This window comes from Alexandromys fortis, unplaced genomic scaffold, assembly GCF_014885135.2.
Source record: "Alexandromys fortis isolate MF-2015 unplaced genomic scaffold, M_Fortis_MF-2015_v1.1 scaffold_182, whole genome shotgun sequence".
Classification (NCBI taxonomy): Eukaryota; Metazoa; Chordata; class Mammalia; order Rodentia; family Cricetidae; genus Alexandromys; species Alexandromys fortis.
This window is the reverse complement of record NW_026068068.1, coordinates 88,451-220,868: the sequence shown is the minus strand read 5'-3', so window position 1 is coordinate 220,868 and position 132,418 is coordinate 88,451. Positions and strand designations below refer to the sequence as shown.

The window sequence follows — 132,418 nt, the reverse complement described above, 5'->3', positions numbered from 1 at the left end:
AAAACAAAAACAACTGCTCACTTTGGAGATGACCTCCACCAGCCTTCTATTTTTAAAGTTTTCTTTAACACCAGCTCTTGGTGTGATTTAAATGGCACTCATAGAATTGAGTCAGACATATTTTATATTTTACAGTGTGCTTCCTTATGAAAACCATCTTCATATAGAAATAATACAAGTGAATACATTTTCTTGAATATGGAGCAATAGGAGAGGCATCAATGCATTGGTGCTGTTTCAACAATTTGTAAATGCCAGAAACTGGTTGGAGAGGCTAGAAGTCCAAAGTTCTACCTGCAGGATGGCACCATGCAGCTGTGTCTTACTTGGCAGAAGGCAAAGGACAGACAGAGGGCGCTAACACGCTCCCTTCCTCCTCCTGCAGCCTGCAGCAGCTCTAATCCATTCAGGACTCGTCCTCCCCAAAGGCACCATCTCCTTTCGGTTCAAGTTCCAGTTTGTGGATTGGAATACCACACATGTCAAAGCCACTCAGGAGAGTCTGAGGGTGAGCTCCTGGAAAATCCCCTATGTCTTGCTAGTCCATCTGTAGGGAATGCATGCAGCATATTTCGAGCTTTTTCTGCACTTTCCCAGTCAGAACTGGAATGTTTTGGGCCCAGAAGGTGGCTGGAAAACTTTGCTGCCTGCATCTGAGCCCATGGGAATATATGCTTATTTCCCCAGTGCGGCACAGCTGGATGCTCTGACTTCCTATCTCGGTGTCTGTCACCCCCAGCAACCCATCAAGCTTTGCGTCCTTTCTCACTGTGTTTATCATGAAATGACAGAGTAGCTCAGATCAGTTCATCCTATCTGTAGAAGCTCAGCTCTAAGGCTGTTCAGACTTATCTCAGTGTGTACTTGTACATGTGATACACAAGTAGATGCACAACAAGACACACATGCAGGCATGCACACGTACATGCACATGTAGCATGCCATGCTGACCCAGACAGATGCGATTGTAGTTGTCTGGTTTCTCTCCACAAGGTGGCACTGAGTCTTTATCCCCTGTCGTGCTGGCCACTGAATCACAGGAAACAGTGGACAACTGCAGAGATGGAGGAACACAGTGGCGGCCACTGCTTGGCAGGAAGGGAGAATGTGTGATGGAGGGCATGTTTATGTGATTGGCACAGTGCCACTGAGCAAGTGTGTGCGTAGCCAATCTGTGTTAAACAAAGAGCTGGAATCTCCTCTTTGCAGCTTCATAAAACTCATGACTCAGGATGTTGTTTATAGGTTTCTTTCTTAAAGTAGGAATCAGTACTCCTCTTTTTTCTGGATTTTATCCGTATCTTAGTGTCTGGGACTCTCAGATAACTGTGGCTATGGACAGTCATCTCCATCCTTTGCATGGCTCTTGGCTGGACGTGGATGGCTTCCTGGTTGTTGTGATGACTTTTGAGTTATGTGGCCCAAGCATAGCAGTGTTTGAGGTTTATTTATTTATTTTTGTCCTCCGGGGCTGTTCAGGCTGACTTGTACCGCAGAGAAGGTATGATGGACAGAAAAGGTGTAATGAGAAGGAGGGCCAGTACTGTAGTGGTTCTGTGGGCCTCTGGAAGGCTGGGTACATCTGAGGTCCTGCCTGAGTCAGGTGCTGAGACCAAGCAGGGTGGAGAGACTGTTCCTTGCCTGCTGTTGCTCCTGAGTAGCGTGCCTTTCCCTGTCACTTAATCTGTGCGGCTTCCACTCCCACAGTCCCACAGAGTATTTCCTTTCCAAGTTTCACTGCTGAATATTCTGAGTTATACAGAAATGCGTGATCACGGAGAAAGGAAAACAGGCCAAGCTATTGCCCCGTTCTCCCCTCTAGGGAACACAGCCCACAGTGTGTCTCCCCCTGCACCTCTGCACTGGCCTCTCTTGGCCTCCAATGACAGGGACAGTGAAGGACAGAGCATAACGGTGCTAGCCTGTGGTTCTCCCTCAGAAAATCTCCCCTTGCTGGAAACAGGACGGTCCTTCTTTAGAGTCTGGGAAGGTGACTTTGAGGGCCTGGCAAACCCAAGCAGGAGGTCGACTCAACCTGGGAGGGCTTTGCCATGTTTATTCCTCACTGTGAACAGGATTGAGAGTCCCCTCTGGTTGTGTTTGTGGGTGCAGTTCAGAGAGGATTACCTGAGGGGAAAACTTACTGTGGAATATGGGCCATGTTTTCCCCAGGGTTGAAGCTCTAGAAGCAGATGAGGGTCAACGTTTCCTTCTTTCTGCTTCCTGTCCCTCCATGATGGGACCCACTCTACTGAGTCACACCACTCTCCCCAGCACCATGGCCTGAGCCCTCAGAAATGATGACAAAACAAATCTTGCCTCTTCTTCAGCTGTTCTACCCCTAGTTTCTCTATAGTGTTTTGATCATGGTGATGTTAGAACAGATTAGCACAGGTGACCTGGGAGGCTGCTGGAGCAGTGTGACAGCAGAGAAAGCAGGCCACGAGAGGGCACCAAGGAGCCTGATGCAACACTAGGGAAGGGGTAAGAATAAAAGAACTTTCCAGAATTGGTGTAATGTATTTATTTTCCTTCCCCCCCCCTTGAGTAAGTTGTGTTAATCATAGTTCCACACAATTTGTGTGTATGCTGATGTATCACTCACAGCTCTTAGAAGTTCTAAGTGTGATTTTCCTGAGGTTTACAGCATCGCTGTTCTCATGCTGAAACCATTGCCCTTTCTCCCAGTACAGTTGTGCCTTTCTCCTGGCTAAGCTTCGGTGGTGGGGGAGAGCTCTATCGAAGTCTTGTCAGGTCTGACTGGGACTTGCTTCAGATTCTTCCCGTGACATCTAGGGTTCAGGCTGTTGGTTCGTGAGACCTTTGTTTTTCAACATCCTGCTTAGCACCCTGAGGTGAGCGCTGCCCCAGGAAGCAGGTACTTGTTTGAAGCACAGGCCTTTAGGTGGGGCTGGGGCTCTGTTGTTTGTTCAGGCCAGTCTCAGAGAAGCAATCTCTGTACCTCTTCACCTTCCAATCCCAATTCCTTCCACCGCCCAGCTGCATGGTATCACTGATGTCCTGGGAAGATGGAGCGAAGGTCCTGGTACAGTTCCTCCCCTCACACTAGCTTCTGTGGGCACCCGGTCTACAGGTGCTGTCTCTCCAGACTTTGGCCTGGGTGGTCTCAGCACACTGATGACTCGAGGCATATGTGTCCCTGGGCCTCGGTGAGCTTATCATAAGGGGAAGCTTAGTCGTAGCTCCACACACAGAAATTCCCTCTTTGGTATTCAAGTGTGTTCACAAGGAAGAAACCAGCGGACAGACAAACCAGCTAGCAGATGAAATGCCCTGGTAGAAGCAGCATGCAGTATGGCCTAGCAGTCACATGGGGGCAGCAGCAGCAGCCTGAGCTCTGGCCAGCCTCGACCTCAGTTCATGCCTAGGTGATTGATTGCAAACACAAGAAGCAGTAGGCTGGCAAACTCTCACAACAATGCAATCGTTGTGCATACATTCAAGGAGAGGATTCTCCACATTGATCAAGAGGAGAAATCATTTTTTATTTTTAAATTTTTTTATATGCAACAAAGTCATGTGATGAAATGTCACCTCTTAGCACACTAGCACACCCTTCTTACTTTTTATTTTTAGGGGAAACTGTTCCAGCACTACTGGGTGTGCAAAGGCAGCTGAGATGCACTGAGTCACAGTGAACACAGACACGGAGAGACATGCTACAAAGTGGCCGTGTGCTGACATGGGGCTCTAAGGAGAGCGAGCAGGACTCTCTCTCATCTGTGTGTGGCTTCTTCCCGGAGGAAAGCTGTGAGAATGGGGAGACCAGCACACAGACCAGCACATTTTAGCAGAAACAGGCCTTAGGCGGTCCCCAAGAAGCCCCTCAAAGGAACTTCCAAAAAGAACTTTCACTTTGGTTGACCTGTGCTTGTGTCCAGTGTTGTTAGGTCAGAACCTGAGCCCTGGCAGCCCTGACAAGCAGACTCGGCCACCTCTCTCCGGTAGGTCAATTAAACATGACAATGAAAAGGAAATTTATCCAGAGGTGCCACATCATGAAAAGGAACCAATAAAGAGGTTCAGTGACCTCCCAAATCCATCTTTGTGGCCCTGACATGAGACTTACATAGCAAGATGTATATAGATACATACACATAGACATATATGAACACACACACACACACACACACACACACACACAAGCAATGGGTTTACCCATCACTGGCCATCATTGTCTCAGCTCCCAAATCTCCTGCAAGTGGTGCTTTGACAAGTTGTCAGAACTTTGGGAAATCTCTTCGGGATACAAGTTCCTCTGGCTGGCATCAGGCTGCTCTCTTAGCCTTTTCCCAGCATGAAATGCCAGTTCCTTGAGGATCATTCTCTCAGCAGTCTGGACAGCTGAAGGGGAGCAAATATGTCTCTTTAGAAAAGCTTCAGTCCTTACTCACCTGTAAATGGGACATCTGCATCACACCTCCTTCCCCCAAGTCTCAGGGACATTACAGAAAAGGGCAGAAAGATTTTAAGAGCCAGAGGGTGGACCACTGCACCCCTGGACTCACAGAGGTCACCGTCACACTTCAGAACATCAAGCCACTAAACAGTTGAGCATTGAGAGTGGAGGTGCTCACAAGCCCCGACTCCTGGCTGAGGCGCTGTCAACAGGTGATGGCTGCTAGGGGAGGGGGAGTCAGTTTTCCTTAGGGGTGTGGCACCAGGTAGGTATACCATGCCCCAGTAGCTGGCCCCACACCCATATATGTATGGGTGTCATTAATTCAACTCTGAGGACATGAGGACAGCCTTCACTAGATACCAAGTCTGCCAGCATTCAACTTGAATGTCACATGTTCAGGAATGAGAAATAAATCTCTTCTATGGTAATTAAAACTACTTTTGCACCTGTTTGCATCTGTGGCGTGTGTGTGTGTGTGTGTGTACGTACACCCAAGTATGTGCAAGTGTGCATGCCATAGCACATATATAGAAGGCAGTTGTAAGAATCAGTTCTCTCCTTCCACTGTGTAGGTTCTGGGCATCAGACTTAAGTCGTCAGTTTTGGCAGCAAGTGCCTTTATTCACTGTGCCATCTTGCTGACCCCATTTCTATTTTTTATAATCCATCGAAGTCAAAATGTACTGGAGCAAACTTTTTTTCTTCCTTTTATTTTATTTTTTTATTATTTAATTAAAAATTTCCACCTCCTCCCATTTCCCTCCGGCTCCCCCATTCCGCTTCCCCTCCCTCTCCAGTCCAAAGAGCAGTTGGGATTCCCTGCCCTGTGAGAAGTCCAAGGTCCTCCCACCCCCCCATCCAGGGCTATGAAGGTGAGCATCCAAACAGACTAGGCTCCCACAAAGTCATTACATGCAGTAGGATCAAAACCCAGTGCCATTGTCCTTGGCTTCTCAGTCAGCCCTCCTTGTCAGCCACGTTCAGGGAGTCCGGTTTGATCACATTCTCCATCATCCAGCTGGCCTTGGTGAGCTCCCATTAGATCAGCCCCACTGTCTCAGTGGGTGGGCGCACCCCTCGCGGTCCTAACTTCCTTGTGGAGCAAGCTTTTTTAAGACACAAGTTTTTGTTTGGATCCTCATTACACTGTATTTGCCCAGCAGCACTGCTGTACAGGTGAGGACAGTGTCTCTACTGACGGACCAGGAGGAAGCCATGGGATGCTTTGCTGTCCTCTGTGGTGAGGGATGCACACAACCACAAGATGGTCATTTAGGGCTAATGACTAGTGAACTGCTCAAAAGGTGGGGCTTTTACCTAGCAATCAACCAGCTTGCTAGCTCTTGAGCTTGTGATCCTCCTGCCTCTGCTTCCTTCAGCAAATCCTACCTGCATGTGCCACCACAACGGGCACTAGCTCTTGAACTCAACATCAGTAAGGCACCCTGGGCGATGACAACCCTAGCTCTTGGGGGCCACCCTTTGACAGTCCAGGCAGTTGAGAACAGTCTGCTGTGCACTGTGGAGAGATGTGGATATATACCCCGCTCTTGGGGGCCGCCCTTTGACAGTCCAGGCGGTTGAGAACAGTCTGCTGTGCACTGTGGAGAGATGTGGATATATACCCTGCTCTTGGGGGCCACCCTCTGACAATCCAGGCTTTGCCTGTTCAGCTCCTTCATTTAGAATGCTTCTAACACTTGACAAGTGTCACCAGGGACCAAACCTTTTCTGGTCACATGTATTTTAATGTTATGTATATGCTTAGAGTTTGAGTTTCAACTCCAGGCTGCAAATTAAAGTACTGATGTCATCTTCAAAAATGACATGGCAGGGTCATCCACACCACTTCCTCCTCCTCTGCAGCCGGGGCTGACTTCTGTTTTCAAAGTGTCGTGTTGGTTCTAAGTTGTAGCCAGGACAAAGCTTCAGGTTCTGTTTTTACCTGTCCATCTAACTTCTGTTACTATCTAACTACCATCTGTCTGTCCATATTGACCATCGTGTAGCCTTATCCATTATCTGTCTGTCCTGTGCATGTCCATCTCTTGTCAATTAACTATATCTCAGCACTTAGTTATATATCTGTCACTCCGTCTCTCATATATGTCTGTTATTTATTTGAGCTTCAGAGAGTGGGAAGCTCCTGGGGGCCGAGCTGCAGCCTTAGCCTGGTGCAGCATGTGAGAGCCTGTACTCAGGCCGTGTGTCTCCCGTGTCTGAGTAGATCCAAGACTATGATCACAGTGCTCCACTCAGGCCATGTGTCTCCCGTGTCTGAGCAGGTCCTGACTGTGATCACAGTGCTCCACTCAGGCCGTGTGTCTCCCGTGTCTGAGTAGATCCAGACTATGATCACAGTGCTCCACTCAGGCTGTGTGTCTCCCGTGTCTGAGCAGGTCCTGACTGTGATCACGGTGCTGCTCTGGTAAGAATTTTTTTCTTTTCTGTGTTTGACTCTCCCAATGTCTTTTTGTTTTTAATAGACCGAATTACACGAATACAATTAGTTTCTATATCTAACTACTTGTAATTTTCTATTTTAAAACCTTAAAAAAACAAATACTTGAGGAAAAATAAAATAGCATAAAGTAAGTAATCATATTATGACTTTTAGGGGTTGTGCTGAGGTAGCACGCAGCCCAAGGCTAAAGCCCTGAGTCTGACCTCAAGCTGAGGCCTTTGTGGGGCAGCCTTTTGCATCATTTTCATCAGAGTGGAAAGTAGGATGCTGGGCCTTGTGACCGTTTCCTTCCTCCAGTCAGTGTCTACCCACCTGCGTCTTTCTGCCCGGACTCTGGTATCCCTGCCGTAGCTCCATTCTGTTTAACCTAACCAGTCATGGGCACATCTCTTTCCTATTGGCTTTGTAAATTCCATGTGGGTAGAAGTCATTTAATTACCACCCCACCCAACCACTCTGTGCAACCACTTCACCTTTAAGCCCCATTTCTGCACCGTTTCCTAAGGTAATCTGTCTTATTTCAAAAGCTATTTGTTCACTGCCGCGCCATCTAAGAAACCCAAGTATACTAGCCATCTTCCTCAAAGCATAGCACGTTCCCAAGTTTTGCTGTACTGCAAATTGAAATCTGGAAATGTACCTTTTAGAGTCTTTATTTTGATCACAGGACCAGTATGGCAGTGGTTGCTCGCTGCATTGAGTCCAGTCTGTGGATGATGTGTTCCAGGGAGTGGGTGCTGACTGCAGGGATTGGCTCTGCTGTACTTGCTATTAAATGCCTCAGGAAGAATCACTTGTCTGCATATTTGTGGCACTGATGACCTGGGAGGACCAGCAACACTGCTATCCATGGTAACACCCATGGAGTCAGATGTGTCTGTAAGGGAAGCCTGTGAGTGGGCAGGATATTGTACATGAGGCCAGATGTTTCTTCCTGGGCTCCTTATAACTCACTCCAGCTGTAGCAGAGACAGCTGTTATCCACAAGAAAGCACATACAGTAGAGCCAGAGGCAGGTGGTACTGAAACCGGGTAAAAGGAGGTGCCACTGGGCTTGTTCCTCTCCGACGCTGCTCACTGGTAAGTGTGGTTTCTATCTCTTGCATCTTAGTCAACAGGGCCTGACCCACACTGGGGAATCTAGCATCTCAGGAGCACAAAGATGTGTAAATAGCTTTCAGAGAATCTTGTGAAGGAGCTTCCACAGTTTTCAGTGCTGGACATGAGAATGTATACGGCTGCCAGCTTGTATTTGGCTCCCATTCTCTTAAAGCCATTTGTCATCCTAACTGGATCAGGGTGACATCTCATTGTGGTTTTGATTTCATTTCCCTGATGACTAGTGAAGTTGTTTGCTTTAGACCAGGCTGCCTTGAACTCACAGAGATCCGCCTGCCTCTGCCTCCCTAGTGCTGGGATTAAAGGCGTGCGCCACCACCGCCCTGCTTCTGTTGCCGTATTTAATAGGCTCATTATCAGCACCGTGCTGCTGCATGAGCGCCGCTGACCGCTTTAGTTTACCAGTTCTTTCCCCTGTGTAGGCTGCCTCGTCACTGTTGATTGTTTGTTTTGCAGTAGAGAAGCTTTTGGTTTGATGTAATCCTGTGCCTATTTTTGCTCTTGTGTCCTGGGCTCTTATCCAGAAAATCTGTGCCCACTCCATCGACCTGAAACATTTCCCCAGTGTCCTTTCCTAGTGACTTCATAGTTTCAGATCTTACATTTAAGTCTTTAATCCATATAAGTTGATTTTTTTCTTAGATGCCTTAAATTTTTCTCACGGGGATGAGAGGCTGGGGAGACGTTTAAATAGCTAAAACAAAATTTGTGAACCCTGAGCCCTATTATAAAGAAGTGTGCACACCTGCATAATACCAAGTGTAGGGACTTCCTCAGCAGTGTTTGAACCAGCAGCACGTTGGGGCCCTCATCCCGCTAGCTCCCCTCTCAGAACTTTCAGGCCCTGAATCGGGGAGGCCATGGCTTCAGTGCTTCCACACCTGCTGCCTCTCAGGGTCCTCCTCCTCAGGTTGGGCATGGGACATGCCTCCATGCCTGGGTCAGTTCTGGAGGCAATGCTGGACAGTGCTGTCTGACCTCACTTGGCTCAGTCCTTAGGAGTGCTTCATTGAAGAATTGAACTGACCCCCCCCCCCCGTTATCTGAATTACTTTCTCACAGTGATTAGAATTAAGTGTTTTTTTCCCAACATTATTAAACAGTATCTAAAGTTATAAAATAAATAAAAATGCTCATATTCTTACTTGAGTGTGAGTATTGTTGTGATATGAGTGGCGGGCTATGTTCCCGGCACCTGGCCGCCCACACGGCTAGCTTTACCCGAAATAATTACACAGAAACTGTATTCTTTTAAACACTGCCTGGCCCATTAGTTTCAGCCTCTTAACCCATTTCTAATAATCTATGTAGCACCACGAGGTGCACTTACCAGGAAAGATCTTAACCTGCATCTGTCTGGAGTGGGAGAACCATGGCGACTCACTGACTCAGCTTCTTTCTCCCAGCATTCTGTTCTGTTTACTCCACCCACCTAAGGGTGGGCCTATCAAATGGGCTAAGGCAGTTTCTTTATTAATTAACCAATGAAAGCAACAGATTAGAAAGAAGTCACTCCCACATCAGAGTATAAATTCTTATGCATTAAGAGCTTGTTAAAATCAGGATACTACAATATTTTTTAAGTTATACTTATTTTTTCAAATATATGTAATCATAATATTTGCACAATAGAGATAATTGGATCATTGCAGATAATTAAAAAAAATGAAAGAAAAGTACAGTCTTACCATCCAAAGAGAAATATGCTTCTTATTATTACATTTTATTATCTTTTATATATGTTAATATACATACATCCATAAAAATAAAATCAGGATAGCATATCTAAATAGTAAGTATGTTGTTAGATTTGCTCAGTTTGCTATTGTTAAGACATTCTGACCTTTTCGGTGATATCCATCCTCTCTTTCCAGGTCTAGAGGGCTCTGCCCATGCCTGCATCACATTTTCTGAAAGTTGTCTCTTTCCTCACATGACACTGGGTATTCTGAGCTGCAGACACCAAGGACTTCTTCATGTTTGTAGGAAAGAGATAATTACATGTTATCAAGGAAGTCAATGCATAGGTCCTGATGAAGCATTTCTTTTCTTAAACTCCCTGCCACAACTGCACATACCATGTCCCAGCTGCTCGGTTTCTCTGGAAGCAGTGGACTTCCCGTGGCTCCTCAGAAGCAATGAGTTTCACTGTTAAGCCTGCCTGGTGCTTCAGCTCATAGCCTCATCCAGTTGGGTTAGTTGGCCCTGACAGAGAAGGGGTTCACTGAGTGCTTGCAGGAATGAGCTTTGTATTCTCAACTGTGTGATAACATCCCACTTCTTCTTCTGCCCTGTCTGATAAAGATTTTTCTTGAATCTGCTCTGAGCAGGTACTGAGCTAAGTGTTGGGGAACCAAGGACGGGTAAGAAATTGTGCTGGCCTTGTGGTGTGGGTGGTAAGCCAACTCCAGCATAAATCAGAGGACCTGCCTACAGAAGTATTTTGTTTGACCTTTGCAATGTTTTATAAACGTTTGAATAGTTTCCATGGGACACAACCCTGAGTTCTCCACAGGTCTCCCATACCCTGCCCGAATCCCACTGGAGCTGGTGACCTATGAAGTCTGCTGTGATTGCAGTCTAAACACCATCCCCTGAGACGCCACAAGCAGAGGGCTGGCTCACTGGAGGTTGAAGGTCAGACATGGAAATAAACATGCATGGTAGGCCCTAACTCTGGCATTGCCTGGGGGACTTGGGAGGCTTCAGCAGGCAAACCATCCTGGGAATGTTTCAGTAAAATCGGAATAGAGCATATCCATACTTAGCTTGTGAAATCTGACCTGTGCTGTGGGATTCCTAAATGATCCTGTCAGTGGCCTCTGTATACAGCGTGTCTGCCTATTGTTACAAGAAGTATGTGTTGTACATTCTGAGATAAATACTGGGCATATGCAACTTTATTTTTTGTTTTGTTTTATTCTCATATATTAGAGATATAGAAGTTTCATTTACTGTAGATTAACAAAACCTTCCATGTAATTCCCAAACAAAATCTGAAAACCAGAAACAGCTACAGTACCAGTTCTCAACCTGTGTGTCCCAGCCCCTTTGGGGGTTGAATGACTCTTTCTTAGGGGCCACATATCAGATACCCTGCATATTAGATATTTTTAGTACAATTCATAACAGTAGCAAAATTATAATTATGGAATAGCAACGAAAATAGTCTTATGATTAGGGTCACCACAACATGAGTCACTGTATTTTTTTTAATCCCTGAGCCTTGGGAGGGGATGTGAGATGCATATTCCCTTAGAGATTAGGCATTTTGCAATCATTTGATTTCTGTACTTTGGCCAGTTGTGGATCTCTGTGTTAATCACCATCTACTGCAAATACAAGCTTCTTGGATGAGGGCTGAGAGACAAATTGATCTTTTCTAGCAATAAGCAACTGAGTCTCACCAAATCATAAGTAACCAACTACTCAAACTATGTTCAGGCAAAGTGTGGGTGTGCTACAGCACATTGAACTCTCCCTGTCCCTCATTCCTGCCTTCTGAACAATGACTTCCTTTTCTTTCTTCTTTATTTTTTTTTACTTTTTCAATTGATTTTTATTGAGCTCTACATTTTTCTTTGCTCCCCTCCCTACCTCTCCCCTCCCTTTCAACCCTCCCTCAAGGTCCCCATGCTCCCAATTTACTTAGGAGATCGTGTCTTTTTCTACTTCCCATGTAGATTAGATCTATGTAAGTCTCTCTTAGGGTCCTCATTGTTGTCTAGCTTCTCTGGGATTGTGATTTGTAGGGTGGTTTTCTTTGCTTTGTGTTTAAAAACCACTTATGCGTGAGCACATATGATGATTGTCTTTCTGTGTCTGGGTTACCTCACTCAAAATAATGTTTTCTAGGTCCATCCATTTTCCTGCAAAATTCAAGATGTTATTATTATTATTATTATTATTATTATTATTATTTTTGCTGTGTAGTACTCCATTGTGTAAATGTACCATATTTTCCTTACCCATTCTTCAGTTGAGGGGCATTTAGGTTGTTTCCAGGTTCTGGCTATGACAAACAATGCTGCTATGAACATAGTTGAGCACATGTCCTTGTGGCACGATTGAGCATCCTTTGGATATATACCCAAAAGTGGTATTACTGGGTCTTGAGGAAGGTTGTTTCCTAATTTTCTGAGAAATCACCACACTGACATCCAGTGGGGTTGTACCAGCTTGCACTCCCACCAGCAATGCAGGAGTGTTCCCTTTACCCCACAACCTCTCCAGCATAAGTTGTCATCGGTGTTTTTGATCTTGGCCATTCTTTCAGGTGTAAGATGGAATCTCAGAGTTGTTTTGATTTGGATTTCCTTGATGACTAAGGATGTTGAACATTTCCTTAAGTGTCTTTCAGCCATTTTAGATTCCTCTGTTTAGGTCTGCACTCCAGTTTTTTTTATTGGATTATGTGATTTTTTGGTGAGCAATTTCTTGAGTTCTTTGTATATTTTGGAGATCCGACCTCTGTCTGATGTGGGGTTAGTGAAGATCTTTTCCCATTCTGTAGGCTGTCGTGAGGCACTGTATTAAAGGGCCACAACATTGGGAAGGGTGAGAACCGCTGCTCTCCAGGGAAAGCCTCACTGTTGCTGGTCTGCATGGGATTCCCAGCACAACCACTCCAGCACGTGTCTGATGTGTGCAACCCTCAGGGAATCTTTCCTCATGCTGCCTTAGACAGGGCCTCTGCTGCCATCCCTCCAGTAGGAGTCTCTGTATTTGCTGCCAATGCTGTCTGGAGTCTCCTGTCACCCAGCATCCCGTGGATGAGCCGATTTCCTCTACCCTGCACTGTGAGTTCATCACTAATTTCATATTAGCTTTTTCAGGAAAAGCAGCATAATAGTAATATGTTCAAAACATTACCCTCCATGACTATCCAGAGTGGGAATACCTCCCCGTCCAGATGGAAGGCACATTTGCATCACACAACACACATCTCAGCTTTTATTTCTACTTTTTGTATCTGATTTGCTGGGTGTTAAGTCATGAACCACAGCTCTGGTTTGCCACCATCTGTGCTCCCCACAGCCCTCTACCTCTCTTAGGTGTTTAGTGTTTCTAACGATGTGAATTGTTCATGACTCTCCTCAGTATCTCCCATCAGCACCTTGCCTGTTGCTGTCAAAAGTGAATGTTTCCTTTTGTCTTCCTTTCCTCCAGACTTGATGCCCACAGTCACTTCAGACCAGGCCCCAGCATTCCTTCCAGAAAAATCTCGGCCTGTCCTTGTAGGAATTCTGATTTCTTGTTTTCAAAGAACATTCTTCTGCTATCTCAATGCCTTCTGGAGGTTGTTCCTGAGAATCTGACCTCCTTGGTATTCAAAGAACAGAACACTAGAACAAGCATCATCAGCCCTAGGAGTCATTGGTATAGGTCCTTACGAATAGTAGTTACTGTAGTTGCTGGGAACGAAGCACATTGGGTAGCCATCAGCTCTCACAGATGTTCAATGGCAAAGACATAGTCTCTCATATTAATTTGTCACACAGCCCTTTTCATCTTTAAAAAGTTTGTGACCTATTTTGAGATTTGTTGAAAAACTGAGGAATGTTTGCTCTGTATAGTTCTATTGATTGTGTACCCAGACCACAAATTACTTGCATACCCCTCCTCTTAATTTTAGTGCTTCAAACTGAAGATGCTTTCAGAGTGTTGAATAACAATGCTGCTCTATGTGGCGACCCAAATGCAGAAGTCCCAAGCTGAACCCAGCAGAGGGCCTAACCCAGCCTGCAGTGCCTCACATGCATGTCCGTGAATACCACACCCCTGCATGATTTCTGCTGTTTGAATCCCGAGCTGTACCTCGATTCTAGAAATATCAGGACATCAGTACTGAGGCAGAGAAGCGCTGGCACCATGTTACTTTGTGTTGTCTTACCTAGAGTTTTGGGTCCCAGCCTCTTGCTGACTGACAGTCCAAACTCAAAACATATTTGTTTCCCATAGTCTGCTGATTCCTGGTTAGAATTCCATTCTGTGCATTTTTGCCTGCTGGCTTTGAGTGCTAACCCTAGACCATGGGGTATCTAGTACCATCCATGGATCTAAACTTCACACACTAGATAACTAAAGTGCTTGGGATGTTTAAATTCACCCAACTCTCTGTGTACCAATTAAGTAGAGGGGGCTACTACCTTCCCTTGCTTTTTGTGTGAGTATTCAAGAATAAAATCTCTGAAAATGCTTTCAGAATTCAATCTTGCCAATAAGGGCAGGCTTACTCCCTCCATCGTGTTCATCCTTGTGGTCAACACTTTACAATGTGCTGTGGAATTGTGCAAGGAGGCCCCTAACATGTATCTGGTTTATGTGGGGTGACGTCATAGCTCCCCTGTCTTCCAGCAGAGTATAATCTAGGACAAAGCAAACCCAGGGGCATGGGAAAACCAGCAAAGACTGAGAACACTGGATACAGATAAAAATAACTGCATTCTCTTCTGCATTCTCAGAACGGCATTGATTTCTTTCCAGTGATGTGCAGATGCCATGGTGGCACCCACTGGATCCTTCTATTATTGTAAGAAGTGGCTTTTGCCTTCCCCATTATAAAGAAAAGAGGTGTCTATTCATGTGCCCCCCCCAGCCACTTGTCTTAGTTAGGGTTACTATTGCTGAGATGAAACACCATGACCAAAAGCAAGTTGGGGAGGGAAGGAAAGGGTTTAATTTTGCTCTCATTTTCATATATCAGTTCATCAAAAGCAGTGAGGGAAGGAACTCAAGTAGGGCAGGAACCTGAAGGTAGGAGCTGCTGCAGAGGCCATGGAGGGATGCTGCTTATATTGGCTTGTTCAACCTGCTTTCTTTCTTTTTTAAGTTTTTACTTAAAAGTTTTTTCTTTTCATTTTATATACCAACCACAGTCCTCCCTCCCTCTTTTTCTCCTGCCCTCCCACCTTTTCCTGCCTAACCCCATCCACTCCTCAGAAAGGATAAGGCCTCCTATAGGAAGTGTACAAAGTCTGTCATATCAAGTTGAGGCAGAACGAAGCCCTTCCCTTGTATCAAGGCTGAGCAAGGTATCCTTCCTTAGCGAATGGGCTCCAAAAAGCCAGTTCATGCACTGGGGATAAATCCTGGTCCCACTGACAGTGGTCCCACAGATTGCCCAAGCCACACAACTGTCACCCATATTCAGGGGTCTTAGTTTGGTCTTATGTAGGTACACCAGCTATCAGTCCAGAGTCAGGGAGCTTTGGCTATCTCAGGTCAGCTGTCTCTATGGGTTTCCCCATCATGATCTTGACCCCTTTTCTCATATAATCCCTCCTACCTCTCTTCCACTGTACTCCGGAAGCTCGGCCCAGTGCTTAGCTGTGGATTTCTGCATCTGCTTCCATCAGTTACTGGATGAAGGTTCTATGATAACAATTAGGGTGGTCAACAGTCTGATTACAGGGGAAGGCCAGTTCAGGCACCCTCTCCACTATTGCTGGGAGTCTTAGTTGGGGTCATCCTGTGGATTCCTGGGAGTTTTCCTAGCACCAGATTTCTCCCTAACCCTATAATGGCTCCCTCTATCAAGATATCTCTTTCCTTGCTCCCCCTCTCTGCCCCTCCCCCAACTCAACCATATTCTCCTCACCCTTCCCCTTCACCCCCCCCATGCACTCCCAATTTACTTATCAGCCAACTTTCTTAATTGCACCTAGGAGCACTAGCCCAGGATGGTCCCACCTACAATGGGCTGGGCCCTCCCCCATTGACCACTAATTAAGAAGGGTTAAAACCGGTCTCACTGAACATAGCAGACAAGGAGGACTACTGAGACCTCAAGAACAATGGCAATGGGTTTTTGATCCTACTGCACCTATTGGTTTTGTGGGAGCCTAGGCAGTTTGGATGCTCACCTTACTAGACCTGGATGGAGGTGGGTGGTCCTTGGACTTCCCACAGGGCAGGGAACCCTGATTGCTCTTTGGGCTGCCGAGGGAGGGGGGACTTGATTGGGGGAGGGAGAGGGAAAGGGGAGGCGGTGGTGGGGAAGAGACAGAAATCTTTAATTAATTAAGAAAGAAAGAAAGAAATTAAAAAAAATAAAAAAATAAAAACCTTGCTAGTGCGAATGAGAAAAAAATAAAAGAAGATTCCTTACAATGACTCTTACAGAGGCATTTTCTGAATTGAGGTTTCCTCCTTTCAGGTAACTTGAGCTTGTGTCCACTGCACAATCAACTAGGTGTGTCTTTCAGACTTCCCTACCCCCCCTTGTGTCCACTGCACAATCAGCTAGGTGTGTCTTTCAGACCTCCCTACCCCTCCATGACAAACAAACCCATTATTTGTGCTTAGCTTATGCAGATGTTGCTTGCAGGCTCTTCTCTGAATGGAATGTCTGTGTTCTAACAGTAGCAGTCATTCAAGGCTGACAATGCTGACTGCCCTTCAGAAGCAGATGTGCTAAACATACCCAGGTGAGAAGATTCCATAGAGAATTGATCACCTTTGTCTTGATAATACTGGAGACACAAGAGAAATCCAGGTCTAATTTTGGAGATATCCTCCACATATCATCCATGGGCTATTTATGAACACCTGGGGAGAAGGCTCTTGAAGGAAAGTAAAAGAAAGTGGAGGAGAAAAAGACATGGTGGAGTTGGGTGGTCAGGTGTCAGAGGCAGGCAGATCTCTGTGACTTTGAGGCTTGTCTACAATGGGTCCAAAGAAGGACCTGTCACATAGCAGAGGGTAGATAAGAAATAAGGATTGATTGAAAATGTGTTAGCTAGTAATAAGCCTGAGCTACTGGCTGAGCATTTATAGTTAATAATAAGTCTTTAAGTGGTTATTTAGGAACGGCTACTGGGACACAGAGAAACTCCCTCTTCATTTCAAAGTAGTTTGGATTTGCATTTCCTTGTTGGCTAAGGATGTTGAGCTTTTCTGTGATTCTCAGCCATTTGACTTTCCTCTATTGGGAATTCTCTGTTTAGATCTGTATCCCAGTATTTTTTTTAAACTGGTTTATTTGATTTCTTGATATGTAGTTTCTTGAGTTATTTATATATTTTGGATATTAGTCTTCTCTTAGATGTGTAGTTGATAAAAATTCTTTCCCATTCTATAGTCTGTCACTTTGTCCAAATGACAGTGTCCTTTTCCATGTAGAAGCTTCTCAGTTTCATGAGGTTCCACTTATTAATTGTTGGTCTCAGTGCCTTCACTAATGGTGTTTTGTTCAGAAAGTCTTCTCCTGTGTGATGAGTTTAAGGCTATTGCCCTCTTTTCTTCTATCAGGTTCAGTGTATCTGGTTTTTGGTTGAGGTCTTTGATCCATTTGGAATTGGATTTTGTGCAGGGTGATAAATATGGATCAATTTTGAGTCTTCTTCATGCAGTTATCCAGTTTGACTAGCACCATTTGTTGAAGATGCTTTCTTTTATTTTTTCCCCAGTGTGTATTTCTGGGTTCCTTCTCAAAAATCAGGTGTCCATAGATGTTGGAACTTATGTCTGAGTCTTCAATTGAATTCCATTGGTCAATATGTCTGTTTTTGTGCCAGTATCATGCTGTTTTTATTACTATTGCTTTATAGTTCAACTTGAATTCAAGGATGGTTATATCTCTAGCAGTTCCTTTATTTTTCAGGATTGTTTTAGCTGTCCTAGGTTTTTGTTTGTTTGTTTCTATGTGTTGTGAAAATTGTCTTTTCAAAACCAGGGAATAATTGTGTTGAAATTTTGATGTGGATTACATTGAATCTGTAGATTGCTTTTGGTAGGGTGGCTATTTTTACTATGTTAATCCTACCTATCCATTAACATGGGAGATCCTTCCATCTTCTGATATCTTCTTCAATTTCTTTCTGAAAAGACTTGATGTTTTATCATACAAGTCTTTCACTTGTTTGGTTAGAGTTACTCCAAGATATTTTATATTATTTGAGGCTATTGAGAAAGATATTATTTCCCTGCTTTCTTAGTCCATTTGTCATTTGAATATAGGAAGGTTACTGATCTTTGTGAGCTAATTTTGTATTCAGCTACTTTGTTGAAAGTGTTTATCAGCTGGAGGAGCTTCCTGGTAGAATTTTTAGAGTAAATTATGTATATTGTCATATACATCTGCATCTATCATATCATCTGCAAATAAAGATACTTTAACTTCTTCCTTTCCAATTTGGATCTCTTTGATGTCCTTCAGTTGTCTTATTTCTCTAACTAGAACTTCAAGTACTATATTGAATAAATATGGAGAGAATGGAAAACCTCATCTTGTTCTGGATTTTATTGGAATTTCTTTGAGGTTTTCTCCATTTAAGTTCATGTTAGCTGTGGGCTTGCTGTAAACTGCCTTTACTTTGTTCATTTATGTCCCTTGAACATTGGTTCTCAACCTGCTGGTCATGGAACCTTCAGTGGTCTCATGTCAGATATCCTGCATATCAGATATTTACATTACAATTCATAACATTAACTACAGTTATGAAGTAGCAACAAAATTATTTTATAGTTGGGGGTTACCACAACATGGGGAACTGTATTAAAGGCTTGCAGCATTAGGAAGTTTGAAAACTACTGCCCTAGAGAGATTATGTATCCCTAATATCTCCAGGATTTTTATCATAAAGGGGTGTTGACTTTTGTCAAAAGCTTTATCTGCATTTAGTGAGATGATCCTGTGGGTTTCTTCTTTCAGTTTATTTATATGGTGGATTACATTGAAATACTTTTGTATATTGAACCATCCCTGCATCTCTGGTGAATTATATTTTTGCTGTGTTCTTGGATTTGGTTTGCAAGAATTTTATTAAGTATTTTTGCACCTATGCTCATAAGAAAAAAGTAGTTTGTAATTTTCTTTCTTTTTTGAGTCTTTATGTGGTTTAGGTATAAAGGAAACTATGGACTCACAATGAACTGGGCAATGTTCCTTCTGTTTCTATTTTGTGGAATAATTTGGGGAGTATTGGCATTAGCTCCTCTTTGAAAGCTTGGTAGAATTCTGTGCTAAAAAACCAGTTGGCCCTGAGATTTTCTTTTGCTTATGAGACTTTTAATGACTGCTTCTGTTTCACAAGGGATTATAAGTATGATTAAATTGCTTATCTGATCTTGATTTGGTATGCAATATGTATAGAGAAAATTATCCACTTCTTTTAGACCTTCCAATTTTGTGGAGTGTGGGTTTTTAAAGTATGTCCTTACGGTTATTAGGATTTCCCCAGTGTCTGCTGTTACATTCCACTTATCATTTCTAATTTTGTTAATTCTAATATTCTCTCTTAGTCTTTTAGTTAATTTGGATTGGGTTTGTTAATCTTATTAATTTTCTCAGAGAACTAACTCAGTGTTTCATTGATCCTTTGTATTTTCTTTGTTTCTTTTATTGATTTCAGTCTGAGTTTGATAATTCCTTGCTGTCTAGTCCTTTTGGGTGTGATTTCTTCTGTTTGTTTTGGAGCTTTCAGCTGTCCAGTTAAGTTGTTAGTATGCTATCTCCTAGTTTTTATGTGGGCACTCAGTGCTGTGAACTTGCCTCTTAGAACAGCCTTCATTGTGTCTAGTAAGTTTCACTACTCTGTATATTCATTTCATTCAATTCTGGAAATTCTTTACTTTCTTTCTTAGTTTCTGCTTTAACCCATTTTTCATTCAGTAGAGAGTTAGTTGTTTATGTTTCCATGAGTTTGTAAGCTTTGGTTGTTGTTGTTGTTGCTATCCAGCTTTAATCTTTGGTGGTCAGATAGGATGCAGGGTGTTATTTTGATTTTCTTATGTCTTTTGAGACTTGCTTGTGTCTGAGTATATAGTCTGCATTGGAGAATGTTCCCTGTGGTGCTGAGAAAGTATATTTTTGTGTTTGGTTGAAATGTTCTGTAAATATCTGTTGGATCCATTTGGTTGATGACATATTAACACCATCATTTCTCTCTTTAGTTTTTGTATAGATGACCTGTCTATTGGTGAAAGTGGGGTTTTTGAAGTCTTCCACTATCAGTGTGTGAGGATCAATATGTCATTTAAGTTATAGTAGTGTTTCTTTTATGGACTTGGGTGCCCTTGTGTCGGGGCACAGATATTTAGAATTGCAGTATCCTCTTGTTTAATATTTCCTTTGAGATTTTACTGTCCTTTCCTATTTCTTCTGATTATTTTGATTTGAAGTCTGTTTTTGTCAGATAATAAAACAGCTACACCAGCTTGTTTCTTAGGTCCATTTGCTTGTAATATCTCTTCCCAACCTTTTACATTTAGGTGATATCTATCCTTGATGTTGAGGTATGTTTCTTGGATTCATCAGAAGTATGGATTCTGTTTTTATATCTGTTCTGTTAGTCTGTGTCTTTTTATGAGGTACTTGAGACCTTTGACATTGAGAGATATCAATGACTAGTGTTTGCTGATTTCTGTTATTTTGGTTTTTTTGTTTTGCTCTCTCTCTCTCTCTCTCTCTCTCTCTCTCTCTCTCTCTCTCTCTGTGTGTGTGTGTGTGTGTGTGTGTGTGTGTATGCTTTTCTTTTTTTGACTTTGCTGGCCTGGGGTTATTTATTTCACGTTTTCTTGGATGTAGTTAACCTATTAGGTTGGAATTTACCTTCTAGAGCCATCTGTAGGGTTAGTTTTGAGATAGATACTGCTTAAAATTGGTTTATCATGGAGTGTCTTATTTTCTTCATCCACGGTGATTGAAAGTTTTGCTGGGTATTGTAGTCTGGGCTGGTCTTTTAGAGTACACAGTGTACCTGTCCAGGCACTTCTGGCTTTTAGAGTCTCTATTGAGATATCTGGTGTAATTCTAATAGGTCAACCTTCATATGTTACTTGGTCTTTCCCTCAAAACTTTTAATATTCTTTTTTTGCTCTGTACATTTATTGTTTTGACCATTATGTGCTGAGGGTCCTTCCTTTTCTGGCCCAGTATATTTGGTATTCTGTAACCTTCTTATAACTTGATAGGCATCTCCTTTTTAAGGTTAGAAAAATGATCTTCTATGATTTTTCTGAAAATATTTTTTGTGCATCTGACCTGTGTTTATTCTTCTTTCTTTGTTACTATTATTCTTTTCCTTTAAAAACTATCTTTTCTCATTTTATATGCCAAATACATTTCCCACTCTGTTCCCTCCTCCTGCTCCTTCTACTTTCCCACCTCCACACTCTACCACACCCCCATCCACTCCTTAGAGAGGGTAAGGTTTTCCATGAGGAGTTAACAAAGTCTAGCACATTGCTTTTAGGCAGGACCAAGGCCCTCCCCACTAAATCTAGGCTTAGCAAGGTATTCCTTCTGGGAGAATGGGTCCCAAAAAGACAGAACAGGCAGTAGGGATAAATCCTGGTCCATTGCCCCAGTCTGCCCCAGCCATAAAATTGTCACCCACATTCAGAGGGCCTATTTTGGTCCTATGCTGGTTCCTTTGCTGTCAGGCTGGAGTTAGAAGGTTTCCATTAGCTTAGGAAACCTCCAGTGGGTGTTCCCATTATGGTTTTGACCTCTTTACTCATATTCTCACTCTTCCCACTCTTAAAATAGACTTTGGGAGCTCAGCCCAATTCTCCCCCATGGTTCTCTGTATCTGCTTCTGTCAGTTTCTGGATGAAGGTTCTATGGTGACAAGGTAGTTATAAACCAGACTGCTAATGAAGGCCAGGGTTGAGTTCAGATTCCCACCGTGCCTTAGCTATCCCTTAACACTTAAATACCCCTGAACCCATCATCTTTAGAATAACGGGATTTGGAACAAGATAGAAATTAAAAAAAAAAAAGCCAGAATGGGTAATTTCATTGATTCTTAGGTTCATTTGAGACTCCAATAGAAAGGAAACTCAGTTTTGTCTTTGAGGAAGGACAACTAGACCAGTCATTCATTGGACACTAGAAAGAAAAAAACCAAGAAATTAAGGATCTGGCTGGAGAGATGATTCAGGGGTTAAGAAGATTGGCTGCTCTTCCAGAGGTCCTGAGTTCAATTCCCAGCAACCTCATGGTGTCTCACAGCCATCGATAATGAGATCTGATGCCCTCATGCAGGCAGAACACTATACATAATAAATAAACGAATCTTTAAAAAAATTAAGGATCGAAGTCATGGGTTTAGTTAAAAGTTAAGGAAACTTGTCATAATGAACTTAAAAGCCAGCCTTTTATGACAAAAAGTACTTGCACATGCATGTGCATATTGATCTGCACATGCACATGTATGTTTACATTCACCCACATACACACAAGCATGCGCATATTAATCCACATGTGCACATGCATACACATATTCATGTGCATGCGCACATGTAGTGCACACACATGCATATATGTATGAGCATATCCACCTGTATACAAACACGTATGTGCATATTCAATGACATGCACATATCTGTGGGTATATTCAGCCACATGCACACATACCTATGCATATTCATCCACTTGTGCACGCAAATGTGCATATTTTTCCATTGCACAAGTCCATATATGAGGAATAAGCATAATTATCACTGAACAGGGAGTAGGGTGCAAATGAAAGAGAGCATCTGTACACTATCCCAGGAAGTCACTTTCCATCAATGCTGCCGTCGCGGAGGATAACTAGAGGGATGCAATAAGTAAGGACGTTCTCACTCACAAGGACTACCATGGAGCTGGGTTGACTCAGTCAGTAAAGCACTTGGCACACAAACACTCACATAACAAGTGAGCATGGAGACAGGCGGTGCAAGTTGTGGGCAACGTGGAAAGGAGCTTGAGAGCCTGGTGGCAGGGATATCAGGTTTCTAATGCTGGGAAGCACATGTGTGCTTATACACGTACATATGTGCTCCTGTGTTCATTAATACTACTGGATCCAAAAAATAAACTGTATGTATTGAAAGAAACTTTTTCTTGGTTCCAGATATCAACAGTCCAGTTCAAGCAGAATTCTATTCATAATGGGGAATGGGTGAGTTACCCAGTCAATGAAAATACTGCAGTTGTGGTAAATTGTGGTAAATTGTGGTAAATAATTGTGGGTAAATGTGGGCAAGACCCTTGAGAGCCTGGTGCCAGGGACAGCTCAGTCAGTCCACTGCAGCCAGCCATTTCTACCTCTTGACTCTTGGTTACTGCCAGGGCACTGGACTCTGCAGACCTGCTGTGAACATGGACATATACCACCCCAGCTCGAGGAGTCACTTCCCGTTGTTCCCACAGAAGCTTTCAGCTGCCTAAGTCATGTGATGGTCCCCTAGCCAAAGGATGCAGAAAAGAATGGCCTAACCCTGCTCTCACCCTGGTTCTGGGGAAGCAGACTACAAAACATGATCCTTACACCTTAGGGTGATGGCATGCATGACTGCGTGCTTCTGTGTTAGGTGTGAAGGACTCTGCCCTGGGTGATGTTTCCTTGACCATTTACAGGGGGAGGGGTGGGCAGGCTGAGAATCTGTTTGTAGGGAAGGTGCATGTCCAGACATGACAGCTGGGCAAAGGGCAGACCCGTGTCTGCGGACTTTGGAGCCAAAGACTCTCCCATCTCATGCTTCTACAGATGTGGTGTCCACTTAGTACTCCTGCTACTTTGCTCTGCAGGGGTGACCCAGCCCTGCTTGGCTGACCCAGGACTCTCCAAGGAAGTAGGCGGCTGGTAGTTAGCTTTCAGTGGGTGGGAGGAGAAGGCTTGAGCATCCTCTCTGGTGGACTGACAACACCCGCAGCACTCCAAACACCCGACTGTGGGCTTGTTCGTCTTGAGTTTTCTGAACTACAAACATGGCACGTTAAACAGTGTTCATGAAAGCAAATCTAGGCTCACATGTGGAAAGAGAACAGTGGGAATCTTCTGCAAACTGCTGCGATCCTTTTGTCTTTAAATTTGTTGTTAGTAGGTAGGATGTTAGTAAAACAGAGCAGGAAAACACTGGTGTGCCATAGCTTTCTTCTTTTGCTCTGTTTGGACTGTGGGAGCAATGTGCAAACTGTCGTGAACTTGCCCATGGAGAGAGCCATGTGGAGTCCACCAGAGCCAGCCACGGCTCACTCACCCCAGAGGAGCGACATCTTTGGCCAGCTGTCCCTTCAGGCTATGTCTGTCTACATCTGTGAGAGTGGTCTAGTTGGAGGCCACAGGAACTGAGTCCAACCCAGACAGACCACAGAATTATGAGTGATAGAGCAATTGTTTGATTTGCTTGTTTCGGTACAGTGTGTTTTGCATCAACATGTAACCGATACACAGTGGTCTTACACATTTCAGTAGGCTGAGATGCACCTTTGAGCACCTTTATTTTCTAGTCATGACAGATCCGAGGATCCCAAGACTCACCACAGTTTAGTTAGCTATGATTTATTCAATTATGAGGCACACAAAACAGACATTCTTTTCAACAAATGATGTCTTAGTTTGAACAGACTCCTTGGAGAGTCTCCAAAGCATTTTTCCCAGCAAGATTCTACTTCATATAATACTATTTTAAAAGTTCCTTAATGGCTCAGAATGCCAGGGTGCCTACCACCCAGCCTTATGCCTTGAGTTTGATCGCTAGAGTCCACTTGACTGAAGGAGAGATCCTATTCTGTTCTGTCCTCTGACCTCCACACGTGGCCCAGGGCACATGAACATCTCCACACATACACACCCCAAAACAAATAAATAAATACAAAAATCAAAAATGCTCATACATGCTTTAAGTGAAGATTTGAGTTGTAACAAAATTCATTTCCGCGAATGCCAAGGGCATTTACATTTAAAGTATACTGTATTTAAACACACATTTCTTGAATGCTCATGTCCTTCTTGTTCAAGGGCAATACTATCTTTGGTTGTTGGCTTTGTTAGTGTGCAGACACTATCTGTGGTAGTTAACACTGATGGTCAACTTGATAGGGTCTGGATTCACCTAGAATATAAGCTTCTGAGTGTGTGAGTGATTCCCCACACTAGGTTAGGTGACACTCCCCAACTACTAAACCAATAAGAAGAACAGAGCTGAGCAGATGGCTCATCCCTCTCTGCTTCTTGACTGGGTACAGTGTGGCTAACTGCATAGCTCTAGTTCCCACTGCCTCTGGCTCCTGTTGCAGGGCTTCTCCACCATATACCCCCAAACTGTGAGCCAAAATAAACCCTTTCTTCTAGAAGTCGCTTTTCCGGTTGTCTCAGAACACTAGGAAAAGTGACTAATGCACTATTTGTTGGCAGCCATTGCTCTCCCCAGGTGAACTGGCCCCCAGCCTTTCTGCCTGACTTGGGTCTCTTACAGAGAGAGCACATCTCACATTCTGCCCTGTCTGAGTTACCTTTAATTAGCTTCTGATTCCTCCCAGGAAATAATAAAAGGGACCTGGAAGGCTGTCAGTGCTTTACCCTAGGAAAAAGCCAGGGAAGAATACACAGACTGGTTAGAAGAAAAAATATTTTACGCAGTTAAGCAGTTGACTGGAATTTGTGGTGTCGTGGATAAAACTGATAGAGTGGGGTGTCACTGGACAGATACAGTATTTCAGAAACAGCTTTTAGAATAAACAGATTTACCAGGACAGAGTGATTGGTGTCCGTTAGCAACTATTTAATCAGAGCATTTGTTACAAAAGATAGGCAAGCCTTCAGGCTGTGTTGTGATTTGTCAGACCCAACTCCACAGGGTCTCATAAGGATATGCAGGACCCACTGTCTGTTTCTCCTCTCCTAGCACCTGCTCATCCCCTCTGATATCACCACAAGCACACTAAGGTGAGACCCACAGCCACATTTTTCAAATGGATCTGGTGTGAGGTGCTAGCTTATAGCTTATAGATTTCTACCCCTACAATCAATGCTAGGAGTCCTTTTGTCTCCTTTCTCTGCTTCCTGTCTGCTATTTCTCTCTCAAGTGCCAGACTGCATTCTGAGGTCTACAGAACAGTTTCCCTAGGTATTCTGAAGACTTTTCTAACTCAGCTTCCCTAAAGAACCTGTGGTCTTCTCTGAGACACGTTAGGTGAACTGCTGCCCACTCACGGGATCACGGAGAAGGGAAGAGCCTTCAGACTTCTCTCATCTCACGCCCAGTCCTGACGAAGCCCCGTCTTCGCGCTCACCCCGTCTCCACAGACATGTCTGAATCTGGACGCCTCTCTATAGACTCTACGGCATCAAGAGTTTATTATTAACCACTTTTCTTAAAGTCTTGTAAAAGTCCAGATTCCCAGGCATGATCCCTTGCGTGGCTCGTGTCCGTGGCTTGCTTGCATCTTCACCATGTGCCACGTGTTTGCGACCATTCACTCAACATGGCGGGTTCTGTTGTTGCACTTCTCTGATGAGCCTTCAGCTTCACAGGCCTACCCCACCCTCAGAAGGCCGCAGTTCAGGAGGAACAACTGGCACGGGTTCTCATGCAGCTGCCTCTGCAGCAGTTCAGAAGTCTTTCCTGTCCCTGTCATGTGCTCTCCTGTGTATGGGAATGACACTTCCTGTGGGCTTCTAAGTGTCTATCAGATTGTCCCATTTAGAATGTACATTTATTGGTGCAGCTCTGTACAAAACTCCTGGGAGGCTTTATCTGGAAACCTGTCTGGATCAGAGCAAAGAAGCCTAAGAGACAGGATGCCCCCTGGTGGAGATTTGGCTGTAACTAGATGAACTATATGAAGCACCTGTCCTAGGGGAAGGTCAGGGCTTCTAGGTTCCAAGGCTTTACACTGTCTCCCTGCGTTGCAAGTCCTGGTCCCTGGTGCTCACACCCAGCAGATCCTGCAAGAGGATTCAGCAGCCACTGTAGCCGGCGGCCCCAGACGTTGAGCATCGAGCGCTCCTTGGCTAGTAACTCCATCTGGCCTTCTAGTTCTGTTAGTTACTTTTCTCACTACTTTGGCAAAAAACTTAGAGAGATGGTTTCTTTTGGCGCTCATTTTAAGGTAATGTATAAGTGAAGTGAGGGCGGGGGTGGGGTGAAGAGGTCATGGCAGCAAGATGGTGAGGCAGCTGGTTACTCTGTGTCCATCGTCAGGAAGCAAGAGAGATGAATACTAGGCCTTTTCATTTTTCTTTTTATTCAGCCCAGGACTCCAAGCCACAGCATGGTGATGCTCACATTTAAGGAGGGGTTCTTTCCTCAGTCAGCCCAGTGGCTCCCTCACTGGGAGGTGAGGTGGTGGTGGCCAGAGGGTGGTCGTCTAGTTGATTCTGGGTGAGTCCTGTCGTCATAGTCTGTGCAATAGCGGGTGAGGTGTGTGAGGGAGAAGGCTGTCTGCCCTCAGTTTAGGAATCCGAGTAGTCAGTGATCAGTCTTGTTGGTGTTTTGGTTCCCCAACTTTACTTGGAGGGCAAAGCCAGCTGGCAAAAGCTTTGGTATGCAGATTCTAGTTGGAAGCTGCCTGCCCGGTGTGCCTTCTCTGTTCCCCTCAGGGGTGTGCTACCAGCCAGCGCAGGAGCTGCTTTAAGAAGGAGCAGCTCAGAGAACTGTGCCTCCTCTCAAGCCCTGGGTTTTCCTGAAGCTTAGACCAACATTTGCCATGTTTCCTCAGCTTCTACATCTACCCTGTCCCTGCTTCCAGGCCATCTACAGCTCAGCAGATGTCTTTCTGCCTCAGGAATCAATTACTGTCCCAGCAAGACTTTCTTTTCTTTTTTTTTTTTTTTTTTCAATATTTGCACAAGGCTTTAGATTTTTCCTCAGGCTCTTTATTCAACAAGCTGAGTTTTTTTCTAATAATTTTTTATTACTTTATAAATAATACCATTCAAAGTTTTCACTTCCTCCCCTCCTCCCACTTTTCTCCCACTCCCCCACTCACCATTCCCCCCTCCCCCTCTAATCCTGAGAGAGGGCCAGATACCCTGCCCTGTGGGAAGTCCAAGGCCCTTCCCTCTACCTCCAGGCTTAGGAAAGTACACATCCAAATAGAATAGGATCCCAAAAAGCCAGTACATGCAGTAGAGACAAATCCCAGTGCCATCATCATTGGCTTCTCAGTCTGCCCCAATTGTCAGCCACATTCAGAGGGTCCAGTTTGATCCTAGGCTTGTTCAGTCCCTGTCCAGCTGGAGTTGGTGAGTTCCCATTAGCTCAGGCACACTGTCTCAGTGTGTGGACCAACCCTTCTTGGTCCTGACTTCCTCCAGCAAGACTTTCTGCTGAGCCCCCTCATGAAACACTTTCAAGACCATACTCTATAGGCAACATTCAGTTGCCTTGACTACCAAAAGATATTACTCCTCCAATTTTTAAAATACTCGCTAAAAATTTAAGTCTTAAAACTTGCTTTCTGTTAATAGCAAAAAGAACAAATTTCCTGGGTATCTTAAGAGAGAGACAAAGTTGCTAGCTTGTTAACCTGAAATATTTTCAAAACGCAAACATGGAAAGAAAAGTGTTTGTTGACCTAGATTCCAGGTCCTAGAATCTCGGTACAGTTGAGCTAGCTGGCATTTTGATGGCCAGTGGAGCATGAGATGTCTGCATCTGCCCCCATCTCATGATTTGCATTATTTATGAGTTCTTTTCCATGTCTCTCTCACAGTATTGTGTGCCTGGGAAGTCTGGAGTGAAGCAGTGAGTTTCGGACAAGTCTGTAATCTGTTTCCACTCATTGTTGGGGAAGGAGGAGCTGAAAAGAGTGAAAAACCCATACCACCCAGATATGAGAGCCGAGTGACCTCAGGAGCCAGGCTAGTAGCAACGGCCCGCTGCCTATGGCATGGCTGTGCTGGGGCGTGTGAGAGATCACTCAGTCAAATTTCTAGCCCGCTACCCAAAACTGCCTTTCATTTTTAAAGTTTTCTTTATGTTGCCAGTACTTTGTCTGTATATGTGTGCAGATGAATATGCCTGATGCCTGAAGAGGCCAGAAGAGGGTGTCAATCCCTGGGATTGGAGTTCCAGGTGGCTGCGAGCCACTGTGTTGGTGCTGGAAATTGAAACTCAGGTCTGCGGAAAGAGAAGCCAGTGCTCTTAACCACTGAGCTTCCTTAGCTTCCAGAGCTAGTTTTCTTTCTTTTTGTCATGGTCTCTTTTTTCTTTGTTATTGTTGCATACATGTATAGATACACAAATGTAGAAAACAACCTACTCAGTCCATTAGTGTTATTTATACGCACACAGTTTCAAGGCTAACCACTTGGAATTGGATCACCATCTAGGGGGTCAAACCTGGAGATGACTGATTCTCCCTCTCTCAGAAGTCCTTAGTTGCCTATAGCCCTTTGTCTAGGTGTGGTGTTCGGTGACATTAGCTTGTCTATTGGTGTTATCGTCCAATCTTTTACACAGCCGTATTGCTGTGGTATCATGAGTGTGGCGTCCCTGTCATTTAACAGACACAGCTTCACAGCAGACATCCTCTGGTACTTACAGCTCTCCCGCCACCCCTCTCTGACTTTTCCAGAGCCTTGGGTGTGTAAGTTGTGCTGTATATTTACCCATTGGGGCCGGGTGCCCCACGATCACTTGTTTCCTGTACGGTCTCTATCTGCTGCCAGGAGGTGATTTGATGAGGAGTGAAAGCTAAATTTACCTGTGGGTAAAAGGATAAATATTTAGGATGCAGTTAGGAATTATGTTGTTTTGGTGAAGTGCTGGTAGCGGGTTCTCTTTTAAGATCCATGTACTCACTATCCCTGGGTGTTTGGGTAGGTTTCCATTATCAGGTATTATGATGTCCCCCATTTTGAGTGATCCTTAAGTCCAGCTGTTGGTTGCCAGGAAGATAAGAGTATCACCTTAAGGAATATCTTGCCATGCTAGCCATGAACTGGGTTTTCTTAAAAGATGCCAGAATGCCAGTTGTTGCATATACCCCCGGAATAAATCACCACCATCAAAACTTCCATTGTTCAGATTTAGATCCGGGGTGGATTTCTTATTGCAGATTTCCCATAACCTCATGTTTTGATGATATTTTACAAATCTTTCTTTGCTTGACAACTTCAGAAATCACATTTTCAAATGGACTCTTGGAGGACAAAACTCCCAGGAATGTTTCAGCCTGGTCTCAAATGTCACACTTGAATTCTTGCTACTTATACTTCAAACTATGGGCAGTAATAGTTCCTGTATTTTCCTCTTTTATGGTCCATTCATTTCTTGTTCCAAATACTTGTTGAGCAGTTGCTTTATGGTAGACACGGAGCTCAAAAGCAGGGAAGCGGGCTGAATTGCAAGTGTCTACAGGGACAAAAGAGCAGAAGTCTTGTGACCATCATGGGCCTAGTCTTGGGGTTTTGAAAACAGGTCCCAGGCTGGTGAGATAGTTCAACAGCTAGAGCACTTGTTATGCAAGCCTGACCACCCAAGTTTGCTCTCTGGGGCTCATGTAAAGGGGGAGGGAGAGAATGGACTTTACAAAGTTGTCCTCTGGTCCTCTGGCCTCCACATGGCATGTGTGTTACTTGCACATATCGTTCACACACACACACACACACACACACACCAGTTATTAAAAAAACAAACCAAAGTTTGGAAATTATTATGCTGACAAGATGACTCAGTGGGCAAATACTCCTGCTTTATTCGTTGGTGATATGAGTTCTGTTTCTGGAACCCATGTGGTGGAGGGAGAGAACTGACTCCTTGTACATCGTCTGAACTTCACATACACACTGTGTCACAACCTCCCCTCCCTGATGCCAGAAAATAAATTTAAAAAGAAGAGAGTGTCCTGGAAATGCTGAGTCTTGGGCAATGTAGACTAAGTGCCCAGCTGCTGGAGGGTAGATGGTTTCCACCACCTTCCTCTGAGACTGAGACAAAGGTATCACCATCATAGATTTACCTAGGGTCCAGGGAGTATGCCTGTCTGGTGCAGGTTTTCTCCGCTTATTTCTGCCTCTTAATCATAGGTTGAGGCCCAGTGATTTCAGACCTGTTATGAGCTAGTCTTACAGAGTCAAGATCACTGCTGGAGAGATTTGAGGTTGGGAAAGCTCACTTCTGGCTTTTTGTATTGTAATAGGACTGGATTCAGAGTCAATCACTGAAATCCTCTGATCTTTCCTTTGAAATGTTTCCAAGTAAATTGATAGAAAGGATGGAACTATGGCAAGTTAATGACCTTCACGGTCCCCTGACCTGCTCAGAGCACTTGAGGGGACCATCTTCCTACAAGTCAGGAAAGCAGAAACTCAGCAGAGCTTTCTCATTAGCCCTACGCACAACAAAGCAAGAAGACTTTTGGTACTCCTGCAGTATGGACGCTTTTCAGGTTGGCAGTGGGTCTGGGAAGCCTGACTCTGCTGCCTGCTGCCTGTGGCTGTAAGAAAATCCACAAAACTTTCAGGTTACTTTCTGGTGTGTGGAGTGGAATGTGTGTGCTGGGTTCTGCCCTGAGGGGAGGATGTCTGCTTTTGGGCATCCTGACCAGTTTCAGCACTCAACAAACACAGCTCCCTTTTTGGCACAGGCTTTCTGGCATGCTCCTGATGAAACTGTGTATCTTATCATAGCCAAATAAGATATGCCTCCATTCTTTCCACACCACCTGCTTCATTGCTGAAATTGCTGTGTTTCTGTTTTGGAACAGGCATATTTTCAGCAGGGGGAATGAGCACTTTTACGACGTGCTCAGGGGTGGGGGTTGGCCTACCCGCCATGGCGAGAGATGCCTCTCTAGAGAACGGCTGCGTCCAGACAACAGTTTTCACTAGCGGGCCTGCCAGTGCCTAGGCACTCTCATTGTGCTGGTGTCTCTGGGCCTCATCAAACGTTCTGACTTCCAAGTGGGTGTTGTCACAACCGCTTACCCAGGAAGTGCTCTGTTCTCAGCACTGGCTTGTGGACATGACTGTGCGGGGCTTAGACTACTGCATGTGTGAGACCCAGGATCCCTTTTCCTCTGTGTTTATGTAGGTGTGTGATCTTACTTCTGACTTCATTGGGTAGCCATGGCCAGGCCTTAGCCTCATCATGTAGGGCGGGTTTGACTTTCAGAACCATTTCAGGTCACCCCTGGCTCAGACCTCTGAAGCACAAGAAAACCTGCTGGCAGGGAAGTCCACTCCTGAGCTTTCATTTCCTCTACCCCACCATGCTTGGAGGGTAGGATGAACAAAGGATTGACAGTTATGTTGTGTTTAGTCAAAACTTCCCAAGCAACAAGGCCCACGGCAACAAGGATGCTGTCTCAATCTCTACCTAAATACACCGCTGGCTGGACAGCTACCAGTGGGTGGCAGGAAGGCTGGAAAGTGTCTTAATTAGGGTTTCTATTGCTGTGAAGAGTCATGACTAAGTAATTCTTTTTTTTTTTTTTTTTGTTTTTTTGTTTTTTTGTTTTTCGAGACAGGGTTTCTTTGTGGTTTTGGAGCCTGTCCTGGAACTAGCTCTTGTAGACCAGGCTGGTCTCGAACTCACAGAGATCTGCCTGCCTCTGCCTTCCGAGTGCTGGGATTAAAGGCGTGCACCACCACCGCCTGGCTTTTTTTGTTTAGGAAAATATTTAATTGGGGCTTGCTACAGATTCAGAGGTTTAGTCCATATTATCATGGCAGGGAGCATGGCAGCAGGCAGGCAGGCATGGTGCTGGACAAGGAACAAAGAGTTCTACATCTGGATTAGTAGGCAGAAGGAAAAAAGAGACATTGGGCCTGGCTTGAGCACTTCAAACCTCAAAGCCCAGCCCCAGTGACACACTTCCTCCAACATGGCACACCTCCTAATTCCTGTCAAGTAGTGCTACTCCCTAACGAGCAAGCATCCAAACATATGAGCTATGTGAGTATTCCTATTCAAACCACCACAGAAAACCACAGAGAGAGAGAGTTCCTGAGGCACCTGCTCCTCTGGACTGACCATACTCAGTTTCAGAGCCTAGGCTATCTGGCTTTGGTTGTCTCTTCCATGGGGGAGACATTCTTCATGAGGTGGCCCATAATGAAGAGAAGCACCCCACTTTCTCTGCTGTTCCCTTTCTCCACAGGTGCTGACTGACAGCCTATGCCTAGCAACTGTTTTGTGCATTTTCTTTTCTTTCTAGAGAGGCCTCTTGTTTCCTCACAAAGCTTTCTGATTCCATTATTGACCACAGATGCTGGCTCTTGTCCTACTAACGTCTTGGCTGCCTCTGAATGTTCTGCTCTGATAGTGTAAATGGTATCATAGTATAAAGTGACTTACTCAGAAAGTTGAGAAGACCAAGTGGCACACGTTGTGCTTCCTTTGAGTAGCAGCGTCTGTTTTACTTCTTACAGAAAAACTTTTATCTTGTCAAACTTGTTAAGTAACAAAGCTTCCTCTCAGGGTCAGCAAAGAGAAACAGTGAGACAGAACTCAGGTGAAGTATTCTCTTTATTTCTTGATCCTCCTGAGATGTCCTCCTTTCTCCGGGAAACTCCTCTGCCTCTTGGGTTCATTTTGCTCCACTCTGTGCTGGAGCCTTGGGGGTGGGGGTCGGACATATATCTGATTATCGTCTTCCATTCATGACTAAGTATAGGGCCATCAGGCCACAGCACCAATCATTTGGTCTTAGGACCTTAACTCATTGAGACTCTGCAGCACAACTCTCACTGCAAAAAAGAAATTTCCTTTCACGGTGCTGATACCAGCAGGAATCTATGTGTAGGAAGCATGGTGTTCAGAAGGCAATCTGACAAACACATCACATTTATCTAACAAAATAACAGTTGTGGCCTTTCTGCTAGAGCCTATGACCTCACTAGCCACGAGCTTTTACCCTGGCTCACAGTACCAGATGTGTTTCCTCCTTATGATCCAGCCTGAAATTCGATTGGAAAGCGGTTGGTTGTACCAATTACACTCATGCCACTATTATTCCAGTGGGCACATATCACTGATGGAGGAAGGTCATTGAGCAATAAAGAAACTGCTTGGCTGGCCCTGATAGGTTAAAGCATAGGTGGGAGGAGTAAACAGAATAGAATTCTGGGCGGAAGAGGAAGTGAGGTCAGACTCTGCTCTGCTCCCAGAGAGACTCAACAGCTCTGCTCTCTGGAGCAGAGACGCCATGCTCCGCTCTCCCGATAGCTCTGCTCTCTGAGGCACACGCGATGAAGCTCTGACCCAACATGGACATAGGTTAGAATCTTCCCGGTAAGCGCACCTTGGGGTGCTTACACACATTACTAGAAATGGGCTAGTCCAGATGCGAGAGTTAGCCGAGAAGAGGATAGATAGAAATGGGCCAAGCGGTGTTTAACTGAATACAGTTTGTGTGTTGTTATTTTGGGCATGAGCTAGCAGGCGGCTGGGGTGCTGGGGACGCAGCCCCACCGCTCTTATTTCTACGTATCACATGGAATATTAATACTGTAGCCTTTAGGGTTCATGTCTAGCAGAAGTTCCAACAGGTCACATGGTGCCTTCCAGCACTGAAAGCCAGGATACCAGGGAAAGATCAAAATCAGGAGTCAAATCCCCCCCCCCCATCTTGGCTTCTTTAAAGAAAAATAAATATGAAAAATGATGTTTCCAATTAAGGCAACATTAACACTGTGATTTAAAATGATTTAACCATGGTCTAACAATCCTTAACTTCTGTCTCAGTGCCTCAGGAGGAAAATGTCACATCAGTGAGAGCTCCTGGAAGTATTATTGAATTTGGAGAGTTACAGCCTGTGTCCCAACCAGTTTCAACCACTGGTCTTCAATAAGGCAACTTTATAGTCAAGTTAATAGTGGAAAGTGGAAAAACATTTATTCAGTGTGGTCACATTGGGCAGGGTGACAAAGAGACACTTTGAACCCCTCAAATCCATCTTTGGGATCTGAAGTGAGGTTCAAGTTTCAACAGAGGCCTGAAGATAAGCACAGCTAAGCAGTCCCTGTCACAGTGTGGTCCCTACCACCACTGACCCTTCATGGTCTGGGCTTCAGTCTCACCCTGTAGATGCTTTGACAAGTTGTTAGGATTGTGTGAAATATCTTCCCTGGAAACAAGTTCATGAGGACTTCTCTTGTTGGTGAGTTGTAGGCACCCAGATTGAGTTGGTTCACTTTCACGGATGTGTATCATAAACAGGTGTCCCTCCCTCCTCACCATGGGCTGTAAGTGGCAGAGTCTCTTCTGTTGGTCACCTGCTGAAACTAGCCAATCATTTTATTTCTGGATGCTGTGTGTGTGTGTGTCTGTGGTGTGTGTATGCGTGTGTGTTTGTGTGTTTATGTGTTTTCAAACAGAATATTACTCTGTAATCCAGGAAGGCTTGTACTAATCACCATCCTCCTGCCTCAGCCTCTTAGGAGTCTTCTTACATCACACATGTGAAACACACACATATACTACACATACCAAAAGCCAACCAACCAATAACAGCAACCAAAAACCCAAGACAAGAAGGGAGTCTGGCAAACTGGGACTCACAGAACCTTGACTAGCCAGTCTCTGTGTTGTCGATACAGGTAGGAATAGTGAGAAGCAGGAAAAGGCTTCTGCTGAGCTGTTTTCTGCTGTTAAAGGCACTGGAATGCCTGTGGAGACACATAGTATTCTCTAGTTTCCTAGTCCTGTAGAGGCTGGCAGAGATCTGGTACCCTGCTAGTTCTCTGGCTGCTGGGGAGTCACATTAAGCAGCCTGTCCTCGACTTTTGTTGCCGCTCTCTGCCAGGCACACTAACCATAGCCTTTTTGTATTCTGTGAATAACAAGTTTTCCTTTCTTCCCTTCTTCATGTTTGATATGTCTGGGAATGAGTTCTCAGAGATCTTTCCTCCTTTCAGTCAGTCCTTGGTCAGTGATTGCCTCATGGAGAGGAGACATGAATATCAGATTAGAGTCAGTGAAACTGTCTAGGTGACTATGCTTGATGGCAGTGGTGGCTGTGGTGGTGTGTGTGTGTGCCTGTGTGCGTGCGTGTGTGCGTGTGTGTATGTGTGTATGCGTGCATGTGTGCGCGTGAGCTCGTGTGCGCGCGAGTGTGTATTTCTTATCTCAAGAGGCTACAATTAAAGGGAGAACCATAGTATCCTGAAGACCAGCACCCACCACCCTGTCTGGGCACAGGTAGTCAGGATTGGTACATTTATTTACACTATCCTATTTTTCTTGTTTGGCCCATGAAGCAGGTAAAATATTACGAAGAATTCACTTTCTGATGTAATTACAGATGCCTTCCATCTTTGAAAATCAGGGAAACAATTTTGGTCCTATAGTGTCTGAGGTGGGGCCTGGTCACTGCCATGAGGAGAACCAAGGGAACCAGGAGGAGCTGCTAAGGCACCACCCCAACAGGAAGTGGGGGAGACACCCAGTCTAATTATAGTCTTGAAAGAGAGAAGCATATTTTACGTATTTCCTCTCTCTTAAGAAGTTTCAGAACGTGACTTCTTCCATCTATCAGGTTTGAGTGTCTATCTGAAGACTGGATGACGGTACTGGGAGTCACAGCAGGGGCTGAGAACAAGCAGCGGAAGCAGGTGCTATGATAAGAAACACAGACATGTCTTGGACACACGTACTCCAGATGCCAGCCTGGAGTACATCAGCATCTGCACCATTCTCTAAGAGGACCTTGGTGTCCTCTAAGGCGGGGAAGCCTCTGGCTTCTGGAGCTTGGTTGTTATTTCAGAGAGATTCTCAAGTCTGCTGTGACTCAGATGACTACAGCCCCAGCCTCAGTACAGAGGGTCACTTCCACTCTCCCTCTCTGAATTCCCGACAATCAGCATTTTGTGATTCTCACAACTGCTAGATGATGAGACCTTATTATCAGCCTTCCTAGATTCTCGCCTTTTGGGGTGAAGACCAGATTTCTCTGGAGCTCTGAATATAGTGCTGGACAGAACACACTGTTCTTTTGGTGCATGCTGTTGATGAAAAGGTCATGGAATATGTCTCACTGGGTCTCAGAGTGTGGGGAGTTACCTGCTTGGTCCCAATGTTTATGTTTACCTAGCATTCAGCTATCAAGGGAAATCAAGATAACTTGGCAAGTCACTTTTGTGGACTTACTAATTGTTCAATAAATTCTGACATTGTCAAAGTTCACACAGGTATTCCTATGTTTCTGATATAACATGCTCAGGACAGCAAAGTTTCATAGGTCTTCTCTTCTTCCAGTCAAGCTCTTCGGCTGGAGCAAGCACTGAACCATTTGGTCTGGGGGTGATATGTCTAAGACAAGTAGGGCTGCTGCTTCCATAGGAAAGATGTCGCACAGGAAAGGTCGCACACACATGCTGCTCTCCACTTACTGAGAATGTCTCTCCTGTGTGGCCATCTGAGTGTAAGAAAACAGGATAAACAACAGGGGAGGAGAAGAGTTTGGGTCACAATGGAGTGGGCAAGAGGTCCTGGATAGAACTAGGGTTTATACCCAAGTGTGAGAAGCTGATATTTTGAAGGAGAGAAATCTAGACCAACTCCACAAAAGCAGTCTCCTCTGAGCACAGATGTCACCAGAGTGTTAGATGGATGTTTTTATGGAGACCACCTTGGTCCTACCCAACCCTGTGAGGCTACCTACTTCTCTGAGTTTGTAAAGAACTCAAGACTTCTTCTGATAAAAATGCAAGCTCTGTAGCACTGAAAACTGTCCCAGACCCTTTCTCCTTTAAGAGGCTTGTTCTTTAGGAGTTGTTGCCAGTATTGGAGCTCATTGTAACTTTGTGAAATAAGCCTTTGGTGCCTGTGCCTTTTGGCATGGAACACTCACTCTTGGGAACTGGCTGCTGCTGGGAGAGGGGGAGCCTCTTTACATGGAAAATGAAGTTTAGAGGGAGACACCTGTGTGATGGACGTTGACACCAAATTACGTAGGTTTTTGTTGTTACTGTTTTGTTTTGATGAGGCAGAGCCTCACTATGTAGCTCTGGAATTCAATATGTAGACCAGGATGGCCTTGAGAGATCGACCCGCCTCCAGAGAGCTGAGATCAAAGGTGTGCACCACCATGCTTAGCTTTTGGTCACACACACTGTAAAGAAAGCCCCTGCCATGAGAGAGCCAAACCTACCAGTGCAGAGGTGACACTGAGGAAGTTAAGAGGATTCAGGAGGGATAGTGTGGGAGCATGGTACAGGGATGACATGAGAACCAGTTCCCATGGAGAACCAGTGAGGACCAGAAAGGGCTCTGGGAAGAAGCCCTATAACCTACAAAATGAAAATTTCAGTATTAAATTGGGAAATAACACCAGGGAACACAATGAAAAGCAGAACTAAAAGATAAAGGTTTTTAAAAAAATTCACAGTCACAACACCTGACTTTTGGGCATTATGGGAATTCAAAAGAGAAAATGGAGGGGTGGGGATACAGAAGAATTGTAAGAAAAGTCCCAGAATTAAAGGACATATGTCTCCAAGTTCAAACTCACCAAATGCCCAGGAAGTGAGTAGAAAGGGTCCAAGGAAGGGACATGGAAACCACGGGCAAAGAGATAGTCTTCAAGGTCTGGGGGAGGTAAAAAGAAAATAAGACAAATTGTCAATTATCAATATTCAACTGTAGATTAAAGTTATTTAGGCCTCACGAGATGGCTCAGTTGGTAAAGTGTTTCCCACACAACTGGGAGGACCTGAGCTATACTCCCAGAATCCTCATGTAAAAGCCAGGGATGATGGGAATGGTTTGCAATCCTGCTGTTTCCTAGCCAGCCCGTCATCTGGGCGATCTGAATCAATGAGCTCCAGATCAATTGACAGACCCTGTCTCAATGAAACAAAGTGGATCGTTTCTAAGGAATGATGCTCAAGGTTGACCTCTGCCTCCACATACATACGTATACAACCCCACTTTGTACCCCATCACATGAACATGCAAACACACACACATGCATATGTATGTACGTATGTATGTGTGCGTGTGTGTGTGTGTGTGTGTGTGTGTGTGAGAGAGAGAGAGAGAGAGAGAGAGAGAGAGAGTTCATACACACAAGTCATTTTATATATTTGTAATCTCATGTAGTGTTTTCTCTGAGGAACCCTGTTGTAGAAAGTTGCTTGAGGAAGTACCCAAGAAAAACAAGACTGTAAATATATGAGAATGAATCATGAGTTTGGGGAATAACGTTACTCATTCTGTTTCTGGACAAAGACAAGGCAATGCTCTGAGTGAGTGCCAGAGCAAACTGAGGACCCAGGTGCTCCTGGGAGAAAAAAAAAGGTTTATAATGTGTTTAAAGCATGGGAAAGTTAATATCCATACGTAATTGTGTTTTAAGGTTGTTGTGGGTATGTGACAAAGGCCTGTGTTTGTGGGCTGAATTACCAAGGTTGGTCTCCTATGTATTTCCCTTCCCATTGATAGGTGTTTTAAGAAGGGACACATTTTATGTTTTGTATGAGCATGCTCGCTTTAAGAGCCATAGACCATTTAACAAAAACCCCAACATCAGGTATAAGAATCCTTCTTTGGAGTTGTTGGCCAGCCCTGAAAACATACACATATGAGTAACATTATACAGACTGAGCAGGTTATATTTAGGTATTTAGTGTACACACACACAGCAATAGTTAATAAAAAATAAGAGACCATGAATTTTAAAGGAGAGTTATGGGAGGGTTGAAGGGGAAATAATGTAATTATATTATAATCTCAAAAAATTTAAAAAAGTGCAGAAAAATCACAGTGAATGGGGTCTCATTTAACCACTAGACGGTGAGGATTACCTGGCCGAACTGGGGCAAGCTCCTCTCTGCCAAGACAATGGCATCTTATGGGCCCTCATCAAAGGAGAAATTGGGTCTTAGCAATGCCTTGCTTCCCAGGTTTGAAGGATTTCTTATATTTGCTCTTGGGCTTGGGCTTTTCAAGCTGCTTTCTGATTTGTATAGGGAGAACCACAAACATAGGAGATCCAAATGGGAGTGTCTGGTTGGATCAAGAGTGAAGTGAATGTGCCAAAGCCAAACCTCTCTCATAACTGGAGAGCAGGATGCCTTGCAGGAGCCTCAAAGCCGTCATGTGTTCTGACAGACTTTGCCCTTGTAGGAAAGAGCCTTCAGAAATGGGCCATTGAGTCCTCTTGGGCTCCAAACCATGAGCTGTGAGAGAAAAGAACAGGTTAATTTTTGTTCTGCATGTGTCACGGTGAGGGTAGCTTTGCTTTGTGACCATATGGCTGGTGTGTACTCTTATCCCCCAAGCCTGCATCCTGATGAGCTATGAAGGCATTTGTGGATGGGATATGTTCTCCCACAGGTTGACTTTAGTGTAAACATAGGGCCTTGATCACTCCATGGAGAGAGCCTAAAAGAACAGACTGGGATTCCATGAAGAAACGGTTGCTGTCTGGAACATAAAGACTCCATCTACCGGCCTGTCCTCCTGGCTAACCTCAGGATGACAACTGTAGGAGCCACTTAGTTAATCTGAAGCCAATCCTGAATTGCTGTCTCTGTAGCAGATTTGTTCACAGTGGATTATGACGATGAATTAATATGAAATCATCTTGCAGGTAGTGGGTAAACAAGTGGGAAGGATTATGTGTGCTGGATTGAATTCTGTAGCTGATGCTGAAGGGTTACACACATCTTGTTGCTTTGCCTTGGTTTATACAGCCAAAACTCAGAGAGCTCCACACATTTTTGAGGCCCATGGCTATAGAGCCACTGCTTTGGGGGAATCTGAAATCTGTGTTTGGGGCCAGGTTGTTCTCTGCCCAGCATTTTGTCACTGACTGCCATGGCACCAGCCTCCTCTGACAAGGCCCCAGTCTGAAGATATTCTGCAGATATGCCTCAGAGAAAGTTATAATTTTAAACCATGGGTGGGAGTGAGCCGGCCTCATCGCATTGAAGGAGGCAGCGGTGGGGAGGGGCCCCACTTCTTGTAGCAGGCCTCTGGCTTGGGCTTTATGGAGATGTCCGTTTTGAGTGATTTTACAGCTGTTAATGCAGGCTCAGTTCCACTTTAGTAAATTATTTTATAAACAGCTTATGTGCGTTCAAAAGTGATTTACAATCCTCAAAATAGGACATGCTAATCCAAAAATCCACATCAGAAAACTCTGGGAAAGTATTCAAATAATATTTGAGCAGAGCAGTAAACATTTGTTTTTAAGGCCAGGATGCCATGTAATGAAAAAAGTGGGCTTTGCTAGGGTGGATGGGGACTTCCTTTCCCCCTGAGCCCCTTTTATTATTGGTCTTCTATAACGTGGCTCCCAGAACATTCGTTCATGGTGGTATTTGATGTCCTTGAATGTCTCTGCTCGAGGTGAGCACTCCGCAGGCTGAACCACAGCTCTGGCTCACGTGTGACAACTGAGCTTTTTGATGGTGGTGACTCTGAGTCTCAATTTCCCCCTTGGTAAAGTGCGGATTGAGTGGATGCCTGAGGACCTGTCAGGTCAAGACAAATTCCTGTGTATTCTCAGCTACTAGGAGGCGAGTTCTCAGTGTCGCTGCTAATGATATTACTGATATATCAGAGGAAGTGGACAAACTGTTCTTGGGCTGTGAGCCTAGTGGTTAAGAATGAAGAGCTGAGCTAGAGACAGTGATTGACTGTAGGTAACAGAACTAGACGAGCGTTCTCGACAGGTCCTGTGAAATAGTCGTTAGCAGTCTGCTGAGGAAAGTATATAGTGTTCTGTGTGAATGGTGAGTCTGGACCTGGAAGCTGGTCCTTAGGCCATGCCATAGCTGTCCTCGAGTCTTATCCCTAAAGGCTGCTGAGTGGAGCCAGATTAAACTTCCTAGGCCTTTTTTGCCTTCCCTTTACCAGCCTCAGGAGACTGCAAGATGAGGTAGGCAAGGGTGCCAGGGCCGGGCAGCCATGCAGAGCTGCATGATGCCTAGTGTAGCTTCTGCAGGGCCAGAGGTGGAAGTCTTGTCAGGGGCCTCCCAGTTTCTGCTTGTCCAGGGCACACAAGACAGGTCCACTGGCTTACACTCTTCAGTGTTGTAAATGTCATTATTTCTGAAGAGAGATTACTCACAAGCACAGAGTAAAGCACAGTTCTCTTTGAGCTGGAGCCAGGGTAGGAGCCAGAGAGTTATATCCCCAGAACAGTTGTAAGGGGAGGCTCCCACTGTCTTCCTCCATAGCTAACATTTTCTTTAAAAGCGGGCCACGGTTGGTTATTATTTTCACTCAGATGTTCAGATGTCTCTTTTCTCTTCTGGGCTCCAGATCTTTAAATTAGTTAAACAATACCAGGGGGGATGTTTACCATCTGCCAGGCACTCATAAAACCAGGACGACCATAGTTAGCTTTCACAGAACTCACACTGTGCTGGGCACAGGGACACCTGTTTTGTGAGCCGGTCTCCTCTGACACCGTGAGCAGTTGCTTTAAAGCAACCTGAACTTTTCTTTTCTCCCACTCTCTTCTCCCCCCTTTTTGGTCGTCTTTGTTGACCCAGCCGTTGGAGAGACTCTTCTGTTGGCCTGTAAAGGGTCTGCATGCACCGCCTGATTTTATTTTCCACCATCCATCCTCTGGTGTTCGAACCCTCAGGCTTTCTGATGTATTGGGTCTTAGTCCTGAATGGATGTTATACTGCAATTCTCTTTTCTGGAGCCATCCCAAGGAAGCCACATTCTGAAGATAGGCTGTTTCTTTGGGGGACACATGGGACACTCCAAGGAGGGGAACCCGTAGTGTAGTCACCCGACAGTCATTGGCTAGGGCCATATGGACCTGCCTGTGCTGGCTGCTGTTCACAATATGTCACCCACCAGACCCTTGGGTTAAAGCTGAATGCTGTTCCTCCATCCCGCACCACTCACCCTGCTGGCCTTTGCTGTGCTTCCTCTGCCTCCCCAGAGACACTTGGAATTGTCCCATGGGGGAGTCATGCCTTCACTGATGACTGCTCACGTTCCGAACTTCTCACTGCTCTCACCCTGAGACAAAGTCCTTGGTCCTCAAGTTGTGAGAGAAGTTGGAATTTATATATTTCCAGTGAAGATTAATAATTCATTAGACACTTAAGTAGAAAAGCAAAGTGCCAATTAATCAGGCCTCCACGCAGACACACTTCCAGCCACCAGTCTGCAGGGACTGGCCATGCTTTTACACTGTCACCCCGGGAAGTAGGTCAGTGCTGCGGAAGCACAGCCGCTCCTGCGCTAGCATCTGTTCTCTCTAATCGCCGCTCGCATCTCTGGGTCTTACAATCATCTTTATTAGCTGTCCCAGCTGGGATTTATGTTGCCAGGAATAAAGGACCAAGAGTGGGAAGGGTTATCCATGAAAGATTCAGGTCATGCAGTACAGGGTGGGGGATCTGGCTGACTCAACTTCCTTGCCCATAGAGCCTCAGTGCTGGGAGCCATGCGACTACCAGATTTTAGAACGCCAGGAAGGAGACTCAGAGGGTGCATGTCTTAGAACTCTCTCCAGGGCTTGATGCCTGGGAAATATACCCTGTTCATGACTCCCCTGATGCCAGGTATAGCCCAACTCTACAAGCCTGTACCAGGGGAGTTCACAGCTCAGACTGGGTCCTATGTACAGTTTGTGTTTGGGAGAGGCCAGATTTAATTTTGGGCATGGAGTAGTTGGGCCAGGCAGGACCTGCTCAGGACTTGTAAGGCAAGGCGTCCCACTCAGTCTTGACTTTCAACAGGTACCATTGAATGCTTACCCATTTTCTCCAAAGAGAGATTTGGCTTTAATTAGACCTACCAGGTGAAGGTGGAAACTAGGAGGCCTACTAAGGTCATCACTTTGTGACAAGGGGTTAGAAGACAGAACCAGCCCAGCCACAGCACCCCAACTCCTGTGGCTGTTATAAACCTCATGCTCTTGAAGCCTAAAATGCTTACTATTGCCTATTCACATATGCTTGCTGACTCCTGGCAAGCCAGTGCCAGCTCATCCTGATGTGTCATGTGACAGCTGCAGCCTGTGTCCTGTCTTAGAGGTGCCACAATGCGAAGGCACTGCAGAACACCAGGGATTTCCTGACTTGTTTCCGTTTCTCACAGGGCCTGCTGGCCATTGGTGCCTCGTGCTTCCTTTTCTGCACCTCACCCCTGACTCGGCTGGGTCCTTCTCTTACCTGCTTGCTTGCCTCACTTTGCTTGACCGAATGAGTGGTCACTCTGCCCTCTCACTGGATGCTTCAGTCAGGGTCTGACTTGCCCAGTGGGCTCAGTATAGGGTAGGGCACCTGATCACAGGATGCCCACTAGGTAAGGACAGAGGGTGGGACTGTGCTCCAAAGGTAGAAGACTGCTTGCCAAGCACGCATGAGTGTATGGTCCTCAGCACTGCAAAGAGTTTACTAAATTATATATAAAAAGCTAGTTGGAGAACTACTGAACAGATTCCTGCAAAGTGAGGACTGGCACCCTGGAAGGTAGCCATGACTGGGCCACCATCTGAGAACTGAGGCCAGAGGTGGCCTGCAGAAGTCCCCTTTGTTGTTTTCTCTCAGAGTTTTCTGAGCAGTGGTGACCCAAATCACTCATTCACATTGTGTCTGAACATTTACCTCTCCCCAAATCAGCCTCAGACAACTGCCTTCTTCAGTGTCCCATTTGACTCTTCTGGGCAAATGTAAGGAACCCTCATTCACTGCTGTTGGGAATGAAAGCTGATACAGCACTCTGGAAGTCAGCACTAAGAATTCTCAAAAAACTAAAAATAAATCTAATATATGATCCAGCTATATCACTCATTGGCATATGTATAAAGGGTTCAACTACTCCACGGATAGTTGTTTAGCCATGCTTGTTATGGTAAAAAGTAAACCGGCACTGTTCCCTGAGTGGCCTATTGGCCTCAAGGGGCAGCAAGTCCCAGGCAGGGAGCTGCGTGATGGCTGAGAGACCTTGGCAGGGCAGCCATGCAGAGTTAGGTTGGATATTTATTTACTGGGTTATGGAGGGGAAAGGGAAAGGGGGGAAGGGGAGAAGGGAGAAGAGCAGAGAGTGGGGGAGAAGTGGGGAGAAGGGAGAGAGACAGAAAGGAGGGGACCCAGGCTGCAAGCTGAAGGAAGATCCACTTGCCTCAGTGGATGGGGAGGGAGTGGGCAGGGCTTGTCTCTTAAAGGGACAGGACAGAACATTACTTTCCCTTCTCTTTTGTATAATAAAAAGGTGAGAGGTTAGGCATAACAGGTTAAAGGAATTGGAACGGTGGATTCTCAAGACTGTTTCATGCTTATTTGTGGGCATCTTTTTTTGGGGGGGGAAACTTGAGAAAGCTAGGTGCTGGTCACATCCTGGGGTAGCTGGTCTCTTTGTTCATGTATGGTGTTTGTGGTATGGAAATATCTGGTGTCTCCTACACCTATTTAAGGTATTGACAGAACATAAGATAAAGTTAAGTTTAGGAAAAAAAATTTCAGACCAGGGAATTGAGAGGGATGTATCTGACCTATTTAAGGTGGACCCTTCAATTTGGCTCCCTAGAACTCACAAGAATTCTTTGGGTTTATGAAAATTTAAACAGCAGCATATTTATGTCAGAGTGACTATGACAGATATTTTTTGCATAATGAAAAGTATCTTTAAGACTATGAAATGCAGCATTTGAGAGCATGAGAGAGAATTTTGATAGTGTGCACTTGTCCTCACACCTTTATAACTTACAGGTACACAACTTAATAACTTGTATTTGTATTTTGTTGAAATCTGTTTGGTGAGGTTGTCCTTTTAAACTGACAAAACCTCTTATTTGTCAAACTGCATCAGAGATCTTTGAGAAGAATAAAATTTTACTTGAGTTATTGATTAAAAAATGACAGAGAACTTATTTGGTTGGTACCTAGAGCTACTCCTCAGGATCCTCCATGGTTGCTGAAGGTCGTATTTGCTTTTTGCTGTTTACTGCAGGGCCTGCCAGGCTCCAGAAGATCCTGTGGGCTAAGAAATCTGTAGGAAGACAAGCTTACCTTGACTTGAGCAGCTAGGCTGTCGACTCCAGCAATTCTGTCCACTGTCTGGAGATCTTCAGTTTAGATGAAAGGCAGTTTTTCCCAGTGGTCAGTGCTTGGCAACTGAAGTGAATTGCAGATGGATGTTGTTCTGTGCCCATTTGTCTTCTGTCTTTTTTGGAGGAAGTAGAATGCTGCTGCTAGGAGCCAATCTGTCTTTTTTGGTTATGAAAAGTCTTTTAATGATTAAATATTTAAATACCATATTCCCTAGATCTCTGAGCAGTTGAGGGGTGTTTACTGGGTATAGATGTTATAGTTATAGTATAGAATCTGCCTGGAGACCTAGGTCCAAGCTTGACTGCACTGGCTCTCAACAGGTAAAGTAGGGTTGGATTAAGAGACTTAAAAGTACATACCAATTTAAAACATGAAACTTATTGCTTTGTTAGTCTGGATGAGATATAATGGGTAGACAATTATAACATTTAACCGTAAACATAGGTATATTTAATTTACATTATGCACATACACACAGAGTAAACAAGAATTGGGCAAAGTGGATGCTCTTGCTGGGCCCTACCAAAGGCATGCCACTGTGTGAAACACACATGTAGCAGAGTCAACACTGGGGAACCAGGCAAGGAATACCTCAGTAAAGATGGTGGGACTTGGTCACCTGACCTGGCTTTCAGTTAAGATGGTGGTGAAGTCACCTGACCTCAGTCAAAATGGTGGTGGTCGCATGTTGTATGGAGAAGCCACATTTTTTTGAGCTACAGGAGTTTTAAACACAATAACCAGAGAGACCTAGAGGTGTGATCTGCCCAGTTGCTGAGCCACCAAACCACAAGCTGCGGGTGAGGAGCAAAAGCTGGAATTGAAAACAGCTGGCTTGCGGATCTGACTAACATAGTCAGTTTCTGTGGGATCAGCGATAGCTGTAGCAGGGATAGTATGTAAAGAAGTGGAGCCAGTGGGACACCAGCAGAGCATTCACAGGTGGGTGGCTGATAGTTTGAGGGTTTATACCATAGCTGAAAATGTGAAAACCTGCAAAACCAGCAAATGGACACCGCAAGGCCTGCAGAATAGCATCCTCTATCTACAGGCAGGGTGTTAAAGCTTGACTGCCTCTGCTCTGGGTGACTCGGACGCCAGAGGCTAGATAGAGGCTGCTCTGGGCGATGTCTCACGGTGGGGACCACTTACGAGTGGTCCAAAAGAAAAGAAAAAGGAAGAAAAAAAGAAAAATCTGTGCAGTGCTAGCATGGGAAGACCAGCCTGGTTATTCTGGCTGTGTTTTTAGCTATGGGAAGCAGCCAGAGATGAATGTCAGCAAAGGGCTCAACCGTAGCTGTGAAAGCTATAGTTGGCTGACTGGAAGGGGAAAATTCACCACCGAAGCTACTGGTGTGAGTAGAGGTTGGTGTTCAGGCAGATAGAATGCAGAACTGTTGTAAAGAAACCTGGTTCCCTAGCCCAGGGTTCCACACATTCTCAGCTGGCCCACCCACTGGTGGGACAGAATGTGGAGAGAGCCTGGACAAGTCATAAGCACCAATGTTATGGTCAAAAGTAAAACAGTGCCATTTCCCAAGTGGCCCATGGGCCATGAAGGGTAGCAGATCCCAGGTTGGGAGCCATGTGGTGGGTGAGAGTCCTCCGTGGGGCAGCCAGTCCCACAAGGAGCTGCAGGCAGCTGTGACAGGTGAGAGACAGAGACCTATTAGGCACACCATGCAGAGAAAGTGGGTATTTATTTAGTGGGTTATGGAGGGGAAAGTGGGGAAGGGGAGAAGGGAGAAGAGCAGAGAGGCACAGAGAGAGAGAGAGAGAGAGAGAGAGAGAGAGAGAGACACTCAGAGAGAGAGAGAGAGAGAGAGAAACAGAGAAAAAGAGGGGAGAAGGGAGAGAGGCAGAAGCTACCTCTTCGGGAGAGAGACAGAAAAGAGGGAACTCAGGCTGCAAGCAGAAGGAAGATCTTCTTGCCTCAGTGGATGGGGAGGGGATGGGTAGGGCTTGTCTCTTAAAGGGACAGGACAGACCACTACAATGCTCATTTCTGTAATATCCAGAAAACTGGAACAGCCTAACCATCCATCAACAGATGAGTGGAAAATGAAAATGTGGTCAAGTACACAATGGCTTACTATTAATCACCATTATATAACAAAGAATGAAATCATGAAATTTGTAGGATGGACCTAGAAATTATAACAGAGTAAAATCTTCAGGTATAAGTACACAAAATGGAGCAACTGCAGAAACCAGGAAAGTCAAGGAGACTGTCGTGGTTGGGGCTTGGGAGGGGATCTTTGATACAGGGGCTATGGAAAAATGGAGATGGGGCTCTACCTGTGGAGGGGAGAAGGGGATCAATATAGATGGAGGGAGGAGGTACAAACAACATCAATATTGTTTGATAAAACCTCTATGAAACTTGCTATTTTCTGTTTACCTAAAACCATACATAATACATGTAAGATATAAGTGTATGCATATCTATATATCTATATAGATCTACACCTTTATCCATATATATTTGTTTATAAGACAGGGTTTCCCTGTGTAACAGCCATAACTGTCCTGGAATTCACTCTGTAGACCGGGATGGCCTCAAACTCACAGAGATCCCAGTGTCAGTATTAAAGACAATGCCATCACTGCCTGGCCTTATGTATATGTCTTAAAGGAAGCTATGCCATTAGGGAACATTGCAACAGTGTTCCCCACAAAAATCATAAACTCACAAATACCACAGTATTGTGTTTGGGAATGGTTGACCATGGTTGCCCCTCTCGGAGGTAAAGCCCCATAGCTGAAGACACTGTATACTTTAGGATATAGGACTTCAATTATTTGAGCTGGATCTGACATGAAAGCCTTCTTTCTGTGCTCTATCTTTCATGGTACCAGAAAATACTATGCAAGTTGTCAAGGGAGGGGACAGTTAAGAATCCTGCCCAACTGTGACATCTAAGAACCACAAAAATGGCAGGTAGGTGGTGAAGCACACCTTTAATCCCAGCTCTTGAGCAGTGCCAGAGAAAACCTTGCAGACATGGCTAGTTGTGGTCAGGTGCTCCTCAGTCAGGATTGCCAAGACCATCCAATGAGAAACAACAGCCTCTTCAGCTTGGTGCAGGGAACACTGGGTGTCCATAGGCCAAAGAATGATGCTGGCCCTACTGAGCTTGTTGTGACCTAGAGACTTCTCTAGGATCCCCTCTAGACACAGCCTCATTCTGCATCCTGGGGCAGGGACTATTGCACAAGTTCTTGATGCACAGGCTGGCCAAAGCAACTATTGACTCTTAGTTTAAATGCAGGTTCATTAAGACCTAAAATGTGTAGGTATTTATTTTCAGAAGTAAACAAAGAGCATTCCTTTTCCTAACCATTGTTCCCTAATGCTGTGGCTCCCTTGACACTAAGGAAATTCATATGTTACAATGAGGAGAGTGAGAGAGAAGACAGGCCACAGCCCTGATTGTGCATATGGAAGTTCTGTGGGCACACACTTAACAGTATGTTTCTTGATGAACTGGGTCTTTATGTCTCTGAAAGGGAGAAGATGTCAAGCCTAGGAAGGGGAACCAGTGCCAGGAAGATGTCTATACTGTAAAGAGATGCCATGTTGGTTAGTGGTGTAGTCTGTGAGCACAACGATGAGAACCCTCTGTGTAGAATAAGCCATGATCTCCCCTTCTGCAGTTTATCTGATCAAAAGTGTCCTTCATTATATAATATCATTGCTAGGTGAGTAACTACATCATGTAATTTGTGCTGATTATTCATGGTTTACTTGGCAGAGTTAATTGCTGTGAGGAATGCAGTGGTGGAAGTCTCAGGCTTCAGGCTGAGCAAGCAGTTTCCATGCTGGTAGATGTTCCTAGGTGACACAGTATAGCAAGCTGGTACGTCTATGTATGGATGGTCCTGATCTCATTTCTGAGGGTTCAGTGGCACATTGCTGAGGGCATGTGGTTGTCAGAGGTGACACATAGGACATAGTCCTTGGAATCACCTTTTTCACGTGGGCTCCAATGCCAGAGTCTTTATTCTATATTCTCAGTAACTATTTATTCACTATTTAATAATTAAATATTAGATTATTTTCAGTTTTTAAGTATTTTTGCAATGACAATGTTTAAATTGGAATATTAAATTAGAAAAGATTTCCAGAAATAAAATTCAAAGTATATGTATACTTTGAAGTTTATTTAAAAATTTAGAGTAAATAAACTTGGGAACTAATATGTTGTATGACACAATAGATATTATATTATGATAATTTATTGTACTAAAGCCACCAAATGGTTTTTCATCATACAGTGCATAGCTTGAACTTAATGTCACTGTCACTGTGTACACATCATTTTTATGGCCATCAGAGCATCTACGTTTAATTTTTTGCATCATTTTCCTTATTCTTCTTGCCTTTGCCAGTTTTTGGTAAAATGGTTATCAACAACTCCATTCTTGGACACACGGTGGCTCTAGAGCTGCAAGACAGGTCCTCACGGTGACCAAGTCATAGGGCACATTTGCAAGATGCCCGGGTCAAGGTTTCTCCCCTGTTCTGGAATGTCAGTCACTTTTGCCTCTGTATAGGAGTTATCAGAATGAGATCTTCTAGGGAGGCCAGGGTGTCTATCAGAGGTCATGACTTGTTTCATTGGACCCAGAGTCTTGTGGAGTCTGTGTCATCCCTGATGATCTTCACTGGTTCCAGTGACTTGGTCTAGCTGCCCATACTGTCCTGTAAATGCAGCCCTGACCCACCGGGCTCCCAACAGTCTTGCTGGGTGTGGCTGCTTTGCTCCAGGGGTATTGGCATCCACAAGGATCTCATGTGTTGAATCTGGACAGGGCCGCTGAGAAGCCGGGCCTGGTTTGGGATTGAACTCCTGACACACCCACCACCCCATGCTACTCTGTAGAGTCCTGTTTGCTGTTTGGACTTGTGTCTGCTTTCTCTTTTGCCTTTGGGCCCTTAGTCCCTTGACTAACAGTATCTTGTGCTCTGCTGTTACTGAGCGTGTCTGGCAAAGCCTCTTAACCCTTTGGGTCGCTCCCATGATCGCATCTTCCTCACAGCCCCTCAGGGCCGTGTCCCCTGGACTACTGCCCCAGCCCTGCCCATCTGCTGCCTTCCTCTCTCCCTGTAGGATTCTCAGGTTCATCTCCCTGACAAAGCAGAGCCCAGGAGAGGGAGGAAGCAGACGAGGGAGTGAAGGGCCAGGGGATAATGAATTGGAGGCTCCAGGGTGAGCAGGCTCTATGACGAGTAGGTCTCAGGTACCTGAGTTCAGGATGCACGTCACCACTCTCATACACTGGACCTGGACGGACCTACTGCTCCTGTTGATGTAAGAATGTGTCCTCTGGTGTCACAGAAAGGTCTACTCTTGCAATAGAAAACCAGCATATGACAGGCTACGGCACGGGCTTTAAAGCTGAAAGGAGAGTAATTATTTTATGGCTAAAAACCTCACAGTTTACATATTTTACTTATAAGCACATTATTTCAGTCACAATAGCTAGGATTTTGAAGGGGCATTGCATTTTTGTGCTTTTTGGAGATTTTACATAAAACTTTGCATGTAAGAATATGAAAACCCCGACTTTTAAAAGGACTCTGCTCTGTAATTATCCTCCAGTGTGTTATCTTCAGCTCCAGCTGTTCAACAGAAGCAGCTTTTGAAAAAGTTCTGAACAGCCCTGGGGAGCAAGTGTCCTTCCTGCAGAAGATATTGTCTTCAGCAACCAGGTGACCACCTGCCGACAGGGGCGCTTGCTCTACTTCCCTTGTTAATTCTCCTGAGAATACAAAGGAAGGGCGTGTCCCTTTTCTTTTCATCTAAAAAGAACACATTTCTATATAAAAGATGTCCCAAATCCTTTGTATGGTCCAAGTCCGCCTGTAGCAAGCTCTGCGGGGCCTGCTGGCAGTGATGCTGACAGTGTGAAGAGCTGTGACCTCCACCAGGCTGCCTCTTCCACCTTGTCCCTGTTTCCCTGTAATGGAAGAGGGAGGCTGCCCCGCATCCAGGCGAAGGCTCTACGTTAGACCGGAATTAGAGGAGAAATCTGTAGCGATAATGCTCGGTGTCCCTTTCATTGAGAGACACGAATCTTCTAGTGAACACTGTCCAAGCAGCCTAGGAAGAAATGAAAGTACTAACTGGGCTAACTACCATGTTCATAGCACCTCTATGTGTAGCAGGGGGCAGCCTTCTGCCAATCCAGGCCCCGGGCCCCAAGCTTACCCAGCAATGAGTGCCCTCAATTCTGTGTTCCGCCAGTAGCTCATAGTGGGCAAATACTCAGGGAAACATAAATACAGTTGTTGAAAAATATTCCAGCTCTGAGCTAGACACTGGAGGATACAACTCTGAGCCTAGATACTCTGAGCACTGAGGCAGGAGAATGGAGACTTGAAAAACCAGCCTGGACTGCATAGTGAGACTTGGTCCCTGTGTCCACAAGGGAAAGATCTCTGCTCTCGCTTGCCTGAACAAGGCTGGCTAAGAACCTGTATGCAGCTTGACCTAATTTCCGTGAGTTAAAAGAGGGACGGAATTATCTCTGACATGAAAGGCCTGGGGCCAGCATCCAGTTCCCAATGGCTACCTCTGGGGTTGGCAGTCTCAGGGCGTTCCATTTTCTGTGTGACAACTGCCCCCAAATCTGAAGTTTCCTATCTCTCTTATGAAGTTCCTATCATTTGAAGCAGCTGATTAGAAATGTCTGGCTTGGTGAGAAAGGAAAGCCTGTGCCTTCTCACAGATGGAGAAGGTTCTCACTGTGGTTCCCAGCTTCCCAGCTGTCCCAGCGGACTGACTCCTGGGGGCCTATCCACAGAGCTGCCCTGCTTTGAGCACCTCATCCCAAGCATCCCTAATTAGGCAGGACAGCTGTGATCCTAGCGGGCCCTGCAGAGCCCTCTTCTCTCTTCCTGCTGCCTTCTCTGAGGAGGTTCCCCAGTTGCTCTTCTATGTTCGTGATTACATAGCAGCAGTGTGCTGAGTATGTAGCAGAAACATTTTATCTGCCTAGTGGCTAAGAGTCAGACTACAAAAGAACCCACAGATAGGCACACACATGCACAGATATATACCTGAGCACACCCACACACACACTTATGTGTGCATCCATTCACAAACACCCACCTACAAATGAGCAAACACACTTGCATATATATGTACTTTAAGTACACTAAGCACACATATAACAACTGAATGTACATCTAACACTAACACACACACACACACACACACACTTCAGTGTCCTCTGTTGACCAGGCTCAGGTTCTGTAGGGCTGAGGGAGGGGATTAAGGCTGCAGGGTAGAAATAGCCAGGTATGCTGGGCACATCCTCATGGCTGCCACTTACACATCTCGGCTACCTCAGACCCACCTTCTGACATGAATTATAGACAGCATGGTCCTGAGTCAGGGTGCTCAAGGGGTGTAGCGCACACAGCTGCGTTCTAGGACCTCACCATCACTCAAAGCAAGCTCTCACATGGAATGAAGTTAGGTTTATTGCAGTATATACACAGCTCAGTTCCACTCTGTGGTGCAGTTTGTAGATATTTCACATAGAACACAGAAGATCACATGCTGACCATGTGGTTATCACACCTCTGCTACTGGTCAGTTCCGGTGGGGACCAGTTCGTGAGCAGCCCAGCTCTTCACCAGGGAACAGCCCTAGGCCCAGCTCTGTCTGCTGTCAGCAATGCTGGGCTGTGGTGACAGTGTCCCTACACACTGGAATGCTCCATGTGTGATCAGTAACTGCTTAGTGGATGGTGACTGCTTGTGTTCACAGGTCCCGCATGTCTCTTTGGGGTCATGGCAGGGTGACCTCATCAGGTTGTTGATAGGATGCCTTCAGATATGAAAAAACTTTGCTTCTTTAGAACTGCTGTATTGAGCAGTGATAATGCAGGACGAAGCAAGGCAAGGCTCACACCAGGGCTTGTAGCACCAACCTACTGCCACTGCCAACAGCCTTTTTGGGGTACCTGACCTAGGCCATTTTCTCCCTACGACCTGTCTCTAGCCTTGCAGCCCCAGGAGGTAGCAGGTTAGTGGTGTTTTCTAGATTATCTGAGCTATCCATCCAATACAGTTGCAGTCAAGATGGGGCTTGCTAGGAGTTGATGGAACCAGAACTCCAGGGGCAGTCTTGTGGGACAGACATTCAAGCCAGAAGTCTGGCCACTGGGTCTCAGGTAGTCTCTGGATGCTCACTTCTCTGCTGTCCCAGAGCCCCATGTACCGGCTTTATTTCTAGAGAGCTGGAAAGTGGGGTCCTTTACTTTTGTGGCTTCCAGACCCTGAGACCTCTGGCTCTGCCACAGTTGTTGAGGTCATTGGCATTCATGTTGGCTGGGGTCTATATGCCACAGGAACCACAGGAAAAACACTTTGCAGCTCTTGTCCTTGGTGTGTGTTGTACATGTGCATGTTGTGTATGTGTGTTGTGTATGTGTGTACTGTGTGTGTGTTGCGTGTGTGAGTGTGTGTGGCAGGGTTACATGGACTGTGCCAGAACACCAGGTCCAGAACCTACAGCCTTTGCACTGGGCCAGGGCAGCTTTTCAGGGTCTCTGGGCACCACAGGGACAAGCATCCTCACTCTTCAGCTGCTTCTTCATCATGTCATGGGACTCCCCCAGGTCTGCCTGTCCACAGTTGCAAATAACAGGAAAAATAAGGATTATTATTGGCAAATATTGGATAGGAGAACTTGATGCCATCTTATATTTTGATAAAACAATTTTCTTTTTAAACAACTTTAAGATAATGATTTTCTTCAAAAAGAATACAGTTTTCTGTTGCCTAGAGAACACCCTGGCCTGTACGGAGAGTCACCAGGGCCTTCATCCTGATGGGCGAGCCTGGAATCCAGAGCTGCTCACCCCTTGTAGGAAGCAGTAAATGCTAAGTGATCAGGAAGATGTGAGCTCCTGGCGTGGCCACTGAACTATAAATATGGTCCCTGACTTATCTTTTGGTCACTACCAAGTGGTCCAGGGAGTAGCAAGGGTATGACTGTCCAGATGCAGAGGCCCATCCCACAGGACAGGACTCAAGGCCATGGGGACCAGGAAGCTTCTAGGACTTCTAGGATGAGAAGGCTGCTCTCAACTGATTTCTGTCGTCTGTCATGAATTGAGGAGAAATTTCACAGACATCCACGGGCATGCACTGGGTGCCACTGGATGGTGATGCTCAGCTGGTTCTGGACCCGGTTTCCCTGACAAGTAGGGAACCAGAAACTTCTTCCTTGTCTTCTTCAGAGGTACCAGGCTCCAGTTTTGATGTTCAGGGCCACTTGGCTTTCTTTGAAAGTAGATCTGCCTATGTGGCCAAGCCATATTATGAAGAGGATGGCTTAAAGGCTGGAGTTTGATGATAATAATTAGTGTTTCAGTCGAGTTACACATGAGGGTCAGAGTAAGGACTGGGGCTGACCCAGTAAGGCATCAGACACTGGGCAGCAGAGGAAGTCATCAGACACATGTGTCAAACCCAGCAGCATCGTCAGTTCCATTGGAGGGACGCAGCTAAATGACCGAGGTCTCTGTCTGTAGGAAGGACTGGGTGCGGGAGCCACGGTGTATCTGTAGGGCACTTTCTGAGCCATTCCGGGACATGGACCAACTATGCAGCCGGTAGTCCCTGCTTCCAGGTTGGGTCAGACACAGGCTTCGCCACCTTCTTTTCAATTCACACTGTACCTAGGGAGGAGGGTGTTAATGAAGGGTCAGCTTGGAATGCAGGAACTCATGTATCCTCTAAAAAGACAGCATGGATTCACCCACTAGACAGCAAACAGCTGGTATGGCTTTAGAACTCTTCTCTGTAGTCACAGGGTGGGTGCTCTGGCCCACCCCCATTCCTTAGAAAGGTGTTGGGTAAGTGAGGAGATGCAGGAAGAGCAGAGAGCTATAGGACATGGGCCCAGGTTTGTTGAGTATGAGTGGCCGACTCCAGGAGGATATGGTGATGCAGCAAGGGGTTGGAAGGACAGGGGTGCACAGAAAAGGGTGCCTTACAGGTATTGGGGATTCTGATGTAGTATGGGGGTATGTCTTGCCTCAGCACAACCCCATGGCTCCTGTAGGACCTTCATCAACATCTTTCCCCTTTAAAGACTCCAAGTGAAGAAAGTGTATTGGAAGGGGACATGGATGTTGGCTTTGTAAAAGCCTTCCTTAGTGACTAGAAGAAGGAGCTGGTCATCAGGTGAGGGCCACACAGGGAGAGTTAGCAATACCTAGGGTAGGTAGATTCTGGGAACTGAAGGGTGAATGGAAGGGATGGTTACATAAGGAGAACCAGGCTCTGCCTTTGTCTTGGGACAAAGTGATGCATCTCTCAATGAGACCCAGCCCTTCCCACCAACACCATAACTTCTTGGACTCAGTGTGTGTTGAAGATAATAAGATGCTGACCATAAAGGGGACATTGGTGGAGGACAGAGGCTAAATTTTGCTGGAAGGGGTGAAAGCCTTCCTAAGTGGGGCTTTGGGGACAGCACGTTTGGCTTTTTGTGTGAGGCAGAGCTGGGCAGAGGTAAGTGATGAAGCCACTCCTGACCCCATCAGTGCTCAGGTCCAGTTGACAAAGGACTTACCTCACTGTTCAGGAAGCAGTATAGCACTGCTACCACCAGGCCCTGCAAAGAGACAGAGTGTCAGAGATGCCCGCAGTTTTCAGTGCCCACAGCGCTTCCCGCACTTACCTGAAAGGAACCAACACAGAGCTCAAACAGGATCTGGTACGTGGAAGAGATGCCAATGGGGAAGGCAGCAAACACCATGTAATGGACACCAAAGAGTGGGATTAGCAGCAGGGTGGACTTGGCAAGCCTCCTGTAGAAGGAGAAGAGCATGATGCTTTGTGATTCTCACTTCTCCCACTCTGGACCATGGGAACTGTCCGAGGCTGACGTGGTCGGGGAAGAGGTGCATAACACTTCTTGTACCCAGTGAACCCTTCTCTTTGCTCATTTGGGTAGAATTTGCAAATGTCGTTATGTAAATTTACTAATGAAGAACAGGTTCTTACAGGGTGTGTTGTGTGTCTCTCAGCTTTCAGGGGACTTATTGTCCTTTGTCACCAGTGGGCCACAGTAGTCTTGAACAGGTAAATTCTGGTAGGGCTGGGCTATTGTTCAGTGACAAAGCCTACTATGAGCAGGACCCTGGATTCCATTCTTAGCACTGGGAGGGGCATTCAAGAGGCATCCCTCCAACACACAGGGGTCCTCCTTTACTGATATAGGACCAGACAAAATGGATCAGATTTTTCCTAGCAGCTGAATTATCTCAGCCAAAGTCTCCCAGACTTCTGCACTGGAACCATGTGGAGGTCTTATCATAACTCAGGCCTCATCAGCATTCTGGAACAGGGAACAGCAGGGAAACAGCCTAAAAATCTGCTTTCTGCCCAGTTCCTAGTGACTTTGAGAAGCACTGCTCTGTGCCTATGACATGTGAGGCTTGCTGGTCTCATCGTGTCCCACCAGCCCCACACTAGGGACCAGGTGTCTAGCTTAACATCTCCAGGTGCCTCCAAGTGCGCAGGAGGGAGTGTACAGCTATGTGGGAGCCCTCTCCTGGTTGCTGAGGCTCACCAAGCACACAGTCCATCTCCTCCTGATTCAGCTAGGGGACACAGGAGACTCCTCCTGCTCCCTGTCCCTCTTGCTCCTCTCACCACTTCCAAACACAGGGGGAAAAGAAATTTGCTCTAACTTATTTTAAAGGTATCTTCTTCAAGTTCACATGGAACAGGGTATTTGGATTAATCTTAGACCAACTTGACACAAGCTAGGGTTATCTGAAAGAATGAAGCCTCAATTGAGAAAATGCCTCCATAAGATCCATCTGTACAGGATTTTCTTAGTTAGTGATCGATGGAGGAGGGCCCAGCTCATTGTGGATGGGACCACTCCCAGGATCCTGGTTCTGGGTTCTAGAAGAAAGCAGTCTGGACAATCCCTGAGAACAAGCCAGGAAGCAGCACCTCTCCATGGCTTCTGCATCAGCTCCTGCCTCCAGGATCCTGCCCTGTTCGAGTTCGTGTCCTGACTTCTTTCAGTGATGAAATGAAGTGTAATTTGGAAGTGTAAATAGAAGAAGCTCCTATCCAACTTGCTTTTTGGTCATGCTGTTTCATCTTAGCAATAGTAACCCTAACTAAGACACAGGGTGTGCAAGCTCTAGAAGTGTGTTCCCTATTTTATAACCTGCAGAAGTCTGGTCCTTTCTGTGAGGGTCACGGATGCAAGTGGTAGGTGTCTCTACCACAGACATTACTGCCTTGTAAATGTGCACTCTCAAGGATCTGTGCCCAAGTCCTCCAGCATCAGCGTGGAGGCTCACTAGGCTCCTGAGCACTATTCCTTTAGCTGAGGTTATCAGGAAGCTGCTAGGTCCTGACATTTGCATGGCCTATCTACTCCTCTGTCCCTAGGGAGGTGCTGTGGGAGAGAAAGGCCTTTAGTCCTTCTTTGCTACAACCCAAGGGGCGAAGCACAACCCTCTGCAGCCCTTCTCATCACCCTGGAAAGCACAGACTTCATTACCCCATATAATTCTGTTTCCAAAATAAAAGCATCCATCTCAAGACCTTCTTAACAAACACTCCCCAGAAACCCAGAGAAAAGGTCAGCACAGACACTAAACAAGATTTGCTGAAAGACCAAATTCAATTGAAGGGCGGCTAAGAATGCCCACCCTACTTTTCAAGGCTGCAGGGGGATGCATGAGGCCCAGCATGAGGCACCATGTGGACAGCCTGCACTGTGTTATGTGTAGACCATTTCTTCCACAAATAGAAACTCATTCCTTGTATTTTGTGCACAGCATGGCACAACTGAATCTGAAATGCCCACCTAATCATTTCTTGATTCTTCTGTGCTAGGCACTGAATGTCTCTCAAGGATTAATTTAATTGTCTCTCAAACCTAACAACAGGCCCCATTCCATTTTCAAGGGAGGAGAGAGAACATAGGGAAGGTCCACACTGTGGCTCAGCACCCACATGGATGCTGCTTTTTTAAATTTTTATTTATTTATTTTTTGGGTGGGAAGGAACCTGGGTGCAGGCGTTAAGTTCCATCTGCCTGGGAGCGGGTGACTTGGCCAGGGATATGTAACTCTTAACCAGTTCAGCTGCATCTGAGCCTGGACTCCCGAGTCTTTTCTTTGTGAATGACAGGTAATGTATGGATTCCTTGGATAATCATAAATAAGCTGGAGACATTCCTGACCTCTGCCTTGTGTCCTTCACATGAGACATAACTTTTAATATAATTGCTAAGGCAGGGCCAGGCACAAGGTGCCAGCAATGGCTGTGTGACTCAGCCCCAGAGTCTGGGAGGGAAGACAGATTATATGAAGAATAATGTGTGGTCAAAGGGAATGACAAGCTGTGGCAATGGAGAAGGACACACATGTAAGGAACACCTCATTACAAAGCTCTAGCATGCTGTCAAACACGGGAGAAGATTCCCATTTTCATTTTTAGCACTGTCATCACATCAGCATGGCATCTTGGTTCCTCTGAGTGCTGGGATGGCAGACGTTGGTGTCAGTGCGAGCTGTGCCTTAGACCTTCTGTAGTTGAGCACTGGCTTCTGTTCGCTACATGCTTTGATGTATATTTTTCATGCTGTACCAGAGGATACTCACTTGTACTGTGATTGATCATTGCCACCGACATCTGGGGAGGTTAGCTTCTGAAGTAAGATCCTTATAATACTGATGAAGAGGACAAAATTGACCTGCACAGAGACCACAAAGGATGACTTGATCTGTGGGTGACTTCAATCTTATCCCTTACCACCCACATACAGGATTTGATGACTATCTACCACAGGCACTATACCTGCCCACTGCACCAAAGAAGACCTCATGTAGGCATTGAGGACACTACTGCATAAAACTGTGGTTATCTGAGATGCATGACAGACTGTTATGACCTCCTGCAGGCCTAGATTCTGCTCGTCTCTCCTCAGAGCCCACCCTTCCCCGGGAACTGCCCTGGAAGTGATGGGACCCAGTGAAGTATGGCGGTTGCACTCTCTGCACAGTGTGGGTGCATAGCAGAAGAGCAGGGCCGAGCTTCTCCGGGGGAAGCTACTTACTACAATAGAAATTAGGATGGGCATCCGAATGACCCACCAGGGGATGCTCTGGTCGTTTGTGTCCCAACAGCTGTTAGAGAGAAAGAAACTGGTGTCACAGCGAATCGACCTACAAACCAAGGAGAGCCGGCCAGCTGAGGACTGACCTCTCACATGGGGCTTGCAGAGCCAACCTTCCCCCTTTCATCTCATCTGTCAATCAGACTCGGACACCCAGTCACCTCCAATTAGATCTAACTGTTGTGCGTGTAGAGTGAAGCAGCTTTCCCCAGTGAGCCGACCTGACAGTCTGCTAATGGGGAGGTGGGCCGACATGTAGCTCCAGGATTGCCATGTCTCAAAGCTGTGATTTTTAACACAAGGCACAGACGCTCACTTCACCTGATGTCCTAAGGCTTTTCTCTGTTCTGAAAATGTATTTCTCCCCAGTTGTTTGTATCTGTGTTGAAAGGAAAAATTAAAAATATGCCTTGAACGTGGCTGAAGCGGGCCTGATTTCCACTAAGGTTTATCTCCAGCAGAAGCATGACTATGTAAGGCTTCCTGCTTTGGTATCTACAGCCCACAGTGGATGTTAGCTGTTCCAGCAAGGGCAGAGTTCCACAGCCATGGGCCCTAGACTGGCAATGTGTTATGGGCAGCTGATCTGGCTCATCCTACAGGAACCCACAAAACATAGAGCCCGCAGCTAACACTGCCTGTGTTGTCAGTCCTGCTTGCCCAAGGGTGACTGGGCCAGCTAACACAACTGCGGAAACATCTCTGGGGTGGGGGAAAGTCACAGGCTAAAGAAATGGATTGGTTTAGGCCATCCACTCATAGAGTGTGGTATGTCCTTCAGCGCACAATTGATACCTTGGGGTCTTTTGTGGGATACATTTAGGCTAGGAATGCATGTGTCACTGGACTCAGAAGTTCTCAAAGGAGAGCCACTCACAGAGGCCATGTGGGCAGCTACGCAGCCTGATCTCAATGTTTTTCATTGTTGTTGTTTTTTTTTTCCAGAAAACCTTCTTGTACCCGCTTGACACAATATCACTCATTCTGCCTGGTTTGTCCCAATTCCAGCTGAACTGCAGGCCTGGCTTGATCCTCACCTTGATCCTGGCTTGATCATGTGGATCATCTTCCAAATACCGAAACGTGTAGTGAGTGTTGTCCATGACCACCCACATGCCTGTTTTCTATTCACAGAGTGCTAACTGCTGCCTAGAAATGCCTTGACTGGCTCAAAGTGTTTCCTATCTCTAATTGTGTTTCTTTAGTTTCCAGATAGTCAACCGGCACTGGGAGGCCTTGTTTCACAGCACACAGCACTCACCCTGTGTCTTCTAACGAGAGGCGGGTTGCTGTCCATGCGCCTATACACACACTGGGGATGCCTGTGGAGAGACCCCATCAGATCGGCTCAGTCTCGTTAATGAGGAGCAGCACCCCTACAAATCTGGTACTCTTCTCAAGAGTCAGAACTCCAAAAAAGAATCTGCAACCCAAGGGCTATATGGAAGCGCTTGCTTAATGCTTTTGTCAATATGCGAAGGTTTATTCTTACACCTTATTAGGCAGCAAAGATAACTATGTTTGAAAGTTGAGGATCTGAACAGGTCTGAAACCTGTCTACTGAAGACAGTGGGCAGGTAAGAGGGAGACATGCTCACGGGTCCCATGACGCCCCCAAGCCACACAGGCTTCCTTCTCTTCCCTGCTCTGGGAAGAGCTGGGCTCCTGCCAGCAGGTAGATGTGTCATCAGCCTGCTCCTCTCTGATCTCATTGTCGATATGAGCTGACTGGGAAAAGGGATAGGAACAGGAGCTCAGTTTCAGTTAAAAAGGGGGTGTGAATGGAGGTAGAATGGACCCCCCCAGTGTCTCCAAGGCAACCACTTAGTATACCCCCTGGAAGTCTGAGCAGAGGCCTATGAGCTTCATTAACCAAATGAGATGGGAATCAGGATGGGGAGTATGAAACCCTTACCCCATCCAATCAGAAGGTAGGCCAGGAAGCACCTGCTGGGAGGAAGGATGGCCACCAGGAGGGTGTGCAGGTAGAGCCCCTCCACCAGAAGCCAGTAGAAGTTAGCCATGATACAGTACTGGAAGAACACCAGGCTGAGTTTGCAGCCGACCTGGAACCAGAGACAGCGAGAGAATGTGCCAGTCGGTAAAAATAGTTATGGTAGGCAGGGCTACTCTCTGTTTGGATAACTTGTAAAGCAAAGCCACAGTGCTGACTTGAAGGGATGTTGTTAATTTCTTGTCCTGGCAGAGGCAAAAAATGTGTTATACTGAGGCAGAGGCCGTTATATATACAATGCCAGGGACCATCTGCTGGGAGCCTCTAACTCTGAGGAAGAAGTAGAGGCAGTGAGTTCCCGCGAGCCAGTGACTGGCCACCTTCCTAGATACCAGGCTCAGACATACCTCCTCCTACTTGGTCCTCCTTCCTGCTGTGTTGTTACTGCTGGTCCCTCGGACATGCCCTTACCTCAGTTCTTCCTTCACTGCCCTTTCAAGAGGCTAACTATCTCTAGGACATGCAGTGGAGGAGAGCACTTGCTGGCTGAAGTGATGAGTGGAATGTTTGTCTTAGGGTTTCTATTGCTGTGATAAAACACCGTGACCAAAAGTGGTTCAAGGAGGAAGGGGTTTATTTTGTCTTACAACTCTCAAGTCATATTTCATCCCTGAGAGAAGTCAGGGCAGGAGCTCAAGTCAGGAACCTGGAGGCAGGAGTTCAGGCAGAAGCCAGGAAGAGTGCTGCTTACTGGCTTGCTCCTCATGGAGCTGGACCAGTACACATCAATCATCAATCATCAATCAAGAAAATGACCACAGGCCAGGTATTCCACTTGCCAAGCGACTCTAGCTTGTGCCAAGTTGACATAAAGCTAGTGAGAAGAATGCTATGCACACTTGAGGTGTGTACGGGGAAGGGCCAGGACACCTGGAGGCTGTCAGTGGCTGGATGCTGGGGAAAGGGTCACCTCTGGCCAGTGAATCTGCAGCTTCCTGACCCAACTTCCACATCTGAACAAAGTATCAACACTAGAAAAGGTTGACAGACTGTGGTCATTTTCTTAATAGATAACAGGACTGTGGGCCATAGCTAGGTTCCTAGACTTAAAAAAATGACAACCTTTAATTTAATATGCCATCTCTTACCCCAATGAAGACCATTTTAAAACTCCTAGGAAAAAAAGTTCATTTGCATATTTCTCTTGTTTTACTCTATTTCCAACTCTAACTAATTCTTTTTTTTTTTTTTTTGGTTTTTCGAGACAGGGTTTCTCTGCGGCTTTGGAGCCTGTCCTGGAACTAGCTCTTGTAGACCAGGCTGGTCTCGAACTCACAGAGATCCGCCTGCCTCTGCCTCCTGAGTGCTAGGATTAAAGGCATGCGCCACCAACGCCCGGCTTCTAATTAATTCTTTTACAATCTTTTCACATATATGTGTGTGATGTAGCCATACCCACCCACACACAGATGCTGATTTGTGCTCACCCATATGAGTGAGCACAATATACCACATATATGAGTACATTTCACATGCATTTGAATACATACCCATTCTATACATGAAATACATCCAGCCTGCATATACCTATCCCTAATACAAGACTCTCAAACACATGCATTTCTGCTTATCATAGATATTCATCTTTCTAGATACATAGACGAGAATGGAGTTGAAAGTGATATCCTTTTTTTCTTTTTAGAAGCAGCAATTTTCTATTTGCTTATGAAATTGAAATCCCTGTTTATATGAAGGGAGTGCAAAGGCTGAAATATACTGATTATGTATTTACACCATACACAGGGCGGATGCACTTACAGGAAATATGGAAGCCTTACCAGATGGCCATGAGGGGCTTGACCTCAACACGCTGAACCTTACCCATGCCTCAGCCTGTCCCACAATACTATAGTCTTCTGTTTGCTGCCCCCTTTTTCTCCAAATGGAAGTAAGGTACAGAAAAACTTCCATTTCTAGGAGTAACCAGAGACTTCTTACTGTTCATCTTCACCACCAGTGAGATTCCAGCAGGTTCTGCTCCTATTGTGGGATCCTGAGCACAAATGTCACAACCACCCAGCCATGAAAATGAAAAACAAAGATCTACAGTTTTATATCTGGTTATGATTCATTGGGATAGTGGGTGAAACAAATTGAAAATCATCGAGAATCTGGTAGGTGATGACATTTTAAATGTATCTTGCTTTTTGACATTTGATAAAGCCTATCCTACCTTAACACACAAAATGAGTAAATTACAAGTGTATTAAAGACATAAATGAACAAAATTGAAAATAAATATTTCTAAATCAGAATAGGAAGCCTGAAAGCCAAACATAAACATAATGCTAAAAGGCTAGAAGACAATTTTGAGCTTATAGCTTACAAAAATACTGAAAACTTCTAGGAAGCAAAATACCACTAAAATGCAATTGACAAATGGTGGCTCTGAAAATGCATTTGCAACAGAAACATAAAAGGCTCATTTCAGTAAACAACGATAATAGGCAAACTTGTCAAGGAAAGATAACACCATTTTTGGTGGTAGGGGCTGTCTGAGAGAATCCCAGGAAGGCTGCTCTTGGCAGTGTCTTTGAAAGAAATACTGGGCACCAAGGAGAGAACATCATGTCATAGCTCTCCTGGTGCATTTTAAAAACCAATCAATTAATTTGCTTACAATTTGAAATGAATCTGCCTTTGTAATTTGTAAGTTGGTGGTTTGAAAGAAATGGCTCCCAAAGGGAGTGTGTGGTTTGGTTGGAGGAGGTATGACCTTTTTGAATATATTACTGCGGGGGTGGGCTTTGAGGTATCCTATGCTCAAGATATTCCTATTCTCTTCTGATCAAGACGTTGATGTGGGAAGTCCTTCTGTATATGTGTTGCTTTTGTTGGTTAATGATCAAAGAAGCTACTTCAGCCTGTGATAGGGCAGAGTAGAGGTAGGTGGGAAAACTAAACTGAATGCTGGGAGAAAGAAGGTGGAGTCAATGAGAAACCATGGAGCTGCTACAGGAGACATATGCAGGAGATAGATGCCATATAGAACCTTACTGGTAGACCACAACCATGTGGCAATACAGAGATTAATAGAAATGGGTTAATTTAAGATATAAGAGCTAGCTAGTATATACTTAAGCTATTGGCCAAGCAGTATTGCAAATAATATTGTTTCTGTGCGGTTATTTCAGGTCTAGGTGACCGGAAACAAATGAGCAGCTTCTACCTACAAGCTGTAGCCAGGCCCATGTCTGCCTGCATCCTACCACACTCCCAGCCACCATGCTTCCTACCATGATGATAATGGACTGTAAGCTGCCACCTCAGTTAAATACTTTCTTTATATGAGTTGCTGTGGTCATGGTGTCTCTTCACAGCAATAGGTACCTTACTAAGACAGTAAGGTACTAGCCCCCAGATGATGGTATGAGGAAGTGTTTTGCTTGGTAATGAGGATGTGATTTAGAAGACAGTTCTTTATCTATGACCCTTATGAGATACCGATGGGTAGTGCTTTGGTTCTGGATTTTGGCTTCCAGAACAGTAAGCAAGTGTCTGGGTTATCATGACTGTCCAGGCTGCTGAGATTCTCTGAGCTGCCTGCTCCACTTCACCTGTGAGTTGTACCTCACAGAAAGACATTGGTGTGTGGAAGAGTATGCCTGGAGAGACAACAGACACATGCAAAACCAAGACCGTGTCTGTGCTGGGGAGCCAGTCAGATGAATTGTGCTGTACCTTATGGTGGCTATAACATGATCTAGATGGCAGAGAACAGGGCACAGCTGACTTGAGGGCATCTATGTAAGAGAAGGCACAGAAGTGTGCTTGTGACCATTCCATGTTCTTATTAAACCATGTTCTTACCTCCTTCCCTTTGCTCATTGCTAACTAATGTGATCTGTGAGGACCACAGGCCTGAGTGACAGGGGTCTTCTGACTTCACCTTCCACAACACTAGCCACTGAACCACATAACACTGGAGTACATGGGGGTCTGCTGCTGCCCTGCTAGGTCAGTGCAAGGATAGCAGGGAAGAATTAAGAGGGCCAGGCAAATCAATAGCGGGCTCCTGAGAGATCGAAGCTCTGTCTGGGAGCCTCTGCTTGTGTAATAGACATGTGCATATTCATGTGTCTGGGGTGCATGTGTATAAGTGCACAAAATATACTTGTGATGCATGTACACATGCGTTTGGACATCTTGTACATGTCTATATCTTCACACATTTTTGTAAATGTGTTCAGGCACAGGTTTTGTATTTGCTCGACATGTATGTGGGTAATATCCCTCACTGTTTTCTTCTCATTTCCTACCTTCTGGGTCTTCTGACGCCAGCTATGTGGGGTGAGGATCTCTAGCCAGGATTCCAGCCTGGATCACTGCTCTGCTCTCTCCTCATTGCCACAGAACCTGTCTGTCCAGGTGGCTGTCTGGGTCTTGCTGTAGTGTTTACAGCTGTGGCTTATCCACTCCCCTCATCCAGGCAGGCAGGACTCGGGCTGAGCTTAGGCTTCTTAGGATCTGCAGACCCCAAAAGAAACCTGCTCTGCTCTCATGATAAACTGTTTAGCTGCATGCAAACTGCCCAGAAGTGGAGGAGCCTGTGCAGCCTTCAACCACATGGAAGAGCTAGCTGTTCTGCCAGCCTCCCCTGGCCAGGAAGAGGTCTCTTCATGCATGGACTGGTTCTGCTGCCTGGAAAAAGCAATTTGTCACATCGTGGGGAGCATTCCTGGTGGGTTGCTTTGGAGAATAATGTTGATTTAGCAAAGTACAGCCAGGAATAAAATGGAAAAAAAATGAAACTGGAAAGAAAATTGTTTCCTATTGCTCATTCTGCAATCTGACTCTATTTTGCTAATATGTTCAGTACTTTATCATTCTTTAGACAGCCCTGTCTTTTCCCTCCGTTCTTCCCTCCATGCTGTGCTTTGCCTTCCTTCTTTGTCCTCCTGTCTGTCTCCTCTTGGTAGGAATCCCAGGGCCATGGGGTATTGGGCACAGCTGGATACTCTGCTCCCCGGAGAAAAGCTCAGGAAACAGACAGGAGGAACCTGTCCCCATCTTCAACTTTCATTCAGCCCTTGGCACTGGCCTGAGGATGCTAGTGTCAGGGCTTGGGTGAGTATCAGGCATTCAGGCTGACTCCTCAGTACTTTGGGGAAAGTGCAAGATTTCCTCAACCCGGGCTCATCTTTTGTGATGCAGGTAAATCCTGGTTCATCAAGCACTTACAAACAGGACAGGGAAGCAGAGCAGCGCTAGAAGAAACTCAACACTGCCACGGGAGGTGGAGAGGGCAGAGCAGGGTGGTGCCACTGCCACTGCTTTACCCCTTCCCACTTCGGGGGTGCCTGCCACCTTTTCTCTGCCCCTCCTCAAGGAGAGTTCAGGCTTTTGGGGTCTCAGCATCAAGGTAGAGTTGAGCTTAGGTGCTTCAGAAGAGTAGGTATTGGGTTATCTCTGGGGATCAATTTCTTTTTTAAAAAAGTTTTATTCAATTAACACTTTTTACTTATTTTACATACAGTTTCCCCTCCCTCCTCTTCTCCTGTTCCCTCCCCATACCTCCCATCTACCTCCTTTCCCATCCACTTCCCCTTAATCTCCATTCAGAAAGGGGCTAAGGAATGAAAGCTGCCCAGAGCGGCTCTGAGCATTGCAGTGAGGGGATTCGCAACATCTTGGTGTTTACCACTGGAACACAGGTAGCAAGACAAAAGCTTCAGAGACAGCAAGGTATGCCTGGGGGCAGACTTTTCCAGGTGGTGCATTCTGTTTTTGGTTTGCTATTATAACATATTCTTTTTTACAGCCCACTCTGTATCATGAGCCTGAAGAACACACTTTAGGAAGATGGTAATATGGCTATACAACTACAAGGCACTTTGCTGTGTCAAAAGTAAACTAATTAACATCTGTTGAGGATCAAAGGGTGTTATCTGATGTGTCTACTTGCAGGCAGCAGTGGGAAGCAGTTGAGTGTCCTGTCTCTTTAAGTTACTGAGGCCACGAATTAGGAATAACACACCAGATTTCCAAACGTGGAGCCTTACATGCTAGCAGAGAAAAGCCTGGGAATACTTGATTGCAGGAAGCTCTCAAATACCTGTCCAATTGAATAGGTAGCAAATTACCATGACTAACGCCACAATCAAAGCCAAGACAGAATGGCCTGGCATGGGAGAGAGACCCCGCCATACTGCAGACGCCATCATCAGCATGGTCCGTTCTTGTATGAAAGATGTAGATTGAGTGCGTTCCCCTGGCACTGTCCAGGTTTATACCACATGGGCCTATTTCTCCAGAAAATGAGTAATATTTCTGATCCCTTAGCATTTGGGTAATTAGGACAAGTGTACCTCATCTACAAAAGGACTTGTTACCTGTTACTGCACTCATCTCAGTAACGGTCACCAGGGCCTGCTGCCCTTGAGTTCCCCAGCCCCCACAGTGGCTAGATACCACCCAGAATTCTTGTGGGCCTTCCTGGTCTTGGTTGCAGACACAGGACTGAAGCCATTCCTTTCTGCCTTGCTCAGGCTGGAGAAGGGCTAGGCCACTGCTGTCCCTTAGAGAGGAAAGCGCTTGGCAGGCACTAGGGTCTGCCCTGTACACATGGCTCTTAGGGAAGTCTTACCCAGGAGGCTGCCTGGTCGTGGCAGCGCAGTGTACCTGAGCTGGAATAGAGCACGCTGTCCTTGACCAGCACTGAGATGGCTCTCAGCATGAAGGAGAGGAACAGATTCAGGTGGATGTAGTTCCTGGTGCAGTGCAGCTTCCTGAAGAGGGAGAAGACAGACACTCATGTTTGTCATCTAGGGTCTGTTCATGAAGTTTCATACAATTTGTTTAACTGCAATGATCACAGTATACTTTTTGTTTCCAGGTTTGCATCATGGTAAGCTATTTTTGCTCATGAACTCTCCTTTTTGTCCAGATTATTTCCTTAGTTGGAGTTCAAAAGCTTCACAGGAGCTGCCTTGAGCCTGCAGCCAAGTGTACTCCGTCCCCCTATGGTTCGGGAACACAGGCTAGATAGCTAAGTGTGGCTGTCTCATTATCGCTCCTCTTCTGGTGGACCTTGTGGTCTTTCTGTCTGATGTTCCTGCTTTGAGGCAGAGCTGCAGCCACGACTCTAACTATTCCTCAGATGATACTTGGCTTTCAAGGCTTCAACTCTGATGTGTTAAGTAGGGAACTGCCTTCTGCAAAATTTGACTTTCTCCTCTTTATATTGACACAAAGGATGGTTCACCCCGTGCACAGGGTTCCGTCTTGGGTTAGGATCTGCAGTTCGTCTCCTGGTTACACAACAACTCGTCCCATTCTTGACTGTCCTTTGACAGAAGCTTGCTGTTGGCTGAGGGCACAGGCGATGCTTTCCCATTGACCCCTATTTCTGGTCACACAGGCGGTGACCTACCATTTGTCTCTCTCATGTCCCTGGCATGCTCTGACTGATCAGCCAGAACTACCAGAACAAATGAGACTGAAATATGGCCAATGGGGGCTGATTCCAAGTTTTGTGTAATTTAATTAATCTAGAGTTAAAAACAAAAGTATCATGGCCTGCCTTTTCTTTGCACACTGTGTCCTGGTCATGGCAGAGCTGGCCTTCACTTTAACAGATGCGTCATATATGTATCTACTGGTGTGTGTGCACCATGGAGTGTCAGCTGTATGGGACCTCTAGTATTACACACACGAGAGACACTCCTGTAGCAGAGGTTAATACATTAATTCTGTTGGAGGTTTTTCTTTTCTATGTACAAATGGAACAAAACTGGACAAGGCTATGTCACAAATTTCATGAACAGCAGATGCTGTTTTCTGTGTGGTAGAGGAAGATGAAGAAACTTTCGTTGGGTTAAAATGTTGAATTAAAAAGGTACATAGATTTTTTAAAAAATTGTTGAATTTAACAAGAACTTTCCAAAAGTTAGTCACCTGAAATCAGAATTAAAATTCCAACAAAGGAGGCCAGTGAAAACAGTGAACTAGGGGCTTCTGTCCAACCCTTCCAGGAAACCCTGAAAATCTGGCAAAACTACTCATATCAGTCCTGTTGTAACTCTGGAAAATACTCAGAGTTGACAGCTATGTGATCTCCCACCCCAGGTAAGCACACTGGAGGTCAGCCTTGCCTTGTCCTACGGCACATGCTCAGTTTGGTGCTTTCCTGGAGACAGTGGCTGGTGGTCTCTGTGTGGTCTCAGCAATCACTACAAATACAAGACACTGGTCTTTCTTTCTTTCTTTCTTTCTTTCTTTCTTTCTTTCTTTCTTTCTTTCTTTCTTTCTTTCTTTCTCTTTTTACTTTTAAGTTCATTGAACAACTGGTGCAACCTTCCAGAACCCATTCAAACAGAGAAGTAGCTATCATGAAAGCCAGATAGATCTGGCAGCTGCCTAAGGCCAACATTAACAGTTGAGGCAAATGACAGACATTCTGGAGCCTAAGAAGAGAGGCTAGGGAGTGAGGTCCTTTGGAAAACTAGGATTTTGAAAACCTGTCATATATACAGAGGACTTTATAATCCAGCATGCATGCTCCAGACAGGTCATATGTTCCCAAAAAGCTTTCACCTCAGGTGATCTTTAGATTTAGCATAAGCAAAAAGTGAAATTAAGGCAGCATTGTAAACAGCCTGGTCAAGTATTAAAGGAGTGTTTCCAACACAGCCAGACTCCCCAGATGGGAAATACATCTTCTTTTCTTCCTATTTTCTCCCTTCGTCTGTGGATGTCTGATAATACCTCTATCACTAAGTAATTGACTGATAGATAATGGTGCTTAGGTTTCAGAGACCAAAAGGGCCAGCACAAACTCTACAATAGAAAAGTTTAGAAAAATCACTAAATAAATAATTACAAGCTGAGCCTGGAGGCATAGAGCTGTAGTACCAGCTACACAGAGGCATGAGACATGAAGGTTGCAAATTAAAGACTTGCCTGGGACCAAGAAGGACTTTAAGGACAATCTAAGCACTGCACGGAGACTCTGTCTCAAAATAAAAAGTAAATGCAAGGGTTGAGTTATACCTCTGTGGTATACTGCTTGTTTGGCATTTGAAAGGCTTTGAATTCAATCTCAAGTACCACAAAAACTGATAAAATAAAATAAATAATATAGAAACACCTTCAACTCCTAACAAAGAACAACAAAATGAAATACAAAATTTGATTTCCAGAGTTATCACATCATTTTATTATAAATGTCAAATTTCAACAGAAGGATTATAAAGTATTAAAAGAAGCAAGAAAGCTGGATTGCTACTAGGAAAAATGATATAAATAAAACCTTTCCTTTAAAAAAATCCACACGAAGTAGCCCCACTAGACAGAAGCTTAAAGCCAAATGCTTGAATATTTTCAAAGAACAGAATGAAATAAAGAGAACAATCCTTCAACAAATACAGAATTTCCATAAAGAGATGAAATTTGAAGAAGTAACTAAATAAAAATTTTGGATTTGATACGCACAAGTGGCATTAGAAAGTCCCTAGAGATGGCCCAGGGAACTCTAGGCAGGCAAGGGAGGGAAAGTCAGTAAATTTAAAGATCAAAGGAAATCACCCAGTCTTAGAAGCTGTTGTATAGCAATTTGCTCAAAAAGTAATAATTTCATCTTGGAGGAACGTTTTTAAAACTATGCAAGTAAACAAAACTTGCCAGGCTCAAAAATAAACACCTCACAAATCTTAGAAAGTTCCTGAAACTTATAACATTCACAAGGACAGCCCTCAAGCAGTAACAACTTCTGTGTAGAGGAGACACTCTAATCTGTTTAGCAGTCGGCAAGTTAAGAACAGGAACTCCAGGGATGCAGCTTTTGTGAACTATCATGTGGGCTTCAGTGGGCTTTCCACTGATGCTTCTGAGTCACCTGTGTTTCTGTAGCAACCTGTTGTCCATGCCACTGTAACCAGCCACAATAAGCTCACTGGTCCACTGATTTAGACTTAGGTGAAATCGGTACTTTGGTCAGTCCTTATATGTGATAACTAGAATTTGTTCATGTCTTCACAGAAAAAGTTATCAAAAGCAGAATAGATGAAGAAAAACAAAGAAAGCCCCAAAGACATATAAAAATTCTTAAAATGTAATAAGAAACCAAACAATTGAATTAGAGACTAGGCACACATGGGACTAAAGAAGATACAGTTAAAAAGTACATGAGGAGGGCTGGGGAGATGGTTCAGAGGTTAAGAGCACTGACTGCTCTTCCAGAGATTTTGAGTTCAAGTCCAGCAAGATCTGGTGCCCTTTTCTGGCCTGCAGGGATACATGTAGACAGAGCAGTGTATACATAATTAATAAATAAATATTTAAAAAATAAGCACATGAAGAATCTGGAAGGACTTTGTTGGTGAAGTATTTGTTGCACTCGGTGTTAGGACCCAAGTTAGATCTTCTAGACCCATGTGAAAAAACCAGGAGCAACATCGGGGAGGTGGAAACTAAAGGATCCTTGGGACTCAGTAAGCTCCAGGATCAGCAAGAGATTATCTCAAAAACAGAGTGGAGAATGATTGAGGAAAACACCAGTCATTGACTTCTGGCCTCCACATGCACACACATACATGATCTCTTACACACTGTGCACACGCCTATATTAGTGCACACACCATGCACACAAAGGGCATGAGACCACCAAGCACCGCTTCACACTCAGTCTACAGTCATGTATTCTCTGCACCTTGAACAGTTGCATGTATCTGTGTTATTAATCAAGCTTCTCTGGTAAAGGCTGAGAACCGCAATGAGCTGTGTGTATAAAGATAGGTATTCAGAAGGGATCTTGATTTGTGTCCGTTTAGCAAAATAGTGAGTAGTACTTTCACCCCTAGGGCAGGGAAGCTCTGCACCCATAAGTTCTTGGCCAGGTTTACAACACCAGGCATGAGTTGCATCTTGTGTAACAGATCTTAAATCCAATCAGAAGGCAATTGGTTATCCCTTGGCCTAGTTTGATTTACGTTGCTGTGATAAATACCATGACCAAAACCGAAGTGGTGAAGCATGATTAATAAAAACCCAGAGACAGAAAGTGGGATTCAACCTGAAGGTCAGAAAAGCAAAACAGGCAACTACTGACTCTTACCTCTACCTCAGTCCTAACTGGCAATCCTGCCTCCGGGAATCTCAGAATGAGACTGAAACTGAGAGCTGTCTCCTCCCATCTTATATTCCTCTCTAGGGCTGGGATTAAAAGTGTGCACCACTACCACCTAGTTTCTATGGCCAACTAGTGTGACTACTGGGATTAAAGGTGTGTGCCATTGCTGCCTGGCCTGTAAGCCTGATCAGTACCGCTGTTTTACTCTCTGAACTTCAGGAAAGCTTTACTTATTAAAATACAAATGAAATATCACTACAAAGTGGGGGAGGAAAGGCTTATTTAAGCTGACAGTTACAGGTAATAATCTATCACTGAGGAAATTCGGGGAAGGAACTCGAAGCAGGAATGTGGAGCAGAAACCATGAAGGAGAGCTGGTTAATGACTTCCCTTTTCTAGCTTGCTCACTTAGCTTTCTTATATAGCCCAGGCCCACCTGTCCAGAGATGGTGCCACCAACAATTGGCTAGGCCCTCCTACCTCAATCATCAGTCAAGACAATTCCCCACAGATATGACCATGGTCAACCCAATCTGAACTCTCGAATGAGACTTCCTCTTTATAAGTGACTCTTGATAGTGCTAAATTGAAAGTAAACACTAGCCAGGAATCCATCATAAAAACCTAAGGACACGAATTTGAGTGAGTGTGTAAAGAGTCTGAGAGGAGTTGGAAGTGGGGAGGCTATTCGATATACTCAAAATGCATTTCATCTATGCATGAAGCTCTCACAGAATACACTAAAACCATCTTAAAAAAGAAAACAACCTGAAATACCTGCTCCCACAAGTCCCTCTGGTCTCAAGAATGAAAGAGACATCCAACAGAAGATCAGACTTTGCAAATGAAAGTGCTATATGAACTGGGTCTGTTGTGCATGTCTAGATTTAAGTGGAGAGACATGAAATAATGGGGAAGATAGGAGAATGGTAAGGAAATATATGAGAAATGGTCAAAACACCAAACACAAGGGAGGATGGTGTTCCAGGAGAAGAATATGATATGGAAGCAATTTTTCAGGGGGTTCCAGTCAAGAATCTCTGAAACTGATCACAGAGTAACAGATGAGATGTTGACACTGAGACGGATACAGAAGAAATGCCACCAAGTGATGAGTGCAAGCTGCACAAAGCAGGCGGCTCTCAGAGAGATGTTCAAGGGGGAAGACCATGCTTTTAGGAGCAAGCTTGTGCCATAGGCATCTTCTTAAGAGACACAATTTTATCCTCAGTATTCAGAAATATCATTTTAAAAAGCAAGCAAAAAAAAAAAAACTTAAGAATTCACTGCAATGAGACTGTAACCAGAGTCAGCTAGGGAGGCTCAGGAGAAGCAGGGGGATGAGCCCAGCAGGAAAGAAAGTGTCGGTAGAATGGAGAGCAATATGTGGGCTTGCTAAATAAACACCAGCCTAAAATAATAATGTCTATGGGATCTCAATATGGAATTAAAATTTATAAAACAAAAAAGGCATGAATGGTACATGGAGTTAAAATGTAATGTGCTTGGATTGACTGGTAAGTGGTAAAAAGTAGTTTAGAGGTTAACTGCTATAAATAAGAGAATGTGTTGTGTGTTGTGGCCTGGCAGTGGGGAGAGACGGGGAGGGAGGGAGAAAGGAGAGGGATTGGGAGGGAATGTATTGTAAATGTCAGATTATAAGTGAATGAAAATAGAATCTATAGCTAAAAGTATAAAAGAGTGGAAACTGTAATAAATAACTTTGTGACAGAAAGAAAACAAAGAGAAAGATTAAAACTCAAAGTTCGTAATAACTATGCTAAGTGTGAGCTTAACAATGCTGCCATTTAACACACAGTGAGAAATGTCAGTCTAGCTTCAATCTTCTACATGCTGGGAGCCAGGCTTAGCAGCACCACTGGCTGAAGAAGCTGTCTTTGATCCAATGCAGGCTTTGATAACTTTGTCAAAAATTAGGTGGTATAGCTATGTAGATTTAATTTTGGATCTAATGTTCTATTTACTTCTACTATGTGTTAGTTTTTGTGCCAGTACCATGCTGTTTTTGAATTACTACTACTACTATTTATATGTGCAGGGGGTTAGTGAGATAGTAAATTAGTGTAGTGACTTTGGAAGTCAGTGTGGGACTTTCTCAGAAACTAAAATTAGCATAGCTATATGACCCAGCAATACAATTCCTAGTATATACCTCTCCTGGTTAGTTTTAGTTGTCAACTTGAGACAATCTAGAGTCATCTTAAGGAGAAACCTCAACTGAGGAATAACCTAGATCAGTTGGGCATGTGGCCATGGTTGGGAAGGATTGCTTTGATTGATGATTGGCGTGGAAAGGCCCAGTACACAGTTATTTCAGAAAATGAACAAGGGAGTAAGGCAGCAAGCATGTTCTTCTATGGTTTCTGCTTCAGGTTACTGATTGAGTTCATACCCTGGCTTCCCTCAGTGGTGGGCCATGACCTGGATATGTAAGCCAAACAACCCTTTCCTCCCTAACATGATTGAGGTTATGGTGTTTCACTATAGTAACAGAGTTTAAACCAGGAGAAGTCAGGCTGTTGTTGTGATAACCAGATTTTTTTTTGGGAGGGGGCAGGGCAGACAGGGAGAGTTTAAATTTTGAGCTGGAAAAGCTGTTGAGTGTTCAGAGCGTTTTGAGCTGGAGAATGCGGTGAGAAATGTAGACAATGGGAGGGAGCCTGCAGGGCTTATGAAGTTTCAGAAGGAAGTAAAGACTTCGTTAGGACCATTTTGTGCTATTTTAGACTAAGAATCTACAGTTGCTGGTTCATCTGTGGCCCAAGAATCAGCTGTGATTAACAAGAGATGAGCACTGCTGAGGTGAACTCTGCTATGCATCATCAGGACAATAGGAAAGTATCTCCTCAGGCCTAGCACACAGAAGCTGTAACATAAGGTGGCCAAGGCTACATGGCAATGTGACAGTCAAAGTAGGCAGCTTGTAAGAAGTGTCTCACAAAGTGCTGCTTTCGAAGGCATGAAAGAAGTAAGACAGAGGGGGCCAGGAGAGTATCTGAGGCCTGGTGCCTCTAGAGAGGTTATTGATAAAGGTGCAATGTCGGTTGTAGCGGGGGCCAACGGGTATTGGAGATGCCAGGGTTGTGGTTCGTTCATCAAGGATAATGGCAGGTGTGAAGCTGACTGGATCTCACCAGACAAGCTGTGTGTGCTGCTAGTGGCAGCATTGGAGAGTTGGCTGCCCAAACCCTTTAGCGCTATGGGTGACTCCTAGATATTGGACACTGAGCTATAGAATTTGTATTTACATGGTTAGACTTTGGATTTTTCTCTGATCTGATTGTTCCTATTCCCTGCTTCTTCCCACTCAAAATAAGAAGGTAGTTAAGTTGTTTTTGATTTTCAGGAGACTCCAGTTGAGACACTTTGGCTTTTTGAAGAGAATTGTACTTTTAAATATCACAGAACAATTTAAGACTATGACTTTTTTTTTAAGTTGAACCATGTTTTATATTGTGATATTACACATGAGATATTGGTGGTAGGAAAGGAGAAGTTAGGAATTAATAGTGGTGTGTGTGTGTGTGTGTGCGTGTGTGCACGTGTGTTTCAAGTCAACAAGAAGTGGATTTCCCTGGCTAGCCTTAATTGTCAAGTTAACACAGCTTAGAGTCAGCCACCTTAGAGAAGAAGCCTTTACTGAGGTGACACTCTCCTTAGGCAAGTGGACCTAGGCTTTGTTAGACAGTTAGCTAAGGACTGGGACAGCACGCAGTGTTCCTCCATGGTTCTGATTGAGTTTTCTACTTGAGTTCTTTCTCTCAGTTTCCTCTGTGTTGATAATCTTGTCTGTACTCTAACAAATAAAGCTTGCCTGAAGATCAGTGGGTGGAGCTAGCTACTAGTTAACCATAGAGGTCTGAAGATCAGTGGGTGGAGCTAGCTACTAGTTAACCATAGAGGTCTGAAGAGGGAAGGCCTCTTTCTGGTCTGAGGATTTCATAGAGGTACAAACTAGTGGCTGGCTGCTTTGCCTCTCTGATCTTTCAGCTTTCACCCCCTAATATCTGGCTCTGGGTTTTTATTATTAAGACCGATTAAAATGTAGACTCACTCTACATTCCTCAGCGCAGGACTGTACCTGGGAGTTTAAGTCAAACAAATGGTCTTCTCTCCTACTTTGCTTTTGGTCAGTGTAGGTAAACTAGGACAGCTTTCGAAAGACTATTAATAAGTACAGCACAGAATTCCTTGCATATCACAATAGCCAAGTCTGAATTAGTCTAGGTGCCCATCAGCAGATAGATGGATAAAGAAAGCGTGGTGTGTGTGTGTAATGAAAGGTGCTCACCTTTGGGGCAGAGGGTGTTATGAACGAAGATGGCTATGGAGGCTTCTGGTTCAGACAGTGTCCTGCATCTCGAGCCAGTTATTGTATTTACCTCTGTTACAAGTTGAGCGAGGACACATCCTCTTTACTGAATGTCTATGTTACTAAGTCGTATTTGGTTCTACACATGAAATATATGGCTGGCTCTGTGGTATCACCTATGGCGTCCCAGCATATTATGGCGTTGCAGGGACCTCTGTGCAGCAGCAGCACAGCGATTCGTGACTCCTGCTGGTCAGGTGCATATACGCAGCAGGCATCTCTCCTCAGCATCACTTCCTCCTATGAGTGCTATTGTGACCCCCGCACCCGGCTTCTCATGTTTCCAAATACCTGTCCTTTCCTTTAGTGTTTGTTGTTCCTTCCTCCCTCCTTGCTCACCCTAGTTTCCACAGAGTGGGGCTGCAGTGTGGGGCATCACTGAGAGGTCACTGTCAAGTGTCATTCCAGGGGTAGGTCTGATAGATATCAACAGTGTGTGGCTCCTGGATGAGTGGAGCTGTGGTGGCTCACTCATCGTGTCCAGAGCAGACTGTGGATACGTGGCACTTATCACAATGGGAAATGTTTAGGCAAAAGTTGTCAGCAATGTATTCCTTGCTAGGTGTCTTCAAGGGTACCCTATTTTATTTATATTTATGCACATGTGTAACTGAGTTTATGTATATCATGTGTGTATGGGTGGACACGGAGGCCAGAAAGAAGCAAGAGATTCCTTGCAATTGGAGTGATAGGTGGTTGTGTGATACAATATGGGTGCTGGGAACTGAATCCCAGTGCTCTGCAAGAGCAAATAATCCATCTCTCTAGCCCCAAGAACAATCTATCATTTGGCACATGGAAGGGCTCCAAGTCAGGGGCCTAACCCTCTGAGGTACCAAAAGCTATAGGTAAGTTTGCTGGTTTCTTATTGTTTACAGAATTGCCCAGTTTTGCTCCTTACCTGAAGAGGCAGATAATTATGCTTCCTGTTGTAAGAGACATCAGAGAAACACTGTAGCCCAAGGTATAAACGGCCTTCACCAGAATATAAAACGTGATCTATAAGGAAATAAAAGCACACCTGTAAGCTGCTAGCCAAATTCACGGAGCAATAGGACATTCTGAGGTCCTTCCTGTTTATAAAGTACTCTCACATATGCAGAGTGCTCCGAGACAGGAGGCAGGCTCACTCATGTAATTCCACCTCCACATAGAGTCCAGAAGGACCGTCACTTTTTGAACACCTATCTTTTCTTACAAGTCATTATAAAGATGATTTTTGTAAAGAAATATTTTAAAGGGGACTGTACTGACCAAAACCAGGGCCAGGAAAAAGGAAGGTCAATATGAGTGGAACTGGTGGGGTCCCTTCAGTGCAGTAGGGATGTGACAGTCTTCTGGGAATGCATTTCCCAGCAAGACCAGGCGGATACACACATATGGACTTATGGAAAATCACATGGTGTCAAAAGTACATGACCAGTTACCCAGAGGGGCTCTCCTTATAGCATGGCTGACCTTGCAATTTTTATTTCTGACGCTTAGGTTAGTAAGTTTCATGGCTGGAATCTAACATCCAAGCAATCACCAGATATGGGACAGAAGACCCATAGTAACTGCTGTAGAACCACTGGAGACACTATAAAAAATGGTCTCTCTCTCTCTCTCTCTCTCTCTCTCTCTCTCTCTCTCTCTCTCTCTCTGTGTGTGTGTGTGTGTGTGTGTGTGTGTGTGGTCATAAGAGAGAAGACCGGGCACTCACAGGATATCTGAATAGGCTGTACCACCCTCTGTGTTCCAAGCCATGCTTATTCTATACTTTTTGGTAAAGCTAACTCATGTATGAAAATGGAGAATATACCTATTCATTTAGGATGGATTTTATTTTTGTCAAAAAGTCCTAAAATAGACATAGCTACTCTTATCAAACCTCATGGTTATGGTACAATAAAGACTTCTGTCAGGTACAGTAGCACATGCCTGCAATCCCAGGACTTAGGAGGCTGGGGTATCAGGAGTTCAAGGCAACCTTCACTGCATAGAGTCTGAAGCAAGCTTGGACTACAAGAGGCCCTGATAGTAAAACATAAGAAGTTTGCATCTTGCTACAATACCAATCTGCTAGGCAAGTTGTATCCATTAATGCAATAGTGACATGATCATCATGGGGAAACAACTACTCTATTACTGCATTAGAGGGCTTCTTCACAGGAGGGATTTTATGTCTGGTACTGTGAACCTCGTCAAGAGCCTATGACTGGGGAGACAATAAGCCATAACCTACTGGCATTTCAATAAATGGCCGTGTTTCAAACTGCATTATAAATATGCTTATCGCCGTAGATTCGTGCTGCTCTCAAGATTAATTAGAAAACCTTCTTTTTGCAATGGGTAGTGTGGTTAATACAGAGACTCCTAAGTGGTCAGAGTACTGAGAATAAGTAAATATGACTATTCAGCTGTAGATGGGCCATCTCTACCTATTTCCATCCATTCAAGGCTCAGGGACCGTAGAAAAAAGAGAGGTCAGAAAGAATGCAATAGCCAGAGGATGAGTAGGAAAGTTGTGAAATACTGACTTCTGGAAATTACATCGCTGTTGAACACATCAACTCAAAGCAGCTGTGGTTGCTTGCACAAGCCTTGCAAAAAATCAAGCCAGCCAAAATTCCAGCGTGGACTGAAGAGGGCTCTCAAGGCCACGCTGCAGTGGTGAAGCTGTTGGTAGTTGATGGCTGCAGAGAGAGAGAGTCACTTTTCTTTGGGGATATGGATGCTGATAAGCTCAAGCCCAGTGCATGGTAACATGCCCAGTGCATGGAACATGTGGTCAGTATTAATTTGACTCAGGGTCTGATGATGATGGTGGTGGTGATGTTGAAAAAAAGAAAACATGAAATTGGAGAGGAGATGGGACAAGGTATCCTGGATAAACTGGGGAGAGGTTGGTGGGATGGATATGATCAAAATATATTTTATAATGTATTAAATTCTTAAAAATAAAAATACTATAAAAAGCTATTCAGGGGTCTGTTAGGTTTGCTCATAGGAATGTTAAAATTCAACCATGTTTGAAAGCATCACCCTATTAATGTTGAATTGTGAGAATTCTTCTTGTTGGTGCTAGCATCCCATAAAGTGCTGGTCCCAGGTAAGTAGAGAACATAGAGGTCCATACAACCCTCTGCCATCTGCAGTGGCGCCACCATGGCTTCATGGCTTCCTTCTCTCTCCTCGCACCCCCCTCATTCTTACTTTTTTCATTCCCCAGCCCATCTTCACTTTTATCTTCCCTTCCATTTATATTCACAGAAGTCTCCCCACTTTATCTTCTTCTCCCCATTTCCCTATCTTATCTGCACCCTCATTCTTTCTTATTGATTGTATTGAGCTATACATTTTTCTCTGTTCCCCTCCCTTCCTCTCCCCTCTCCCAAGGTCTCCATGCTCCTAATTTACTCAGGAGATCTTGTCTTTTTCTATTTCCCATGTAGATTGGATACATGTGTGTCTCTCTTAGAGTCCTCATTGCTGTCTAGGTTCTCTGGGATTGTGATTTCTGGGCTGATTTTCTTTGCTTTATGTTTAAAAACCACTTATGTGTGAGTACATGTGATAATTGTCTTTCTGGGTCTGGGTTGCCTCACTCAATATGATGTTTTCTAGCTCCATCCATTGTCTGCAAAATTCAAGATTTAGTTATTTTTTTCTGCCGTGTAGTACTCCATTGTGTAAATGTACCACATTTTCCTGATCCATTCTTCAGTAGAGGGACATTTAGGTCCTTGTGGCATGATTGAGCATCTTTTGGGGATATACCCAAAAGTTTCACTCTCATTCTTTATAATGCTCATCTTATCTGCCTTCTCCTTACATCCTCTCTAGTCTCCTCATTTCACCCTATTATACCCACTCCCTCATTCCCATTTCTTCTCTTCTGTCTTAGTTACTTTTCTATTGCAATGAAGAGAGTATGACTAAAACAATTTATCAAGGGAATCATTTAATTGTGAGCTTGCCTACGATTTCAGAGAGTGCCTTATGAGCACTGTGGTGGAGCACGGCCACGGGCAGGCAGGCAGAGGGTGAGTTATGAGCACTGTGTTGGATCAGTAGAGGAGAGTTGACATCTTATCCACAAGCAGGAGGCAGAGAGATAAGGTGAGACTGGGCGTGGCATGGGCTTCTGAATTCTCAAAGCCTATCCAGTGACACACCTCACTCAACAAGGCCATGCCTCCTAATCCTTTCTAACCAAACATTCAAATATATGAACCTATGGGGGTCATTATAATTCAAACCACCATACCTTCCTATATAGCTCATGATCATTTCCCTGCAGCACCCTGTTTGGTCAGTGTATTAGTTACTTTCTATTGTAGTGATGAAACATCATGGACAAGCAATTTCGAGAAGCAAGAGTTGTTTGGATTTATGGTTCCTGAAGGATGAGTCCATCCATGACAGAGAGGTACAGAAGCAAGCAGCAGACATGATAGATGGAGTAGAAGCTGAGGGCTCACACCTTTAATGGCAAGCATGAGGCAGAGAGAGCAAACTGGGAATGGCATGTGACTTTTGAACCTTCAGTCCTTGCTCCCAGTGACATTTTCTAACAGGGAGGTCACACCTACTGAATAGTGCCACCTGGAGAGTGCCAACTGGGGACAATGGGGCCACTTCATTCAAAGTATCACAGTCAGGTTCCCTTCTTTGAATTCTTTCGGTGTAAACATACTTAGTAAGTTTACACTTGATTATATTTGGCCTTAGTCTTTCTGGATAACCTGCTATGATTAAGCATTCCTTACCTCAACTTTACCTCCTTACCCTATTCTGCCCCATAGTAGTTGGCAACACAAAACTCTGGAGTGCTGTTACTAGTGTGGCCTCTTAGCCTCTCATGATGTCCTGTCTGGGAGGACGGGGGACGCCATCTGATCAGCTAAATCTGGGCATGGGAGGGAAGGTTGAGCTTGGAGCCCTGTCATCATGCAAACATTTCAGGATTGGTGCTGTCCAAGGTCCCACAGCAGCTCCCTGGGAACACAGCAGTCTCCCCTGCTGGTGTAGGAATGCATACATGTCTTACTGACTGAAGGGACAGACGTGTTAGCAATGCCTCCATAGGAAAATAAATGTACAAGTTTCTTCTACCTAGCCAATAAAAACAACATATTTTGGTGACAAAGGTATTTCAGCCCAGCTGCTTTCAGCACATGTACCACAGACATCATATCAGCAATCCAGAGATCTGTGAGTGTCATCATCACCTCTGTACCTGAGCTTCTAAGACTCCACTCCAAGGTAACAAATGAATACTATCTCAAAAAAATCATGCCACTCATTCATTGTGTGAAAATGGAATACCACACATGCACACATGCATGCGTGCACACACATACATGTACACCTGGCTAAACAACTATGACTCTGAAGTCAATATATCCATTCCTTTTATTCACCTAAAACATTCACCAAGTGCCTTCTGGAGCCAGGGATGTCAGTGATGTAAGCAGACAGGAAGCACAGCTTTCAAGGGACCTGTGTGCACAGAGATAGACAGCAGGCCTCGTGCATACAGTAAAATTTCTGATGAACTGAAATCCGTACAGAAAGGGCATCAAGTGAGAAACTTTAACATCCAGGAGAAATATTAACAATAGGGCACTTGTTCAGCATGTATAAGTCCCTGTGTTCTGTACTCAGCACTGCCAGCACACACACAAACACACACACACACACATGCATGTGCGTGCACACACACATACACATGCACGTGCAGACATACACACATGCACACACACATGCATGTGCAGACACACACACATGCACACACACATGCACGCACAGACACACATGCACACACAAGCATGCACATGCAGAAACACACACGCATGCATGCACAGACACACACGTACGCATGCACGGGACAGACACACACCAAACCAAACAAACAAATGAAGTAAAATAGTTCCACCTCAACGCTAATGAAAAGACACAGGACAGCACAGAAAGGAGCACTGACTATCCAGACCACCCTGAAACCCCAGCATCTAGACACTCTCTCTTCTGCCAAGCTCCCCAAGCCCCTCTGCTGAAGTCCCAGTTGCCCTACTGGTATTGTTCTCATCATAGCAGCTCTGTCCCGGCAGAGCTCATAAGGCCCTGGGTGCCTAGTAGGCACAAGTGCATGGTGTTTAGTGAATGAAGCATGACCCATGAATTAGGGAGTTGTGAAGTTCAGATGATTAGCGCAGCAATCAATTGGCCCAGGAACTGAGATGGAACAGCTGTTGAAGGCAAACAGGCTCTCTTTCAAAGCTGTGGCTGTTGCCTGGGTTCAGGGACTCTGGTGGCCACAGGATTGGACAGCCTTGCCTGGTAGTGCCAGGGACCAGGCTGGCTTGCTGGTGTTTTATCTACCTCACATCTCTTTCTAAAATCTGACTCAGAGCTTGACCTCCAAGGGAAGTTCCTCATATACACTTGGAAGAATGCCGGTCAGTAGTGGAAGGATCATTCTAGTTAATGCTTTGTGAGAAAATTAAGTAGGTTAGCCTAACTGTGACTTACCTCAGGTGATCAAGGTGAGCATATATTTTGGTGTGGCAAACGAAGGCATTAGTCCCACGGTCAAGGAAATGAATTTAGACACAGGCAGTAAGTACCACTGAGTGACCAGGACAGTGCTCAGAGTCTCTTCAGTCATGGGGCTATTTGACCATCTTAGGAAACCTCAGTATTTTTCCACAAACCATCTTTGTAAACTGGCCACCCTGGTCTGGAGCCTCTTCTGGAACTTCCCCATCAGAGTCAGGGATGTGCCTTGCTGCTTCTAAGAAAATGCTTTCCAGTTTTTGCCCATACTATAAGACATAAAGGACAGCAGCACTTGGCTCCCTGGAAAGAGAGAAGCAAAGCTGCTGCCTGGGGTGGGCAAGCACACGCCCAGAAAGCCATGAAGCAACAGCAGAAAATAACAAAACCACCAGCTACACAATATGGCAAAATGTCTATAAATAAACTTTAAAAAAATGTCCCAAAGTAAGGAACTGACAGAGTACAAGATAGATACCGAGTCAGTATGAGGACTCCACTGTGGGGCAATGATACCTCTCTTCATCCCAGGTAAGACTCATTACAACCAACAAGTCCCTCTTGAGGCAATGGACACAAGACCCGAGAAAGCCCAGCTGAGGGTGGGACTCAGCTGTGATGGCTTGGAGTGAGGATGAGCTTCCAGACCTGAGGGGGGCTTCCAAGGACTAGCGAGGGCAGGAAAATGGATGTAATTCTGGGAGAAGGATGAAGTTCTCAGTGAGAAGTTATATCTGATTTATCAGAGTTCCTGAAAATGCATTCCAGGTATATTAGCTGGCTGATGTGAGGCTTTGCTAAGAGGAAACACGAGGTGTCTGGGCATCTGCTCGCACTGTGAGGATGGCTGAAGGATACAGGGACGGAAGAATCCAGGAAGGAAAAGGCAAGCAGACTGCGACTTGTACTGCTAAACTTATCTTTCGCAGATTATGGAGACCAGTGTGTGTGTGGGAAATAAAGCAAGGTTCTTAGTGGATAGAGTGCTGACTGGGCAGGGAGGGAAAAATGCCCACAGGAAAACTGGCGAAGGAGAGAAACTAACACCGAACAAGAAAGCAAGTGAAGAAAAACCGAGGAACATCTCCCAGCCCTATCAGTGACAAGCAAAATGGAGCCTCAGACTTGGTATCTTTTTTCTCATTAATGAAAAGAAGTGGAATTCTGTGTTGGTGGGTACTGTGGCTCAGTATATGTGCCCTCCCCGCCATCCACAGACAGAGCCTTGCTCGGTGACCAGATCTTGAGGGATGAGCTCACGAGGAAGGAATGGTTCATCCCTGACACAGTGCACAGGTAGCTCTCTGGGGTGGGGGTCAGGTTCTATCAGACCCAGCATCTGCCAGCGCCCTGACCATGGACCTGAGCTTCTAGAACAGCGAGGACCACATTTCTGTTGGTAACAAGACACTCCAGCAGCAATGCTTGGTCAGAGTAGCCTGGACCAAAACAAAGTCCTCTTAATGATGGCCATAATCATACAGGAACTTGTCTTATTTGAACCAACAAAAGGATATCAAAAGATAAAGGAAAAAACTGTTGCTCAAAATTCTGCCCATTTAAAATAGCATTTATTGGGGACTTGTTCTGTCTGAGGTACTGGAAGGCAGGGATGGCGGAGGAACAGCACAACGCTAACTTCAGGGATGCATTCATCCGCCGATTCCTAGTGGCTTGGATTTTGGAATAAAATGGGATACTATCCAACCCAGGCCACACTAACAAATGGCTTATTTCATGTTAGTCTGACTTCCGGTTTCCACACATGGCCTTTGCAGATCCTTATTAGAGTTTTGGAACTACCGTTAGCCTGTTAAACAGCGTCTACACCAACAGCCCAACAGTAAGGAAAGCACCATGCTTTTGATTAGGAACTGGGGTAGGGCATCTCAGAGGTTTAAGGCCATGATGGTTCTCTCTTGGCCTTTAGCCTACTGCATTCCAGAGTTTTGTGCCATCTTGGAAAAATGGGTAAATTTTGAAGAGATCACCTGGACCTGTCATGGCGCTGAGAAGCTGTCAGCTTAAGGTTGTTACTGGGAATACTTGAAAGAGGGTCTGAGTCTCATGGGACAGAATTCCTAAGGATCAAGTTACTCTGGGGGATCCATATCATGCAGAAATTAAAAATCCAAGGCAAAGGGCTTTGGACACCCGAGTGATTAGCATATTTCAGCTTTCAGAAGCACAGGCTGGACCCAGATATTCACTGGATTCTTTGTTATAGAACTGACACATGGCTGATATTGCAAATGGAAAGCTATGGGGTCTCTGCTTCTGTCTCTATGTAAGGTGCTTTTTACCCTTACACAACAGGGGTAAAATTAATTTTCAGAAGAATTCTATTCAGTTAGCTTAAAGAAAATACTTATATAAATATTCAAAAAAGTAGAAATTAGGAATGAAAATAGAAATTAGCTCAGAAATATTTAAGTTTTTATGATTTGGATAATCTTGAGTAAGTAAGAATACTGGTTCTTAGTTTAAAAAAGACATATTCAGAATAATCAGTGTCACACACTACACACATATAAAATCTTTAAACTGTCAAACTGTGTGTTAAAACATTTCTCAGCAATAAAGTGAAAAAGAAACCCAAATGGATTAAATCAGAGTATTCAAAATAAGAGGAAATTTGGTTACATTAGTTGTCAAGCTTATGTTAATCTATGTTTTGACAGAGAACTGAAGAGAATTGGTTTGCTAGTCAACAGTTTTATGCCACACACACACACACACATGCACACACACACACATGCACACGCACACACGCACCCTCCATAAAAACCCCTGTGTTCACAGGTCAGACGATCCAAGAGTGCCCGTGTGACAATCAGCTTCTATGGACAGCAGAAGGGAGGACGAGGAGCAGAGACAGGAGGGGAGGGAGGGCCTTCTGTGCTCAGGCTTCGATGGAACTATTAGTAGTTTAAAAATGAGCATTACTATAAAGTACATTAATGTAAAATCCAGGATTTGTTCTTTGAAAAGGTGTAATACTGGCTAATTTTTTTCCTCTTCTCCTTCCTTTCTTCCTGTTCTTGAGTTTCTTGAGCTAGGCACTACCTATTTAGCCCAAGGCGGCCTTGAACTGGGGCTCCTCCTGCCTGTCCAGTGCTGGCTTCACTAGTGTGCTCCACCACTTCTGGACTTACTTATCTTTGTGTTCTGCTGATGATGGAATTCATGATCTTGAGTAATAGGTGTATGTAGGCAGGAGTCTACCAGGGAAGTACATCCCCCAGGGAAACGCTCAGCTCCTGAGAGGAGATTCTGAAGGCTTTTCTTTACTTTATGGCTCATTATTAAAAAGTTATATTCTCTCTTTGTCTTTAAAATAACTATGTAACTTTTTTATTTGGTTTTAAAATCTGTCACTGTTTTAGGCAGACAACTGCCTTTGATCCTATTTAAACAATGCTTTTACGATTTTTTGTTTTTTTTGACAAGCTTCTCCAAATTGAATCTTAAATAAAGCATTTTGATTTCATACTAACTTGGGTTTTCCCAGAGGGCTCCCAGCAAGCTCAAAAGAATTTGTTCTTTCTGTTTATAAACAGAGAGAGAGAGAGAGAGAGAGATTGAATTAATTAGGCTTCTTGCATGGGAAGCAGATGATAGCTAACTTTCTTCTTTTACTTTACGTCTGGGTGGATGGATGTCATTAGCTTAGACCTGTCAGAAAAATGTAGGAGACCTGGCAATCCAGTGTGTCCCGAGAGCATGCTGTCAGGCCAGTTCAGGGCGCTGTGTGTACTGAGCCCTGTCAGTCTTCACCACAGCTCTTCGACAGCTCCTCTCTTACTCTGGTGCTTTCTGGAAGGTTCTGCCTGGAGCTATCACACACTACAAGAGGATCCATGGGAGAAGGGGAAGAGCAGCATTTGGACAGCTTCAAGGTCTTGAATTTGGTTGGACGGGAATCATCAGAATAATGAAATTGACCAATCCAAAAAATAATTTTAGGACTTTTTGTTTGAAACCAATCCTTTGATGTGCTATTTCCTAGATTCAAAGAGCCCATGTTCTCTTTTCACTGGAGCTTTCTGAACCATTGGCAAAGTATGCTTTTATAAACAAAATGAACAGAGAAACTTTTACTGCATATTCTAACTTTTGTGGAATGTTGTGATGTGGTTCTGTTCTCCACTAATAGGACACATCGGGCGGTTCCTTGGCCCAGAGGAGCTTTTCAAAGTCTAATGTGAGATTTCTTGTTTCAAGACAATTCTAGTAGACTACAGCTGACCTTACAGAGCCAGTAAGCCTCCTTGGGTATCACTGATGCTGACTTGAAGGTCCTTTGTGGGACTGGGCAAAGGCTTTGGCTGTGTGAACCATGAGCCCAAGTTCAAAGAGGCTGGATTTACTCTGCAAACTGCTTAGTCATCGTGTTTGCCTCTGCAGGAACAGGTGATTCCAGAAAGAAAACTGCTTTTGGAGAACTCCACTGACCCCGGACAGTGCCTCCAGCCCTTTCCAGCGCCTTCAACTCTCATTTTCCCTCTAAACCATTTTCTTTCAACATCTTCCTATGAGTTTTCAAGCTAATGTTTCCATTTTATTCCACTCTTCCTATTTGCAATCACTGAAAACTGAGGCTGCCCCTTTCTTTGAGTCTGTTGAGTTGGCTCTAGAAAAGCTACTACAAGCTTTAGAGAAACTATCACTCCTACATTTGCTGACAATTGTCACACTGTGCTACACAGCCACTGTCTTGGCACACTTGAAGGTACCGCCAAGGATATTCTAGCTGAAACTGCAAGAGGCGTAGGTCCCACAATGCAGGGGTGGTGGGAGCTGGAAGTCAGAAGCCTTTTCTGTTTCTTTTTTTTTTTTTCCTGGTATGCAATTTGTTCTGACTATTGACCTTTGTTTTTCTTCTGTTTCCATGGAAACATCTGTTAAGTCTCTGGATGCACCAAATGGAGATGTAACTGGTCTAGAAACCCTGCAGTGCTGCCTCCTGAAGTGACACCTGCACCGAGGGAATGTGGCAGCCTCAACTAAGGCAATACTCAGACTGTTTCTACCAGTATCAATATTTTCCAAAAGAAAGCAATGTTGTCCAAATATCAGAACTTACTAGTGAAGATAGCAACAACGTAACGCACTGTGCCTTGTTGGAAGAGGCCTTATTTACTGCAGCCTTTGTAAATGACAGCAGCCGTGGGTTCTTTAGTGGATTTGTATGACACCGTCATAGAGCCACAGGCTGCTTACTGGATAACTGAGAGGTAGTGTGTTCCACTCCCCCACACTTCTGCAGTCTGGAGAAAATCTCAAAACCAGCTACATACTAGGAAGACGAAGACCAACTGGAAAAGCTTGTCTTTCTTTTGGTAAATATAGGCACCGAGCTCTCAGAATTGAGCTGCAATCCTATGATGGTGCCTCCTTAGTTTCTTGATTGTTGGATTTACCAGACTACTCATCGATCTTGAGAACCAGATAGCCAAACCACATAACCACGGCTACTCCAAGCATCTATTGGGATTCTGGTTTTTGATGTCCCGTGCACATAGGAAAGGAATGTGATGTGGCCAACAATAATACCTAACAGCTGGAGACAGTCTCAGTTCACAAAGAGAATGGCCAGAGGAGAGCGATGACTGTTAAATGAAAATAAAATTAAACAGGGAGGCCAGGACTGACCTATGCCTGAGTTGGCAGCTGCATCAGCCGAGACACTCACAGAGGCTATTTTCTTAGCAGCTGCGGCAGTTTTAGCCTCAAGCCATGGATGACAGCTTGGCATATTGTAGCCAGTCAGCAACAGATATGTAGCTCTCTACCCTAACCAGTGAGAACATCTCAGTGGATGTCCCCAGCACTGTGGGAGCCTGCTGGCCACTCTGGTGAGATTGTGTTTAGTCTTGTCTCCTTGTTCAGCAACAGATGGTTTTCCACTTAACAGAATTTTCACATCAAGAATATCTCTCTGGATTTCTTTTGACATTATTGGCCTATTTCCTGCATGTGCTGTTACTAGTTATTGTTATGGGTTAGTTTTGTTTTCTCCTGAAGCCTGTGTAATTTGTCTAGTGCTCTTGACAGAAAGCTGATATTACAGTTCTATATTCACCATGCCCAGTGTGCTCATTAGTTTCGTCAATTTGACACAAACTTGAGTTACCTAAGAAAAGAGAACCTCAAGTGAGAAGTTACCTCTATCAGACTGGCCTGTGGGTACAACTGTGGGGGCATTTTGATTAATGATTGGTGTAGGAAGTCCTGGCCTCACTGTGAGCAGTACTGCCTCTGGGCAGTGGTCCTAGGTTGTATAAGAAAGCAAAATGAGCATTCCAGCAAGCTGCATCCCTACATGGTTTCTGCTCCAGATCCTGCTTCTAGGGTATTGCCTTGAGCTCCTGCCCTGGCCTCCCTTGATGACTGACTAAAACCTATAAGATGCATTAAACCCTTTCTTCCTTAAGTTGCTGTTGTACATATTTTATCACAGCAACAGAAATAAAGGAGAACAAAAATTTTTATCAGAGAATAGGATATTGTGATAGACCTGCCTATGTTTTGGGGAAGGGTTGTAGGAATGTTTGGAAATTTGGGCTGGAAAAGTCATTGAGTTTTTGGACCTTAATGGGCTATTGTGGAAACTTAAATGCTGCTGCTGAGAGAAACGAAGATGGTAGAGGCCTGGCTTGTGAAGTTTCCGAGAGTAACAAAAATTTTCATGGGGCCCTTCAATAATTTTTATCATTTTAAAAAATTTATTTCCTTCCCTCCATTCCCCCAACTTCTACTTTCTCCCAGATACACCTCCCTGTCTCCTCTCCCCAAAAGAGCAGGCCTCCCGGGGACATCAACCACACATGGCACAACAAGATACAATAAGAACAGGCACAAACCCCCACATCAAGGCTGAATGAGGCAACCCAGTAGGAGGAAAAGGGACTTAAGAGCAGACAAGCGTCAGAGACAGTCCACTTTTGGAAGTCCCTCCCAAAGAAATGAAACCTTTGCTTTACTGGGGGAATCAATGTTGTTTAGCTGGGGTTGAAGACTCAGCTATGATTAACAAGAGACCAGCTTCATTTGAGTGAAATGCCCTGGGAAGTATTTCCTCAGGGTCAGCACATTGAAACTGTGGCCCAACGGGAGCTGCATCTCAAGTGGTGGCTGAAGTTGGGAGTATGCAAGTGTCTCCTATGTGGTACTGGTGTTGGTGGTATGGAAGCTGCGGGATTGAAGGGGTCATTGGAAGAAGCCGAGGCTCTGCAGTGTGAGAGGTCAGGAGACATCATTGGTACAGAGGAAATACCAGAAAGAGTTCTGATGAGAAGCCAATGATGAGAGGCACTATGAGTAGGGTAGGAATCTTTGAAGCAACCAGGAGAAGCCATCGTTGGAGATGCCGCCTCAGTAGATGTCAAGGCCCTAGCATAATTGAGATGCCAGGACCGAGGAATGACCAGCAAGGAAAGCAGCAGTGTAGAGTGGAGCTGGCCTGAGTCTGGGTGACAAGCTGTGTGTGCCATGGACGGCAGAGCTGGGGAGGAGGATCTGATAAAGTCTTTGCAACCCAGAAGATGTAAGTATGTTCTAGATTTTGGACTGAACTATGTACATTGTTGGAGTTTGAGTTTGCTTAATTGTTTTATTCTTTTGTCCTGGGTGTTCTCTTTTGGAGTAAGAAATTATTTAACTTGCTTTTTTTAATTTCATAGGATCTACAGTTGAACTTTTGATATTTTTTTAAAAAAGAGATATTGAACTTTTAAAGTATTTGAGATTTTAAAAGACAATGGGGCTTTAAAAATAGTACTGTTTTATATTGTGATAGTAACATGATATCATAGGGGATAATCAAAGCAGGAAAGGTTATGGTTTAACACTGATGTATTTGTATGTCATGTTGATAATCAGCCACTTATGCTGGTTAGAATTTGTTGACACAAACTAGAGTCATTTGCAAAAATGGAACTTCAGCTGAAGAACTGGCTCCATTAGATTGGTTTTTGGGCATGTGTGTGGGACATTTTATTGAATAATTTGTTGATGTAGGAAGGGCAATTCCACTATAATTGGTAACATCCCTGGCTGGTACCTGGGTTGTATAAGAAAGGAAGCTGATCATTTAGGTTATTTCACTCAATATAATCCTTATAGTTCCATCTATTTACCTGCAAATTTCATTTTTCTTTACAGCTAAATGGTATTCCATAGTGTATATGTACCACATTTTCATTTTCTATTCATAAGTTGAAGGACATTTAGGTTGCTTATATTTCCTGGCTTTTGTGAATAGAGCAGCAATAAACATGGCTAACCAACAACCTGTGGAATAGGGCGTTGAGTTCTTTGAGACCAAGAAATGATATGTCTAGGTCATATGGGAGAGAAGATTTGTTTTTATTTTTAAGTTTTTGAGAATTCGCCATACTCATTTCAGAGTGACTGCAGCAGTTTGCATTTCCAACAGCAGTGGATGAGTGCTCCCAACAGCAGTAGATGGGTGCTCCCAACAGCAGTGGATGAGTGCTCCCAACAGCAGTCGATGAGTGCTCCCAACAGCAGTGGATGAGTGCTCCCAACAGCAGTGGATGAGTGCACCCAACAGCAGTGGATGAGTGCTCCCAACAACAGTGGATGAGTGTTCCCAACAGCAGTGGATGAGTGCACCCAACAGCAGTGGATGAGTGCTCCCAACAGCAGTGGATGAGTGTTCCCAACAGCAGTGGATGAGTGCTCCCCTTTCTCCAAAACCTTGCCAGCATTTGTTGTCAGTTATTCTGTTGCTCTTAATCATTTTTAGTGGGATGAGATAAAATCTCAAAGTTATTTTAATTTGTAATTTCCTAATTCTAAGGATGCTGAACAATTTTGAGGTATTTATTTTAATTTATGTTATTGAGAACTATTTGGATTCCTAGTCCATTTTAAATTGGGTTGTTTCCTTGACTCTTTGTTTTTTGAGGGTTTTTTTGTATATTCTGGATATTAATTCTCTGTGAGACTGGCAGCTGACAAAGATTCTCTTCCATTTTGTGGGGGTCTTCTTCACTCGATTGTTTCCTTAACTGGACAGAAGGTTTTTTTTTTTATTTTTTTAGTTTTGTGAGGTTCCATTTGTCAATTGCTGGCCTTAGTTCCTTGGCAAATGGAGCCCTGTTCAGAAGTCCTTTCTTACACCTATATCTTATAGAGAACAGCCTATGTGTTTCAGCAGATTTAGTGTTTCAGGTTTCAAGGTGAGACCTTTGATTCACTTGGATCTAATTTTGTTCTTATGCGTGCAGAAATACAGTTTTCCTGGCACCATTTGTTGAATATGTTATTTTTTTTCAGTGTATATTTTTCTTGCCTCTTTGTCATATGTCAGGAGGCTGTAGTTAAGAGTGATTTTGCTTGGGTCTTCTATTTTATCCCATTGGTCTGCATATTTGTTTTGTCTTCATTATTGTCTTCATTATTATGGCTCTACACTATATCTTGTAGTCTAAAATGGCAATTCCTCCTGTGTTCTTATATTTTGCTAAGATAGATTTGGCTATCACAGTCTTTTTTGGTTCCACACAAATTTTCGATATTTTTTGTTTTTGTGAAGAATCTTTCAGGTATTTTGTTTGGGACTGTGTTGAATCTGTAAATTGCTTTTGGTAGGACAATCATTCAGCCATTGCGTGTCTTTTAGGGGTTGGGGGTTGGCTCTTATTGCAGAAGACACCACACACTTAGGATATATGACGTGGATGACTCAAACTGGTACTGACCTGAAAGCCTCTTTCCTGTGGTTCTGCTTCCACAGTTCCAGAAAGTTCTTCCAAGGGAGGGAAGCAATTAAACTATCACAGTTAGCTACAACACCTATGAACCACAGCAATTACCAGCATAAAGGTGCAAAAAGTGGCAACAGCCAACAGCAGTCTAACTGGACTTTCAGACACACAACCAGAGTGAAATCATGCCTGGTACTAATCACGCCTGGTACTGGAATTGTAGCCAGTTTCCCAGGGTTAGTGAGGCCATGGACCCTAGAAAAGAGCCCACGAGCACCACGTTGCTAGATCAGCATAATTCCTTATACCCACAGGAAAGTAGCAACTACCCTCACTGGAGAGCTTCTCTTTACTGCAAATGGAGATCTTCACAGAAAATTACAACTGAACACAATGCGGAGATCAAGAGGTATTGGGGAAGCCTGGCCCCACTAGAACCATCTACATTACAGCTCCTGTATCTATGGCTCAGGAAACACCTTAGAAAAAGAAATGGGAAGAGCCAAAACACCCGCACGTCTCCTAGAAATGACCGCATAAACGAGACTAGCACGATAGCAATATGAATGGACATCCTATGGGGAAAGTTTGTGGGCTGCCATCCCTCAACAAAGAACTACAGTCAACTAGTCACTGCTTGGAGAAGGAGAATTAGTCTTCCTCAGGGATGGGACCTCTTATTGGTTGCTCAATGCAGAGTGAAGACTGAAACCATATACACAGAACAGACTCACCAGGTTGTATTTATTTATATTTATGCGCACACAAATATGTAACAAATAGAAGCGAAGAAAAGGAGGCTATCAACTTGAGTACAGAGGAACATGGGAGCGATTTAGAAGAGGCTTCCTGGGAGAGTGTGGAAGAAGGCAAGGGTGATGGGGAAGTGATGTAATTCTGCTTTGATTAAAACCATTTAAAAAGAAAAAGAAAGGAAACTAGTAATCCATGAAGAGCAAGTCAATAGGCACTGTCCCTCCATGGTCTCCACTTCAGTTCTGCCTCTAGATTCTTGCCTTGAGCTTGTACCCCGGCTTTCCTAGAAGACCGATTCACAGCTGTAAGGTGAGATGAAACTTCACATCCCAAATTGCTTTTGGTCTGTGTTTTATTAATAGAAATCAAACAAAAGTTGATTTCCCACTTAGCAAGTATAATATCAAGAATGATCTCTTGAATTTCTTTTCGACATCATTAGCTCATTTGCTACATGCATTGGTTACTGGTTACTTTTGCGCCTCACATTTGTTATGGGATGCACATTTTACATTGCTCTAGTTGCCCATGTAAACTCTCCACTGTTTACCCTATCATCACTGTGCCCAGGTTCATACAATTGTGCTTCAGGTGCAGTACACCCCTTCCTGAAATGGGGACTCATCTTGTGCTGATTATTTCTGGAATTCCTGTATCCACTTACGATATGGTGTTGGAAATAATCATATAACTTAGTTTGAACAATGAGTGTGTTACATGTGAACATGTCTCTGTGAAAGAAGAAACTACTGATGCACTACCCAACCTGGTCACCAATCTCCTTTGAATTTTGAATAAAAGAGCAGGCTGTGTTGAACACAGAGCCAGCAAGCAATAGGCATGCTGACAGGCAGATGATAGATGGATAGATAGATAGATAGATAGATAGATAGATAGATAGATAGATAGATAGACAGACAGACATATAGGCCTACAGACAGAATACTGCCATGAATATGAACCAGGCAGACCCTTGTGTGACTTTAGAGGTCATAGACTCTGAGATGGGAGCTGACTAAGGGCCTCTTAGCCTAGTTGAGATCAGGCCAGCCATCAGCCTCCAGAGCCTCATGGTGCTACTTACTCTTCTCTATTTATTTAACATGTAGATGGTTTAGACTAGAACAGAGACAGAGCTCCAGTATTGAAAGGCTTAACCATAACAGTGACACCCCCAGCTCTCCTGTCCTGTTGCCGCATGCCCATATCTCTGCTTCTCCCTGTCTTCTCCCACCTGCCCTTTGAGCACTCATGCATTATCTATTCTGGGTGGACTCTGCCTCTCTCTTACTGTGTCCCAAACCTCTGCACTCTGGCTAAGCCCCTGGTCCTCCCTGAGTCTGACTAAAGAGCCTCTCTTCTTTCTAAACATGTAGGAAATGCCTCCTTCCTGTCCCACTTGCAGAGGGTCCTCCTCCTCCGCCTCTCTTCTTGCCTGCTAGTCTGATGTCTTCCTCAGTCCAATGCCTATTTTCCCAGGATCATCCTTTCTCAAGCTGTATGCATGCCCAGGAATGTGCACCAAGGACCCTGCTGCTGTCCTCCTTCTGCCCCGCCTTGGATTTCATCATTAAATGTCTAAACACTGTCCCTTCCCTCGTGCACTCCCTTTTGTAGTGAATGTTCCTCCAAGGGCATCCCACCCTCCAGCCATGGACCAGTTCCTTCCTGTTCTCCAGGCATCAGAGGTTCCATACTAATGTCGGCACCATCTCATTGTCCACTGAAGCATGTGAGCCAGTTGAGAATACAAATAGCAGGAAGAATGGGAAGAGGAGACAGTTACATGAAAAATCCACACATTCAGTGCTCTTTAGTTTTCAAAATTAATCTACCAACTTGAGAAAATATAGGAATCAATGCTAGTCTTGTGGGTGTTGGGGGGTGGGATACCACGGTGTTAGAGTCTGTGTAACATGTGTTTGTGTGTAGGTTTCAAGAGATAGCCTTACTGTGCAAAATTGTTAAAAACCACTGTATTGGCCAACAGGATGTCATTTCAGTTCTCAGCACTTGAAGCATCCTAGCCCCTCCAAGCCCAGACCACAATGTTGGGTTTGCTCACACAGTCTCACAGTTTCTAGTAAGGCTCAGAAGCTAAGAGAAACCCAATGTCACTGATGCAAAGCTCATTTCCAGAGATGCTATCACTCTTTCAACTGGCCATCTGATATAGCCCCAGCTCCCCCACTAAAAACAGTAGGCCTGTGTAGGCTGTAGACTCTAGCCTTGTCCCCCTAGCAAGGCTGAGACTCTCAATGGTGCTTCCTTTCGAGTACAGACATGTGATTAGACACTAATAATGTTCTAGATTATCAAATAACAAGTTCAAAAGTGATCACTTTGTGTTAAATAGTAAGGAAGTTGGGGATTAGTTATAATTCAGAAGTTTGTCTTCAGATTTCATCTTTGATGGTCCAAAGAACCGTGTCTCCTTTTAGGGAGTAAACAACTATATCACAAGTCACACTGCAAGGGCATGGATTTTAGAACAAATGAAAAGAAACAAAGCCAAAGCCTTTTCCTGTCTCCTTTCTGCTGCATCATAGTCCAGGCTGCCATAAGCCACAGAGGAGCATTGGGCACGGCTCAGCGGCATCAAGTGCTGTCTTTCTGCTCTGGACTGTGTCTCTACCCCAGCAAGCTACAAAGAAGAACTGTACAACAGCAGTGACACCCATGGTCCCAGTCCCTTTTTATGTCTCTCTCCATGTAATTCCCTGCTCTCAACAAGACCCCATCAGTCACAACATTGACCTGTGGAGCATGCTATACTCTTAGCTATACTCAGACATAGCAAAGAATGCAGTCTGCCAACAACAGTAAATCAGATGTGAGAGCAAGGGTCCCATTAATACTTTGAAGAAGTCTATTTGTAGACTTCATTTTATAGATGGAGAAATAGTTGCCTACCTATCTCAGATTTCCTCACTGACAAACACATGACTACATGCAGGATACACTAGTCACCAGTCAGGGGTGGCAACCATTCTCAGAGCTTATTTTAGTGGTTAATATGTTGGCGGTCCAAATTCTCAGTAATTGAGATGTTTGAGGCTCATGCAACTATTTCCCACTGTCTCCCCATGATAAAATGGAGGTGAGAGCACCTTATCTCTTGGGCTGAGGCTTAAGGGAGATAACCCACGGGGCAGAACTGACTATGGTGCTGATGGTGTGTGCTAGGAGGATGAGGTCCATAGCCACTGTTTCAACTTTGATGAAGCTGCCCAGGGGTTGGTGATACTCTTCCCCCACTGTCTCTGGGGACTGTAGGAAGGGGTGATCAACCAGTAGGCACAAGCATTGACCTGGGGAAGCAGGCTCTATATCATCCCTCAGTACCCATGGGGATTACTTCCAGGATCCCAGGACCTAAAAATTAACAGCCGCTCAAGTCCTTTATGTAAGTGTTGTAGTATTTGCATATAACCTATGCACATCCTTACATATGCTTACATCATCCCCAGGTGGCTATGCCAGCCAGGACAATGAGAGCTCCTTGTAATAGCGGTTAAGCTGCATTGTTTAAAGGAAAATGACAAAAACCATCTGCCCATACTCAGTACTGTTTTGCATTGAGTCTAGCTGGATACAAGGGTAAGGAACCTGTGGACATTATGATGACAGGTCATATACACAGGATGATTAAACCATCCACAAATTAAGGACTCTGGTTACCTTACTCAGCAAAAAATTTACTTTCCACAAAAATGATCACTTCTCTCAGCTGAAGGCTCAGCCAACAGGTTCTCTAGTGCTGAGTGGCTCCAGACAGAGAACCCTGAGTCTGAAATAAGCTGTGTTCCCCCACAGATTGCAGGCTACTGAGATCTGGTGATTAGACTCCGAGCAGTTCTGCCTGGGAGGAATGTTCATTAGCTCATGGCAATAGAGTCTTGATCTACACTCTGCAACTCCTCCTGCGGGGTCTTGGTGAAATCTGGTTTGGTGCCTTAAGGTTAGAAGGGAGACTCTGAGCTTGGGCTTCTACCTGTCAATGAAAGACTGTTCCAAAATCTTGGGAGAAAATGTCCTTGTCATTCAATGAATCCCGATAGGTAAGAGGCAGACCATGTGTGTCCTTGTTGAAGTAGCTGTGGCTCCGTTGGGGGAAGTGTATCACTGTAGAGGAGGCTTTTGAGGTCTCTTTTGCTTAAGCTTCACTCAGTGTCAGACAGACTCCTTCCTGTTGCCTTCTGATCAAGATATAGCCAGCACAATGTCTGCCTGCATGCCACCATGTTCCCTGCTATGATGATAATGGACTGAACCTCTGAAACTGTAAGTGAGCCACCCCAGTTACATATTTTCTTATAAGAGTTGTCATACAGCGTGTATCCCTAGTCTTTTTTGGAGGAGGCTCTTCACTGGGTGGTGTCTTCAGATTAGGGCTGAATTCATTTCCCTTGCTCTCAGAGCATCAGAGGCTTCTCCTTTAGTCTAAGCAAAAGAATGAATACAAGGTGTTTCCCTCCAATCATTTACTTATTCATCAGAGGAAGTGGAGCTGCTGGACCCATTTGAGATGGGCTGCAAGCTACATTCAGATCATGAAGATCAGTAGTCAAATGTACAGAAGCAGACTGTGAATGCTGACTGTTGTTAATTGGAGGATGCAAGGCAAATTCCAGCTTAGCTGCTCCAGGAGCCACACCTCTTAAAGGGAGTCTACCTTTCATGGGGACATGGCATCTTCTGGTGATTCATTTTTTCATGGGGTCATGGTCTTTCCTGAGGACTAAGCATTTCCTGACAGCATGTCCTCTCCTGAGGACATAGACCCTTCAGGGATATACATCCTCCTGAGGATGTAATTTTTCTTGAGGATGGCAGAGATACCCTGAGAAAGGAAGAAGCTATGTACCTACCTTAAGGGAAAGCTGGTTATCAGTAGTGAGGTCTCTGTTGTCACTGTTCCCATGGAGATTACAAGTCCAGACCAAGGGCAATTGCAGAATGAACGTTAGCCTATGTGTACCTGTGTGAGCCTGTGCAAGCCCGTGCAAGCCTGTGTGTGCCAGTGTGAGCCTGTGTAAGTCTGTGTAAGCCTGTGTAAGCCTGTGTGAGCCTCTGTGAGCCTGTATGAGCCTGTGTAAGCCTGTGTAAGCCTGTGCAAGCCTATGTGAGCCTGTGTGAGCCTGTACAAGCCTGTATGAGCCTGTGTAAGCTTGTGTGAGCCTGTGCAAATCTGTATGAGTCTGTGTGAGCCTGTGTGAGTCTGTGCAAGCCTGAGGTTGATGTTGGGCATACTCAGGAGCTATTGAGATTTAGTCCACAGTCACTTTGTTGTCCTTTCTCCTAACATGTTTACCTTATTTTAAAAAGAAGAACTAACTGTTCTTTCTGATGGTGGAAAGTACAGGGAGAGAATTTTATTTTAAAAGTTTAATATAGAATTTCTGGGGTAAAGAAATAATCAGAGATATAATTAATAATAATCATATTATCCCACTAAACATTCTATACATGGGCAGAGTTTATGAATATGATTTCTAAACAAAAAGGCAAGTGAGCCAGAACTGGCAGTCTTTGCTTTATTATAAAATGTTCTGAGGTCATCCTTGTGGGTTCCTGGGAGTTTCCCTGGTACAAGGTTTATCCAAAACCTCATGGCGGCACTCTTTATCAAAATATCTCTTTCATTACTTTCCCCCTCTGTCCTGTCCCCAACTTGACCACCCCCTCCCTTATACTGCCCCCTGTCCCTGGTTTACCCAGGAGATCGCATCTATTTCTTCTTCCCAGGGATATCCATGCATCCCCCTTAGTGTCCTCCTGGTTACCTAGCTTCTCTGGAGCAGTGGATTCTAGCCCACAAGGATGACCCCAGATAAATCTTCTAGCAATAGTCAAGAGGTTACCTGAACTGGCTTTCCCCTGTAATCAGATTGGTGACTATCTTAATTGTCATCATAGAGCCTTCATCCAGTAACTGATGGAAGCAGATGCAGAGACCCACAGCCAAGCACTGGACTGAGCCCTGGGAGTCCAGTTGAAGAGAGGGAGGAGAGATTATATGAGCAAAGGGCTTCAAGATCAAGATGGAAACCCACAGAGACAGCTGACCTTATCTTGTGGGAGCTCCTGGGCTCTGGACTGACAACTAGGGAGCTGGCATCAGATTGACCTAGGCCTTCCGCATCTGGGTGACAATTGTGTAGCTTGATTTGTTCGTGTGGCCCCTAGCAGTGAGGCCAGGACCTGTCTCTTTGGAACCTATTCCCTATGATGAGATGTTTTGCTCAGCCTTGATGCAAAGGAGAGGAACTTGGTCCTGCCTCAACTTGATATGATTTGTTGACTCCCATGGGAGGCCTTACCCCTTCTGAATGGAGACAGAGCAGGAGTGGATGGGAGGATAGAAAAGAGGTGGGGGAGGAACAGAAGGAGAGGAGGGAGGGAAACTGGTTGGTATGTAAAATAAAGAATAAGAAAGAAAAACATGTTCTGATCTTTGATTTTAAACTTGTGCCTGTCAGAGCACCCAGATCTAACTGCTAGCAGACCCTACCAAACCTTGCGGAAGCCAGTCTGTGCAGGGGGCCTCTAGTGTCATTGGTGTCCTGACAGGAAAACAGATGGTTTTCCAGGATTAGAGCCTGAAGGACTGTTTGACATGGCATGACCTAGAGTCTCCTGAGTAGATGTCTTCAGAACTCTGGAGAGATGGGGAAGAGCTCACCAGAAACCCTAGACTTCCTAAATGTCCCTATACGAACCTGGAGCATTTGCAACCTTTCTGTGGAGGATCTGCCTCCACCACAGAGAGCTGCTGCAGGCAGGAGAGGACCAAGGAGGCCAGCAAATGCTGACATCTGGAGGATTGTATTCCCTTTGTGTGGGGCTCTTGATCTATCTTGGCAGGTAATTTATCTAAGATAGATTTTTATTTTTAAAGCAAAGTTTATTTTGATTTAAGGTTCCAGAAAAATCAAGATAGACTCTTAGAAAGGAAGGAGAGTACTCTGGAGGCTGAGGCAAAAGATGAGGTGTCTGGGGCCTTGGACTGCAGAGTGAGGCTCTGTCTCAAACTCCCACACACAAACAAGACAATGGGGACACAGGGTATCGATCATTTCCCCACTGCCCCAACACAGCACAAGGTTAAAGGACAAGTGGTACAAATGAAAGTGTTATTTTCTAAGGACCTAAAATTTGATTTTGTGTAAAAACAAAATAATTCTTGCTACTTGGTTTGCCTGAAACCTATCCTAAGGTCACTGGGGTCCCTGGGAGCAGCCTTTTGTTTTCTAGGCCTTTAATAAAAACTCTGGTCCTGTGTGAGAAACCCATTTGTAGACTTGCTTTGTTCCTTCTTAGGACTTTGAGTTGCTAGTCTGAAATCCATACTGTGTATCCCTGAGAAGTGACGTGGACCAGTGGTTCTCAGAGTGTACTGTGTATCCCTGAGAAGTGACGTGGACCAGTGGTTCTCAGAGTGTACTGGCAATGGTCATGATAAGTTTTGACCTTCTCCGGGGCCTCTGCTTTCCTCCTGGCAGTTCACAACCCCTGTCCTGAGCCAGTCTTCACCTGCTGTACCTAGAGCCAGAGTTCTGGTTACGTTACTCCCATACAGGGCTGCTCGTGTACAAGGCCAAAGAAAGGAGGCTTAAGGACAGGCACCCTAGCACAATTCCCAGATAGGGCACCTACACAAGGAATTCTGTCACCTGCTGGGCCACACAGCTAATCCTGGTATGATCCCAAGGAATTCCCACATGTTATGGCAAGTGTCTTAATTCTAAGAAGTGTGTGTGTGTGTGTGTGTGTGTGTGTGTGTGTGTGTGTGTGAGAGAGAGAGAGAGAGAGAGAGAGAGAGAGAGAGAGAGGCCTTTTGAGCCATGTCTGGTTAGCTTGTGCTTTCTCTGGGTGGCCATCTTCATGAATTGCTCCTCTGTCCTTTCATTTTCTGGTTTACATCGACTTCCAGCTTTAGGGTAGTATTTCTCAAAGACTTTAAGAATCTGAAAAAATAACCTGTTCCTGAGCAGTCTTTTCCTGTCTTGTTTCTCCTTTGACCTTGGAGAGAATGAATGGTTTACTGCAAAGCATCAAGCCTATGTGTGAAGCTTCTGTTGAATCAGGAATAAGTGTGATTGATAACTGAGTCTGTCTTCATAAGGCAGCTTCAGCCTTACGCTCCAGTGGGCAACTGTGATTCCAGCTCTCTGCCACACCATGGGTGGAGGTAGCTCCTTGCCTAGCCTTTTCAAGTTGTGCACAGCTGACTTGACCTTGCTGCCGTAAACATTTCTCCTCACCACGGGCTGGCCTTAAGCTTGAAAAACTGTGTGCCTTAAACACTGTGAAGAACAAGCCTTTTGATGTGAGGGGAGACAGAGACACGACAGCCTGGACTGAATATGGCCTATAATGAAATGAGCAAATGCCTGTGTCTGTCGGAGCTCCTGCTGGAATCTGTCACTGGGTGAGCCCTAGAACTAATGTCCATTCTGGGCAGGAGTCATAGAAGGTCTCTGTGGGATTCCTCCTTCCACTCCCAAGACAACAGAGGGTTACCATTAGGCTGTTATGGGTCAAGGGCATTCATTGAGCCAGAGGGCTGCTGGTGTGGTCTGTGCCATCAGGCGTAAGTATGAGGAACCCTATTAGGAAGAGTGGCTACAGGATGCAGGGAAAAGAGGGTATAAATATTTTTAGGAATATCAAATAATATGGAAGAAATGTGTCTACTTGACACAAGTGCCAAAAGCTCTCTTCTAAATTTAGCCAAAGTGTTCCTTTATTTGAGAGCCAGGTGGGAAAGGCATAGCAAAGACATCTTCTTGTTCTCAAGTGAGCTGTGACCATATAGATAGCTCTGGGCACTATGCCGAAGCCTAGAGGGCCTAACACCCCCTCCAAGAGATTCCCGGCACTGCCAACTTACCTTTTCCTTCTTTCATATGTAGCTAAGTCTGCAATTTTTGTGAAGTCTATTTATATTTCTTGAACTGAATGTATTTTGAAGCCAATGATGACCTCCCACATGGCCCCCAGGGGAGAATCTGACCACATGTGACTGGGATACCCCCTGAAACACAAATCTGAGGAGAAAGAGAGCAGCTAAGGCGAAGTTCGAGCTGCTGCAGGCAGAAGAGCTGGGCTTTCCCCAGGCCACAGCTTGTCTTAGGTTCTCAGGCACCTGAGCCTGCGGGCATGAGTTCCATCTTGTGGAGTGGGTTCTAAATCCAATTAGAGAGTGATAAACTCAATGACAGCTTTGTAGATTCTTTTTTGTCTCATATTGCTTTGCTGGGGCATTTTCTACCTTATTGTCTTGTCTTACTGGTCTTTTGAATGTATATTGTGGTTTCTAACTTAGTGTTTTTGTGGGTTCTCTCTGTCTGTCTTTCTCTCTGGTGTTTCCTGTGCTTTTCCACTGTTTTTTTTTAATTCTGGTTTGTTTGCTTTTTTATTTGTCTGATAGTTTTCGAAAAAAGAAAGAAAGAAGCTACTGAGTTGGATGGATGGCACTGTGGAAAGGATCTGGGAGGAGATGGGGGAGAGAAGCCACTATCAATTCGAATATATTGTATGAATTTTCAGTTAAAAAAAAAAGAGCTAGTCTTGACGAGGCTCAGCTTGGGCAGTGTGTGCCTAGAGCTTTGCTGGAGCCTGTCCCGGTGCTCAGGGTACCCTGATGGCACTGTGTTTGCCATAGTTTCATATTTCAATGAGTCTCTGAAACAACCCAGTATCTAAAGTATAAAGTGTGGAGACTGCAATTTGGAAGAATTACTCATTTTGACTTTGGTCCATCATTTCCATTGCCTTTTGCATTGAAATATTTTGACTTTTAAATCCATTATTATAAATTTATTCTATTTGAAAAATCTCTGAAATGTTTAATTAAGAACAAAAATAGTTCTTTAAAATGGACAGAACGCACAAGGGATCAGAAGCTGGGCCTCACGCAGGCAGGGTTTAATTATAGCCCCCTCAGAAGCACCAAGTGGGACTGGGGAGTTTCTCAGTGTCTCAGGAACTCTGGAAACACTTCCTGAGCATGACTTAGGAGAAATCAAGGAGAAGAGAGGTCTTGTTCCGTGAGGACACATGGGAGCCTCTCGCATTCCCATCAGTCTTTCATTGAGGAGCGCTCCGAATACAGCTCCCAGAGATCTCCGTACACAGGAGCTCATGCACAAGAGAACGAAGGCTTGAGCGAGTGTCTGGCCTGTGCCTCCAGGGAGCCGCACATGGGGTTAAGAAGCTAGTGACAATGCAGTTTAAAGACACCGCTCGGCGCCTATGGAACAAAGTCCGTATACAGGCTCTCAGGGAGACGATCCCATCTAGATGTGGGACTCCTCCCAACTCTACGTCCTCACAGAAGCCCTGAGACTTACGGCTGCTTGATCTGCCCACATGGTCCCTAAACAGGTGATGTGTCCCCATTGACCAACTTCAGAGGGACAGAGTCAAAGCCCTGCTCCATGGCCATCCTCTCAGCTTTAGATAAGAATATGGGACACTCAGGACAGGACCTAAGAAACCATCCTTCAGAACCAGTGCTTGAGCTGAGATGATATCCCACTCCCGGAAGGCCAACCCACCGAACAGCTTCAGGGCAGTTTGGGGCATCTCAGGAGTTCAACATGCACTCACGTCTTCTGTAAAAACACACTTCCGATCTTATTCCACATGAGCAGGACCATCTGGGCTCTCAGATGGGGTTTTCCAGTCTCAATTTCCAGATGAGGAAGGGGCTACTAAGAACGCTGACCTCAAAGGCCAGGCTGCCCAGAGCTTTGCCTTTGGGCTTCTACTGCAGGCCCTTGTGGAATCGGGGGCCATACTTGTGGGCTCCAATGTATAAAAGGGTGAAATGAAAGGTGGCACGGAGGATGGTACCATTAACAAACGGGGCAGAAACAACCATTTCAGGGATTTGGAAAATAAGGAAGAAGCAGGGAAGTCTGAGAATTCGGGCCTCTAGTCACACACGCGGGATGCAGGTGACCTAGGGAGGACACATCTGCTTTAGTGTCCTCTCTGCACCTCCACTTCAACTGCATCCACAGTAGCTACCATTTGTCTGCATTCTCTGGGCTCGTGAGCTGACTCAGGTTAGTGAACCTCCTCTTGAGGTTGCTCTCCAGGGTATGTGGGTGGGGCTCAGTGACATGACATTCAGAACAATCTGTAATCACCAAGTCCAGATCACACAATTGTCCTGTGTGCTCAGCGGCATGCTGTAGTTCTGGGGGGCAGGTACCACCCACGGCTTCACCAATAATCATAGCCACGGAGAACATGGGATGCACTTGTCACCGAGAGGCTAATGGCAGTGATTATGCACAACAGAACAGGCCGGCAGCACCACCGTGTCACTGTCCAGAAAAGAAATCTGCTTTCTCAGGGAGTGGCACCAAGTGATGCCACACAGCAGAATCAGGCCATCAACCATGTGCATCATGGGGGACAGGAAGGTCAGAGGTTCCCTCTTCCCACGTCTGACCAGGGTTTTGCATGGGCTCCTGGGGGCGTAGTAGGTCAGAAATGAGCTGGCATCTGTTCAGACGGGAGGAATCCTGGCCTCAACACCCTGCTGGTTCTTCCCTCAACTTTGCTTCACTCTGCGGGATGCAGTGCAGGCCCCGTTCCATAGCGTTCTGACTGTGCTAAGGGGCTGGAGTCCAGGCCAGCATCCCAGTCCAGAGCTGGGACTACCAGGAACAGGGCTGAAGAGGGTAGGAGGCCAGTGGTTGCCGTCTCTAGTGGAAATGTCAAAGCAAGTGTGGGGAGCAATGGAAGACTGTAAAATCAGACAGATGAAGGCCAGCAAATCCCAGCTTTTCTCCATGCCTGAGTAACACCCCACCCCCACTCTCCATGCATGGCATCAGTGCCATCAAGCTGGAGTGAGAGGCATGGTATCTTGTCTGACTCACAGGACACATGCAACTCTGAGGTTGCCATGCTACTAACCTCTGACCAGTGTGCAGTACCGTCAACCAGGGGAGACATCACTAACCGCTGACCAGTGTGCAGTACCGTCAACCAGGGGAGACATCACTAACCACTGACCAGGTGCAGTACCGTCAACCAGGGGAGCATTCTCAAAGACATGACATTTCTTTCATTGAATTTCACAATCTTTTGGCTTTGAATTATAAATCTTAATAAAAGGAAAGCAATTAGTCTGGGGAAAGGAACAAGTGGGTCAACTCTCAGAATCAGCCCTGCTAATACGGTTGATGGGAGGGCATTTGTGATAGACAGGAGGCAACTGGCTGTGCTGTGCCTGGCTACTTACTGACTCTGTAGCGTCTGTATAGGGAAACAGAGCACCTTACTGAGCAGTCGGCATGCATGCACATACCTAACTGTGGGACTGCAAGGAGCTAAGTCCTCCTCGCAGTAAGAAGATGACCCAGCCTGAGGAGGAGGATGAGACAAAGATAAACCACAATGCCCAAAGCTGCCAGGGTTTGTGGAGCCAAGCAGAGGTACAGGACTGAGTGTGGATGCACTCCCACGAGGAATGCCCACATCACCAACAATTGCATTCTTATAGGAAGATCTACTCTTGAATGTGGTACTCTTAATCTTAGAAATGGCTGGGTAAGTTCTGTAGCTATGTCTGGAGAGGCTCTTGGCACTTGGCATGAGTGGCCTGGGGTAAGACACCAGGAGCTACAGACACAGCCTCTGAGCTTATGAAGATTTCTGGCACTCTGTCTACGGGATATCCTATCTATGGGCTCAGACTAAGAACTACTGAACCAGCTCCCCAGGAACCCAGTGGGTGACAAAACTGTAAATGGGATGAAAAGACCCAGATAGCAAGGATTCATGGCTCAGAAGACCCCGGAAGCGCTACTCTGTGGCAGGTGTAACTCCCACATAGGAAGCTTTACCACCAAGACATGCTGACTGGCAAGGAAAGCCGGCCTTCCTGGGCCTCCAAAAATTATGTAGAGTCAGCAAATCCCAAAGGCCACAGCAGCGCAGGGGCCAAGTGGGACTGGAGAAGCTGCACTACCACGGGAAGGAGACCTGTGGAGAACACTGTCTGTGCACAGTGTCAGCGAGAGGAGCTTTATGGCCGGGCGAGCACCTACCTCACTCTCATCCTCGGGGGCGCTGTAGCCACAGGCATCTATGAAATCTGGAAATGTCTCCGACCACCCATCACTAGTGCAGTTTTTGCTTATGTTTCCTGGAAAGTAAATTCAGATGTTTGGTCCTTGAAAAGTAGGCTCATGATACAGGGCGGTAAGACTAGTTGAAGCTGAAGCCCTAATCGACAAGAAGCAGTGCGGTAGGTTAGAGACACCGCTTCTCTACACAGTCAGTAGGAGACCAAGCCTCCTCTCACTGCTTTTCTCCGTTTCAGTCGGCCGAATTCCCCATTTTAAGCATCAACATTCTCATTCCTTGAAGGGTTTTGCCCCATAGTATCTGACCAGAAACAAAATTTCCGGTTTTCCAAAGCATTGTACTTCCCTTGTTCGAGTAATGTCTTCTAATCTTTACTTTTCTAGGCAGATCCCTCCATGTTGTGAACACATGGATCCTGAGCCATGTATGAAGAATGCATGAAAACCTGGATCCTGAGACATGCAGAAAGGACAACACAGCACAGTGGGGCTGAGGTGGTTGCAAACTCTCTCCCCGAGCTTACAACCTGCGGGGATCTCTCTCAGGTGAACAGTAACCTTGCCCCCTTCTCCTGATCTCCATTATCACTCATGCACATTGTCCTGCTTTAACTGTGGAGACTTTGTCACCCAGCCTTTCCCTCTACATTTGCCCTGCTTGCCCATCCAGACTTCAGCAGATGAGCTACTCCTGATTCCTTAAAAGAAAACTCCCCCACCATGAGCCAGATGTTCTGCTCCTTTAGCACTGGGGAGCACATAGCTACCAAACAAGCAAGGCCCAGCTTCTTGTTACTGTGATGGAAAAGCTTACCCTCAGATACAAACACCTTTGAGCCCAGGAATCAATGCAAACATCATACCTGGTCTGCTGTAGATGTTGCTGAACACTTTGGGGCAGGGCACTGTGACAGTTTCTCCAATGTCTGCAGGGCGCCAGCATGTGATATTGTCCCAGACACCACTGCAGCCTGGAAGGAGAAGCCAAGAATTAGATGCAAGTCATAGGCCATGAGAACACACTGCTTAGAAGGGGACAGGAGAGTGAGTGACCATCTAAATGCTCCGCAAGAAGGAAACTGCTCGTCACATAGCTGTCAAGGCATTTTTCTACTCACAGGGCGCTGTTGAGACAGGAGTAGCTTGGGTGCTCATCTGAACACCTCTGAAGAAAGCACAGGCCTGTGGTCGAAAGCATGTGAATAATTCAGTGTGCACTGTGTACTTTTAAAAGCTTTATTTCTTTTTAAGCTGATAACTAATAATTGTACATACTTACAGGGTAGCTGAGATGTTTTGATACAATGTTTTGATACATTGAAGGATGGGTGGACATTTAAAATTAATTGTCTTAGCGTTCTGGTTTAAATTAACTATAGTCACCCCTCTATGCAATAGGTCACTAGACCATGTTTTATTACCCAATTGAATCTTCTTGCCATCTACACAGCACCCAAAGTTGGCTTTTGGTGACAGCATTCTACATTTTGCTCCACTTGTCTGTCTCAGCCTGGCATATTCTACTATGCATCAAGTCCTCTGGGCCCATCATAATATGGCAAATGGCATAAGTATTCTCTTGTATAATGCTGAACAAGATCCCATTGTATCTCTGTACCACATTTTAAAATAAAAGAGAGAGTGGTTACTTTTTTTCTGATTTGCACATTCAGTGTGGAAACTGGGCTCCTCATGGTATTGAGTCTTGTGGAAACCTACTCCAGGGTGAAGTTAATGGTCTCGTGAGCTGAGCCTGGTTAGATCAGGGTTCATCAGTCATATACCTTAAATATGTTCAGACACCTAGGACACTGAATGATACTTTCCTTTGGGTTTCGGCTGGCTGGGTTTATTGATCTGGTTCTTCCTTTGTAGTTTTCCTAGACATCCACTTGGGAGATTGACTATACCAGCATTTGGGGGACCTACAAAGCTGGGGATACTAAGTCACTAGGTCTTCTGACATTCTCTTAGCTCCTGTTATATCTTCCCAAGGGATTTTTATTAGTTTTATAGAGGCATGAGCTGCAGCTTCACTTCCTTCAGTCTATTTTCCTGCTCAGTGAGGTTAGGGGCAGGTTCTGCAAGCCCAGCAGTTACTGTGGGTTCTGTCCATGGCAACCTGGGCTTGACCCCACTCATGCTGGGCTGTGGGCATGGCCTGATGTGCCTAGGTATTATTCCCCCTGAATGGATTGCCCTGGAAGGGCTGACCCCACCCCAGTGGAGTCATGTGAGAGCTGTATGGCTGAGAGAGGCTCCTTGGATCCTTCCTCCTTGGTTGTGTCTACTGTGTGCAGCCAAGGATGACACTAGCTAATTTGGGTAGTGCTTCCGACAGGACAGCAGCATGGAGGGACATCTTTCTTCCAACATTCAAACATTCCTAAGTTTGAAATCACAGAAGCAAAACTTCTTGGGGAAAAGAGGTGGGGCAGGCTTGCCCTGACAGTGCTCACGACAAACTCAGTTTGGACAGCCTTGTCAGTCTCTTGTCATCTTGCAACAATTGCAAGGGCTGAGGAGCGAACACTCCCATTCTGACAATGTCCAAAGACCTCCTGACCAGCCCCTGCGATTGGATACTTTAAAGCCTTCCATTCCTGTCCCCGAGTCCTCATGGACCATTCTTTGCACTTCCTACATAGCTGTCCACACAAGCTGTCAGAAGTCCTCCTGAAGATGATATCCAGAGGATTCTCTACTGCTTAGCAGCAGCAGCAGCAGCAGCAGCAGCAGCAGCAGAAACACCCCTGGATGCCATTTTCCTGCTCTGGGAGGCAAATGTGAAGTCTAAAGCAGGCCACAAAAGTCTTTGAAGTGAAGTTAGGAAACATGCTGATGTAGCAGATGGGGCCGGGGGGGGGGGGGGGGTGCACCTCACCTCAGCCTTCTCCCTTGGGCACCTGTCCCATCTGAGCAGTGAGGCTGGGGGGGGGGGAGGGTGCACCTCACCTCAGCATTCTCCTGTGGGCACCTGTCCCATCTGAGCAGTGGGGCTGTGAGTGCACAAGTGCTTTAATATGAGAAGATGAGAAGGGTGCAGAGGAGAGAGATCAAAAAGTCACTGCAACTTACTAATAGGAAGGAAAGCAGTGAGGGCCTCAGTCATGGCAGCTCAGCTCAACCAGCTCTTGATGGAGACATGAGATAAGGTCAAGTTTTTATTATAGAAAGTGTTTTTTTTTCTTTTGTCTTACTTCAGGAGGAACCAGACAAAGTACTTCTTGTACCCTGGCCATTCCTTGCACAGAATTTGCTGTGGCCAGAACAGCCATCTGGCAGGACACAGAATTAGAGTTCCTCTTGGATTCTATGGATGTGCCAAGCTTCCTAGGTCATGATCCCAGGAGGAGAGCCAGGAGCAGAGCAGATCCTCTTGAGAGTACCCTGTAAGTCCTTCAGACTCATGCCTCCAGTAAAGCATCAAAGGGACCCTTCCATTTTACATATGATACAGCTGTACAGTGGCTGAGCCAACAGCCCCAGTGGCTACTCTATGCTGCAGCCTAGCATTAGCCTGATCAGAAACCCCCTCACTGGAGCTGCCTCCATGTTATCCACAGACTAAATGCTGCAATGGCCCTGCAGGCCATCTTGCTGGGCCAACTTAACCTTGAGGAACACATAAGCAAGCTTCCAGATAGCTTTCTCCTCTCAACAAGTACCCAAGATCCAGCTGTCATCTCCAACCCTCTTTACTCCTGATGTGTTTTCCTTGCACCATATTACCCAGATAAGGGAGAAGAACACAGCATTCCACAAGTACCACCTACTCATAAACTACATACAGGGGTGCAGAGGGAAATCTCAGACCTACCTAAGTCTTGCTCAGGGGTCTGTCCCTTAGGGCCTTTCCTTTGGGTCCTCCATGGGTCCACTCATCACCACAGTCTCACACATACATACATGGAAGGAGGTCATAGGATTTTGATTTACAAGGAAGAATATCATTTATTGTCTTCCCATGTAAGCAGGTTCTCACATTTGTCATGTTATGTGTGTAGAATATGGTTATTTTCATTGGCAGCACGATATTCCAGAGTCTGATTTTAACAGTTAAATCCCATTTTCAAGTCCATTATGTTTATGAAATAATTGATAGGAAATATAGTAATTAAATAAAGAAGAGGGATAAAATGAATGCATGGGTTTGCCTTTTAAAAAAATTGCAGTTCGGGCTGGAGAGATGGCTCAGCGGTTAAGAGCATTGCCCGCTCTTCCAAAGGTCCTGAGTTCAATTCCCGGCAACCACATGGTGGCTCATAACCATCTGTAATGAGGTCTGGTGCCCTCTTCTGGCCTGCAGGCATACATACAAACAGAATATTGTATACATAACAAATAAATAAATATTTTAAAAAATTGCAGTACTTTCCTAGTTGAAGAATAATTTTGAGAACACTAGTTGAATATGTGAAGAATCAGCATAATCAACAAAGAGTGTGTAGAGAATCAACATAATTCTCCTACAAATAGCAAATTCAGGTACCAACCATTAATAGATACTAAACAGATAATGCTGACTGCTTCTGAGGCCCTGTCGGGAAGACAACCCAGGAACAGAGCCCATACTAACACAACCACCAATGTTGATGTTTGCTCACTTGTGCAGGGCATATCTTCTTAGGGCTCTTTGTGTATGGTATACCTGTTCTATGCTTCACCTTCCTGGAGCTCAATGGTGTGTAGTACACTGATTTAGGGCTCCTCTGTGCGGGGGGGGGGGCATCTTTCCAGAGTGATCCTGTGCGAGGCACACCTGCCCAGGGCACACCTGCCCAGGGCACCCCTTCTTGGGAGCTCACTTGTGCAGGGTATTTACTGGGGTCCCTTGTGCAGACACACCAAGGTCCACCTATGTTAGGCACAGCTGTGCAAGGGACACCTTCCTGGCGCTCATATGTGCAAGGTGCGCTTGTGCAGCCCTTTGTCTTTTCCCCAGTGCCTCTTGAGCGAGGAGGTTACAATTTCAAAGCAGCAGAGTTCCGGGAAAACTAACCATCATTTTTGCCATCAAACCTACCGATCCTCTATGCCTGTCATCAACTTAAGAGACACAGAGCAGGATGGAATTGGAAATTGAATTGGGAAAGATAATTTTCACAAGTGTTTTGTCCTCCTCTGAACTATGCCAATCTATTTTGACCGAATTGTCTCAGACTCCTGCTTGTTGGCCTCACAAAGACACTATGCTGTCTTGTTAAGGAGGGTGCTCGTTTCTCTGCACTGTGCTCACAAAAAGTAAATTCTCAGTGGTCTTCCGAAGGAGCCCTGGTGAAGAGGAGCAATGCAGAATCAGGATGGCTGTTTCCTCCCTTGACTGCTCAGACCCAAAGACCACAGGGTTGGCCTAGGCTAGCCTACCCCTCAGGCTGCTGACAGTGTAGAGGCCAAATCCTAATTGTGTGGAATATTTACTCTCAGCCTTGTTACATCTCCTGGAGCCTTGCAGGCTCAACTGAGGTGTGACCCACAGACATTTAGCAATGTTTTCATCATTACTTCACTTTGGCTTGCAGCTCAGAAATCTTAAATAACACCACTTTTGGGTGCCTAGTGTTAGTGGGATACTTGTGCCCTCCACCTGAGCTGACCACGCAGATCAAATGCATTAACTCCTGAACAAGCAGCATGGTTACAGATGTGGATGTTCTCTGAACAGCTGCTTCCCAAGCTGCCAAACTGCTGGGCAAACTTTTCTCTGAGTTTGAACACTCCTATGTGAAGGAGAGACTTATGGGGTCCCTTCCCATAGTGATACAAACAGTAATGGTTCATCAAGCTGGACTTCGGTGCAACGGCTTCTTTTGCCTTGTTGTTGGTGCCCTATCAGGGTGACTATGCTTGTTCACAAGATCCATACAGGCAGTTTGTAACCAAGGCCTTCTGTCTTAATGTTCACTGTACACAAGGCTCCAGAGCAATAAATAAATCTACACAGGAAGCAGGATGTGGACCACCTGGGTCCGGATTTCACAGCTCCTAGGAATGTGAATGCACTATGCTTGCTTTCTCTGTAGATGCCGGCTGCTCAAGTGGCTAACAATTCTTCTGAGTGCTCTAGAGTCCCAGTTAGCTACTCTGAGGGTAGAGCATGGTTATAGGAGCCCTGCAAGGGAGAACCTCCATCCTTTTCTTTTGTTCTAAGAGTGTTTCATTTGTTCTTAAAATATTGCCAGTGAGATCAGTACTCCATCCATGCATTAGCTCATCTAGGTATGTTGCCAAATGCCATTTTAGGAAAGTCACAATTAGGAATAATGACAGTAACTGAACCGGGAGAGAAGCACAGCAAAGAAACCTTTTGAGGGAAATACCCAAGGCAATAGCCTGTCAAGACCAATGAACGAAGTGCTCTTTAGAATGGATGCTCCTCTCGGGAGACTGTTAATGTGGCTAGAGATGATCACACACTGGGGGCTATTCAAGAGATTATTAATGGGACAGGCTTAGGGTCTGTCAGGAGCCTGAGCATCCACTGAGACAGATGCTAGCCAGCACATGGCTCCTATCTACTGACTGCAGCTTTTAGATGAGTTGTGGGCACGCTGCTTATACATCAGACTTTCAAGAGAGTCTGCTGTGCTTGGTGCCACACTGTGTCTCCCAGGAGCGTCTTGACAAGTTCTTCCATGCAAGAAAGCGTAGCAGAGGCTTCATCTGGGGTGTGCTGGTAAATGGGACCACTCTCAGTATAAGAGAAATGACCCAATCAGGTCAGGACTGAAGACTCTACAGGCCAGGGTCCATGTGTTTGGAGTGCCACATGGGTACTGCACAGAAGCCAGGTAAAATGCTCAGAATCTAACCAGGGTGTGGCCAGAATCTCATTCCCAACCTCTAGGGTGGAGGATTAACGACCAACCAAGGACTGGAAACATCATTTCCAGGACACTGCTGCTGGGTCACCGGGGAGTCAGCTCACATCAGGCTTCTGAATCTAAAAGGCAGCAGCTTTATTCTGGGGTTCAGATGGGTTCCAAAGGTGGGAACCAGGTTCTGGATCTTGAACTAAGTTTGTACCATGATTCAGACCAGAAACAACCCAAGCTGCTAAGCTAAATTATGCTGAGGGCATAATCTGCTCCCACATAAAATTCTCCAGAAGCTTTTCTCCAAGGTTGGCTGTGGCCCAGGGCCTGCTATTACCTAAGGGAGTTTAAGGCTGGGCAGAGTCGGGAGACGTTTTGCATAGCAGCAGATCCCATCTGGAGGCTACATCAATGGCATGGGAAATCCTGCCAGGGGATCGCAAGATAATCTCCCTCAGATTTATGAGCAGGACCATCTCAGTATATCTACTAGTAGGGCCTGACACATCTAAGCTGGAACTGACCCAGGCAAGGAGACCAAAGTGCTGGATACTCCAGGCAGTTGTGAATCCAACCCCTCATGGACGCTGATGTCAAGCCACCATTCAGCTGTAGCCAGGACAGAGTGGTACCAATGTAGAAACAGAGGACTCTGCTTTCCAGGGTGCCTAGGCCCTGGAAGGCTGGCAGTCAGTGACCCCATCCTATCTGTCTGGGTCAGACCCCACTCCTCAAGGCTAGTTCTGAGACTTCAGTAGTTCTGCTCTGGCCTCTGTCATGAGGGACTGGCATGCTCCAGAGATGACTGGCCCTGCAGCTGGAACCTTCCCTTTCCAGCTTACTCCCATCCCTCTTTGCCTAGTGCAGAGTCTGAGTACTACCACTTCCTGCTGCCTCCTGCTGGGCAGGGCCCCTGCCTGATCTCCTCCACCTCTTCCTTCAGCAGTGCTCCTGCATAGGAACAGGCTTAGACATTCCCACAAAAGGAGATTTCCCTGAACTTGAAGCAGCCTTCTTCCATGGAACATCCTTCAGGTGGCATTGTACATTCCAGCTGCCAGGCCTTTCTGTTCTTGTCTCCTTAGAGTTTGGCCTCTAGCTTCCCGATCTGTAGAAATGGCTTTGGGGAGTTACTTTTGCCCACTGGTTCCCACAGGGAACATTTTCATCTCTCCTCTGGAATGCTTGTCATGTTTCTTCATTTTCAAGGATGCCCTGGCCTTCCTAAAATATAGCTCATCCTGAGACGCTGTTTCTTCAAAGCCCTCGGTGTATCTCCACCCTCAGGGCTACAAAACCATTCTGCTCTCTCCCCATCTATGCTTATGCTCCTAGCCTGCTGCTACCAGCCCCTCTTACTCCTTGCATCTGAGTTCAGCTTGACACAAGTCTCTCATGCCAGTGCCTAAGCCCCAGGTAGAAATTCCCCCTCTCCTTCCTTGGAACTCCCCATACATTTTGGTGCTGGAAAACTATATGTGCATACTTTTATCTTCCCAGAGTGTTTTAAATTACAGATTAACCTCCTAGAGTGTTCCCACGGGGTACAGCACAACTTCATGGCAGGCATGCATTGCATTCTTATCCACGATGTGTGGTCTACTGCTGCTCTCAGGTCTTCTCCAAGCAGTTTCCATCCTCCAGAAAGCAGGCCACTCAGGTAAGGTTGGGCAGCACACCCTTCTGTATCTGAGAGGCACAGACTGTGGGGATTATCTGTGTCATCTCATGTGGTGTCTCTCTAGTGAGGTGTCTCACCTAGAAAAGCCCTAGCTGCTCCCCTGCCCAGGAGTCTTAATGCAGGCCCAGAGACGTTGGAAAGAGGTTTGTGTAAGGGGCATAATGGAAGAAGCAACATGGAAAAGTAAGCCAGATCTAGACCTTAGAGAGGAAAACACAGGGCACTGTCTGGAACCTCAGACGCCAACATAGTCCAAGAAAAGAAAACACTAACTTCAGCAGGCAGGTGGTAGTGACCTGGCAGAAATCCTCATCTGAGAGGCAGCTTTGGCTGAACACACAGATGAAGGAACCAAACAGGACTTCGAGTCTGGGAGTGAGTGGACTTGGAGGGCAAGTGGCACTCCTGTCTTTGAGCAGACACTGAAGAATGAGGCAATGTCCTTCTAGAAAATGCTGCTCTGTCTCTAACAACCAATGGGTACAGAGCCAGTAGATGTCTAGGGCCTAGAAAACCCTCCTACCTGAACTCACTGCCTTACCCAGATGTCCTGGGCTTCTGGTAGCAAGCCCAGGACCCCTCCTCTATGACCAAGCAGAGAAAGTCTCAGGTACCATAGGAGTGGGCACCCCCTGCCCCTTGTTCTGAACAGCATCACTGAGGCCCTGCAGTCCCTATCCACTGTGACAGACCTGTGACATGCCCTTCCTGGACCTCAGCACCTGGTGGAACCGCACAGTTTGGTTTTCCTCTTAGTTCAAGTTTTCTCCTCATGGTTCAATCCTCACTGACCAAGAAGTGCTGCACTGCATCAGTGGGCCTTGCTATTTACTGGGTCATGAGATTAGTGACCTGAGGTTAGTCAAATGCTGGTGACATGTTTCATTCCTAAGAACATCAGGGTACCATTTCTAATAGCAAAACTTTGTCATTCTTCGAAAAGTTCAGTCGATAGAAAGGACGAAAGGAACGCACCAGATATTCTATAAATTTGAAGGCGAATGTGAAGCCGACACAGTCTCCAGACTAAAAGAGAGAAAGAAGATCAAAACGCAGACCAAAGCAAGCACATCTGACTTTCGAGGGTGCTGTGCACAGGCACTGTCAGTCTCACGGGGCAAAGGAGAACGGGTATGGGCACGCTTCTCATATTTTAACATGTACACACTTTAACAGTGTCATTCTGTGTACATAGTCATTACTGCTAACTCTCATTTCTATTGTAAAAATGTTCACGGATTCCTTCAGCAAAAGCTAATTGAAATATTTTTAAAGGCACGGTGTAAGATTTGGTGGATGTACCAGGACACAGATAGGCTCTCTTTCTCTCTCAAGAACAATAGGGTAGAAGGACTAACGATCAGTGCCGTGGTCATTGGTGATCACACACCATGCCTGGATAATAAAAAGGTGTCTCAATTTGTTGAGGGTTCTCCTGTGTGGCACCTTCTGAGGAGACACTGCCTGCTCATGTCCACTTCTTTCTGAGGATGTCAGACACAAACAGCATTCTCTGACCAGAGTGGCAATTAAAACACCATCCCTGCCGGGCGGTGGTGGTGCACACCTTTAATCCCAGCACTTGGGAGGCAGAGGCAGGCAGATCTCTGTGAGTTTGAGACCAGCCTAGTCTACAAGAGCTAGTTCCAGGACAGGCTCCAAAACCACAGAGAAACCCTGTCTCGAAAAACCAAAAATAAATAAATAAATAAAAAAAAAAAAAACACCGTCCCTTTGGATGCTCAACTGTCTGGGAGTCTAATGACCTGCTGTGGAGGCTGTGGATGCTGGGGATTCCTAGGGTGGGGCTACAACCCAGATGCATAGGCCTTGGCTCTGAGAGGCTTCAGAGGCGTGTAGGAACCCTTGTGCACTGTGGGAGGAGCAGAAACATCTGTCGCTGGCCCAACATCTGCTATTATCATGAAGCTGTACCTGGCTACTGTCAGTCAGCTTGCCAGCAGGAAATAGCCTCAAGACCCGCACAGTTCCTCCCACAAGTCCAATACTTCATGTTTAAAACAAACCAAGGCCCATTGCACAGCACCTTCCTTGACCTGGTTCTAAGCTGCCTGTAACCATCACAATTTCTTTGGCGAACATCACCTAAAAAATTTCAGGAATGGGGTTACCAAGGCATGTAGTCTAACTTTTGTTCTGTTAAGCCCTAGATGAGCACAGATGTAGATATGAGATGATGTGGGTTCTTATGCTGACTTCCTGGAGGACATTCCCTCCATCTTCAACCATCCGTGAACTTAGGCCCCATAGCCACATACTGTCAAGATTAAATTTGTCGTAGCAATTAATCAAAATTGGAATATAGAACTCCAAATAACCCCACAGCTTTCCGAGTCCTCAGTACAATCTGTTTGAGGATATGGACAAGTTTCGTAGGGATTTGTTACACCCTTTTGTTCTGTTTTCTTATTCATCATATAGTAAAATGGAAGAGTGCCGTTTCAGGACTGTGGGAAATTATTTTGCTAGCATTGAAGTGCTTTATTCCTAACTCCTGATGTTCTTTTACACCAATGCGACGCTGCTACAGAGTATGAAAGCAGCTCTCACAGATGTGAGGAACTCAGCAGTGTCACTTCTGACTTCATGAGGCTACGTCCTGAGGCCTCATCCCACCAGAAGTGCCCCCTCAGCTCCGGCTCCACACAGCCTCTGGCTCCCATTGCCCACAGCATCTTCATCCTGGTAACCTACTGCTATTTATATTCTTGGCATCGAAACCCTGCATATTTCAGAGAGCAGACACAGAACTGGGGACGCAGGCTGTCTCTTCTGAAAGCTGCAGAGTGGCTGGGCTGACAGTCAGCTCTGCTTTCCTGCAGGTGGCTGGCCAATGACCAAGAAGGTTTTTCAAAACAGAAAGGTGGATAAATCAGATACACAGATATTTTTTCTGTAAGCTAATAATGAAAATAGAAGCCCTCAATATAAAATGTCCAAGTAGGCATCTGTTTTTGCAAGAAAACCCTTGAGGTTTTTCTATACACCAAACAAGGGAGGAATCCTACAGACTTGTTCTCCTTGGTCATGCCAGCTAAGCACCAAGGAAAGCCGAGCAGTTTTCACAGACTCCAGCTAGGCTGTTCATATAGGTTGCCCTCTGGGGACAACCCAGGAAGCTTGTCTCAGGGGCTGTCCAGTCTAGGAGTTCCAACATCTCGTGTCATCTCCAGCCACAGAGGTCTGCCCAGCTCCCATGAAAGTCTTATTTTAATTTTACTCTTTTAAAAAAGATTCGTTTCTATTTTACATGTATTAGTGTTTGCCTGCACATATGCAGAAACCTATGAAGTTCCAAAGAGGACACTGGATCCCTTGGAACTGGAGTTACCAATGTTTGTGGTGCCATGGGTGGTGGGAACACAGAAAGTGCTCTTAACTACTCGTCTATCTTACCAGCTTCAGATCTGATCTTATTTCCCTGTCCTCCTCCTTCTTCTTCTTCTTCTTCTTCTTCTTCTTCTTCTTCTTCTTCTTCTTCTTCTTCTTCTTCTTCTTCTTCTTCTTCTTCTTCTTCTTCTTCTTCTTCTTCTTCTTCTTCTTCTTCTTCTTCTTCTTCTTGTTATTGTTATTGTTATCATTGTTGCTGTTTTGCATGTGTGTGTGTGAGCTTTGCCATAGACTATTTTCCTGAACTCTGAATTTGTACTGAACAGAGCCAGCCTCAGTGGCCACAAAGCTGACCCCTTTGTCTCACCTAAAGTCAGTTCCTTAGTGCTAGCCCTTCCTGGGGGCAGTGAAACTGATTGTATATTTGTCTATATTTGCAACTATGGACTGAGGTCAACTGGACAATTTTGGGGATGTGGCCTTCAGAACCACATGTGTGCTGTAAAATTACAGGTCTTTAAAGGAAGCCTGGAGCCAGAGCCTTAACTTTCAAGTGAGGTAACAGAGGTCTAAGGTAGGCAGGGGAAAGGTGGATATTTATCGTCTTTCTGACTAGTGTAGGAGTCACTGGTTTGAAAAGTGTCCCAGTGAAAAGGTGAGGTGCTAATAACATTAAAAAATGCACTTTGTTATAATACTTAAAGAAAGAATGTAGAAGCTACAATATCTAATTATTTAAAATCAAATGATACATTTAGATGAATATAAAATACACTATTAAAATTAACCTCACTTTTTAAGGACTTATTTAAATGTGACTACTAGAAATTTCACATTAGTTACATAGCTGTAACTGTGTTTTGTAACCTAGTAAGAGGTTCAGAGTGGAGTCCAGGAACTAGGCCTGCTAGCAAACACCAGGCTACTGTAAAAATCTCACCTTGATTTAAATTTCTTTCTTGAAGAGGTTGTACAGGTGACTCTAGAGTAGAGAGATCCAGGACGAAAGGTTGTGGTGCTGATGCCTGGGCTGTACCCAGAGCCACTTTGGACTGTGAACATGGAATGGGTGTGCATCAAAGGCCTGGTGTCCCAGAAACTTTCTGTTCCACTCAGAGGACAAACTTGACAAACACACAGTGTTTAAAACAGGTGTGTCTTCAGAAATCTGACAACCCATTTTCCTGTTGGCTCCTGACAAGTTTCTATCATTCTCAGTTGAACCAACATTAAGGATAATTAATATTTTAAAACCAAGAATTCAGATATGTGCTGTGATTCCCTGGGAACCAAAGCTGCCCTTGAGGAGCATGACAGAGCCATAACATTACCATAGTAACTACTGCCTCATCAAGCCACGGAAACTGTTGGTATTAAGAACTGAGGTTTTCTTTCAAAAGGTTTGGTGAAATCCACACTGACACAATGCTGCAGGAATTTTGCTTGTGGCTCACCAGAACAGTGGCAAATGTACCTGTCTCTGAGGTGTAGGTAAGCTCCAACCTCCCAGTTAGGGAGGATGCTGGGAAGTACAGACAGCTGGACCTTCTGCCCGGAGCCCAGACTTATTCCTGAAACCCACCTCTTTGCTTTTCTGTCTGGCTGTTCAGAAGCTCTACACATTTTGTTTCTTCTTCCTGTATTTCCAGATGAAAGCGACATTCTGGATGGATGCTGCTCACCTGTTCAAGTTAAAGAAATAGAATAATCAAAAATTACACAAGAGGGGTTAAGCAGAAATCTACAAGAAGACCCCAAACCTCACAGTTGTAAATTTCTTTCGAGCTGGCATTCATTTTAAAGTAGCCATTTTCATTTTCCTGGTGCGGTTCTTTTTTTTTTTTTTAAGCTTTACTATTTACTTTGAAAAACAAACCTAAAATTCAGTATACTGATATATATATGTATATATATACACTTTATATATAAAAGAATACTTTTCCTGAGTAGGAAAACAAACTGGCATTCTATAGTATATGTTGTTACTACTAATTTAAGAGCAATTGGGCTGAAGAAATTCATACTCTCTCAGAACCGAAGAGCCCCCGTTTTACAGCCTGTGGTTTGCTGAAGTACAGCAAGTTAACTCTTAGTGACTGTGGGTGCACAGTTGCTCTGTGCACCTGAGGAGCCCCTCTTTGATCACCCTATAGTCAAATAGCCTAAGTGAATTTTCACAAGCTCCAGGACACATTAGAAACTTAACCTATGAGTAAAGATGACCTTGTTATCATTGTGGTTTGGTGTGAAGCATCTACTTTTAAAAATGAAAGGGATTAGAAGAAAGAGGTGGAGCTGCGAGAAACGCATTCAACTCCAGGAGCCATGGGAGGTTTCTGGTAAAGCTTTCCCAGGGTCCTTAGACATGGAAGCAGACTCCGAGGCTGTCCACCAACAAGAGGGTAAAGAGAGAATTACGAGCTCTCAGCCCAGAAGACAGACTTCTCTGATCTGTGTCCTAAGCTGGGATGCTTAGGGAGCACTTGCTCTCAGAACTTTGTCTTTTATTTTGTCTCTCTATGTCTCAGTTTCTCCATCTTCACAAAAACTTGCTTTTATAAGACAGTAATGAAAAAAACCATGCTCAGCTGGGTATGGCTATCGGCGTTTAGTTATACTATTGTTGATATAGACAAGCTAGGATTTCAACAAGGTATACCATTTCCCGACAGACTCAAAGGATGAAACCCGATGTGGGATTTTTCTGCCACATTCATTCACTTCATTTACAGACCACCTGAGATGCCTTAGTCTTACCAATTCATTACTACAAAACTATCAGAAAAGAGAGATTCCTGAAGCCAAGCAACAGCAACACATGGATCTATATTTCAGAACTGATGAAATGATCAATTAAGTACTAAAAGCACCCCAATCCCTGATATTCCTGGAGCAGAGAGAACATGAAAAACGTGGGGCATCTGAGAGATTAAAGTAGATGGAGTCTCAAGGCTTCCCCACCATCCTCGAGAAGCTACCCTCAGCTGTCTGTGGGGATGGAAAAGATGCACCCCAGAAAATTGAATTTTCATTAACAATGACAGAGGGATTTCCTTGAACAACCCTCTCCCCTCTTGCTGCACACGCTTAGTCGGCTCCCTCAGCCTGGAGGCCCAAGTGTGGATACCTTGCACAGGGACACAGTTCTCAGTGCAGGGAAGGAAAGGCAAGGAATAAGGCTCACACCCGTTTTTTCTTTCTTTCTTTTTATTTCTTTTTTTTCAAATAAAGGGTAGAGTTCCGGAGAACTACATAAAACCAGTGTAACCCATGTAGCAAACGTCAGTTCAGGGGTTCCTCTGGCTTCCTTAGAGAAAACAAAAAGAGTATTTCCAAAAGGAAACTTTCTTAGTCACACCACGTTCCCTTTGTCACATACTAAACAAACACAAGGACCAGGAGATGGAAAGAGAAATATTTAACCACAGAGCAACTGCAGTTTCCCTCGGAAGCGAAAGCCAGAGCAGGTGGCCCGGGGAAGCGGCCACTCTTCTTTCAGGGTGCTAGGGATGTCCCCAACTCCAAGCGCACAGTCAGACCAGAATCCAGATCGTCCCCGGGAGTTGAGGAGAACCTGGGCCCCCACTTCTGGCGAACCCGTGAAGGCGGTGGGAATAGGAAAAGTGCCAATGAGTCCAGCAAGCCAAGGGTTAGATAAGGCTTCAGTAGGGCGCCTGGGGTCCGGTGCATTCTGCTCTGGATCCAGTCCCCTCTCCACGCTCCACCCACTCGTACTGGGACCGGGAGGTGAGTCCAGCGGTCCACTGCAGGACGCACCTCTTCGGGAAGGGGACGCGGGTTCACTCACCGGCACCAGCAGCCAGCAGAAGCAGGTCAGCAGCACCGACGCCCTCATCTTGGGCTCAGCGCTCCGCCACGGTGTTGAGCGCACTCAGAAGTCACGGCCCCACCTCGGGGCCTCCCAGCGCAGATTTCCTCAGTCCCGCGCCTAACGCCCTCTCCGCCTTCCAGGCTGCAAGTCCCAGCCCCGCCCCTCAGCCCAGTCTCCGCCTCGCGCCCCTTCTCCTTTAGGCAGAGCCTCTCCCTGGCACTCATCCACCAGGTCTCCGTCCAAGCATTCCTCCTTCCACCCGCGCTCCTCCCTGCAGTGCTGGGCCCTGAGCCTCACCCCAAACCCCTCCTGACCTGGTACTCCCCGTGTCTACCCTGCTCTCTCGCGCCCCTTTCTTCCGGGCTCCCCTTGCTAGCCTTACTACACTGCCTTCCTTCTCTGCGACCCCACTGTGGGCTGCCTTGCCCACGCCTTTGGAGGGCTGGAGACTCAGGTAAGCACACGTCCAAGGCACGAAGGACATCGCCCAACCTCAGATAAGGGAGCCTGAGCGCCTAGGAGGCACACTGACTCCCTATGAAAATGGGAAGTCTGCATGCAGCTCAAGGAGGAACTCCAACACACAGCTGGACGGCCCACGGTAGGAATGCTTCCCTGTGAGTGAAGAGAAGGAAGGAAACTCTGGTGTGGTTTCCCCTGAAGAGTTCAAGGCCGGGCTGAACAGAAAGCAGGAACTTCACCAAGACAAAAGTGGGTCTGCCCATTGGCGCTAGAAGTTCTTCCCAGACCCTCGGGTGTCACGTTGTGAACCACTGGACACCAGGCCTGTGGGAACACGGCTCACCTGCGGCTTGCTCTCGACAGGCAAGTCTAGTGAAGAGTAGAAAGTCACCAGCAGGTAACAGCACTAGCTGCAGTAAAGCTGGCAAGTTTTAAACCTCTTGTTCAGATGTAACTTTAAACCCAAAGTTAGATGGGAAAAAATGGTAGAAAATGCACCTTTCACACTTTTGGGTGTCTATCTGGCCACTAGCTTTCTCCTCTATGACACCAGAGCCCCGCGTCCCTGAGGACCCAAGTTTCCGTCTGTTGTGTGTCATCCTTCCATCGTCTGCGCATCTGCCAGTGTCTATCCATCGGGGAATCCTAACGGAGAAGAAGAAGGTCTGGACACTAGGTCTTCAGGCTGAGGTCTGGAAGCTTGGGCTCTGGCTCGGCTCACAAACACTGTTATTCCAGTCAGTGAACCTGATCCACATGCACATTTGTAAGTCACAACAATGACCCCTGCCCTTCACCCCAGAGCGTCAGAGTAAGAACTAGGAGAGTTGTGAGGGCCTGCACTCTAAAATCACCCCTGGGTATTCTCTGTCAAAAATAGGTGAAATGCCAGGGTTTCTCCTCACAGCGCTCCAGCCACAGCAAGGGAGACTGTGATGACCTGAAGCCACAGTTCTGACAGTGAGATACAGGCAGGGGGAACAAGAGGGCCTTGCCCTTCCTGGGGGCATCCCAGAGGAGGGAAAGTCCCAGAGAGCCTGGTCACCAGTGGAGGGAAAGGTTCCTCAGACAGTGGTCAGCATTGTGGCAGCTCAGAAAAGGGACACACAGGGAGTAGAGTCATTGCTGTCTAGAACCACTGGCTCACCCTCAGGAAGGACACTCATAGAGGCTCCCTAGCCTGCTCTTCTGCTTTGTCTGGAGTCCCACTGATGTGGGATGCCCTTCTGTACACTGGGAATAGGTGTTGCTTTTATTGGTTGATGAATAAAGCTGATTTGGCCTATGGCAGGGCAGAATATAGCTAAGTGGGAAAGCCATACTAAATACAGGAAGAAAGAAGAGAGAGAGCCAGGGGACTCCAGCAGCCGCTGCAGAAGTAAGATGTGGAGTAACCAGCCATGAGCCTCAGGGTAAAATATAGACTAATAGAAAGGGGTCGAGCTAGTTTTAATAAGCTTGAGCTAATAGGCCAAACAGTTTGTAATTCATATTAAACCTCAGAGTGGTTATTTGGGACTGGTGGGTGGGAGAGAAACACCCAGTTACATCCTAGTGCTAATAAAAGATGGGGCTGGGTTTGTCAGAGAGACTTTACTCAATATTTCAAGGTCTCTCCATTTTTCCTACCAAGCCACCCCCATTTGGGTAAGCAGAAAGAGAGAGGCCTGTCGTAGAATATGAGCTGGGCAGAGATGTGTTACATCTGTTCATGCTGCAGAGTCTTCGTTTAACTGTGGAAAGGTGTTACTCTTGTTTATGGTGCGGTTGTTTAATGATGTAAAGATGTGTGTTGAAGTATGGAAAGATGTTGCATCTTTTTCATCTTGCCTATTAAAGGCACCTGATTGGTCTCATAAAAAAACCGGAATAGCCAATAGCTAGGCAGAGAAAGGATAGGCGAGGCTGGTGGGCAGAGAGAATAAATAGGAGGAGAAATCTATGCTCAGGGAAGAAGAAAGGAAGGAAGAAGAATGAGAGAGAAACCAAGTAGATACCAGACAGACACAGAGAAACAGAAGTAAGAAAGGAAGCCCCGAGACAGATAGATAAAGAGGTAGATAAAGAGACAGAGGTTAATTTAAAAGAACTAGCCAGAGATGTGCCTAAGCTAGGCTGAGGATTCAGAACTATAAGTCTCCATGTCATGATCTGGGAGCTGGTTGGTGGCCTGAAAGAAAAAGTCTGGTCCAGAGGCCTTCTTGTGCCTATGTTTGAGTCTGCTTGGGTCTATGCTGGGACCTCACACCATTCAGAGCCAGGATCGGAACCTGAGTCTCAACCTTGGGCTGTGACCTCCGGCATCCTTCAGACCCACTCTGATGACCCCCCCAGCATCTCCACCTAATGATGTCTGGACACCATATCCCTTCCACACTGACATCTTCTTGGATGCTGGGCAGTTTCCTGGTGTCTTGGTGCATGCGCTGATCTCCAGACTAAGCCACGGGCTTTCAGTCCTTGTTATTACAGACATTTCTTATACCCCAAAGCAGCATTTGGGGCAATACTTTTCATATACCATTTTAAATAACCCTCTTGGTCTCTTAGGAGGTGGTCACTGATCTCTTCCTTTCTTGCCTGTGAAGTTTAGTCTCAACTATAATGGCCAAAGCTTAAGACTCAGATCCTTCGTGATCAGCTTGCACTCTCCAAGTACTTTCCTGCGTGGAGCTGAGTCAGTGAGACTTATCAGAAACGTTAGAAGCCTATGTGAACACATAGAAAAGAGGATCCTCAGGAAATGGCAGGTGACACCCACTGACATCCGCTGACTCTCGCTCTGCTTTCTTATCTACAAGGGCTTTGTGTTCAGCTAAAATCTTCAACAACAAGAAAGAATGAAAATGATTGTTTCAGCGCTATTTGTCTTTTACAAGATGAAATTCTTTCTCAGTGCTTCTCTCTCACCACCCTGTAATGAGGGCGCAATTTCAGGGGAGTACATAAACTGGATCTATTTGCTGTGCCTAGAGGGGATGGTTATGAAAGACACATGACCCATTAGGAGGTACAGCCACAGCATCTCCAGGGTTCTGCACCTCTCATGGGCAGAGAAGGAAAACAACACACTACTGATTTGTAAAGTGCAAACCTCCTTTGCAAAATGTATCAGATGGTGCTCATCCTGGCTTCCTTCACATCAAGCAAAGCGAACAAAATTCTTGTTTAAAATGTAATATTTATATAATTTCATATTGGTTATGGGTCTTGAAAATGAATCATAAGAGAGTTTTACCTACTATTCTGTCAAAGCTGGAGGAAAACACCCTTATCATTTATTTTATTGCATAAATTTGAAAGGCAAGCCTTCGTGCCTGTTTTTCCAGGGAAAGTCAGTGAATGGAGCCTGTTTTCGTGGCTGTTTCACCTCTCTGGCCCACTCAGGGTCAGTTCTAGGAGGGAAACAGCTCATAGTACCTATGGAGATGTATTTTTCTTTCATCTTAATTCCTCTTATAATTTCTTTCTATATTAAACTTAATATCAATCTATTAATTCATGTGTATTGAGCACGAATATCTTTTCAGAGTCTGAGGCCAGTCTTCTCTTCATAGTCAGAGTACTTGTGGGGACAGAACCAGGGAGAGCCAGCAGTCCTCTAGGGCTTCATCTCACTGGAGTGTGCACGGTACGCAGCTCCATGACCAAGCTATCTATAAGCTGGAGAAGTAGGGAAGCCGGTAGCACGGCTCCATTCAGGTATGAAGGCTCAGATCCAGTGAAGCTTATGGTGCAATTCTTAGATCAGGCAAAGGACTGAGAGCTGATGGGTCCCAGAGTCTAGCTTCTCAAGAGCCTGGAGTTCTGATGCCCAGGGAAGGGGATGCTTCTTCTAAAGAGAAAGCAAGAATTCATCTTTTCTTTGAATCTTTGGTTCATTTGGGCTCTAGCTAACTTAATGGTAACACACACACTGACAGTGGGTCTTCCCACATAGTTCCAGGCTCAAATCTTCTCCAAAACTCATGACAAAGCCAGGCATGATGCCTGCCCCTGTTGGCATCTTCATCAATCCAACTGCATTGACTACCGACCTTCACCACCACACATGCCCACGCTGACTAACAGCCTTCACCACCACACAAGTCCACGCTGACTACCGACCTTCACCACCACACATGCCCACGCTGACTAACGATCTTCACCACCACACATGCCCACGCTGACTACCGACCTTCACCACGCGTGTCCACGCTAACTACTGACCTTCACCACACGTGTCCACGCTGACTACCGACCTTCACCACCACACAAGTCCACGCTGGCTACTGACCTTCACCACACATGTCCATGCTGACTACCGACCTTCACCACACATGTCCACGCTGACTACCGACCTTCAACACATTTCCACATTGACCACCGACCTTCACCACACATGTCCACGCTGACTAATGACCTTCACCACCACACATGCCCACGCTGACTACTGACCTTCACCACACATGTCCACGCTGGCTACTGACCTTCACCACACATGTCCATGCTGGCTACTGACCTTCACCACACATGTCCACACTGTCTACTGACCTTCACCACACATGCCCACGCTGGCTACTGACCTTCACCACACATGCCCACGCTGACTACTGACCTTCACCACACATGTCCACGCTGACTACCGACCTTCACCACCACACATGCCCATGCTGGCTACCGACCTTCAGCACCACACATGTCCCACCTTGAATTAAAATGGGAGAAAGCTTTATTCTCCAATGTTTTACAGGTATTTTTTATTAAGACTTGGGGGCATTCCATTTTCAATGACATGGAGCACTTATTTTACATAGAACAAGGAACTCAGAGTACTTCTTGAACAGGGAACAAGGACCTCAGATGCTTATATGGGAAGAGGGTACAAATGAATGTGTGAGAGAACATTGGAAGGAAAAACTTAATTTTCAAGTTCATATAACCCACCAGTGAAAAGTTTTTATTGAAAAATATAGCAGTTGGTGCATTCTCTTCTCAAAGCAATAGAGGGGAAGGCAGCTAGAACTCCAAGAATGAGGGGTAGGGCTGGGGTGGAAGTGTGCCATGGCTTCATCCCTCTACAGCTACCTCGTGTAGCCAGATCTGAGCTCATGTGCTCTGGTTCAGGCTCAAATCAATTCTGTAATTATCTGTACTAAAAAATAACATTGCTCTTCAAAATTTGAAGTTGAAACATACGTTACACAGATTAAATAGCACAGTTCTTAATGCTAAGTTTTTCTGACATAGATGCCAGTAGAGGTATATTCTATATGAAGAGACAGTGCGTTCCAGAATCCAGGGGCTCCTTCTCCTATGTTTTAGCCATTGCATGATCCCTTCCATACATCTCTGACTGTGAATTTTTCATCTGTCTTCCTCCATCTCCTGAGCACTGGGATTACTAATGTGTACCACTATGCCTAACCACATAGTTTTCCACTTGAAAATCACTCTACCAGAGTATATCAAGAAGCCAGCAGAGGACTGTGGTGTTTCTGCGTCTGCCTTTGGTGTGCGGATTTGCATAGAGCTCTTGTATTGTTTCAGGTTCAGAGGTCATCATGAATTTGCAAACTTACTGAGAGTCTGTGATGTACATTTATTTTCCTGTTCCCGAGGTGCCTGAGTAGAGCTTGGGTGTGGTGATAGTGGCTGGAATGTTAATGAGCAGCAGATCTTTGCTCCCTGGCCTGTTCTAGATTCAGAAAGACAGAATGGCCTATAGATCAGTCAATCAAAAGCAAGTATTTATGCAGCACCTCGTGTGTTCTGGGTGCTGTGCTTGGCCATGAAAACAGAGCCCAATGCTTGTTCATTAAGAAGTGTACTATTTGTTGAGGAAACCAGTGTCTATACAGGAGTCACAGGGCAAGAAACATGCTTTCTTGTGGCTTTGCTCTAATAAGTTCAACCAGCCAGTCAGATGTACAGATAGTCAGTAAATACCACTGTGCTTTAACACGAAGCTTTCTGAGTGGATGTTACAGCTGCGTGCTCCACTTTGATGCTGTCTAACTGAAGAGCATGAAGGGGGGCTAGCCTACGGGGCTGCCACATTTCTGCTAAGTGGTTTTCCTATCATTGAGGATGCTTAGCTGATCACTGTGACCTGTCTTTCTCCCCACAGCAGTCACACTCTGCTGCTGGTCTCCACACAGTGAAGTTGTCGCCTGAGCCATACAGGTGGGAAGGGAAGAATGGAAAGAAAACCAGAGGAGGGAGCTAAAAAGCAAACTCCGATACTATAATCCAATTATGTTTTTTCTTTTTTTTCTTTTTTTCTCTGCTGTCTATAGGTGTCAGGGAGTTTATCAGAAAGACAATTTGTTTTGCCATCACCTAAGAGAGGTGTTGATCTGAGTTTGGTTGACTTTATGATGTCTTTCTTGTCCAGGGCTTTTGGATGACTTTATAATTGTTTCATCGAGTTTAGAGCTCATGGAGACACCAACATCTGAGTGTCCCTAACAGAGACCACCAACATCTGAGTGTCCCTAACAGAGACCGCCAGCATCTGAGTGTCCCTAGCAGAGACCGCCAACATCTGAGTGTCCCTAACAGAGACCATCAACATTTGAGTGTCCCTAATGGAGACTGCCAACATCTGAATGTCCTTAACGGAGACCACCAGCACCTGAGTGTCCCTAGCAGAGCCCGCCAACATCTGAGTGTCCCTAACAGAGACCGCCAGCACCTGAGTGTCCCTAGCAGAGATCACTACCATCTGTGTGTCCCTTACAGAGACCACCAGCATCTGAGTGTCCCTAGCGGAGACCGCCAACATCTGAGTGTCTTTAATGGAGACTGCCAACATCTGAGTGTTCCTAACAGAGACCGCCAACATCTGAGTGTCACTAATGAGACCATCAACATCTGAGTGTTTCTAATGGAAACCACCAGCATCTGAGTGTCCCTTACAGAGACCACCAACATCTCAGTGTCCCTTACAGAGACCACCAACATCTCAGTTTCCCTTACAGAGACCACCAGCATCTGAGTGTCCCTTACAGAGACCACCAGCATTTGAGTGTCCCTAACAGAGACCACCAGCACCTGAGTGTGCCTAACAGAGACCGCCAACATCTGAGTGTCCCTAACAGACACTGCCAACATCTAAGTGTCCCTAAGCATGAACAGAGCACGTGTATAGAGAACTTGGGGAACTGTGACAGCAGAAGCAGATTCCCGATTTTGTCAAAGGATGCGTCTTGTTCCAGGGTAAACACCACACTGATGCTGAGGACTCTTTAAATGTCCCCCACCAATCCAAGTGAACAGATAGCATTTTGTCACAGTATAGTGCTTGTCTCCAGGTAGTTGATGTTTTCTTCTTTGAAGAATATGATTTGAATTTGGAATCAGTGTCCAACGATGCTAAGTTCTCTCTCCATTCCAGGACAGAATGAGAATACCAGGGGTAGCTAGTTCAGTGTAGCTGGCCCCTAAGTGGGCCTCCACATACATCAGCCTGTACCTTGTCCACCAGATATTGCCCACCCTGTTTTTCTAGTGGAATAAAAAGATCTTGATTTAGTCATAATTTATTTCATTATCAAAGTGTATAAAACACCAAAGGATAAATCAACTTGTAGCAAACCTCCAATTTCAGGCTATTAGCAGAGTTCAATAAGTGAAATTAAAGCGCCCCAAGGCCAATGTGACCTTTAGCTTTGTGATGCTGCCTTCCATTCTTTTGAATAAGGAAATATTCAGGGCTGAGAGTCAATGGTGAGTCCTTGTCTGGAGTTCACGAAGCCCTTGATTCCAACCCTGATGCTGCAAAACAAGAGAAGAATCAATGCTTTCAATTTCTTACACTTCTCACAAAATGCTTTTTAAAAGAAATAGTTTGATGCAACCTTTTAGAAATTAAGTTTTTAAGAAAATATAAAAATGAAGTCTTGTTAATCACCTGCCAGAACAACCTGAGCTAGAGTGAAGTCACCTGCCAGGGCGACCTGGAGTTCCAGGTTAGAGTGAGGTTCTGGGTTGCTGTGCAGGATATGAGCCCCACTTGCTTCCCTCATCAACAGAGAGCTGCTCTGAGAGACCAACAGGCATGCTGCACTGCAGCTGCTCTGAGAGATGGACAGCCACGCTGCACTGCAGCTTCTCTGAGAGATGGACAGCCATGCTGCACTGCAGCTGCTCTGAGAGATGGACAGCCATGCTGCACTGCAGCTGCTCTGAGGGACTGACAGCCATGCTGCACTGCAGCTGCTCCAAGAGACTGACAGGCAGGCTGCACTGCGGCCGCATTACCCACACCCAAGCCCCAGACTAGGAACACTGGTGACAAAAGATATCCATCTTATTCCCAGCGACATTGTTCTTAGTTTAAAATATATTGGGTGTTTCCAGGTTCTGGCTATTACAAATAATGCTGCTATGAACATAGTTGAACAAATGCCCTTGTCATATGATCAGGCATCTCTTGGGTATATTCCCAAGAGTGGTATTGCTGGGTCCAGGGGTAGGTTGATCCCGAATTTCCTGAGAAACCGAACCTAGATGCCCTTCAATGGAAGAATGGATAAAGAAAGTGTGGGATATATACACATTAGAATACTGCTCAGCGGTAAGAAACAATGACTTCTCGAACTTTGCATGCAAATGGATGGAAATAGAAAACACTATCCTGAGTGAGGTAACCCAGACCCAAAAAGATGAACATGGGATGTACTCATTCATAATTGGTTTCTAGAGATAAATAAAGAACCTTCATCTGGAGATGGATGGAGATAGAGACAGAGACCCACACTGGAGCACCGGACTGAGCTCCCAATGTCCCAA

At 45.2% G+C, this 132,418-nt stretch overlaps 1 protein-coding gene across 2 annotated transcripts; it reads right to left on the bottom strand.

Annotated features, from left to right (window-relative positions):
* Positions 1–53,186: 53,186 nt before the first annotated feature.
* Vipr2 (vasoactive intestinal peptide receptor 2) lies at positions 53,187–123,997 on the bottom strand. 2 transcript variants are annotated; one of them, XM_050120870.1, is made up of 13 exons: positions 123,158–123,994; positions 120,932–121,031; positions 108,366–108,473; positions 107,464–107,561; positions 78,256–78,353; positions 68,479–68,620; positions 61,794–61,944; positions 61,140–61,200; positions 59,819–59,888; positions 59,364–59,455; positions 56,408–56,537; positions 56,300–56,341; positions 53,187–55,400 (listed from the first exon to the last, which is right to left on the bottom strand). In XM_050120870.1, exons 1-13 carry the CDS (start codon positions 123,203–123,205, stop codon positions 55,227–55,229), a joined length of 1,314 nt encoding a protein of 437 aa, XP_049976827.1. In that variant the 5' UTR covers positions 123,206–123,994; the 3' UTR covers positions 53,187–55,226. The 2 variants fall into 2 exon arrangements, with proteins under 2 accessions (XP_049976827.1, XP_049976828.1); XM_050120871.1 differs by lacking the exon at positions 56,300–56,341 and having other exon boundaries at positions 123,158–123,997.
* Positions 123,998–132,418: the final 8,421 nt, after the last annotated feature.

Excerpts from the sequence above, each read along its gene's own strand:
- Vipr2 (XM_050120870.1), bottom strand. The coding sequence starts at position 123,205 with ATGAGGGCGTCGGTGCTGCTGACCTGCTTCTGCTGGCTGCTGGTGCCG. Across the intron at positions 121,032-123,157 it reads TCTGCTGGCTGCTGGTGCCG|GTGAGCAGCATCCATCCAGA; the intron begins GTGAGTGAACCC and ends TAACTTGAACAG. Across the intron at positions 61,201-61,793 it reads CTACCTTCTGATTGGATGGG|GCATCCCCAGTGTGTGTATA; the intron begins GTAAGGGTTTCA and ends GTCTCTCCACAG.